General features: G+C 34.7%; 8 protein-coding genes and 2 non-coding genes across 14 annotated transcripts; 5 read left to right on the top strand and 5 right to left on the bottom strand.

The window, feature by feature from the left end:
- Positions 1-33,741: 33,741 nt before the first annotated feature.
- On the top strand, positions 33,742-35,461 carry LOC115723858 (heavy metal-associated isoprenylated plant protein 37-like). The gene is made up of 2 exons (XM_061103861.1): positions 33,742-33,911; positions 34,101-35,461. Exons 1-2 carry the CDS (start codon positions 33,788-33,790, stop codon positions 34,562-34,564), a joined length of 588 nt encoding a protein of 195 aa, XP_060959844.1. The 5' UTR covers positions 33,742-33,787; the 3' UTR covers positions 34,565-35,461.
- Positions 35,462-35,572: 111 nt separating this feature from the next.
- LOC115723373 (uncharacterized) lies at positions 35,573-38,756 on the bottom strand. 3 transcript variants are annotated; one of them, XM_030652834.2, is made up of 4 exons: positions 38,405-38,756; positions 37,642-37,877; positions 37,473-37,537; positions 35,573-36,954 (listed from the first exon to the last, which is right to left on the bottom strand). In XM_030652834.2, exons 2-4 carry the CDS (start codon positions 37,713-37,715, stop codon positions 36,164-36,166), a joined length of 930 nt encoding a protein of 309 aa, XP_030508694.2. In that variant the 5' UTR covers positions 37,716-37,877; positions 38,405-38,756; the 3' UTR covers positions 35,573-36,163. The 3 variants fall into 3 exon arrangements, with proteins under 3 accessions (XP_030508694.2, XP_030508695.2, XP_030508693.2); XM_030652835.2 differs by having other exon boundaries at positions 37,642-37,755; positions 38,405-38,749; XM_030652833.2 differs by having other exon boundaries at positions 37,642-37,889; positions 38,405-38,749.
- A 212-nt stretch (positions 38,757-38,968) lies between these two features.
- Positions 38,969-40,197, bottom strand: LOC133031399 (uncharacterized). The gene is made up of 2 exons (XM_061104885.1): positions 39,899-40,197; positions 38,969-39,779 (listed from the first exon to the last, which is right to left on the bottom strand). The coding sequence occupies exons 1-2, from the start codon at positions 40,195-40,197 to the stop codon at positions 38,969-38,971; spliced, it is 1,110 nt and encodes a 369-aa protein (XP_060960868.1).
- A 9,214-nt stretch (positions 40,198-49,411) lies between these two features.
- Positions 49,412-54,319, bottom strand: LOC115723048 (uncharacterized). 3 transcript variants are annotated; one of them, XM_030652451.2, is made up of 13 exons: positions 53,937-54,319; positions 53,759-53,841; positions 53,394-53,451; positions 53,211-53,270; positions 52,792-52,921; positions 52,163-52,386; positions 51,997-52,089; positions 51,851-51,922; positions 51,218-51,250; positions 50,361-50,501; positions 50,112-50,168; positions 49,708-49,803; positions 49,412-49,630 (listed from the first exon to the last, which is right to left on the bottom strand). In XM_030652451.2, exons 1-13 carry the CDS (start codon positions 54,030-54,032, stop codon positions 49,598-49,600), a joined length of 1,176 nt encoding a protein of 391 aa, XP_030508311.2. In that variant the 5' UTR covers positions 54,033-54,319; the 3' UTR covers positions 49,412-49,597. The 3 variants fall into 3 exon arrangements, with proteins under 3 accessions (XP_030508311.2, XP_030508312.2, XP_060959845.1); XM_030652452.2 differs by lacking the exon at positions 51,218-51,250 and having other exon boundaries at positions 53,937-54,318; XM_061103862.1 differs by lacking the exons at positions 53,759-53,841; positions 53,937-54,319 and adding an exon at positions 53,565-53,688.
- Positions 54,320-62,455: 8,136 nt separating this feature from the next.
- LOC115723520 (L10-interacting MYB domain-containing protein-like) lies at positions 62,456-63,694 on the top strand. The gene is made up of 2 exons (XM_030653014.2): positions 62,456-63,055; positions 63,152-63,694. The coding sequence occupies exons 1-2, from the start codon at positions 62,726-62,728 to the stop codon at positions 63,692-63,694; spliced, it is 873 nt and encodes a 290-aa protein (XP_030508874.2). The 5' UTR covers positions 62,456-62,725.
- Positions 63,695-63,856: 162 nt separating this feature from the next.
- On the top strand, positions 63,857-64,668 carry LOC133029000 (uncharacterized). Its single transcript, XM_061104886.1, has 3 exons — positions 63,857-64,384; positions 64,473-64,520; positions 64,621-64,668. The coding sequence occupies exons 1-3, from the start codon at positions 63,857-63,859 to the stop codon at positions 64,666-64,668; spliced, it is 624 nt and encodes a 207-aa protein (XP_060960869.1).
- Positions 64,621-65,325, top strand: LOC115723860 (uncharacterized). The gene has a single exon (XM_061103863.1). The coding sequence runs from the start codon at positions 64,818-64,820 to the stop codon at positions 65,214-65,216; it is 399 nt and encodes a 132-aa protein (XP_060959846.1). The 5' UTR covers positions 64,621-64,817; the 3' UTR covers positions 65,217-65,325.
- Positions 65,326-89,021: 23,696 nt separating this feature from the next.
- LOC133031401 (uncharacterized) lies at positions 89,022-91,199 on the bottom strand. Its single transcript, XM_061104887.1, has 10 exons — positions 91,190-91,199; positions 90,870-91,123; positions 90,547-90,750; positions 90,361-90,453; positions 90,164-90,262; positions 89,811-90,092; positions 89,671-89,709; positions 89,504-89,590; positions 89,156-89,395; positions 89,022-89,066 (listed from the first exon to the last, which is right to left on the bottom strand). The coding sequence occupies exons 1-10, from the start codon at positions 91,197-91,199 to the stop codon at positions 89,022-89,024; spliced, it is 1,353 nt and encodes a 450-aa protein (XP_060960870.1).
- Positions 91,200-109,870: 18,671 nt separating this feature from the next.
- LOC115696033 (small nucleolar RNA R71) lies at positions 109,871-109,977 on the bottom strand. The gene has a single exon (XR_004007634.2). It is a non-coding gene; the product is annotated as a small nucleolar RNA R71 (small nucleolar RNA).
- A 25,721-nt stretch (positions 109,978-135,698) lies between these two features.
- Positions 135,699-135,805, top strand: LOC115724272 (small nucleolar RNA R71). Its single transcript, XR_004013071.1, has one exon. It is a non-coding gene; the product is annotated as a small nucleolar RNA R71 (small nucleolar RNA).
- The last annotated feature ends 8,374 nt before the right edge of the window (positions 135,806-144,179 follow it).

The raw sequence follows: 144,179 nt of genomic DNA on the forward strand, positions 1-144,179 counted from the left end.
ATTAATTATTTAAATAATTAATTTCACAATGTATAATATTTTCCTATTTAATATTAGAAATAATAAGTAGTCTAAAAATAACTATCTAGAAAATATCTTATTTGACTAAGTATCTTTTCCACAAAAATTTGAAAAAATATCTAATTTAAGTTGTTATAGAAAAAATCTAGAACTTAAATATTTTCAAATTTAAATTTAATTAAATATCAAAAATTAAGTTGTAACCACTTAATTTGAAAAATATTCCATTTTAAGTTTAAAACTAACTTAAAAAATATCTTAAGAATCTTTAATAACTAATGCCTAGAATTCCTCAACTTGATTTTAAATTTAAATAAAGTATTCAAATTTAAGTTAGATCAGAAAAATCAATTAATATAACTAATTTTTAACTTAAATAGGAATATTTAATTAAATAAGCTTCAGAAAGAATCTAGTTAGTTAAAATTCTTTATTTAATTAAATACAAGAAAAATACAAATAGTTTGTCTAGAAATAATATCTAAAACTAAGAGTGTTTTTCTTAAAATTAACTTTAAAATATTAAAATAAAAATAAATTTCATATATTTTAAAAGTTAATTATGTTGCTAATCAATTTTATTAGGTTAAACGAATTTAATTAACCTAGCACAGTTATTCAAATCAGGCAAATAGGCCTTCACAATTGGGGTAGTTCATGTGAGGGGGAGCTGGGTTCAGTATGTCGTACCCACTTCTAATGGCCCCCAACTCTCACACAAGGCCCAAAAGAGAGGAATTTAACCTTAAAATAAATAATTGTTATTAATTGAATAGGTCCAAAAACTAAATGGACCTAAATAAAATCTATCATGGTGTGACATTTTATTTAGCAACAACCTATATGCATCTATATAATAAAATAAACATATAGGCTCACACAGGCACACACTTGGATGGATCCTATCATGTTGCTAGGTCATACACAGATGAAAGAAGATTGTAAAATTTACCTATTACAAATTATTTACTTGACCTATCGTCAATTGAACCATGGGTTAAAATTAGATCATTGGATCTGTCAACAAGTTAACCGTGGCAATTTAGATCAAGCAATAATAGGTTTTATAAAACTTACACATAAGCTAAAACACATACTCCTGCAACAAGGTTAACTGGATAGTTGGATGTAGGATTTATTTAATTTTAAATAATTAAATTTCGAAAAAATAATTGAATAATAAAAAATATATTTATTTTCGAAATTAATAAAATAATATTTAAAATTAAACCTACATTTGAAAAATTAGGTTTCAACCAACCTAAATATCATTTCAAAATTTGCTAACTATTTTTAAAAAATTAATGTTATTATATAAATTAAATATTCAATAAAAATTAAAAAAGATAAATTAATATCTTTTTCAGATTTTATGATTTAATTTAAATAAATAAAATAACAAAATTTAAAAGTTAGCAAAATATCTTATTTCTATTCAAAATATCATGATTATAGTTATCTTTTAAATTTAAATAAGGTCAAATTAAAAAAAAAATATTTAATTTAAAAGAAATTAATATCTGACCATAAATTTAAAAATAAGATAAGATATAATCAAATTTAAAAATAAGATAAAAAAATTAAGCAAAAAAGATAGATTTTTACTTGTTTTCAAATTCAAATTACACTAATATCTAAGATTAATTTTAAAAATATCAAATTAATTTATTTCTGATATTAGATTTAAAAATTGAAAAATAAAATCTAAATACAAAGCTACACAAAAAATCGGAAGTTAAATCCATGAAATAGCATAAAAAATCGAAGAAAAACGAAAAAAAAAAATGCGAGTTGTAAGGACAGTATCCTGAGCATACTGCCCGCGCGCGCAAAGGGGGTGCATGGCCAAGGTCCCTCGGCGCAGGAGGCTGCACGGAGCCTGTTCCGCGCGCGCAGGGACGAGTTTTAAACAAAAACTCGATTGAGCATCTGTCTGAACGCGTACTGTCCGAGGGTATCACCCTCATCCGCGCGCGTGAGTTGGTTGCACGACCCTGATATTTTTCGAAACTTCAAAAAATCATAACTAATTCAAATTAAATCGAAATTGAGTTCTGTAAAAAAGTAAATTGCTTAATTTTTTCCATACTATCCAACAAAAATAATGCTAGAAACAGAATTTTAATTATTTTTCACGAAAATTCATAAACATAAATCAAACATCATATAACACACAACACAACATGAAACCATCCCAAACACAAACATATCGTTTTAAAGTCCAAATTTCTTGCAAGCAAATCAATTACCATGGCTCTGAGGCCAGTTGTTAAAATTTATTTTACCAGGATCTTAGATCTACTCACGAGTATGTTGTTTAACACCCTAAATATGAACTTTCTAAAACGATAAATAAACACATATAAAGTTAAGAAAACCTTACATTGGTTGCAGCGGAATAATGTCTCCTTCCACTCAGATCTCTAACCATTGTATCATTTCTGTCGCAGAGTATTATCAAGATCTGAGCCCGAATGTCCTTCTCTTTGTGTGTGATCCTTCACAGTCTTCCAATCTATGATTGAGGTACCACTTGCTGTGTGTGGCCACTACTCTATCACTGAGGGTTTCGAAATTATGAAGAGGAAAAGAGAGAGGGTTAAGTTCAGCTATAGAGAGAGAAGTGGAAGGCTAGTTTTTCTGAAAAAGCAATTTCTGATTTTTTGACAAAAAGCATATTTTTGACTGAGCCATCACTTCCTATTTATAGGCAACTACTAGGTTTAGGTTAGTAATTATTTGGCATTAAAATAATGAAAATATCAATTTGAAAAACCATCCCAAGTGGTCGGCCATAGGTGTTAATGGGCCTTACTTGGATTTTGCAGTTTTCATAATTTTTATTTCTATTTTCTCAAAAACGCCAATTTTCCAAATCTAACCATTTAAATGCCAAAACTAATTATTTAATAACTAAAATAGATTATTAAATAATATTGTATTAATGAATAAATAAACCTAGAATCTCTTTTCTTTACAATTTCACCCCTGCTTAGTGAAAATTCACAAATTGGACATAGTCTAACTTTAGAATTATAATTGATTAAGCACAAATCAATTATTGAGTCTTACAAGTAGTATAGTCTCAACTAGAATAGGGACCATGCATCTACATGCTGAGCTTCCAATAAGTGAACCGAATTTACTAAGTAAATCCCTACTTATTAATTCCTCGTTGAATCCACTCTTAGAACTTAGAATTGCACTGTCAGACTTATATAGAGCATATTATATGTTCCACGATATAGATATGCTATCTCATTTAACCATTGTTATAATCTTATTGTGATCAAAGATCCTCTATATAGATGATTTACATCGAGATGGGATAATTTTACTGTTTTCACCCCTCAACGTATTTCGCCCCTTAAAACACTTAGCTACCTGTAAATGATGTTTAGTGATCTAAGAATTAGTCACTTAAACAAGAGCTCATCCATTTTCTTTTTATTTAACTAAGCTCGAAGGGAATCATCACTTGACTTCTATACACCAGTAGAAGCTATAGATTCCATATTTATGTTCAGCACTCCCAATCAATCATACTATCATGTTCCCAAAATATACGTATCACCCTGACCCAAAAGTAGGCTTAACTAATAAATCAAAGAACATGAATAGTACTCCTGAGTTGAGCCTAAGCATATCAGGATTTAGATTCTTTTAATCTTAAGATCAACTTGTCACGACCCGAGCCCTAGGCTGTGGCAGATGTGTAATATCCATAACTTGGGTGGTCAAAGGTCACACTTTGACCCTTGTAGGAAAATAAAGCTTATAAATGATCCTTTTATTTATATTACAAAATACTAATTTAAAAGAATGGATTAACTCCTATATTAATAAAAATATATTAGTAATAAAAAATCAGGACCACTCATCTATATAAGAGAACAGTAATATCCCCACAGTTATGTAATCACCAAATAGATAGATTTAATAAGTCAATAAAATGCCAAAATAAACCTAGCATCCATCATTTCTCATTTCTAACTAGTACATAGCTAATTTAAGTCATCCAGACCATCCATTGGTTCTTAAATACAAAATCAGTCTCATTAGAAGGTGAAAGAGTAAAATATGACTAAACTAATAACGACATTCCTTTCCCAACAGTACCATCCTCATCCACTAGCATCAAACTGAGTTCCTGGAATGAGAGAAAATAGGGGGTGAGCTTATAAAGCCCAGTAGGAAAACAACTAATATCAAAGGACCCTTGGTTTGATAAAATTCCTGCATGGTTAGCTTTATAAAAATAAAATGTCTCATCAACAGTATGAATATGTACAAATAAAATAGAGAGACCACAAATAATCACAAATCAAACGTCAAATGCATATCACACCGTCCACTAGACCCCTAGCTCTCAATACCAAATCATAGAAAACGACATCCAAAACCGGGTAGTCGCATCTGATACCCACCATAAATAACGGGGCTCAGATTTAATTCACTCCTGTCTGATTCTAGGTCTTTCACCTACGGGTGAGTGCACACTCGATCTACCTATGATGACACAGAGACTAGGTCGTGAAACAACAATATGCATCGAACATGATCAACATGGCTCTCATCAATATAACCAAAGCAGGCAAATAATAAGCATAACAAAAGAACATATTCCTTTTTATTTTCTAGAAAATTCGGCAGCATAACAGCTGTATTTTGAATAAACCCAAAAATCATAACCTGCATAAATATTTGCACACAAAAATATATTTGGCACTCGGTGCCCCAGAACAGTCCAGAAAATATGCAGATTAAGTTTTCAATTTTTCAAACAATTTTGTAAATCATAAAAATTGGAATATGTCTAATGTTATACAACGCATATAAAAATCAAGTCCAAAAATCAAGTTGAGTCCCTACCTCTCCCGAGTCGTTAAACTTTTGTTTTCCAAAAGACGATCTTAAGCTCTCAAGTCCCGAGCTCCAATTGTTTAGTCCAAACTTACATATTACTCTCACCTATACCATCAAATGATTAAATAATTATCATCATCGCATTCTACATTCAAAACCGAGTCCAACGACATATAATATGACTATATTTAAAATTTGGGATTCCGAAACCTCACCTAAGCGGTGCACATTAACAATCGGTGGCGGTAAAAATTGGTGTACCGGAAATGTCGCCGAAAATAGGAGTAGTATATATCAAAACGACCACCTCGACGAGTAGATCACACTCATGCCAACCGTTTGTCAAAACGGTACACGAGGTCACCGGAAAGTCGCCGGAAAGGGGCGGAGCTACAAAAATGTCACCGGAAAAAGTTGTGAACCGGGAAAAATGGTTTAGTATAGGTTGTTCTCCTCGACGAGCTGAGTGTAGTGGTGAAAACCTCTCGTCAAACGGACGCCGGAGGTGACCGGAAAACCCGTTCAAAGTTTGAAACCCAAAACTTTGACTTGCGATCCTAAGCTAACGGCGGCGAGAGGAGCGGCGCCGCTTGGGGTGTGAGGTCGCCGGCACTAGGAGGTCGGAGTAGTCCGGCGCGTGAGGTCAGGCGGTGGCCGGAGGTGGGTCGCCGGAGTGGTGGTGGTTATGGAGGTTTATGGGTTATTATTTTTCTTTTTTGTATATTTGAAGAGAGAGAAGGAAATAAAGATAGATAGATAGGAAGAGAGAGAGAGAGAGAAAAACGTATCTGTATATAATTTAAATTTTTTTTTTTTTAATATACATATATATATTATTTTATTATTATTTTATATATATATAAACAAATTTGACTCGGTCAAACCGAGTCTTTACATTCTCCCCTCCTTAAAGAAATTTCGTCCCGAAATTTTAAAGTACAACCTCAAGTTGAAAATTAAACAAATGAGGATACTTCATATACATCTCGGACTCTATCTCCCAAGTAGCCTCGTCTTCCCTGTGGTTTTTCCATAAGACCTTGACTACTGGAATCTCTCTGTTCCTTAACACCTTTAGCTCTCTCGCCAAGATTTTGACAGGTTGCTCTTCATAAGTCACATCTTCCTGGAGATTGATAGCCTCATACTCAATAACATGTGACGGATCTGGAGTATACTTCCTCAACATAGACACATGGAACACATTATGAACATGTCCCAACCGTCCTGGTAAGTTTAATCGATAAGCGACCTCCCCAATCCTCTCGATAACCTCAAAAGGTCCAATATACCTCGGGGCTAGCTTACCCTTCACTCCAAATCTCGTTACGCCACGCATAGGAGTAACTTTCAAGAAGACATAATCACCAACATTAAACTCAACTTCCCGTCGATGGAGATCGGCATAGCTTTTTTGACGACTCTGAACAACCTTAAGTCTTTCTTGGATTCCCTTAATCTTTTCAGTGGTACTAGTGATAATCTGGGGTCCAATGGTGACATGCTCATCTGGTTCTGCCCAACACAATGGCGATCTGCATGGTCTCCCATATAAGGCCTCATAAGGAGCCATGCCTATACTGGCTTGGTAGCTGTTGTTGTATGTGAATTCCACTAGTGACAAATGTTCTCCCCAACTACCTCCAAAATCCAAAACACAAGAGCGAAGCATGTCTTCCAAAGTCTGTATGGTCCTCTCAGACTGTCCATCTGTCTGTGGATGGTGGGCAGTACTCAAGTGAAGTTCAGTCCCTAAGGCTTGTTGCAAGGCCTTCCAAAACCTTGATGTAAATCGAGGATCTCTATCAGAAACAATGCTTGAAGGTACTCCATGTAGTCGAACTATATTGTCTACATAAAGTCGAGCTAGCTTGGTAAGCTTGTAATCCTTCCTAATTGGAATAAAATGAGCAGACTTAGTCAAACGATCAACAATAACCCAAACAGCGTCATGCTTCAAAGGTGTCAATGGCAATCCAGTAACAAAGTCCATGGTAATCTTGTCCCACTTCCATTCTGGTATAGGCAAAGGTTGAAGTAAACCTGAGGGTCTCTGATGCTCAGCCTTCACTTGCTGACATACTATACACTTAGCTACAAAGCTGGCCACATCTCTTTTCATTCCTTCCCACCAATATTGTCTCTTTAAATCTTGGTACATCTTTGTACTTCCAGGATGTACAGCGAATTTGGATCTATGGGCCTCAATCAAAATGGTCTCCCTAAGTTCAGGGATATCTGCAACAACTAGTCTTCCCATATGGTATAGGTACCCTTCACCATTAACTGTCCACCCATCTAGTTGCTCACCATCCTGGATTCGGTTCCAAATAAGTCTTAATTTCTCATCTTGCCACTGACGTTGCTTAACTTGTTGAAGTAGTACTGGTGTAGCCACTAAGTTAGAGATACAAGCTACTTCTTCCCCTTCATAGTATTGCAAGTTATAATCACCCATTGTGATTGTCCTTTTCCAGTCCTCAAGAGCCAAACATGCCAAAGTACTATGAGGCTTTCTACTTAGTGCATCAGCTACTACATTAGCTTTCCCGGGGTGATACTGCAAAGTGAAATCATAGTCTTCCATATACTCAACCCATCTTCTTTGCCTCAAGTTCAAGTCCCTTTGAGTAAAAAGATACTTCAAGCTCTTATGATCTGAGTATAACTCAAATTTTACGCCATATAAATAACATCTCCAAATTTTCAAGACAAAGATTACCGCAGCAAGTTCTAGGTCATGTGTAGGGTAATTCTTCTCATGTGGTTTCAATTGTCGAGAAGCATAGGCAACCACCTTGCCGTTTTGCATGAGGACACCTCCTAATCCAGTACCTGAAGCATCAGTGAATACCACATATGGTTCCTCACTATTAGGAACAGTGAGAACAGGCGCCGAAGTTAATCTTTCCTTCAATTCTCTAAAAGCTTCTTCGCAACTATCATCCCACACAAACTTTACTTCTTTTCTTGTTAACTTTGTCAAAGGCATAGCAATTCGTGAGAAATTCTCCACAAAGCGACGGTAGTAGCCTGCCAACCCAAGAAAACTTCGAACTTCAGTGACATTCTTTGGTCTTTCCCACTGTAGAATAGAGTCTATCTTTGCAGGATCAACGGTGATACCATCTTGAGAAATTACATGGCCCAAGAACTTGACTTCAGTTATCCAAAATTCACACTTCTCTTTCTTAGCGTATAATTGATGATCTCTCAATGTCTGTAATACTGTTGTCAAGTGTTCAGCATGATCCTCACGTGTCTTAGAATACACCAAGATATCATCAATAAATACCACCACAAACTTATCCAAGAAAGGTCTAAAGACTCTATTCATAAGATCCATAAATGCGGCAGGTGCATTCGTTAACCCAAATGGCATTACCAAAAACTCAAAGTGTCCATACCGTGTCCTGAAAGCAGTCTTAGGGATATCTTCTTCCCTAATCCTCAATTGATGGTAGCCTGACCTCAGATCAATCTTTGAAAAGAACTTTGAACCACCAAGTTGATCAAATAGTTCATCAATCCTCGGTAAAGGATATTTGTTTTTAATTGTCATCTGATTCAACTTTCTATAGTCGACACAAAGTCGCAAAGTCCCATCAGCTTTCTTGGCAAACAAGACTGGAGCTCCCCATGGAGAAGTACTATGTCTGATGTAGCCCTTATCCATTAACTCCCCTAATTGTTTTTTCAATTCAACCAACTCTGCAGGTGCCATGCGATAAGGTGCAATAGAGACTGGTTGAGCTCCGGGAATCAAATCAATGCAAAACTCGATCTCCCTATCAGGTGGTAACCCTGGTAAATCCTCTGGAAACACATCCGGAAAACCACTAACCACTGATATCCAAGGGAACTGGTCTAAATTCCTAGACTCATCATCGATCGCAAACAGATTCCCATAACACTCTAAGTTTCTCTTTCCACCTAAACATGCCCTTAAGATAGGATTTTGTCTCACTGCACTCATGTTGGCTCGATAAACAATGAAATCACCACTAGGGGTTAAAAGAGTCACTCTTTTACGTGAACAATCCACAATAGCTTGGTATTTAGACAACCAATCCATACCAAGAATTACATCAAATTGCCCCATAGGCAACACTAATAAGTTTCCAGACAACTTGTGTCCCTCGAACACAATACAAATTGACCTACATATGGTGGATACCTCACCATGTCCCCCCATAGGTACACTCAAATGCAATGCAGGACTAAAAGTTTCCCAACTCAAACCCAACATACTAGCAAACATCAAAGATATAAAGGAATGCGATGCACCCGTATCAAATAACACATGAGCCCAAGAGTGTGAGATAAGAACCATACCATCGACAACTCCCTGGTCAGCACCGCCCTGCACATCATCAACCCCAAGAGCGTAGGCTTGAGCGGATGACTTTGCTTTTGCCTTGCCCCTTCCCTGACTAGGGTAGCTTGTACTTGCACCAGACCCTCCACCTTGATTGTACCCTCTTTGACTCCCACTAGGAGCAGGAGTTTGGAAACCTTGTGAGTACCCCATGTTGAACCCTGAACCTTGTGGCCTGAACTGATGTTGATACTGAGACTGCTGGCCCGATTGGGGTGTGAAACCATAGGATGAAGACTGAGACTGGTTTGTCCTGGGCTGTCCCTGAAAAGGAGTAGACTCTACATAGCTCCCTATGGGTCCTCCATGAGATGCTTGAAATCTTTGTTGTCGTTGCGGGCAATCTTTCTTCTTATGACCTTGTTGACCACAACTGAAACACCCGTATGGTCCACTACGAGTCTTTCCAGATGAACCACTACTAGTGCTACCCCCACTAAATTGTTGTCCTTGGGACCATTGTCCCTGATTCTTCTTGGTCATCTTTCGGTCACTTCCTCTTCCTCTGTTTGTGTTCTTCTTCTCATTCCCCTCAACATGAGCCTCAGTTCGCAAGGCTGCTGTCACACACTCAGTCAGGTTGTTAAAGGTCAAAGGGGCTATAGGACCACGTATCGCTGGCCTCAAACGACGCATGAACTGTTCAATCACCAAGGGTTGATCAACAACACCAGGATATGCATAAGAGGATAGCTCTACAAACTTCATGTAAAATTCATTCACAGTCATATCCCCTTGTCTTAGACCATCAAATACTCCAATAAGAGCCCTCCTGTGAGATGGACTAAAATATTGTTCCCTGAAAACTTCCTCAAATTCTCGCCAAGTCATCCCATCAGTTTCCATTGTCCTGGACAAGGTCTCCCACCAATCTGCTGCACCACCCTCTAACTTGGACACAGCGAAAGTAACTTGGTATTCCTCAGGTGTCCCTATTGTGTTGAAATTTTTCTTTATTTGCCTCAACCACCTTTCAGCTACCATGGGATCTTGTCCACCCTCAAACTCAGGCACTTGGATTCGATGAAAGATCTGAAAATGATGACTCTGTCGAGCGGCAGGATCCATTTGTTGAGCGGGAATAGCTCTTAAGGCTTCGAGAAGGGCGTTCATAGGGAATTCAGCTTGTGGAAGTTGGACATTAGCTTGAGGGGCGTCTTCTCCAACCGTTCTCCTTGTCTTCTTTCCTTTTGGAGGCATTTTCTTAGGTCTGAGAACCAAAAGCTACTCAGTTAGTGAGGATTGGATGCTAATAATATAAATATGCCTTATACATATAAATACCAAGATATTTATTACTATTATTAATTAAAATAAATCTAAACTATTTGGTGATACACCCCGAGGTAATTGAACCCGGTGCTCTGATACCATTTTTCTGTCACGACCCGAGCCCTAGGCTGTGGCAGATGTGTAATATCCATAACTTGGGTGGTCAAAGGTCACACTTTGACCCTTGTAGGAAAATAAAGCTTATAAATGATCCTTTTATTTATATTACAAAATACTAATTTAAAAGAATGGATTAACTCCTATATTAATAAAAATATATTAGTAATAAAAAATCAGGACCACTCATCTATATAAGAGAACAGTAATATCCCCACAGTTATGTAATCACCAAATAGATAGATTTAATAAGTCAATAAAATGCCAAAATAATACCTAGCATCCATCATTTCTCATTTGTAACTAGTACATAGCTAATTTAAGTCATCCAGACCATCCATTGGTTCTTAAATACAAAATCAGTCTCATTAGAAGGTGAAAGAGTAAAATATGACTAAACTAATAACGACATTCCTTTCCCAACAGTACCATCCTCATCCACTAGCATCAAACTGAGTTCCTGGAATGGGAGAAAATAGGGGGTGAGCTTATAAAGCCCAGTAGGAAAACAACTAATATCAAAGGACCCTTGGTTTGATAAAATTCCTGCATGGTTAGCTTTATAAAAATAAAATGTCTCATCAACAGTATGAATATGTACAAATAAAATAGAGAGACCACAAATAATCACAAATCAAACGTCAAATGCATATCACACCGTCCACTAGACCCCTAGCTCTCAATACCAAATCATAGAAAACGACATCCAAAACCGGGTAGTCGCATCTGATACCCACCATAAATAACGGGGCTCAGATTTAATTCACTCCTGTACAGATTCTAGGTCTTTCACCTACAGGTGAGTGCACACCTGATCTACCTATGATGACACAGAGACTAGGTCGTGAAACAACAATATGCATCGAACATGATCAACATGGCTCTCATCAATATAACCAAAGCAGGCAAATAATAAGCATAACAAAAGAACATATTCCTTTTTATTTTCTAGAAAATTCGGCAGCATAACAGCTGTATTTTGAATAAACCCAAAAATCATAACCTGCATAAATATTTGCACACAAAAATATATTTGGCACTCGGTGCCCCAGAACAGTCCAGAAAATATGCAGATTAAGTTTTCAATTTTTCAAACAATTTTGTAAATCATAAAAATTGGAATATGTCTAATGTTATACAACGCATATAAAAATCAAGTCCAAAAATCAAGTTGAGTCCCTACCTCTCCCGAGTCGTTAAACTTTTGTTTTCCAAAAGACGATCTTAAGCTCTCAAGTCCCGAGCTCCAATTGTTTAGTCCAAACTTACATATTACTCTCACCTATACCATCAAATGATTAAATAATTATCATCATCGCATTCTACATTCAAAACCGAGTCCAACGACATATAATATGACTATATTTAAAATTTGGGATTCCGAAACCTCACCTAAGCGGTGCACATTAACAATCGGTGGCGGTAAAAATTGGTGTACCGGAAATGTCGCCGAAAATAGGAGTAGTATATATCAAAACGACCACCTCGACGAGTAGATCACACTCATGCCAACCGTTTGTCAAAACGGTACACGAGGTCACCGGAAAGTCGCCGGAAAGGGGCGGAGCTACAAAAATGTCACCGGAAAAAGTTGCGAACCGGGAAAAATGGTTTAGTGTAGGTTGTTCTCCTCGACGAGCTGAGTGTAGTGGTGAAAACCTCTCGTCAAACGGACGCCGGAGGTGACCGGAAAACTCGTTCAAAGTTTGAAACCCAAAACTTTGACTTGCGATCCTAAGCTAACGGCGGCGAGAGGAGCGGCGCCGCTTGGGGTGTGAGGTCGCCGGCACTAGGAGGTCGGAGTAGTCCGGCGCGTGAGGTCAGGCGGTGGCCGGAGGTGGGTCGCCGGAGTGGTGGTGGTTATGGAGGTTTATGGGTTATTATTTTTCTTTTTTGTATATTTGAAGAGAGAGAAGGAAATAAAGATAGATAGATAGACAGAGAGAGAGAGAGAAAAACGTATCTGTATATAATTTGAATTTTTTTTTTTTTTTAATATACATATATATATTATTTTATTATTATTTTATATATATATAAACAAATTTGACTCGGTCAAACCGAGTCTTTACACAACTACTGATATTGACTTGGAAAGATATAACGGTAAGTTTATAATATCTTAACTAAGTTCAATATCGGTCCAGTCCAATGTATACTCCATACATTCGAAACTAGTATACTTTACCAATGTCCTGGAAAGAACATAACACTTACTCCAAGTGTAAGTACACATCATCGCTGATTATCACAATAGTGTAAATCCAAAACACTGATGAAACAGGGACTTAGTCTTTTGATTCATATAATCACAATCACATTCTACTGTGTTGACCATACTGTAATTGTGAATAAATATATGATCTGGACTTAACAGATTTTGTGTGTAAATGTAATAAACATATTAAACCATTAGCATGTAAAATTCATGCAAACATAAATCACTTCAAATTTCTTATATTGATAACTAATCAGATTGTAAAGGGTTTTATTTAGGGCACAAAACCGAACAACAGCATGTCTCAAGAAATAGTTGAGTGTATCCCAGTATCCTAAGGGGCATGTGATTGCATGAATATTAAGTTAATGGGATACACCCACCATTTGAAGAACTCAAATAGGTTTTTACAATCAGCTAAAGTGAATATGGATTAAAAACCCGAAGTGCAAGCACGCAAAAGGGTATTATCATAGAGATGCGAGTATTTAAGAGTTCATCATGAAACCCACGAGTATTCAAGTTTCAAGCACATATTTTCCAAATAAAATACCATATTCTGCCTAAACTTTTAAGTTTATTTATAAGCCCTATTCATTTCATACATTTTCTACCCCTAAAACCCAGGATGCATACGAATATTCAAGCAAAAGAAAATGATTACTTAGAAGAAAATTACTGACCTTCAACGTAATTCTTTTTGGGATGTTTCTTGTAGATGATCAAGTCTTCGAAATTGTCCTCAAATAGAAGAAATTTGAAGCTTACAAAAAAATTAAAAGATTCAAAAATTTGAGTAAGGGGGAGAGAGTTGAAAATGAGAGGGAAAATGAGTAAGGATCATTTCATATCTGTAACACCCTAACTAGCATAGGCGTATTACGTGATTTTTAAACATACTGTGCAGCTCGTTGCTAATCAACGAGGTTTATGGAAAACGTGATTAATTAAAAATTTTGCTTTTTAATTAAACTTATAAAATATTTATACAAAATACTCGGGATCCCGATTACAAAACCATTTACAAAAGTTCACTGTCTATATAAAATACTTGTCGCCTAGCGACTAATTACAAAAATAGCCTTGCTGTCCCGAGGATCGTACGCCTCAGGCCTAACCACCCCGACATGTACAATCTTCACCGGCTCGCTCTCACGGTCCATCAACCTTAGCCTTGCCCTTACCTACACATAAACATAGCACTGTGAGTCGACAGACTCAGTAAGAAAAGCATAATAATAATCATACATAAATCCCGAGTCATGATCAGACGCCCATACCCCTGACCATAACCCTAACTGCCGTGTCCAACACGATACTGAGTCCTGAACGTTCATAGGGACGGTACTATTGACAAGTAACAGCCTATACTCGGTCGAACTGGTCATACTCCAGCTGCTAGTCATACTCTAGCCTGTACCGATGTGATACGTCAAATAGTACAGAACCACCAACCTAAGTATCAGCCTATACTCGGCACACTGGTCATACTCCAGCTGCTAGTCATACTCTAGCCTGTACCGATGTGTTACAGTATCAGCCGATACTCGGTCAAACTGGTCATACTCCAGCTGCTAGTCATACTCTAGCCTGTACCGATGTGATACGTCAAATAGTACGGAACCACCAACCTAAGTATCAGCCTATACTCGGCACACTGGTCATACTCCAGCTGCTAGTCATACTCTAGCCTGTGCCGATGTGATACAGTGTCAGCCTATACTCGGTCAAACTGGTCATACTCCAGCTGCTAGTCATACTCTAGCCTGTACCGATGTGACACAGTCGGATGGTTCGAAGCCAACATACATATCTAATGTAATCTAACAGGCTTCCTAACATGCACGCTAAACATGTAATCTATATATGCATACTGTTATACTAATCTTACCTCAATTCTGAATTCAGGTGTGCCGGTCAACCTGACTGGAACGAACTGCGCGGCGGATTACAGGCTCCTAAACCATAACAATCACAACACTATAAGTGATACGCTAAATCACTTCCCGGGGACTTAAACTAGGAACTGAAAGTTTCCCTATCGATAAAAAGCATGGCAATACCCCAAATAACATAAAAACGAGGAAAACTAGGGTTTCTGAAAATCACCCAACCGGCAGACCGGTTGTCCAACCGGAATTCCGGTTCTGGAAATTTTCAAAACCCATCCGGAATTCCGGATGCACAACCGGAATTCCGGTTCCTCGCAGGAATTTTTCAAAAATTCACACAATGCACAAATCCAATCCAAACTATACCAAAACTTCCAGACCTGCTTTTTAGACCCTAAGGAACAATTCTAAAGCAGCAATACAGCCCAGAAAGCACAGAATTAAACATCACCATGTGAGCTCCAAGCTTTGAGTTCAAACTCAAACTTGGCTAAAGCTCACTTACAAGCCTCAAAACTAGATAAAAACTACATAATCATGCATAAGAACACTGCAGAAAACAAACTCTAACTCAAGCAATAATCACAGCAACAGATTTCAAAATTTCCCTTTGAAAACTAAACTTTGAGCTAAAAACTTCCAATCTTGAATCAAAGCAAATATCATGCATTAAACTAGCTCTAATCTACTTAAAATAACAAGATTAAACCTCTGAAAATATCACATAAACATAATAACTTCATTTCAGCCAACACTTAATAAAATAAACCCTTAATTTCCACATACTAAGTCCACAAAAGGACATAACAACAATGTGGCAAAATGACCAATTTGCCCCTCCACACTAAAATCTCATAAATAACACTAAAGGGGTATTTTGGGAAATTCTAAATTCCCGGCCATTCCCGACATTCCCAATGTCTAATAAACCGTCCCACAATACTAGCATACTAAGTTGTGATTTTACTGAGCCAAACACCGACTTCCATGTTACCAGGCACCGGAAATGCAAAATTATAAAAACTACTAAATGACATAAAATGCATTTCATAATTCAATAATAACAGTATAAATAATTACTTAAATAGCTATAAATAATTTTCATAATTAAACATGATTGACTGCTAATTTCCAAATTAAACTAAGCGGTCTTTACAACTATTCCCCCCTTAAAAGGATTTCGTCCCCGAAATCTAACCTGAATAACTCTGGATACTGAGCTCTCATATCTGACTCTAGCTCCCAGGTGGCTTCCTCCACCTTGCTGTTTTTCTAGAGAACTTTGCTATGGTCTTATTCCGGAGGACTTTATCCTTTCTATCCAGGATCTGCACTGGCTGTTCTTCGTAAGACATATCTGGCTGCAGTTCTAGGCTCTCATAACTGAGTATATGAGAGGAATCTGAAACATATTTTCTCAACATAGAGACATGGAATACGTTGTGAACTGCTGATAAGGCTGGAGGCAATGCTAACTGGTATGCCACTTGACCTATCTTCTCGAGAATCTCGAAAGGTCCTGTAAATCTAGGGCATAATTTGCCTTTTTTCCCGAAACGTTTGATCCCCTTCATTGGAGACACTCGTAAAAATACATGGTCCCCTACTTGGAACTCAACATCTCTGTGTTTCGGATCTGCATAACTTTTCTGTCTACTCTGCGAGGCAAGCATTCTAGCTTTTATTTTCTCTATTGCCTCATTGGTCCGCTGCACTGACTCCGGACCTAAGTACTTCCTCTCCCCTGTCTCATCCCAGTGGATAGGAGATCTACACTTCCTACCGTATAACAGTTCATAGGGAGCCATCCCTATCGTACTCTGATAACTGTTGTTGTAAGAAAATTCTATCAACGGTAGGTATTTATTCCAAGAGCCTTCAAAATCCATAACACAGGCTCGCAACATGTCCTCCAATATCTGAATTGTCCTTTTGGACTGACCATCTGTCTGAGGATGGAATGCTGTACTAAATTTCAGTTTTGTACCCATTGCTCGTTGCAAACTCTGCCAAAACTTGGAGGTGAACTTCGGATCCCTATCCGAAACTATAGACTTCGGTACCCCGTGAAGTCTTACAATCTCTCTAACATACAATTCTGCCAACTGATCCACTGTAAATGTTGTTCTAACAGGCAGAAAATGAGCAGATTTCGTGAAGCGATCCACCACTACCCAGATGGAAACCCGTGGTTCTAGGTAACCCGACCACGAAATCCATCATGACATCTTCCCACTTCCATTGAGGTAGGGTTAGAGGCTGCAACAACCCTGCTGGTCTCTGATGTTCAGCCTTAATCTACTGACAAGTGAGGCATCTCGATACGAATTCTACCAAATTCTTCTTCATACCGCTCCACCAGAAGTACGGTTTAAGATCTTGGTACATCTTAGTGGTGCCGGGATGCAGAGAATAAGGGGTAGAATGAGCCTCCTCAAAGATCTCATTCCTGAGTTCCACACTACTCGGAACACAAACCCTAGCTTTATACAGAAGCATCCCGTTGTCTGACACTGAGAAATCCCTGGCTTGACCAGCCAAAACCTCATCTCTGATCTTCATTAACTCTGGATCAATCATCTGAGCGGCTTTGATTCTTTCCAACATATCAGATTGCAGCGTTAAGTTGTGAAGCTGACCTACCATAAACTCAATGCTGGATCTAACCATATCCTCTGTTAGCTGAGGTGAGATCTGAACCATGCTAGCTACCTGCCCGGGACCCTTCCTGCTCAGGGCATCGGCCACTACATTGGCCTTCCCAGGGTGATAGAGAATCTCACAGTCGTAATCTTTCACTAATTCCAACCAACGCCTCTGTCTCATATTCAAATCTTTCTGAGTAAAGAAATACTTGAGACTTTTATGGTCGGTATAGATTTCACACCTTTCTCCGTAAAGGTAATGCCGCCAAATCTTCAATGCAAAAACCACTGCGGCCAACTCTAGATCATGAGTCAGGTATCGTTGTTCGTAATCCTTTAACTGACGGGAGGCATAAGCGATAACCCGATTGGCTTGCATCAGCACACACCCCAGACCCTGTCTGGATGCATCGCAATAAACTACAAATTTTTCGTTGTCTGAAGGCAAAGCTAGCACTGGAGCGGTAATCAATCTCTGTTTCAGCTCCTGAAAACTAGCTTCGCACTTGTCTGACCAGACAAACCGCTGATTCTTCTTTGTAAGTTCGGTTAAGGGTGTTGAAATTTTAGAAAACCCTTCCACGAACCTACGATAATACCCAGCTAAACCCAAGAAGCTTCTAATTTCTGTCACTGTCTTCGGTCTTGGCCAATCCCTGACGGATTCTATCTTCCCGGGATATACCTTGATCCCATCTTTGCTAACGATGTGACCTAAGAAGGACACCTGAGATTGCCAAAATTCACATTTCCTGAACTTGGCATAAAGCTTGTGTTCCCGAAGCCGTTGCAGTACCATCTGAAGATGTAACTCATGCTCCTCTTCTGACTGAGAGTACACAAGGATGTCGTCGATAAACACAATCACAGAGATATCGAGGAAATCCTTGAATACTCTATTCATCAAATCCATGAATGCTGTAGGAGCATTGGTTAGTCCAAACGACATAACCAGAAATTCATAATGTCCATACCTAGTACGGAAAGACGTCTTCGGAATGTCCTCCTCTCAGATTTTCAACTGATGATAACCCGAACAGAGATCAATCTTGGAAAAGACCGTCTTCCCCTGAAGTTGATCAAACAGATCATCGATTCTAGGTATTGGATATTTATTCTTCACTGTTAGCTTGTTCAATTCTCTGTAATTGATGCACATCCTCATAGTTCCATCTTTCTTCTTGACGAATAAAACCGAGGCTCCCCAGGGTGACACACTAGGCCGAATAAACCCGATGTCAAGCAACCCCTGGAGCTGAATCTTTAATTCCTTAAGTTCAGCTGGAGCCATTCTATATGGAGCCTTGGAAACCGGTTCCACTCCTGGTGCCAGATCTATAACGAAGTCAATCTCCCGCTGAGGTGGTAACCCTAGAAGTTCTTCGGGAAAAATATCTAAAAATTCCCGAACCACCTTGATGTCCTCTGGCCGAATGGTATCTGGCCGAGTGGTGTCCATCACCACGGCCAGAAACCCTAAGCATCCACCATGTAATAACTCCTTAGCTGACATGGCCGAAATCACTGGGATCCGAGATCCTTGAACAGAACCAACAAACACAAAAGGTTCTTCACTTTCTGGTTGGAAGATCACCATCTTTCTTTTGCAATCAATACTGGCCGAATATTTAGATAGGAAATCCATTCCTAAAATAATATCAAACTCTACTAGGCTCATCTCTATCAAGTCAGCACTTAACTCTCTACCATCTATTCTGATTGGCATAGACCTAATCCACCTTTTGGAGATAACTAACTCTCCGCCAGGTAATAGGGTTCCAAATCCTGATTCATATCTATCATACGGTCTATCCAATTTACTAAAGACTCTGGCTGCCACATAGGAATGTGTGGCCCCAGAATCAAACAGCACTGAGTAAAACAAGTTATTAACTGAAAGCTGACCTGTTACAACTGAGGGGCTAGCATCTGCATCAGCCTGAGTGATGGCGAACACCCTAGCTGGAGTGGGTCTCGCCGGAGCCCTCGGTGCCTCTGATCGGAGCTGGGGACAATCCCTCTTGTAGTGCCCGGGCATGCCACACTGAAAGCATCCCTGACCCTTGCACTCACCCTGATGGTGCCTTTTGCAACTGGGGCACTCAGGATAGGAAAACCGGGTTTCTGCACCACTATGACGACTACCTCTACTCTGGTTCCCCCGGAACCTCTTGTTCTGACTCGAGCCCCTAGATGCAGTGGATGTTCTCCTCTTCTGGTCCATGGCCGAACAACTACTCCCCCTGGTAAAGCCTGATGCAGAAGGGGTAGGAGCCCCGCCACTCGCTGGAGTACTAGCTGACTCCGACATACATCCAACTGCGCCCTCAGCTCGCAGTGCCTTCTCCACCATCTCAGCATAGGTGGTCTTGTCATCAGTGGTGATCATCAAGTCGTGTTTAATCTTCACATTTAACCCGTCCAGATACTTCTCCTTTTTGCTGAAGTCGGTTGGCACTATTCCCGAGGCTAACCTCGCCAACCGGTCGAACTGAGTAGTATACTCTGTCACGCTCATATTCTCCCGCTGGGTCAGGTGGGTGAACTCTTTCCTCTTGGCGCTTCTGACCGCCTCGTTATAATACTTGGCGTTGAAGAGTTCCTGGAACCTTTCCCAGGTCATGGTAGTGACGTCATGGATCTGAGACACCATGTCCCACCAGACAAGAGCGTCTTCTTGGAACTGGAAGGTGGCACACACCACCCTGTCATTACCGGTGACCCCCATAAAGTTCAAAATTCTGGTGATCACTGTTAGCCACTGTTCGGCCTTCATCACATCTGGACCTCCCAGAAAAACCGGAGGTGCTTGCTTCCGAAACCTTTCATACAAAGGTTCCATTCTGTTTGCCGCTACTACCAATTCGGCCTGAGCAGCAGGGGCGGGTGCCACTGGAACTTCTGGCACAGGCACTGCAGGAGCCCCCTGCTGCCTCAATCTCTGAATTTCTAGATCTTGCTCTTCAATTCTGGCTTGCATTTCAGCAAACCTAATTTCCCAATTCTGGGCTCCCTGATCGGCTTGGGCAGCCTGGGCAGCCTGTGGCGGGTTCTCATCACCCCGACCACGAGCCCTGCCCCTGGGACCTCTACCTCGGCCCCTAGCTTGCGGGGGAAACTGCTCCCTGTCCCTGATTCGACCCTACTGAATTGCCCTGACTCCTGGTAGTCCGCCTGGCGTCCATCTAGTCGGAACCGCCTGCGAAACCAAGAGTTGGCATATCAGGTCATGTTCAAGGAGAGCTTACTAATGCCGCTTAATTTGGAAATTAAAAACGAAACATGCGCCTATTCTACTATCAGGCTACTAACATGCTTCCTATCAGGCTTTTCTTATTTCATAAAAATTAAATAAACTACTAAAGCAATAAAAGCTTACTGAACCGTAGAACGAGCTAACTGCTGATGATGATTGTACATGTCGTGACGATCTTCGGAAGACAACCTGGTGGCTCTGATACCAAATTGTAACACCCTAACTAGCATAGGCGTATTACGTGATTTTTAAACATACTGTGCAGCTCGTTGCTAATCAACAAGGTTTATGGAAAACGTGATTAATTAAAATTTTTGCTTTTTAATTAAACTTATAAAATATTTATACAAAATACTCGGGATCCCGATTACAAAACCATTTACAAAAGTTCACTGTCTATATAAAATACTTGTCGCCTAGCGACTAATTACAAAAATAGCCTTTATTGAGTTTGGATTTTTGGATTTTTTGAACTCAATAACAAAATAACAAAAAATCCATTTACATCTCCAAAAATGCACAAACTCAATCCAAACTTCACCTATGTCATAAATAACAAAATTCTTGCCAAACTAAGGTGTCTTCTAGGAATTTACACTTCAAATAGATATGTTGAAATACTTATATATGACAAGGTTCCAATTCATGCTTTCAACAAACTCAAGAACACGAAACTAACATTTTCATGCTCAACTCCTCAACCACAACAACATCAACATACATCAATGACCTAGAATTATTCTCGTGCTCATAATTAACACAAACCAAAATATAAACATAAACAACAACAAATTCCAAACTAAGATTTAAGAATACAAGATAATCACAAAGAAAACCTTGTATTTCTCTTATGGACATCATCCACACATACAACATGCAAACTCTTTTTATAACTCAAATCAAGTTCATACACTACTAAAATTAAACAATTAGACTAAGTTAGAGAAGTTACCTTAAGCTTAACCCAAAAAATTAGCTCCAATTCTTTACAAATTTCACAAGTTCCTCAAGAATTTAATGAGAATAAAGAGAGAGTTGAGAAAGAAGAGAGGGGGTCGGTTTGGGATAGAAAGAACCAAAAAATGATTTCTATTTTTTTTTTAATTTTTAACACTTAATCAAATGATATCTTTCACAAGAAATAATGGTAAATGGCCAAAAGACCATTTTGCTCCCTTGGGCCAGTATTCCATTTATTAGATCATTCAAGGGCAATTTAGATATTTCATTTTCATATACACATTCAGATATTCTTAATTAAATTGTGTTATAACACAATCACACAATAGAATATATTGGACCCTAGACCCAGTTCGGACCCAAAATGCCCAGTTATGACTAAACCGCACTAACTTGTCAAAAATCATTTACAGTAAGACAATATAAACGTACTATATAATAATATAGTCTATTAGCACAATAAATATTAAAATTATGATTTTACCCTTCTCAGATTAAAATTATAAAAATGCCCCTAGCAATAATTCTCAAATAATTTCATATAAATAATTATATAATAATATAATTGCTCAATTATAGTTAATTCATTCTAATTAGGGTTGCTAATCTATTTACTAATCTCGAGCTATTACAGAGAAAGTACCTGGTTTAGTTTGTTTGGAAAGAGAGAGTAAATCCTAATGCACTTTATTTTTAATATGGGATTTTAAAAAATATTTTATAATTGCTCAATTATTGTTAATTTATTATAATTAGGATTTCTAATCCATTTACTAATACCGACAGAGAAAGTATCTAGTTTAGTTTGTTTGGGAAGAGAGAGTAAATCCTAATGCACTTTATTTTATATATGGGATTTTAAATAATAATTTACCTAAATATGGCATAATCAAACCCATATAAAAAGCCCAAAATAAAAAAAAAATAAAAAAAAAAAAAAAAAAAGACTATTTACAAAAATATGAGAAAAAAAAATAAGTATTGATATATATGGCATAAAAACTTAATTACACTAAATATGACATTTTAAAAAAAAACTTAAAAATATGGGAAAAAGTCATTTTATATAAAGAGGAATGCTATAAAAATTTTGAATTTTTGTTTCTTTTCCTTTTTCTTTTTTAAAAAATGAAACACTAAAATGATCTCAACAGTGAATGCTATTTTTTTTTATAGAAATTAAAGCTATTTTTTTAAAACTACTATTTGTTTTCTTTTTTGTTAGAAACTAATTATTTCATTAAAAGCAGCAAAAAAAAAAATCAGTTTCATCAATATCATCCTAAAAAAATAATGTAAAAAATTATAATCTAAAAATGATACAAACTTTCAAAACCAGTTTCATCAACATTAAATGAAACTAATAATTTCACTAAAAAAAATAAAAAAAAATAGTTTCATCAACAAGAAAATAAAAAAAAAATATAACTAAAAATGATACTAACTTTAAAAATCAGTTTCATCAATAATAAAAGAAACTAATTATTTCATTAAAAGGGACAAAAATAAACAGTTTTATCAACAACATAATGAAAAATACAAAATGTCTAATAACAAAACTTTTACAAACGATACTAAATTTAAAAATAAGTTTCGGACATATACATTTTATATCAATACCTAATAACTAAACTTCTAACTTCATTCTCTATTTTAGCATTTAATTTTTATTTGTTTGCTCAAAAATCAGAGTTGATTTAAGCATACAATATGCAACAAATATAACAAAGAGAATCAGAAACTAAAATCAAAGAGAAAAAAAGAAACAAAGAAAATTAAAGAAACAAAAATACAATAAAAACCATAAAATAATAACAAAAAATAAAAAACAGTGAATGTGAGAAACAGTTAGTAAAACAACTAAAATAAAAACTAAAAGATAAAAACTAGTTTTCTGAAATAATCAAATAAAAAAAATTGAAACTTAAAACTCAATTATGAACAACAATAAAAAAAAAAGTCAGTTATGAAAACTAGTTACTTAAAAAAAAACATTATGAAAATAATAAAATAATATGTTTATCATAAACTTATTATATAAAATAAAACAGGATTTGTTGTTCAAATATCATACAATAATAAAATTGATTTTATACAAACTAAAAAATATACAATAACATCATAAAAATAGAGCAACCCCATTATAAAATATTTAAAACATGTGAAACCAGTTTTGACGCTATGAAAAATCATAGCAAAATATAAATGTTGAATCATAAAGTTAACTGAAACAAGTTTCATCAGACAACCAAATGAAAAATGAAAAAAAAAATACACACACACACACAAATACAAAAAAAAAATACTAATCATAAATGTAATCAAAACAACACACAATGCATACCAATAATCTGAAAATAAAATATAAGTATAAGTTTCGAACCTAGAAACAAAATAATAAAAAAGTAACTTAAAATAAAAAATATGCAATTACATCATAAAATGGAGTAACCCCATTACAGAAGTCTCAAAACATGTAAACCAGTTTCGAAACCTTGAACCCGGTGAAACTAATTTTGACCCTATGAAAAATCATAACAAAACATAAATGATAAACAATGAAGTCAACCGAAAACAATTTCATTAGTCAATCAAATGAAGAAAAAAAAATGTACACACGAATAAAAATAAAAATAAAAAAAATTGATCACAAACATAATCAAAAACAACACACAATACAACTTAGAAAAAAAAAAAAACATCACACAATGCACAATGTTGGATTAAAATCCTCAATATGGGCTCATATGTATATTAGTGTATTGCTATTTGAAGTTTGGCCCAAAATAAAGTGATCATTTTAGTAATTGTGGGTCATTGGGTATTAAAGTGTCATGGGCTAAATGTGTAGATACCCTAAGCGATATTTCTAATTTATTGAGGGGCTAAATTAGAAATACTTAAAATTAATAACCTAGCTATGAGGTTATAAATTGGTAGTGGTCCCCAAGAAACAAGAGTGAATTTCTATTCTCATCTTCCCCCATCAAGAGAGAAAATTAGAAAACCCTAAGTCTTGTTTTCTTGGAAGATCATTACCCAAAATCACTACAAAGATGATCTCTACAAGATGGATTAAGATCATCACTATCTATGAATTAAGGTACGCTTCCGCCATTTGAATTCTTCTCTTTGAATCAACAAAGGTATTCTTTAGATCGATAGTTATACACTTATAATTATATGTAATATGTTTATCTATGGAATTGAATCTTGTTGTTGCATATTTTATGAGTGATATAAGAACTAACAAGTGGTATTAGAGCCACTTTTGATTGATTCTTTGAGAATTTAAGGTTTATGTTAAAGAAATTTTGGACATTTAAAAATTAGGGTTATGGTCTTTCCACTTTTTGGCTTGAGATATAAATTTATATATGTTTATATCATGATGATTAAGTAATACTATTTTTTGGGTTTAAATTTTATTTATTTGTTTTGGTTTCATAATATATCGTTCTCCTCTGATGTATTGATGTATTGATTTTTTATGATTACCGTATAAATATAACTTGATGTTTGATTGCCATTGAATCAGTGGTTTAAGATAAGTTATGAATTACGGTAGCACACCCACGAGATTGCAACAATACTCATTCCAAATTATTACTACAGTTACCAATAAATTCAGAATACATGTTATATCTTTTATCCTAATATCAATTTCGTAGTATTTTTTTTTTTTTTCATTAAGGGGATTAAGCTTTTGGATATAAGGGAATTAAGGATTTGGTTAGATATTATTTGGTATATATTTATTGTATTCATTATGAAATATATATATGGGAATTAAGGATTTGTTAAGATATTATTTGGTATATATTTATTGTATTTATTAATTAAATATATATATATGGAAATTAAGGATTTGGTAAAATGTTATTTAGTATATATTTATTGTATTTATTATTTTTTATTTGGGATTGATGTGTTATTATATATTGAGATAAAGTCAAAACTCATTTGAATCAATTTTGTTCAAATTTGGCATACTAAAATTTTAAAGTTTGTCTCTCATTCTAAATGAGTTGATTGAAACATGATGTCGCCAAAGCAACCTCTCTTGTGTAGATTACTCATGAGGAATGTTAGATGTTTGTATGTGTGTTTCTCATGTAAGTATTGATCGGCACAAAGGAAGGTTATACTTATTTTGAGGGCACACATACTTGTGGTGATAAATATGTGACAATTATAAGGTTTCCATGTGAACAATATGTACAGTCCAAAGATTGACAAATTGTTTGACAGGATTTATTGTCAATATTTGATTGCTACAACAAGAGTACCGCTTACAGTTAATATTACTGTCCAAAGACTTGATATTAATGGTGTGTTTGGTATCTTGAGATGGGATTTTCCATTATTTGAACTCATTTTGTTATGTTGATTCTTTTGTGAACCCTTGGTTATTTTGTTCTTTTCTTTTTGCTCATGTTTTAGTTATATCTACCAACATAAAGTTAATTCTCATGCCAATGAGATAAATTTTTAAGTAAAGGAAAGATGCAAATATGCTTCTTTAGCTACCTTGTTTAAATAAAAGGACAAAGATAAAATTCAGTATGTTGCACATGGAACACTGTTAAAGAAAGTGCAAAAGATTTTAGATATGGAATTATCTATGACTTTTACAAAAGGAATTAAAATAAGGTTAAAGTGTTCCAAGTATGTCATTAGACATATCTAATGAAAATAAGTTTCTCACTATGGTTTGTTTTGTAAATGGTTTAATTTATTGTACCTAACTATACTTAATAAGTAATTTTTTATGAAATTTCTTATGTAAGTATACTATGGAAGGTTATCTATGAAACTAAAAGCCAAGTGATGATGAAAGATTCATCTTTAGGGGCAAAAATGAAACATCTACATATGAGGCTATAAGGATATTCAAACTTTGGTTAAAGACTAGTTATTTTTTGGATTTGGAAAAGACTTATACAGTATCATCACCTAGATGAGTTTTGGTTTTGAATTCTATTTTGAATAAATTAGGACATTCTTGTTCATTTAGAATTTAAAAGTCTTTTCCAATATTGGTTCTACTAGCTCTTTAATTTATGAATTTATTGAAATTTGTCTCATATAAAGAAACCTTATAATTTCTCTTATGGTACAAAATATAAATTGAATCATGAGAATTCTATTATACTTTGGTATAAGTATGAAGATTATATCTCCCAAAAGGAGAATAGAAGGACTTATTTTTAATAGAATTCTTGATCCCTTGATTTAATAAATTTTAGACTTTGTAAAGGGGTAACAAACAAACATAAAAAAATCAAGCGACAAAATAAAAGTTTCATTATCTAAGAATTTATGCTATATTTTGGTAGATCTTTCCTCATGGTTTCATGGAATGATCAATAATAGTATCTTGTCTTCAGATTAATGAAACTTGTTTTGTTCATAAGGCATTAATCTTTAGACGTTTCTTTTAAATTTTTAAACCATAGTTGACAAATCAACTAGGTAAGAAAATTAAAGTCGTTGAAACTAACTATGATGGTTAACACTACCATGGGAGGTATGACGAATCAAGTGAATAACGTCTAAGATTATTTTGCACAAATACTAAAGAAATGTAATTTCATCTTCCAATACAAAATGTTAGGCAAACCTAACATGAAGGGTATTTGAGAGATGTAATTAACATTTATCTAAGGACATGACTAGAAGTGTGATAATTCATTCTTCGTCATGAAACTCGTTTTTTGGGGAGAAACACTTAAGAATGCAACATAAATTCTGAACTGTGTATCAAGTAAAGTATAAGTTAAAACTCTTTATAAACTAAGGTTGTGGTTAGACTCATAGTCTAACATATAGATATATTCTATTTGTGGATGTTCAATTAAGATGAGGTCTTATAAGCCTCATAAAAGGAATACAGACTCCAAAATAGTAAGGAACTATACTTTACTGTATACTCTAGTAATTAAAAAAGCTACAATTTTTGTGATCCCACATTATGGTTCAATTTTGAGACGAGAAACTTTAATAATTTTGAGGATGTTGAGTTTGGGAGAGAAATAAGATTATTATAGATATTGTTCTTGAGAAGGAATTGACGTTAAACTCAATTCCAACTATCACTTTTGACAATGTTTAGGTTTTCATGACTTTCATTGATCAATAAGTGAATCCAAAACCTTGATAAGATAACATCAAACAACTTCTCATTCAAGATATGGTAAATGTTTCAGATAATCAAACTCAACAACCTCAAAGGTCAGTGTCATTAAAGAAATCCATGAGAGAAAGGACATAAGGAAATAATGGAATGATAGACGATGATCCAATCAACTTTTATCATGCCATGAAGGTTCCAACTCTCGAAACTGGACTGATATCATAAATAAAGAGTACAAATTGATGTGAGACTATAAAGTTTTGGTATTTTTTCCTATTGCTATAAGGTGTAAAACTAATTGGTTATAAATAAATATTTATAATCAAGAGGGATGCAAATTGTAATGTGGAGAGATGCACATTATGTCTTGCATGTAAGGAATTACTTATAAAGCATATATTTATTTTGAATAGACTTTCTTTGGTTTAATTGAAAGACTATTTCAAGACAAGCATGACACTGACTGCTCATTATGGTCTTGAGCTATATCAAATGGATTACTAATGTGTCATTTATCAATAATGATATTGATGACAAAAGTTATGTGTGCAACGAGAAAACTTTGTGTCCAAAGATCCAAAGAATATGGTTTGCAAATTAGGAAAATCCATGTATATACTCAAGTAAGCTTCTCGTGAATAATTACACAATTTTCATTAAGTATTCTCATTTGGTTTTTGAGATAAAAGATTTTGATGATAGTGTATATATCACAGGTTTAGTGGAAGTAAGAATATGATCCTGGTATTATATTGGTGAACAATTGCTTGCCATTAATGATATACTCATTTTGTATTAGGAATTCAATATATGTTGAGAATGTTCTTGAAATATTCTTGAATTATAACAAAAGAGATATATCAATAAAGTATTCAAAAATTTTGGCATGAAAGATACTATACCAGGTGATAAGCTTGTAGCTAAAGAAAATAAGCTGTCTAAATTATTGCCGTAAAAGCAACCTTAGAATTCAAGAAATATAGAAGATTCTTAATTTACATTGGAATCTAATATATGCTCAAGCATGTATGTATTTGTACTTATACATATTACGAATGTTGGATAGATATTTAAGTAACCATATAAGGAACTTTCGGTATGCAGCCAAATAAGCTATAAGGAATTTAAGGAGAACAAAATACTATATGTTCACTTATCAAAAATCAGAAAACAGAAAATGTTTGGAGATCATTAAGTTTTCTGATTCTGATCTTATAAAGCTTTTAGTTGTGAGATTTTTTGTCACATATGGCTGCAAAATTAAGAATGGTATTGAAAGCTATTAAAGATATATTTTGTGACAATAAATCAATCAGGTTGCATTTTAGTAACAACATGAACTCTATAAGGTCAAAGGCACATTGACTTTGAGCTAATTGTTATTAAAATAAAGTTCAGAGTAATAAGGTGTCTATAGAACATAATAAGGACAAACTCCATATTTTGTGTGATCTGGATCATTAAGAACATAATAAGGACAAACTCCATATTTTGTGCGATATGGATATAGTATTATTTAAGATTGTGCTGGTTTAGTGGGAGTTTGTATTTGAGATGTTCTATCAAGCTGATACATATTTATGGTTTGATTCTGCAGATAAAGTATGGATTTAAGTTTTGAGTACTCTGAATGTATTCTTTCTATTGAGATTTAAGTATAAGGTTAGAAAGAATTAATAAAGAATTGATCTCAATTAAGGAGGACCAGTTGGAAATAGACATGTTAAGATCACATTTGCATGTAATTTTCATGCTACGCATCCATGATTGATCTATGTCATTTGGTTATATTGATATACGTGACCATTGATGGGTTTAGCTACGATAAATGTTGCGAAGGCCGCTTTGATCCTATGTTAGTATAATTAATGGACGAGATTGTTTTGAAATACCTATAATTATGATAGCAAAAGTTAAGCGCTTATAAGGTTACACACTATCAGAAAACATATGTAGCCCAAGTGGGAGATTGTTGGATTAAAATCCTCAATATGGGCTCATATGTATATTAGTGTATTGCTATTTGAAGTTTGGCCCAAAATAAAGTGATCATTTTAGTAATTGTGGGTCATTGGGTATTAAAGTGTCATGGGATAAATGTGTAGATACCCTAAGTGATATTTCTAATTTATTGAGGGGCTAAATTAGAAATACTTAAAATTAATAACCTAGCTATGAGGTTATAAATTGGTAGTGGTCCCCAAGAAACAAGAGTGAATTTCTATTCTCATCTTCCCCCATCAAGAGAGAAAATTAGAAAACCCTAAGTCTTGTTTTCTTGGAAGATCATTACCTAAAATCACCACAAAGATTATCTCTACAAGATGGATTAAGATCATCACTATCTATGAATTAAGGTACACTTCCGCCATTTGAATTCTTCTCTTTGAATCAACAAAGGTATTCTTTAGATCTATAGTTATACACTTATAATTATATGTAATATGTTTATCTATGGAATTGAATCTTGTTGTTGCATATTTTATGAGTGATATAGAAACTAACACACAATGCACAATACATATTGCAATATAGTAAAAAGAAAACATCACACAATGCACTAATAAATTTTTATGGAGTCTATTCATCTGAAATTACACAATGATCAATATTCTATCCGTAGTCGACACATTTTAGAACGAAAGGTGGGGCTCGAATGCAATATTCGACGAGCAAGAGCTCAGATGTCTTCCCTAGAACAGTCTCTTAAAATTCGAAATGGTTCCCACATAACACCTCCACTAATCATGTCCTTTGCATTTACTTTTGTAATTTAAAAAATTAACATTTAAGAAACTAAATTATGAGCAAATAAAAATAACTTGGTGTTAATGCCTAGTGTAACGTGTGTGCCACGATGGCACGTTACAAGCTAAGTGATGACCACAAGTTGGCCAAGTGGTGGCGCATGTTGAGGTGCATGCTGGTGGTATGTTGATGCTTAGTTTGTACGGTAGTGGCATTTTCGTAAATATCTTCAATATTGTCTGAATTGGGACGGGACTTGGTATTCACCATTTATTTGGGTCTACGAATACAATGGTGTAATCGGTTTGGAGAAACTCTGTGGTTTGGTATGCGGTTTGGCCATATGTCTACAAAGCTAAAATCATGTATGTTCCTGGTAAAGGCTAAAAGCTCAGAATGCTCTTTAAGGGGGTACCCTGGTGTCAGCTCTCCACCACCCCTTGGCACCTTGGTGCTAAGTGAGCTACTACTAGTCAGCGGGGCTAGTAGGACGGGCATATGAGGACCACGAGGGGACTCATATGTCTCCATGAGTTGGAGTACTCATGGACATTATCGGGCTAACTCGGTAGTGCGTTTAAGAAGCTGTTAGAGGTTAACGGGTACGTTTCCATTGGCTTGCCGGTATGCCACTTGCACGGGACGTGGCCCAAACCTCCAAGAGACGTTGTGGTGCGCCTTGGCCATGAGTCTCAACACGAGATGACGAGGTAGTCATTCGTGGGCTAGTTTGCATACGCGCATGGGATGGATGCACCATATTGGAAAGGAACAGAGGTCTAATGTATGCTGCTAGTTTGGTGGCTTGTCTCGAGGGCCTGCCAACATGCGTGGAGGCATGCTGCCTTAAGGATTGGTCCATGGAGGCATGGGAGTCCTTGGGCGACGAGGGAGACTGTTCGGACAGTATTGAATGGGGCATGATAGAAGCGTGGCCACGTCGGCTTGGTGTTGGCATCTTGCCACACATGCTACCTTGGTCATGAGTGACAAAGTGAGTGTCGGTGTTGGGATTTGCCTTATCATAGTGGGAACCTATGGACAATGTGAGTATCTTGGCTAGAGAGCCTCGATGCAGGGATGCACTCATGCATGCTTGCGAGCATGACTCGGCGGGAGTTGTTCGAGAGACGGAAGTGTCCACGAGGCACACGGTCGCGCGAAAAATGAGCCTATTGTCACTCGGATGGTTGGAAGGTTGACTTTGGCTTAGAGAAGTCAAGGTACCGCACGTGTATTCCGCTGCCTAAAAAGGTGAGCCCGTGACACCTAGCAATACTATTTTTTCACTTTTTTCAGAGAGTGAATAAGAAACCAAGGGCAACACATGAGAGAGAGAGAGAGAGAGAGAGAGAGAGAGAGAGAGAGAGAGAGAGAGAGAGAGAGAGAGAGAGAGAGAGAGAGAGAGAGAGAGAGAGAGAGAGAGTGAGTGAGAGAGAGAGAGAGCGGAGAAAGAAGCCATGGATGATAGATGAGAAAATCATAAGCAATGCCAACAAGAGAAGAGAAGAAGACAGTAGGTGCAGCTGCCATTTCTACAATTTATTATAGATAAGCCCATTTAGGGAAGAAGAAACAAAACCTATATTTTCACTTATCACTATTTTTTATAAATTAAATGTCAAAAACCTATAAAATTAAAGATTACTAACCAACGGTATATATGTTGAATTTTAATGTTAATTAGAAGTACATACATACTATAAGATATTATTAGTTTTTATTTTTACAATTGAGTTTAGGATCAATATTTTGCTTGTGACTGTGTGTGTTACCACGAGAGAATGAGTTTGAGATTATCACATTACAATTGTTGATTCTCTTGCATGGTCTGAATTGGATGAAGAAGCACAAATCTAAGAAAAACAGCTTTATAAATTACAGTTATAGAAAAAGTTGAGACCATTATCATCTTCTTTTAAATATATTAAATATAATAAAAATTGGTACATATATAAATGATCCTACACAAACAACTAGAACTATAATGTTGCTTTCTTTCTTTCTTTTCTTTTTAACTAGGTCACAACATACAAAAAATTAGGAGTTGGTGTAAATATTTCAAATAGAAAGAAAGCCTAAAATGCAAATGCAAAATAAATCAAAGAAAAAGATTAAACCAATTGGGTAAGAAACAAAAACATAAAGTATGAGTTTACATATTAAGTTTACAAAAATGTGGCATATCAAATACCATAAAAAACTTAATTGTAAAAACATATCATAGAAGAATGGTAAACTTATAAATGTCATATTTTTGTAACATTTTATAAAATTTCATATTTTATATAATTTTTCCCAAAAAAATTATAAAATGTGGTCAAACCTTAAAGTGTCATAAAATGTTTTTGAAACCCCATGTAATTTTCACTATTACATTTATAATTATAATTTTTATATTTTATAGTAGATATATGTTATTTAAATTAGGAATTTTTGTAGGAAATTTGGAGATATAATGAATTATTAAATTCGCTATCACATAAATTTATCTTTTTATTATATTGCAACCCTCATTTTATTTACACAAAGAAAAATCAGATTCATAGCAACCTATAGCTAGTAGCAAGAGATGAACCCTCCAATGAGACGCATATGAAATCATGAACCTCTTCAAACAGAATTTATTACTATTGATTCTTCTTATAATGAGTGGGAAAGAAGTACTAAGCAAAAAATTAGAAATGAAAAAAAGAATGAAGCTAACAGACCCTGTAAAATTATGATAGTGTTGTGACTAATATCGTTATTATTTGATGAAACTAGTACAATAAGAAAGCTCATCACCATACTATCATATGAACTAAACGTTGACTAGATTAGAGAAAAGTTTGATATGGCGAGAGAAAGAGAAGAAAAATAGTAGACTACATACAATTATATTGTATACTTATGTAAAGTTGTAAAATAAATGGAAGAAAAAAGAATACTTGTATTCAGAATTAGACAACACTTGGTTTAAAAATAGTAGTCATGCCTTTCAAGAAGTCTTGTTCTGGCAAATGCAAATGGTAAGAGTCTCTCCCACATGACCAAAACCACGAGAATTTTGTGTACTTCATCTCCAAATTTGTCACCACACCCACATGTCTTCTTGACCTGGTCAAATCACATTCACTACAATCTCTCTCTCTCACACACACACACAAACACACATTTTTTTCTCTATAAAGAGAGAGAATAGCAGCAAGAAAGCATAGCTGAGAAGATGGCAACTGAATTTGAAATTTTAAAACTGAAGGTATTCTCTTACTATTCTATTCTAACTTTCAACATTAATGGTTGCTAGTCTGCCTTATAACTTTGATATTTTAATGCTTCGGCAGAGATATGAATTAAAAGTAAACATGCACTGCCCAGGATGCGTCGAAAAAGTCAGAAAACTCCTCAGAAAAGTAGAAGGTGTTAACTTCTCTTTTATCTTTAATGTTCTCAATTTTTAGTAGCTAAATTGTTTCTTATTTCTTTCTCTCACTTTTGGGGTACTGTTTCTAACTGAATACAATGTCTTGCAATATTATTTAGCAATGAAGTGGCAGCTACTTATGTCTTGTAATATTTAGGATTATGAGCTGTAAGCTTTGAATTCAGGTGTATACACTGTAACCATTGATGCTGAACAAAAGCTGGCCTTGGTCGTAGGCAGTGTGGATTCTTCAACTTTGATTAAGAAGTTGGCAGTTTCTGGTAAATACGCAGAGCTTCAATCTCCAAGTCTCAACCAACAAGAATTTGAAATGAACAGATATCAAATGCAAAACAACCAAACACTAAGCCTAAATAACGGCCCCACTACCTCCAGAGCTCAGCATGTTTCCCCCACATCCTTTTGTGGTGAAGAAGAACAAGAATGGCCATCAGGATTGTTCCAAAGCCAGGATACAGGAGCAAAAGCAATAACAGGTCAATACAGTCAGAATTTCATTTCCGCAACAATGGTGAATAACATGCATACGGGCAACAATGGTATTGGTGCTGATTTTCTTGGTTTCAGGAGCCATGAATATGGTGCATTTCAAGAGCACAATGCAGGGCCATGGGTGTATAAAGAATAAGGATGATGAATACTAACATGCAGGCGTACTAACTACTCAGTAGAGTAGATAATGAATAGGCACAGTAACTATATCATGACAATATAAGCAAAGCAACATGATTACCTCAACTCCAGATGATGATGATGGTTAAGTATTAACCCATTTTTCCTGAATTCTTAGTAGTCTGACTAGTCTTTTATGTTTGGATCTGCACCAACCCCCTGACTATTATAAATAAGAATGGAAGGGCTCATTTAAAACACAACAACGTGTTGTATTGTATTGTATCGTATTGTGCTGGATTGTATTGTATTAGTATTCTTTAATACAATACTATGTTTGGTGTTAACTTGTATTAATTATGTAAAATTATGTTACCTTTACCATAAACTCTACCCTAACCTCGACTCTGGCCCTAGACCCGGACCCCATCTGCACACCTCGACCTCAGACTCGAACCCCAGGGCAGGATTCAAGGTTCGGGATCGGGGTCCAAGGCCAAGGCCGGAATTCGAGTCCAAGGCCAAGGCTGGGCCAGGGCCTAGGGCCCAAGTCCGAGTGCAGGTCAGGGTCCGAGTCCAGATTTAGGGTTTGGGGTTCGAGGTTCGAGTGCGGGTTTAGGGCTCGGTGTCAGGGTCGGGGTCTAGAGTTAGGGTCTGGGGTCGGGGTTCAAGGTCCAAGACCAGGTCCGTAGTCTACGTCTAGGGCCAAGGTCCGAGGCTAGGGCTAGGTCCAAGTCCAGGGTCTGGGTCCAAGACCGAGTCTGGAGTCGTCTAGTGCCGAAACTTAGGTTTGTGGCCGAGGTCCGAGGCCAAGGCTAAGTCTAGATCCAAGGTTTGGGTCTGGATCCAGGTTCGGGGTTTGTGTCTAGTTCTAAGTCTGGGTCCATGGTTGGGCCCGTGTCCAAGTCCCCAATCCTGAACCTTTTCTCAACATTATTATACAAGCTAATACAAATCATTTGTAATGTCTTAAATAACACGATTCGCATTATATTAAAATTTATGATCGTAGTAATTAATATAATACAAAATTTGTTATTTAATGCAATATGACTCTTATTAAGCCTACCAAACATATAGCTATTCAGATAAACACATTCTTAGCATATTATGTAGATATTTTGAGGTTTGGTATAAAATTACTCTTCTTGTCTCCCACTCTCTCTCCATTTCTTGATGTAATTGAATGACACCAGAAAGCAAGACTCAGATTGAAAGGTCAAATATTGTATCTGTTTAATGCACTCACTCATTCATCAAACTTGTAAGAGAAGCACTAAAGATAAGGAAGAAAAGAGTCCCGCATTAAACAGAATGGGCAAGTCATACCAAATGTAAATGCAAGAGAAACACTACAAACATTAACTTCGAAAATTTCCATGGTCAATGAGAATTATTTGTAGCTAGAAACTCAAAGCTATTATAGGCGAACTACTTGACATTTCCAGGATCAATATAATAGAGACATGAATTTGCTATCATGCTAGAGAACAAATACAAAGGGAATTCCCTTTAGAGTCATATATTGCCGGATCAAGGAGAAGTATAAATGAATCAAAAAGTAATGTCTTAGTCCTAAGAAGAAAAATAACGGAAAACAAAAAAAGCAGTTAACTCATCTCTTTTGTGCTTTTCTACGCCTAGATTGTGCCTTCTGCCATTTCCTTCTTGAAACCAGTTTGCTTTTTGGTTTCAGTTTTAATTCAGGTGAGAACTTGTAATTGGGATCTCTCATTCGTGCTTGAATATCCTTGAAAAACTGCAAATTCAATCTCTTAGGCCCTCCCTGTCTAAGCTCTGCATACTCTGGTCCAGAGACTATATTTTCAAATGCACCTATTAGAATATCTAAATCACTCATGACCTCCCACACATTGGTGTAACGCCCATCTGGCCCTTTCTTCAATTTTTTCAATGCATTCTCTACTGCAAGTTTTCTAGCTTGCTTCCCAGGTGACAGCTCCTCTGGTTCCTGCTCAGCCTTCAATAGTTCAGATATTGTTCGATACTTTGATGTTTCCTCAAACTCAAACAGTTTATCAACATATTTATCACTAGCTTCATTTGGGTATGCTTCTGTGGGAATATCATCATCGTCATCTCCTTCAGTCCCTGTCCACAGAGTCTTCTCCTCATCACTCCCAGACCAAACGCTTTTTAACTCATCACTATCATCAGCATCAATTAAGTGAGAGTGCTCCTTTGCCTGTTGCCTTACCTTCCTGATCTCTTCTTCTAGATTGTCTTTTCCACATTCCTGATCACTTTCATCTTCACTTCCTGTCCATAAAGAAGTCTCCTCGTCCATCTCCTTCTTCCATGTTTTTCTAAAATCCTCATCCCCTAGTTTGCTCTTGCCAAAGAGATCATAATGGTCACGTCCACCACGAGCATATGATCGTGATGCTGCAAAGGCAATGTATGCTTTAAGTGTTGAACGATATTTATAAAAGGAGAAGAAAGAAAAAACTTATGCCACACTAAAGCTCAAAAACCCTTTACATTCTTAGAAAAACTCTTACAAGCTGAAACTATGGAAAAGAAGACTAGCCAAAAATATTCCATTACTTCATATATTATTGGGAAATTGGTAACTAGAACTGAGGTTAGGTTAAATTATATTCACATAATTCTTGTATTGATTCTTTTTCTTTCATGTTCGTTTGGTCCTAATGAACAATTCAATGAACATCCGGTAATTGCCTACTCTCTTTCCTTTCTATATCCCTAAACTTAGAGCCAGGTTCAAGCGAAGAATGAATCAGTTTCAAGCAGTCAACTTTTTATTATTCAAGGATTACATACAAACAGTTGGTGAGCATCAGATATTAGTATAAAACACAGCTAACTACATATATTATCCCTGATAATTTTTATAACACATAAAAAAAAAACATAAAGAGAGGAAGGGGAGGAAAGCTCACCTTGAAAATATAAAGAGAGTTGACTAGTTGAAGTACTTGCAGTTGAACCAAACATAGTTTCTAACCTGGAAACGATAAGACACGAACTTTACACAGAAGAAGAAGAAAGACTTCTGCAAAGAGAAGTGGGACCCAAATTCTGAAGAATACTGTAGATAAAGATTTTGACCTTGAAGGGTTTCTCAGTCTGCCAAAAACTTGTGCAAGGGAAAGGCAGCTATACATACACAGCCTCCTGGCCATTAAAGCTACCAAAATTTGATCCTTTCCACTGCACCTATATCTGTTAAGAGAGTTACAATCAACTCCACCTTCGGTCCCTTTGAACTTTGATCAAAAAAGTAGTGGAGACCACACAACTGGCGGGAAGCCAGATGGAAATCAAGCACATCTCTTCCACTTTGCCTAAGATACTTTCTAAAAATTGGATAATTAAGGTCACATCAATATTATATATAACCGCCTCACACTCCTTGAGAATCATGCTCTTGTTCAATTTAGAATATAAAACTATCTATCTTATTAGTTTTTTTATTTTACCAAAGTATAGGATACTGCAATTATAATTACAGAAAAGACATGCATTTTTTTTTTACTCTTAATATCCAAAAAGGAACATACTTCCAGTGAGATTATAAGATAATGTGATCAAAATCAGAAAGTGCTATAGCTAAATTGATTTATTCTCAAAAACTTGACTTATGAGCAAAATTCATGAACAGTCACACAAATTTAAAAAAAACTTACAAAATGTAAAGCATTAACAACATAGAACATAATTATTAATTACCCATAAAGCATCTTTGATTGCTATTCAACTATATAAATAAATTGTTTACACAATCATTTTATCAAACAGTATATATGCAATGCAACTACCCAATATCATATTTACCAAAAGAGGGCGATGATAGAGAGAGAAGTGGGTTTACCTGGAGTGGCATTGGCATCAGCGTGGGTGTGAGTTTGGAGTGCGGTGGCGGAGTAGGGAAGGTTTCATAGAGGCATCAGTACATCTTCTCGCATTAGTTTTCATGGAGACCTTCCCTAACAGTTGTTATTGTAGCTAATTATTGAAAGAATATTCCTTTCCCCATCCTTACTTTCCTAATATTGCTGAATAGTATTCATTTATTTTTATTTTTAGTTGATAGCTTGATGATGGAGCTCTGAGTTTACTTTTAGGTAAGATTAGCAAAGGGGAAGCTTGAAGTTGAAAGGCCAAACCGTATTTGAATAAAAAAGAAGACCTTTATACAGCAGTTTATATGTAAATTTTAGTTGGTATTAATTAGAGTATGCAAGAAAAAAAAAAAAATATATCCTATTTTATATGTTTGTTAATTTCGGCTTTCGACATGTATACATGTGGACCAGTAGTGTCTCCTCATTTTTTTTCTTTTTTTTCAGTAAAAACTGTTATTATTAATTGAGGGAGTCTTCAATAACAACAGAATAATAACAACAGAATGAATTAGAGATAGAATTTTACCTAACTATGAAATATCTTCATCCAATCGAAGACCAAATTTTGATAAAGCATGAGCAGCTTTATTGGCTTCTCTTTTAACATGAGAAACCTTTACTCCAGAAAAGTAGGATAAAAGATAAATAATGTCCTCTACTAAGTCATGAAAAGAAGTTACAAAAGGAATAGAAGACATAGAGTTGATTGCATTTGCCAGCAAAAGTGAATCAGTTTCAATAAAGTGGATGGATAGCTGGTGATGAATGGCCCATGTTAAACTGTGAAATAGAGCAGCAGCTTCCATTTCTTTTGGAGAGAAAAATCCATGAAAAGGCCTAGAGAAACCAACAACAACATCACCTATATGATCTCTAATTAGAGCACCGTAGCCTAATTTTCCAGCAACCTGATCACACGCAGCATCCACATTTAATTTATGCAAGCCAGCAGGGGGAGATCTCCATGTTTGAGGAGTCCTAGCAGCAGCAGGAACAGAGGGAGTTGTCGAAAAATCACCCTGGGATGTTACACCAGCAGCCGCTTGTTTTGGAGCAGTGGCTTTGTGAAACTGATCCAAATAAGAGGCAGAAGAAGAACACAAAACAGCAAACGGTTTAGGCTTAGTACCATGGATCTCTTTGTTCCTTTCAGACCATATACTCCACATTAAACAAACTATCTGCTCAAGTTCCATATCATTGTAAGCAGCTGCAATGTAAGAAAAGATATCAAAACCCCTAACATTACCCATGTTTGGCATATAATTTTGGTATTGGAATTGTTGCCAAACAACCTTTGCACTTTTACATCGAAAGATAGCATGTCCAGATGTTTCCCAACTGCATTGACATAGAGAGCAAGTATTGGAAGAACTAATCTTCCTATGCGCGAGATTAATAGCCGTGGGAAGAGCTTCATTAATGAATCTCCACAAAAAATCTTAAGTTTTTTTGGCAACCGCAAAGACCACATGCGATTCCACCATTGTCGATGAGTGGAAGATGAGGAATGTTCATATTGAGTTTCCAAACTTGCAGCCAATTGGTATCCTGTTTTCACAGAGTAAGATCCTGAATCTGAGTGATGCCAAATCAACTTATCATCTCTGGGAAAAGTACTTAGAGGAATGGATAGAATGCGCTGAATGTCAATGTCTCCAAAGTGGGTCTGAAGAATCCTTAAGTCCCAAGTCCGATGTATAGAGATATAGTGCTCAACCGTAAAAGAAGGGTCTCTCGTATAAGAATAAGGGGTCATAGTTGTATTACCAGGTAACCAAGGATCCGAGGCACATCGAACATTCCTTCCTGTTCCAATCTTCCATCGCAATCCTTTTAACAACAAATCTTTACCATCACATATACTTTGCCATGTTAAAGATGGTAAAACACCTTTTTAGCCGAAAGAAAATCCCCATTTTTAAAGTAACGAGCTTGAAGAACCGTAGCCAATAAAGAGTTAGGATTATCCAGAATTCTCCATGCTTGCTTAGCTAAAAGAGCTTGGTTGAAATGAATAAAAGAGCGGAAACCCATACCACCATCAGCTTTAGAAGAACACATGAATTTCCATTTCTTCCAATGGATCTTAGAATTATTAGTGTTTGAACCCCACCAAAAGTTAGCCATCATAGACTCCAACTGGTTACAAAACTTTTTAGGGAGACTGAAGCAACTCATTGCATATGTAGGAATAGATTGCACCACCGCCTTAAGAAGAACTTCTCTACCTCCAATGGAAAATAATTTAGAATGCCACTGATTCATCAATTTCCAAATACGATCTTTAATGCTACTGAAAAGCTCTTTTTTGTCTTTGCCCGCATAAGAGGGAAGACCAAGATATTTTTCATGGAGAGAACAAATAGGCATACCAAGGACATTATGAAACCGATCTTTAACTGCAGAAGATGTATTTGGCGAGAAGGACATAACCGTTTTATCTGTATTAAGAAGTTGTCTTGAAGCACGATGGTAATAATCAAGAGCTCTATTAACAACTTGACAAGAATCCTTAGTTGCTTGACAAAATAGAAAACTATCATCCGCGAACAGAAGGTGAGAAACAGCTGGAGCACCCCTAGCTATAGTCAAACCCTTCAAATTTCCTAACATTTCTTCATTCTTTAATAGAGCTGAGAGCCCTTCTGAGCAAATAAGAAATAAATATGGTGATAACGGAATCCCTTGACGAAGACCACGCTTTGGAACAACCAAGCCTTTGATGGAGCCATTGAGATTAAAAGAAAGTTGTGCAGAAGAAACACACTTCAGAACCAAAGTCACCCAGTTAATATGGAAACCCATCTTGATCATGACTTCCTTCAGAAAAGACCATTCAACTCGGTCGAAAGCTTTACTCATATCTAGCTTTAAAGTTGCATAACCCATTCTACCTCTTTTTTTGTTCTTAAGACAATGTACCAATTTAAAAGCAAGAAGTACATTATCTGTAATCAACCGATTTGGTAGAAATGCGCTTTGATTTGAGATATCACATGGGGCAAAGCATCTTTAAATCTGGCTGCAATAACTTTGGACACTAACTTGTAAATGACTGTGCATAAACTGATGGGTCTATATTCACTCACAAGTTTAGGATGATCAACCTTTGGAATAAGAGTGATTAAAGCCGAATTGATGGAATCCATATCTTCACCTTCATTCAGAATTTTCAGCACATTTTGAGTAACAAGAGGCCCAACTATATCCCAATGATGTTGGAAAAACATGGCTGACATGCCATCTATTCTAGGTGATTTATCGGGAGCCATAGATTTGAGTGCAGTGTCCACTTCCATAGCTGTAAATGGCATAAGCAAATGCTGGTTTAAATCTGGTGTAATGGCTGTATTAACAGTGGAGAGAACATGATTCAAAGCCTCATTATCGACCCCATTTGAAGAGAATAAACCAGAAAAATAATGAACAATTTCAGCACTAATTTCCTCCTCTGTATGCATAAAACCCCCAGTAGAAGATTGAATCCTTTTGATCTTGTTGACAGCATTCCTTGTTTTAGCACGGGAGTGAAAAAATTTCGTATTAGAATCACCACTTTGAAGCCAATCAACACGTGAGCGCTGGTGCCAATACAACTCTTCTTTCTCAAGCAAATCATCAAGGATTCGGTCAGCATTTTCCATTTGTTGAATATGATCAGTAGCACTAGATTTCACATTATGTAACTGAGCTGAGTGATGATGAGCAGCTGCTATATCTCTTCCCATTCTGCCATATTTGTTATGGTGCTAATTCTGCAGGGCTGTAGCACAATCTGTAATATTTTGCAGCAACGGATTCAAGGATTGATCATTAGCCGAGTCATTCCAGTGAGCAGCAATAATGCTTCTACAATCAGGATCCTTTAACCAAAATTGTTCAAAGCGAAATCTTGAGTTTCTTTTCTTAGGAAGAGCCGGTTGATTAGGATGAGAAACAGTATAAACAATGGCTCGATGGTCTGAATGATAAAAATCTAAGTGGTGAATATCTTCCTCAGCAAAAACAGATGACCAGTGACTATTAATAAAACCTCTATCAAGTCTTTCCCTTAGGATATTACCGTGATGGTTCTTATTTTTCTAGGTGAAAGAGTCTCCACAATAAGGTATAGGCCGAAGGTTACACAGATCAATAGTAGTTCGGAAGTTGTTCATTAGAGCATCATTTCTTGGGGGACCTCCATCTTTGTCATCATTTGAAAGCAACTCATTAAAATCTCCTAAAACCAACCAAGGCTGATTCAGAGTATTGGAAATAAGACTACTCAAAGTGTTCCATGTTGGAATTTATTTTACCAGGATCTTAGATCTACTCACAAGTATGTTGTTTAAACACCATAAATATGAACTTTCTAAAACGATAAATTAAACACTTATAAAGTTAAGAAAACCTTACATTGATGCAGCGGAATTAATGTCTCCTTCCACTCAGATCTCTAACCCTTGTATCCTTTCTGTAGCAGAGTATAATCAAGATCTGAGCTCGAATGTCCTTCTTCTTTAAGTTTGATCCTTCACAGTCTTCCAATCTATGATTGAGTTACTACTTGCTGTGTGTGGGCACTTACTCTTTCACTAGGGTCGAAATTTATGAAGAAGAAAAGAGAAGAGGGATTTCGGCCAAGTATAGAAAATAGGGAAGGCTCAGTTTTTCTGAAGAGAGAATTTTCTGTCAGAAGATGTTATTGAAAACTTGTGTTGAAAACTTATGATTTGACTGAGCCATCACTTTCTATTTATAGGCAACTAATAGGTTTAGGTTAGGAATTATTTGGCATTAAAATAATAAAAATATTAATTTGAAAAACCTCAATAAGTGGCCGGCCATGGTGTAGTTTATGGGCCCCACTTGATTTTGCAGTTTTAACAAATTTTATCTCTATTTTCTCAAAAACGTCAATTTTCTAATTCTAACCATTTAAATGCCAAAACTAATTATTTAATAACTAAAATAGATTATTAAATAATATTGTCATTTAATTTAATTATTAACTGGACATATAAAGTCCATTAATAAATAAATAAACCTAGAATCTCTTTTCTTTACAATTTCACCCCTGCTTAGTGAAAATTCATGAAATTAGACATAGTCTAACTTTAGAATTATAATTGATCAATCACGAATCAATTAATGAGTCTTACAAGCAGAATGTTCTCAACTAGAGTGAGGACCATGGATCTATATGCTGAGCTTCCAATAAGTGAACCAAATTTACCAAGTAAATTCCTACTTATTAGTTCTTCGTTGAATCCACTCTTAGAACTTAGAATTGCACTCTCACACTTATATAGAGCATATTATATGTTCCACGATATCAATATGCTATCTCATTTAACCATTGTTATAATCGTATTGTGATTTAAAGATCCTCTATATAGATGATCTACATCGAGATGGGATTTCTTTACTGTTCTCAACCCTCAATGTATTTTGCCCCTTAAAACACTTAGCTACCTGTAAATGGTGTTTAGTGATCTAATAATTAGTCAGTTAAACAAGAGCTCATCCATTTACTTCTATTTGCTAAGCTGGAAGGGAATCATCACTTGACTTCTATACACCAATAGAAGCTATAGATTCCATATTTATGTTCAGCACTCCCACTCAATCATACTATCATGTTCCCAAAATATACGTATCACCCTGACCTAAAAGTAGGCTTAACTAATAAATCAAAGAACATGAATAACACTCCTAAGTTGAGCCTAAGCATATCAGGATTTAGATTCTTTTAATCTTAAGATCAACTACTGATATTGACTTGGAAAGATATATATAACGGTAAGTTTGTAATATCTTAACTTAGTTGCAATATCGGTCCAGTTCAATGTATACTCCATACATTCGAAACTAGTATACTTTACTAATGTCCTGGAAAGAACATAACACTTACTCCAAGTGTAAGTACACATCATCGCTGATTATCACATTAGTGTAAACCCAATAACACTGATGAAACAGGGACCAAGTCTTTTGATTCATATGATCACAATCACATTCTACTGTGTTGACAATACTGTAATTATGAATAAACATATGATCTGGATTTAACTAATTTTGTGTGTGTGAATGTAATAAACATATTAAACCATTAGCATGTAAAATTCATGCAAACATCAATCACTTCAAATTTCTTATATTGATAACTAATCAGATTATAAAGAGTTTTATTTATGGCATAAAACCCAACATTCCAAGTGTTAATGCGTAAGTGAGTTTCAGGAGCGCCATAAAAAGCAGTGAAGTGAAATTGGTGACAATTATCCGACGAAACCAAAACATCAAAATGATTCATTGAGTAATTGATGAGAGTTACATCGACATTAGCCATCCATAAAAGCATTAAACCCCCCTTCATACCTAACCTTGGGACTTCAAGTCCATTACTAAATCTAAGAGAAGACCAAAAACGATCAATAGCATTACATTGTAACTTTGTTTCCATAAGAAATAACACATTCAGGCACTGCTCTTTGATAAGCAGTTTCAAATGTCTGAATGCAGAGGGGTTTCCCAAGCCCCTAGCATTCCAACTGATGAGTTTCATGGTTGAGGGCGAGGCTGCAATGATGCAACCTCCGCTGAACAGGATGATAAACCTTCAACAGAATCCGAATGCATATCAGAAACATACTGAGAAGAATGATCATCAACACTTGACTCGTCCTTCTTGTTATTACGTCACCTCTTTAACACACTTCTAAGGTTATCAGGATCGACTTGCCTCTTGTAAGTCTTACTGAAGATAGCAGCTTCTTCAACCAAATCATCAATAATCACAGCTTTTCCTTTTAACTTAGCAGTAGTCGATGGATCAGTGGGTGGTGGACTTGGATGAGATTTAGCTTCAGAGGGAGTAAGAGAAATGGGAGAAATGTATGGTGGCAGTGAAGTAGTTATCGGAGAATTATTGGCAATAGGGAAACTGCTAGGGACATAGGATGGGAATGGTAAAGGTAACTCAGGGCACTTAACCTTGGTGCTACTTTCAGGTTGATTTTTGTGGGCTAACTCAGCAGAGGTTAAAGATCTTGGTTGGGGCAAGTTGCCCAAAGTCAAATTTTTGTGGTTGGATGCAGTGGGGATAGAGGAAGTAATAGTCTTTCTGGCCAATCTGGTAAGGAAAGGGTAGGCATTGGCTTTAGAGAAATCAGTACGATATCAGTCATATCTTGAAATTGGAAGTTTATCTCCAATCATTTGGGGGGCATATAACAAGTCAGGATCAACTCCCATATCAACAAGTTCCATGAAAGCAATACACTTATCAAAAGGATGACCAATCTTGCCACAATAAAAACAAAAAACTGGAAGATTTTCATATCTGAATTCAAGCCAGTGTTCATTCATCACCCGAGGCAGAGACACCATTTTTCCACGCATCAGAGGTTGAGTAACATCAAGACGAACTCTAGTCCGCAGAAAAGAACCCCATCCTTCATGAAGCGAGTCTTCGTAAACCTCGATAAACTCCCCCACCCATTCACCAACTTTCTTGGCTAAAGCACGGGACTTGCTGAGAAAAGGGAGACGATGAGTTTGTACCCAAAATTGAGCAAATCGGAAGTCCTCCTTGGAAACATTCTGTAAGGAAGTTGGGGAATGCAATAGAATGAGTTGATTAAAGAAGTGCCATGGTTCACCTGAGGAAATTATTTGCTTATCACCTACACAAGCCAAAGTTAAAAGAAAAATATCAGAATGCATCTCTGACACTACAACTTCAAAACGACATTTATTGCTCCAGAACTCTCCCATTTTTTTTGATAAAAGTCTTCGGGTTAACAGTATTTGAGAGGCATCGAGCAACAATAAAAAATTTGGGAGGCTGATTTGGATCTTGAAGATCTTTTTTAGAAAGGGAATGAACATTCCTTTCTTTCTCAGACAAACAGAGAGTGGAATTCATATCTTCTAAGATGGATTCCATACAAATATCAGAGAAGGAGAAAGAGAATAGAAAACGAAGATACAAATCATACAGACTATTGTGATATTTATATCGTAATTCAGGCCACAACATGGAGAAAGTGGATCGACTGGAGATGGGGCACTGGGACGGAAAGAGATGGAATAGTGGGTAGTTAACCATAGTCATGGAAGAAGTGGAGAACAGGGGAGGAGGTCGAAGACAAGAACCCAGAAAAACCAGGAAGATAACCGCTAATAACTGCAACAGAGCAAAACCTAGTATGTAAAAAAGTAACAGAAGTTTTCCATAGGTGTAACATCCAAAACTTATCTTTAATTGGGGCATAGGTGTCACTAACCTTAGAAAATAGTTCTGCAAAAAAAGTACCTTAGAAAATAGAGCTTTTGTCATAAATCCCTTTTACATCATTTCCAATTAATAGTACAAATTTTGTGCCAAGTTTAAGGGAGTAACAGGAGTGTTTTGCCACTTCTATTTCTTTATTTTTATTTTTTTTTGAAATATTTATAGCGAAACTCTTTTAATATTTATAATTATTACATATATAATTCTAATTAAAAAAAATAGCGGCAAGAGTATCTTATATTATAATTTTATTACAATTGTACTCTTTTTTGACCAGTAAATGTCAATTTAAAAACACATAACGATATATTATTAGACGATATATTAAATAAACTAAAGAAATATATCGCCACGTATTTTTAAGTTAACACTTAACGAACTTAATTAGCACTTAACAACCAAAGAAGATTACGACTGCAACAAAATCGTAAAATTACTTTTGCCGCTATTTTTTTTAATTAAAGTCTTATGTGTAACAATTATAAATGTTAAGAAAATTTTGCTTTATTCAATTTTATCAGTACTATCTTTATGGGGGCATATGTGTCACTAACTTCAGATAAGAGAGCTTTTGTCCTAAAATCCCCTTTTAGACCACTTCCAATTAATAGTACAAATTTTGTGCCAAATTCAAGGGAGTAACAGAAGAGTGTTTTGCCACTAAATTTAGATAATAGAGCTTTTGTCCTAAATACCCCATTTTGTGCCAAATTTAAGGCACCCTGTACTTTTTTAACCCTCGAGTGATATTTCACAGTAATTCAAGGTTAACCCCCACTAATTTGTTACAAAAATAAAATCACTTAATTTTCAAACTATAATATGTTGGGTTTTATGCCCTAAATAAAACTCATTTCAATGTAATCAGATTTACTTATAGATCAGAAATAACATTTAATGTTGCATGGTTCACATGATTTATTTCATGATTATATGTACATAATGTATAGATTCATCTGAAACCCTTTTCACATACTTGATCTTGTTTATTGTGCCGTCAACACATTGGAAAGTAAACGTGACTATGTGAATAAAGTTTCCTAGATTTATCAGACACAGGGTTTTACTGATATGATAATCTACAACAAGAGTTTACTTGTATTTGGAGAAATATTATGTTCTTTCCAGAACATTGGTTAAAGTAAAGCTCAGGTTGGATGCATGGAGTATGCATCCGAAGGGACCGATATTGAACTTTGACTTAGATTTAATTAAACTTACCGTAAAATCTATTCAAGTCAATATCACCTAGTTGATCCTAGATCAAATGATCTTAATCCTGTTATGATTAGGCTCAATCTTGAAAGGCTATTCGTGTTCTTTGAATTGTTAGTTAAGCCTACTTTTAGGTCAGGGTGATACGTACTTTTTGGGAACACGGTAGTACAATTGAGTGGGAGCGCTAGCATAAACATGGAATCTATAGCTTCTATCTGGCGAATAGTAAGCAAGGGATGATCACCTTCGAGCTTGACCAAACGAAAATAAATGGTGGAGATCTCATTTCACATAAGCTGAAATATCATTTATACGGGGTCAAGTGTTTTAAGGATAAAATACATAGTAGATTGTTACGGTAATTTAATCCCTTTACTGTGTAGATCATTCATATAGAGGATAATTGATCACAATAGGATTATAACAATGGATAACTAATGATGTGTCTATATGGTGGAACATATAGAGCATTCTATATACTGAGAGTGCAATTCTAAGTTCTATGCGTGGATTCAACGAAGAATTAATAAGTTAGTGAATTTTAGTGTTAAATTCTTGATCTACTTATTGGAAGCTCGGTTATATAGACCATGGTCCCCCCACTAGTTGAGATAATATTGCTTGTAAGACTCATGTAATTGGTTTTGATTAATCAATTATAATTCTCAAATTAGACTATGTCTATTTGTGAATTTTTCACTAAGTAAGGGCGAAATTGTAAAGAAAGAGTTTAATAGGGGCATATTTGTTAATTATGATACTTTGTATGGTTCAATTAATAAATATGATAAATGACAATATTATTTAATAATTATTTATAGTTATTAAATAGTTAGAATTGACATTTAAATGGTTGAATTAGGAAATTGGCATTTTTGAGAAAATCAGATACAAAAGGTGTTAAAATTGTAAAATTGCAAAACCCAAGGCCCAATCCACTAAGGCATGGCCGGCCACCTATTGTGTGTGTTTTAAATTGATTTTTTCATTATTTTAATGCCATATAATTCAAACCTAACCCTAGTGGAATGCTATAAATAGATAGTGAAGGCTTCAGAAAAATTAGACTTTTCTTCTGACACTTTCTGAATCAGAAAAACTGAGCCTTCTCTCTTCCTATCTTTAGCTACCACTTCTTCTTTCTTCTTCCTTTGAATTTCGAAATCCTTAGTGATTAGAGTAGTGCCCACACACATCAAGTGATACCTCAATCATAGTGAGGAAGATCGTGAAGAAAGATCATCAGCAAAGGAGTTTCAGCATCAAAGATTCAGAGAAAGAGATCCAGGTTCAAATATTGATAATGCTCTGCTACAGAAAGGAATCAAGGGCTAGATATCTGAACGGAAGGAGTCATATTATTCCGCTGCACCCAATGTAAGGTTTCCTAAACTTTAGATGTGTTTAATTTATCGTTTTAGGAAGTTCTTATTTAGGATGTTAATAAACATACTTATGAGTAAATCTAAGATCCTGGTAAAATAATTTCCTACATAATATAGAGAAGTTATACAAATTACCACTCTTCAAAACAATATAATCTATTGACTAACACCTTTTAGCATAAGTTTTCCTCTCTAAATTTTGAGTATCATTACTTTACAGATAACACTGCACGCATACAGAGAAAATGCTGTTGAACTTTAGTAGAAGAAGGCTAGTCATCCAATATTTCAACCGCTGGAGCAAACTGCAGAAGCTTAAACATAGTTAGAGAGAGAGAGATAGAGAGAGAGTTTAAACTCAAATTTAGAAACAAATACCGACCTCGTCATCTTCTTCAAAGTAAATACCGTCAACTGCACTATTCTGCTGAAATTGCCACCCGAGATTGTTTTCGAGTAGCTCCTTCAGTCTCCTCGTCTATGAAAATTGAAAACATGGCATTCAGATCTAACAACATTATTATAAAAGGCAAAGATTATGAAATATCACGACTAATGAAACCACAATTAAACAATTTCTAGCAAGTGACAGTTAAAAGTTGACCTAACACCTAGTGATCAAGTATCCACTCTAGTTTGTTTGTCATATGATAATCATGAAAAATCAAATACTAACTTTGTAAATAATATATACAAGCTTTAGCTATAAAAGTTTATCTCACAAGGGAACCAAAGTGTTTCCCCTCTATTCTCGTGGAATATGTGCCATGAAATAGTTTCACATACCCATGACAAGAGATCACCATCAACAACGGATGCTTCTTGGATCAGAGAAAAGAAATCCTGAAATTCGAAGAGTTAAAAGAGAAGTAGAAGTGGGGAGAACAAAATTCAATTCATGAGTACAAGATGAGTTAGAACCTTGGATAATGTTTTTCAAAATAATTGTAATATGTACAAATATACACAGAAATGCATGTCCGGAAAAATTAAACATTAAGTTATCGATTCGATACAATAGGTCTGTAAGCATACCTTGCAGAGGTGGTGTAAGAAGCTATCAGCAGAAAACCACGAATCATCTATCAAAGCTGATGCCCCTACAACTGCACCACTTGAATCTGCATTGTCTTTCTGAAGTCCATACTTCAGTTGATAGTAAATGACCTTAATAAACTGTTAAGATAACATCAAGCGTCTCTTGTCAACAGATACTCTTCTCAAATTCATTTTAATAAAAAACAACAATGCGGGTGTATCAATAGATAGCAATTTACTAGGACAAGTATAAACAACAAATGCATTATCAAATTACAGACAAATAAGTGCCCCATGGGAATGTCAAGTGGTTCAGTTTATAACTTTGGGCCAGGTCTCTAATAAGTTGAAGGTAAATTTATATACATATACATACTAATAATATACCAGAGAAAAAAGATTGAAATCTTATTTTTTAAAAGAGAAAGGGCCACCTGTCAAAAGAGATTGAAATCTAACTTGTTGGTACAGATCAATTGGTATAGTAAGAACCAAAGTCATAAACTGAGATCTACAGATTGCAATGCCTCTAACAAAGCCTGAACTGGTAGCAAACGCCCAAAGGGAATCACAAAAAAAAAACACATGCAAGCTTGAGAAAAACATATTATATTTTTATGAAAGGTGGTTCCATATCTATTAGAAGGTAGGGAAGAATAGAAAAGTTATTAAACAGGAGTACTGTTTTGGATTTAGTCAACAAGTGAGGCAAAATACATAATGTTTATGCATTAACCAAAAGAGTCATAAATTGAAGATCTTCACTCAATAGGCTATTGGCACAAAGTTATTTAGTTTAACAAACATATATCAAATTACAGACAGTAGTAATAATGGAATGGTTGTAACTTTACCTTCACAAAGAGCCGACTCCTTGTATGGAAAGGCTGCATTTAAAAGAGAAAAAGAAAGAAAAAAAAAAGCTAATAATATAAACTAAATATTCAAAAACAAACACCCTTGAAAGACAAAGCTGAACATCAAAAGAAAACTTGATGACATAAGATGACAGGAAAACTTTAATAATACCACCCCCACCCTATCCAGAATGTGACAGGAAAACTTCCCTTTTCCTTCTTTGCAGATTTTCTTATACCAAATATTTGTAATTAGTAACGCAGGAATACTGGCACATATCTTTACATAACCAGCCCCAAAGATGGAACAAATCTAATTCACCAGTAAGGAAACCATCTATTTCTTCCATTTCTAATGATCAATGCAAGAACAAACCACATTTTTTTCTTGATTAAAGATTAGAAGAAATCTACCCAAACAATATAAAATACAGAAAATTCATCAAAAAAGCAATCTATAGGAAGAAAAAAAAGCGACAACCTAAAAGTTAAAACAAAACAAAACGTGCAGCTCGTACCCACAAAGGCATGTTACTAGAAAGTACATTTTAGTTTCATGCCATTTTAAATTGTAGATTTTCCCAAATAAAGCTATAGACTAGTTGGGAATATGCAAAAGCAAATCCTTACAGCTTCAGTGCATCCAAATAGAAGGCTGACTATAGACTTCCACTGTAGAAATGCTTCGAGTGATTGTCCCATCTGCATCCTTTAGATGTCATAAAATCTGGCTTTATATTACATGTATACAAATGAACATAGGATTTTACACATACCACAAATGCAATGAATGCAAATTGCAGTTCTCCAAGAAGCAAATCCTCAGAACCTCCATACTCTTTTACCAGCAAGCTTTCTAACAAATGGGTCTACATAGAGAAATTAGATAGGAAAAACCAATAATAACCCACTAATATTTGAGAAAATTTGAATGAGACTTACTTTGTCAAGATTCAAGGCCGTAAGTTCTTGCCCCTGAATTCCTTTTTGTTTGATGATGCGAGGAATTGATGTGTAATAGCATCCTGTCTGCTGAGAGTTTTCAGCAGATATTGAGCACTTGCTATCTTTCAGTTGCTCATCTAGAGCTTTCTCCACTGTTGTTTTAGGAGTATTTTTCATCATTGCAGGTTCACTCGCAACAGTAATTTCTCCTCCAATAGGTTCTGTAAAACAAACCAATTGACTTTCACATGTGTCCAGCATAATACACTATGTGATTCGTTCTAGTTTTCTTAGTCAGAGACAAACATTATTACCAAACAAAATGAGATACAATTCACTGTGTGGTAGCTTTCTTTATAAATGTCTCAAAACCCAAGGCATCTTTCATAGTCCATCATAGGACAAAATCATATCCAAAACAAAAAAGGCAATACAACAGACAGAAAATGCTATGAAACAATAAAATTCAACTAGGAAATAGTTAAAACACAACAGAATTCAGACCAGTAAAAAATGAATCAAAGGTTTCATTAATTTGCAAAAATGGAAACAACAATGAAGGAACATGATGATAATATCAAGAAAACAATAAATAAAAAACCCTTGAAATAGCTATTAGATAGTACCCATCCGTTCTATGATGTCCTTCGTAATGTAATTAGATAAACTCTTCCAAGTTGCATACTGGCTTAAATTATAAGGACCAAGGTGTCTATCAAACTCCAATCTTCTAACTGCTTCACAAAACCTCTCTTCCTTGATTGGAGGAAAGGGGCAAGAAAGGGATAGAAAAAATATTAGTAATACAGATCATAGTTGTATAATTCAAGCAAAGATGAATAAAATTTATGTTTAGATTTTGCATCCCATATTTTCAGTGATATAATACACTTGACTCGTCTAACATGACTCCATCCTAGCACCTTGATGCTGCCAATAACCAACATGACTCCATCTTAAGGCATTAAAGTAAATTTTAATACCAACATGTTATATCTGCACCTATAACAGAAATTAGTAAAAGGAAAAGAACACAATTTAGAACCTCTTCTTCTAATACTTTTATCAGCCTTTCCTCTTGTTGATCCCATTTTCGAACAATTATCTGTAGGAGTGATCAAATACAACAAATGTAATCTTACCATCAAATTATAGGAACCAACTAATACATAAACGTTAGTAAGAAACCCAGTGGCAGGTAAACATTGAAAGAAGTAACAAGAAAAACCTCCGAGGGATCAACATATTTGAAAAACCCAATAATTGGAGAGAACTCCTTGCCATCTCTGCAAACAGTGATTAAAAAAAATATAAACAAATTTAATTTCCCTATGATTATGAAAACATATAAATATTCCCAACCGAGCTATTTTCACAGTATTCAGAATTTTAAACATACATACTAAAAATCAATCGTAGAAGAGTATTCGGTAAGAAATTTAACATATGAATATCATCAATCCCTGACCAAGAGCGTCTCTCAAGAAAAAGACTAGTCTTCGTGATGATAAAATAAAATAATTTAAATTAAGTGACTTATACAGATATGTAAAGATATTTAAATGTATATACATGCAAGAACAAATAAGCAACCTGGTTGATGAGCTATAAAAGACGAAATGGGGACCAGAAGGAATCATCTTTATCCCTTTAAAAGAAGGCCCAACTGTAAACACCTGCAAGACAGTGACGAATGAAATGCTGACTGAAAACGATGAAGTACTTAATTTTCCTTGGCTTTTCTAAGCAGCCAATCAAGTGATGATCTTACCTGAGTATCTATTCCAACAAGGGTGTATTGAGGAACATCGAGGAGAAAAAATGTGGCACCGTGTTTCACAAGTTCTAGTGCCACTTCAGGATCCATTGTAGTTGGACAGATAAAAGACAGCTTCCTCACAGAGTTTATTAGTGAGAGAAAGTGATCACCAATATGAACGGTCGGAGCTGTTGTCGGAGGAGCCGAGGGAGGAGCGATCGGAGCCGGTTGACTGGAAGAGACGGGAGCCGTCGTGAGCGGAGCAACGGGATCCGCGGGAGGAACAACCGGAGCCGTGGAAGGAGCAGTCGCAGCCGAAGTGGCCGTCTAAAATTGGGATTTTTACACTTGGTGCCACTTTTTGCCAATTTTTTACATTTTTGTCAATGTTCGGTTACTTAAATTTAAACATTTATAAAAGTTTTATTTTTCAATTTTAGATTTTCAAAAGTTTCATAATTACAAAGGTAAATTTGAAAAACTATCCATAAAAATCTCTAAAATTATTTCCCTAAATCTATACCTATTAAAATTGCCCATATATGACTCCATTTGATTTTTCCCCATAATACCCCTCCCATTTGAAAAACAAAATCAAAAATCAAAAATTCTCTCTCCCTCTTAGTGACCACGCAACACCACGCCGCCCTACCACGCCCGGCCACCGACGACCACCCACCACCACCGACAGCAGCCTCCGACCACCGTCCGACCACGCACAACCCAGCCCAGCCCCCTCTCTCTTCCTCTCTTTCAAACCGAAAAAAAAGAACCCAGGGGTCCGATGGTCGGACCATGGGTCCGAACCATCGGACCCCTGGATTCTTTTTTATTTGAAAGAGAGGAAGAAGGATGGTGGCTGGGTCCGATTGGGCCGATGGTCAGACCATGGGTCCGATGGTTCGGACCCCTATCGGACCCATGGTCCGACCATCGGACCCCTGGGTTCTTTTTTTTTTTCAATTTGAAAGAGAGGAAGAGAGAGGGGGCTGGATCCGATTGGGAGAGAGGGGGGCTGGGCTGGGTTGTGCGTGGTCGGAGGCTGCTGTCGGTGGTGGTGGGTGGTCGTCGGTGGTCGGGCGTGGTAGGGCGGCGTGGTGTTGCGTGGTCACCGAGAGGGAGAGAGAGAGAGAATTTTTTATTTTTGATTGGGATTTGTTTTTTAAATGAGAAGGGTATTATGGGGAAAAATCAAATGGAGTCATATATGGACAATTTTAATAGGTATTGATTTAGGGAAATAAATTTTGAGATTTTTAAGGATAGTTTTTCAAATTTCCCATTACAAATATGTCTATCCATGCTTATGTCATGAGTTTTCTCTTTTCTTACACGCCACCACTGCCATAACTTCTCCTTTCTTATTTCTTTTTGATTTTTTTTTTATTTTCTGTTACTCTTTCCTTAGTTTTTCTGTTGCCACAACCCATGATCATTCCGTCCGAAGCCCTAACCCACAATTTTTCAACCTCCCATCTATGTTACTATATCCATTATCTTCCATAACTTCTGTTAGTTTTTCCTCCCACATTTTCTTCTCTTCTTCTATAAATGGCCACCACTAGGTCGGGTTCGAAGCCACCTTCCCCAACTAAGAAAATTTCAAAAAATACTAAGAAAGCTCATTCGAAGTCATCTAAAGTTGATCCTAAAATGGGTTTGAAGCGCATTGCGAAGAAGGGAATGGGTGATGTTGTAGAGCCATCTGGTTCTAAAAAAGGCCTATTCCAGATAAGATTGAGTCTCGTAAGGCAAAGAGAACAAAATCTTCGAAATCTGCCAAGGATGTAAGTTGGGTTATGTTGTTTTTCAATTTTTTTTTAGTTTTTTTTTTTCTTGTTGCTGTGTTTTTTGTATGATGTTTTGTGTTTTAAATTTTTCCCCCTTGTTGTTTTAGGTTATCACCGATTCTGATTTTGAGGATGAAGTCCCTAATTTGGAAGTGAAGCCTAAAGTTAAATCCAAGGTATGTTTACCTTGAATTTTTTCATTTTCTTAAGTTTAAAATTTTTAATCGCCCTTTGTTTTCTTTTTGTTTTTGTTTTACCTGTTTATAATGACTGTTTTATGTTTTGTCTCATTTTTTGTGTATTTCTTTTATGTATTTTTGTTGATGTTGTTTTTGTGTTGTTTTTCAGTTGTTTTTTGGTTTTGTTTATGCTATTAAACAGTTTGTAGCATTGTTAGTTTTTTAGTGTTTTATTGCCTTGTTCTCAACAGTTATTTAAATGTTTGTTTTCAGTTGTTTTCATGTTGCTTAATTTAATTTCACGGTTGACAATTACTATTGTAATTTCATTTTCTGCATAGTGTTGTTAATATGTTGCTTGGAAGTTGCTCATCTTTTTTTTTTTTTTGAAAAAGGGGAAACTTTATTCAAAAAGACTAGCAATACAAACAAAGGCAAAAAGCCAAACAAAAAACCAGCAGCTGCCGAACCAGAAAAAAGGCAGCAGCCACCCAAACTACCAACTTTTAATTACATTTAAAAAATACATATTCTTCATACAATCCTCAAACGGACCCTTACCCAATAACCTCAACTGAACAGTTTTACGAACATCTAAACTAACTCTTCTAGGAGCGGCACAACAAAGATAAAAAACACAGCTGTTTTTATTCTTCCAAATTGAGTACATTGTCGCTGCTATGACAGTATTCAGCACCCGCAACAGTATTCCAAGTTGCTCATCTTTTAGGCTGACCATATTGGAGTTGTTTTTTAAATATTGTTTTTTGGTTTTTTTTTCTGGTTGCTTAATTTTTGTTTGTCTTTTACTTGTTGCTTGCAAATTATGTATTTTAGTTGTTCAAATTTGTTGCTTATGATTTCTATTGTTATCCCCACTTTCAGGTCCATCCTAAGAGCTCAAAGAAGTTTGAAGACTTTGACATACCTAAAAAAATCCTCCTAAGGTGTCTTTTTTTTCTGTTTTTTTTATAGTACATTTCTGTTTTTGTTTCTTGTTTTGTATTTTGTATTTTAGTTTTTTAGTCTTTTGTTGTTTTCCTCATGTTGTTTGTTGGAACTGCTGCAGGAATGGGATTACATATATGACCAGAAGAATTTGTTTCTTGCGAAAGCCGTCTCCACTACTTCATACCAGGTTATTGATAATATTAAGACTTGCCTTTCACCTAACCAGCTTGAAATGTTTTCAAAAACTTGTTTTGGGCATTTCATTAAGCTTCTTGAGTTCAAAGTTCAACTGCAAGTTTTTTATGGGTTGTTGTTGCGGGTGGTTCAGCAACCTAATGATGCTGAATTGTGGGTTATGATTCGTGGTGTTAGAATTAGGTTTAGCATTGAGGAGTTTGCGTTGATAACTAGTTTAGATTGTGAAGGTGATTGTAGTGGGTTGGATTTTAAGCAAGACGTTAATAGTCTCTGTTTGAAATATTGGCCTACTTTACTAAAGAATTTGTTGGGGAATGTTTTACCACAAAGAGGTGGGGTAATTCTGATGAGGATGCTGTTAAGTTGGCAGTTCTTTATTTTGTAGAATGGTTTTTACTTAGTGGTACTAAGCATAAAAATATTCATAGGTCCATTTTAGATGTTGTAGACAGTGGGAGGTATGATGAATTTATTTGGGGACGGAGTTCTTTTGAATTGACTATTTTGTCGTTGAAGGGTAAGCTTGACAGTTGGGTTGAAAGTGTTAGAAAGACGAAGAGTTTAGGAAAGAGGCTGAGTGTTTTTTACACTTTGATTGGTTGTCCTCATGTATTTCAAGTTTGGTTTTATGAGTGTTGTAAGTACATGAAAGGTAAGTATTGCCAAAAGAAAAATTCTCATATTCCAAGGATTATTCAGTGGCCTTGTACCAGCCAGCCGACTTTCAAAATTTTGAAGACTACTATTTTTTATGTCTCCAAAGACAAGGTATATTTGTTTGTTGTTTTTTATGTCCTCATGTACATTTTTCCTTTTCTTGCTTTTTTCTTAGCTGCAACTATTAAATATGAAACCCACTGCTGTTGAGTTCAAAGCTTTGAAATTGAGCAGTTTCAAGTTTGACACTGATTACAATTCTTACGAGAGTATTCCTGTTCCGGAACAACCTTCTGTGGTTGAGAGTGACAATTCTGTCAAGCTTGATGGTTTTTCTAAAAATTTTGATAGTTTGGAGATGAAGATTTATTTGCTGCATACTTCCCAACAGAAGATTTCTTCTGATTTGGTTGAGTTGAAAGAGTTAGTTTCTGCACGGTTTGTTTCCTTTGCTGCTCAAATGGCTTCAATGCAGACATAGTTCCTGGAAGGTTATCTATTTGGGGCCGGCCAGGAGGTAGCCTTTCTCCGCGAAACAGGGACTTCCACTATCCTATTTTAGTTTTGGTCTTTTTACAAGGTCAAGTCTCGGGAGCATTATCTGGAGGCCTCTTCCTTACATCGACCTTTGCGAGCTTTTCATTTTAGCCTTATATGCAACTTTTAGGGATAAAATCTTCACAGAGATGTGTAAGAAGGGATTCAGGCGTGTCTTTTCAATTTTTCAAGAAATTTTTGCCGAATGTGTTTCTTATCTCCGGGTTCACCCTTGAGCTTACCCTTCAGAGGAAGAATTTAAGCGTATTCCTCTCGAGGAGACTTTGGTTGAGTGTGTTCTTCGCTTTTGTTGCATGTTAGGCCGAGTGATTTGGGCGGATGGAAGTAGGATTTTGTTGTTGGAATATATTTTACCAGGATCTAGATTTACTAACAAGTATGTTTTTAAACATCCTAATATGGATTTCCAATACAATGAAAATAAACACATAAAAGGTATGAGAAACCTTACAGTGGTTGCAGCAGAATTAAATGACTCCTCCCACTCAGATCTCTAACCCTTGTATCCTTTCTGTTATAGTGAGATTTTTCTCACCTAGAAACTCGAGACCGGACTCCTATTTAAAGGACACGTGTACTCAATTTCTCCGAGGAAAGCTGAGATGTCAATGAGAGACTCCTCGAGTATGAACCTCGCCTGAACCAGACTCAGCGAGATGATGCGAATATGACAATGACTAATCGCATTCGTATGATTCGTGGTATGTAGGACCAAGGAACGACCTTAGCCCGTATAAATCAAGATATATGCAAGTATTCCCACGATCCTCCTACAAAAACATATAGATTGATTCTCTATGTTGCGAGCTGGTCCCGATGACCCAACAACCTCGATAAACCGATATAGATTCGCATGTCTCGGTTCTATCACCTCGTTATATGATGTCCATAAAAATGACTTCACAAGGACGCAGGCATCCTAGACTCAACTAGTCTCGAAGGCATCTCAAGCCTGCGAGCTTATGCAAGAATATGAACAGCCAACTTGCACTAAAGAAGTCGCATACGTTGCTGTATTTAGTGAATTAAACTGGAAACTGTTCTTCATTTATTATGTTTACGTTTTTTAGCTTAATTATTGTAAATCAATGTATAAACGGATTGATAATGAATGCAATTCTTGTGTAAATGATAGGACACTTGCTTTGTATATAAAGGAGTGATTCACCGTGAAATAGAAGAGACAGAATCCTTGCAACAGTGGACTAAGCAGATCGAGATCTGACTGAACCACTATATTCCTCTTGTGTTTATTATTTTTCCAGTCTATTACAGTAGAACCTCTATTTAAGAATACTCTATTCAAGAATAACCTCTAATTTGTTATAAAAAAATCAAGTCCCAATTTGGGCCAGTTATATATAAGAATAACCTCTAAATTGTAATTAGTTATACATTTTTTAAGTCCCGTATTACCAAAGTATACCTCTATATAAGAATAATTACATCTTAATAAAATATATACATGTATTTTGTAAATTTATTTATGTAAAATTAATAATTTTATTTTAAATTATAATACATGTATGAATATTATATTTACTCTAAAATATATCTATTATGATATAGTATTAATGATTATTTATTGTTATTATTGTTACGTTGATATTTTTTGGTTTTTTAATTTTTTTTTTCTAGTGTAACTCTATTTAGTTATAACCTCTCAATTAGAATATAATTTACTTAGTCCCAAATGTATTCTTGGATAGAGGTTCTACTGTACTAAGTATTTGTGTTCCTAATTTGAATACTCGTCGTCATTATGGGTCGAGTACTCGCACTTATTATATATTTACTATTATTATTACAATCTATTTTTGGTGTTGTAAAATTCCTTCAACAACATTTGGCGCCATCTGTGGGAACGTGTTGTATAATATTCTATGATTTTGGAGGAGAATCATGGCATGACGAGCCCCTAGCATAGAAATCAAAAGTCAAGAAATCAGCCCCAGCACTTAGATATCAGCTAAAATCAATACAAATCATCTTTCTAGTTTATCAAGGCACTGTTCAGAGAAACACAAAATTCACATCAGCAAGCAATCTCAACAGTTCCCAACTTAGAAAAAATCCAGCTGATCAGAGAAGAAAAGATGAAAAACATATATTATATTTAATGAGGAAGGAATGACTCTAACTGCTTTCTCAGATTTTGGAACCGCCCTGATCTTGAGGTCGCTCAGATCTCGGGACCGCTCAAGTCCAAAACAATGATTGCAAATCAGTTCGGAAGATATCGCGTCAACTCCTGCAAAAGAAGAATAGTGACAATAAGGCTCATAACTTCGAACTATCAGCAATCAACATGACTACAAGCTCGACTACAACCAATGGCAGAAAGGCTATTCTAAACAGAGCATATATAAAACCATTCACGAAGATGACGATTATGATTTCAGCGTCATGATCGCACAATCGAAAATATGGCATAAAGAAGAAGGTCGGGATTGGGGAACAACTCGTCGTTGTTCTCGCAGCCACAAAGAAGCGACCACAAAAATTGCAACAAAGGCTCTAACAATCGCAAAATAAAGGCGTACAGTATATTCCACACTTCGTGCTTCGAACTCCGACGTTCCATTAGAGAAATGTATCTAGTCGTCAATGGAGGTCACGAAGCTCTAAATCAATGAATTGCAAATCCGTTTATGCAAATGAAAGGATGAGTAAAATGGATATTCATCTGGTATTTGGAGAGCGCGTGGAGAGATGGAGAATATGGCATCGAAACCCACCAGATGGATGTTTCCGTGACTAGAAGATGAAGCTGATCAGAGAATTCCAAATGACACCGATGTGTCGAACCGAAACGGCTCAATAAAATCCATCATAAATGAGAAACCAAACGGTAATGAGTTTTTGATTTCTTAATCTGTTGGTCTGCCTCTTCAATGAGTTTTTTATGACTTTAATGGGCATGTTTGGCATGGCTTTAGAAGAGCTTTTGAAGTCTCAAAGCTACTTTTAAATATGTTTGGATAAAATATGAGAAGAGCTTTTTTGATTTAAAAGAGCTTTTTAGAGAAGCAATGACTCACCAGCGTTTTTAGGAAGGACTTTTAAAAAAAACACGGGAAGCTATTTTTTTTAGTTTAATGAATCTTTTATAATACCTAATTTACCCTTTTTTTTCTAAAAAAAATAATTAAATCACCTTGATTGTTATATTACGGCAAATTATTGCATATTCTTCTCATAAGGAAAACCTAATAGTCTTCAGTCAAAAAAATCACAGCAGCCATTTTTATTGAAGAAAGAAAAAAATAGAGTTATTGCTTTGTCAACACAATTAAAGGTAAGTATTCTTTCATTTTTCTATTCTCGTTAATCGATTAGACATATGACATGAATATATTAATTTACTTTTTGCAATTTGACATTTTTTTTCTGCATTCTGAATGATGCGTGAATGATATTGAGTCTGTTTTTTTTTTTAAAAAAAAAACAAAAATAAGAGTTAATGCATTCCAATTCCATCTATCATTCTTTCCCTTACTTTTTAATTGGCAAACAGAATGTTGCAAGTATTATATATGTAGAAAATTATCCCAAGAAAATTATATATGCAGAAAATTTTAAAGTTGTAAATATACAAAAAATTACCCTAAAAATTATATATGCAGAAAATTATATATGCTTTTTACAACTTGTTTATATTCATAATAAAAAACAAAAAATTCTTTTAGCCTTGATTACAACAAACGATCAATTTTTTTTTCTTTTCTTTAATAGTTATTTTTTTTTATATTTTTTATTAATTATTAGATTTTTTTTTTTTCAAAAAAAAAAGAAGATATTTTTTGGAAAATTTTCTAAAGAGTGAGTAAGAAAATAATTGATTTTTTAATTTTTTTTATTCTTTTTTTCTTTCTTGTTACGTTAGATTTTTTTTTTTTTTTAAACAAAAACAATATAATCTCATGGTTTGTTAATTAATGTAACAAACCAACACTCTCTTGCAAATCCAACATTATAAACGTTAATTTAAAAAAAAAATTAAAAAATAAAGATAATAAAATACATTTTTTATATTAATTAACTATGTAATCAAATTAATACATATACACTATAATTTAACAAGCTTATATACATAGAATCCAATTCTCAAATATTTCTTTCATAATGATAAAATTTCTTACATTTCTTTCATAATGATAATTATACATAAAATTTGATTGAGCTATGTACATAAAATAATGTGATTGAGATAAAAATTTTATATACATGTTATTCAACAATGATGATGAAAATCTCTCTATTATTGAGGTATTTTATATTTACATTTTTTTTTTAAATTGTTACCCTGTTTGTTTAATATTTTACATTCATTGTATTGTAAATTTTTTTTCTTCTAAATGATTGATCATTAATAATCATTATTGTGTCATTGCTGCCATTTTGAATAGAATAATATATAGTATTATTTTGTGTGTTTGTTTATACTTCTCATATTATTTTAAATAGAATGGAAACTGAGGTAACACAAGGAAAATCAAAAGCAGTTTGGGATTCAACAACACATGAGAAATGGATTGATTTAGCTGTAGAACAAGTGAGAGCTGGCAATAGAAATGGATCACATTTAAGCAAATTAGGTTGGAAAATTTTTATTGAAAAATTTAATTTAAAGACGGGTAGAAATTATGATCGAAAACAAATGAAAAATCATTGGGATAATGTTAAAAAGGAGTGGCAGTTGTGGGATTCATTACTTAGAGGAGAGACTGGACTTGGTTGGGACATGCAAAGGCAAACAGTTGATGCTCCTAATGAATGGTGGGAGGAAAAGTTACAAGTAAGTTTTTATACATACCTCTTATAATTATAATTTTTTTTATATATATATAACAAACATATTATTTTGTTTTCTGATTAATAAATCAATCAACAGAAGTATCCTGATGCTGCTAAATTTCGAGTGAGAGGTTTAGAACATTCTTTCAAGCTGGATGAGTTGTTTAGAGATGTTACCGCTACAGGGGCTAGAGCTTGGGCACCAACTTCTGGTTCACTTCCTCCTTTATACACAGAGGATCATAATGATATAGAGATCGATGAGAATTCAGAGGAAAGTGACCATGAGAGAGTGTGTCAACAAATAAGAAAAGAGAAGAATTTACTTGACCCAAATAAGAAGCAATTTAAGAAGGGAAAAAGAAATAATTCTACAACAGCAAAGTTGTCCAAACAACTTGATGAAATTTGTGAGGCAATAAAAAATAGGAGCTCATACATACGTACCGATCCTCCTGGATGTAGTGTTCAAGAAGTGATGGATAAATTAGCTACACTTCCAGGTTGTGAACCAATGAGCCCTCTATTCAAAGTTGGTACTAATTTATTCATGAAGAAAGCAAATAGGGAAATTTTTGTTGCTTTGAAGGAGCCTAAATATCAAATTGAATGGCTGAAAGAACAGGATTTGAACTTCTAAATTAGATGTTATTTCTTTTTACTTGTTTGAATATTGCGGTTTGTTTAGTTCATTTTATTTTATTTCTTAAACAACTTGGTTTATTTGATTTCTTGAATAATATTATTTGTTTTATTTCAAAAATATTTGAATTATATATTTACATATTTATTCTATAGCAGAATGGATAGTGATTCAGATACAGAGGAGATAAATGAAGAATGTATACAACAAGCTATAACTGAAGAAATGGAAATTGATGAGCTAGTCATTATCGTTACAAGAACATCAGTATATTACCATAATAACTTTTTGGTTAAGGAGCCATGTAGAAATTCACCTCACACTGGTTGGAAATTTATGATGGAAATACTTAATGGAAATGATCGACGTTGTCATGAGATGTTTCGAATGGAAAAACATATTTTTTGTAAACTATGTGATAGATTGAGAAGTTATGGGTTAAAGTCCAGTAAAGGGTTGAGACTAGAAGAGTCGGTTGATATGTTTATGATGATTTTAGGACATGGAGCAGGTAATAGAATGATTCAAGAGCATTTTCAACATTCAGGTGAAACTGTTAGTAGACAATTTACAAATGTATTGGAAAAAATGAGTATGCTTGCTTTGGATGAAATCAAACCACCTGAAAATTTTGACGAAGTCTCGTATTATATACGAAATAATTCAAGATATTGGCCCTACTTTAAGGTAATATGAATACACAATTTATTTATATATATATGTTACTACCTATGAATCTTTAAATTTATTATTTTTTTTGAAATTGTTATAATAGGATTGTATTGGAGCTATAGATGGAACACATGTTCGAGTTTCACTTCCCGTAGATAAACAAATTCCATACATTGGAAGAAAGGGTTGTCCTACGCAAAATATTATGGCTGTATGTGGATTTGATATGTTGTTCACATTTGTGTGGGCAGGATGGGAAGGAAGAGCACATGATACTCGTATATTTCTTGAAGCATTAAGAAATACAAATCTAAATTTTCCTAAACCACCCAATGGTATGTTGTAATCACTATCAATTATGTGAATATGATCTGAAACTTAATTTAATAATTTTTTATTTTATTTTATTGCAGGTAAGTATTATTTAGTTGATGCAGGGTATCCAAATATGAAAGGTTATTTAGCTCCATATAAAGGGCAAAGATATCATCTTCCTCAATTTCAACAAGGTAGTCAACCTAGTGGCTATAAAGAAGTATTTAACCATGCTCATTCATCATTACGTAGTGTTATTGAGCGTTGTTTTGGTGTATGGAAAGCACGTTGGCAAATTTTGCATCGAATGCCAAGTTATGGATATGATAAACAAGTAGCTATCGTTACTGCTTCAATGGCTTTACATAATTTTTTTAGGAGGGAGACTATTAATGAGATGGACTTTCCGTCTTATGATGAAGCAAATAATGATTTTGTAGACGATGATGTACAAAATATCAACTTAGCAAGAGATGAGAGTGAAATGGGAGTTGTCCGTGATAAAATTGCAGCGGAACTCATGCTGAGATAAACATGAGTATTAGTGTTATTTTTGAAATTATGTAATAATTGTTTTAAATGATAATTATGTAATAAATTAAAGATCGGTTTTGTTTATATATTTTTATTTTATTTTTTAAGATTATTTTTTAAAAAACAAGTAAAAGAAATTATATTATTATTATTATTATTATTATTAAATTTGATATATATAAATATATTATTTGTAAGAGCTTTTATATTCTACTACCAAACACTTATAAAAGCTCTTCAAATAGAAAAGAAGTTCTTTTGAAATTGAAATCCAAACACTAAATGAAAAGCTTAAACTTTTACTTCTCTTCTTCTAGTGTCTAAAAGTAAAAGTATAAGTTATGCCAAACAAGCCCAATGTGCTGCTTTGATTGAGCAATTTTACCGTTAACAAAGAGGAGGAACTTGGAGGAGCCTGAGTATTGAAAGGCCATTACCTACCGCTACAAAGGAACAAAAAAGAGATTGAAAAATACAAAACCCTATAGGCTCGCTGGGCCTAGTCTTTTCATTAGAACAATGGGCCAAATTCTTTTTGCTATTAAAATAGGGGTCTTTACATTAATATACATAATTGGAAAATCATTTACAATAATAACTTTACACAAATAATGAGCAAAAACTAACGTTCCATATAAAAATATAATACAGTGTATTCAATACAAGTGCACTTCTATTATTTTAAGACAATTACTCTTGCAGGTGTATTCAATATAAGTACACGTTTTTTCATTTTTATGTTTTGAGTTGTCTTCTTCTAAACTAAAAATGAAGTGGCTTCTTCTTTCTTTCTTTCTTTTTTAATTTCTTTTTTAAAAGAAAAACAAATATTAATTTCTCTTTAGATTTTTCAAAAAATAATTCTAATTACACCGCTAATTATTTTGGCTCAAAAAATATACCATCGCGACTTATTTTTTAACACGATTATTTTAATATGTGGGAAGCATATATTTTTTGTCATTAAAAAAATATCATTTTATGTTGTTTTGTTATTAAGAAAAATTTTACATTACTTTTTTTAGCAACATCTGTGTTACTTTTAAAGGTATTTAAGAAACTAATGCATTACAATAAAATTATATTTATATATATATATATATACTAGATGAGAGTTACGTGGCGAGCCACGTAAATATTAGTTTTATATAAGTTCTAGTGGTTTTTGTTTAAGAATTCAGTAACTAAGCAACGGCAACAACAATGGTAGATAGATCTTTTTAAGTTTTTCATATTTGTAAAGATTATAAATCTAAACTTTTAATTTTCTTGATTTGAGATTTTGAATTGTTCTGATTTATTTGTTTATGAATTTATTGAAATACTTGAATATTTATATTGATGATTGTTAATAAAATTAGTTTGTAGCTTTATGTTTCTAGAAAAAAAAAGTATTATTTTATATAGAGTTTAAAATTAAATTTATATAAACATATTTATTTTTAAAAAGAGTAATTCATCAAAAAAAAATTGCATAAATACACAAATACACAAAAAAAAAAAATACACAAATATATAAGCCCAATGAATAAATAAATTAATTCAAATAGAACATACCTCTAATTTCAAATTGTTGGTGATTAGTCGTAATAATTCAAACTTTTGGAAACAAATTAGCTCAATCTTTTTGTGCCAATGTAATTAAAAAATCTTTTGGCTCAGTTCTACCTGAAAGTTGCTTATCAAATTAATTGACAAATATAATTCATTAATTTCCTTTTATTTGTTATATATTGAGGATATATAATACTATTATAAACAAAACATTTGAATAAATATAATTCTAATAAATAGAGGAGATATATACCTGATATATATCACACACATTCAATGGTGAATTGTTCACTGCCACACTCAATGGAGAATTGTTCACTGCCAATGGAATGAGATGTGAAACAGTGTCTGATAAGCCATAAGTTATGTATGCTATGATTTAGTCGATAGTAAAGAAGAGATAGATATTTTTGAGTTTACTTATTAGGTTTATTTTTAAATTTTAATGAAAAGGATATAGATAATATATTATTATCATTATTAATTTATAACACTACACGTGATTTAATTTATTGTGAGAATTTAAATTTATATTATAATAAAAAATAAATAGATATAGTGATTGATATTGATCAAGTGGATTAATGGTTGATTATTTGAGAAATAATGAAGGGCATCCCATGCCATGTGTTTTTGCCAATAATTAAATTAATTAAGATATGGTCATAACAACTTTAGCGTCAACAAGAATGTTTTGTTTAAAAAAAATAAGAAAAAAAATATTAAAATTTGGGATATACGGTTTGTTAGAGAGATATGTGGTTAAGATATTTTTTTTAATTTTAAAAAAAGATTGTTTAATTTTTTGGGTTTTATTATTGGATTTATTTGTTAACGGAGATCAAACCTATAAACATCGTTAAATTTAACAGAATATTCTTTTATTTTTAAGGTATATTCTGTTAAACCAAGAAATGCCGTTAGATAGGCACTTTTAATATATAAAGATATATATATATAGGATACTCTTATAGTAGAGATGCCTCTTTTGTCTCTATGATAGGGACACTTTATTAGACATTGATTAATGATCTAATGGTGAGAAGAATGTAAGGAGTATGATAGTGAATATGGACTTTACTATATGGTTACATATCTCTTTAAATTTTAATAATATTTTAATACTTATTCTTTTCTTTAATTTTTTTTTACTTTAGTCAATTTGTTTTCCTAAATTTTTTTCTTTTTCCTTTTTCATTAAAAAATAATTAGTAAATTTATTTTTATTTCAAATAGTTAGTTGATTTTTTTTTCTTTTAAAATAAAAATATTTTCATGATAGTTTAAAAAAAGATAAGTTGATCTAATAAAAATTAGTGTACCCCTCTCAGTAGACCCCTTATTTCGGCATCCAAAAATATTTTTGATTTTTCAATAGACCACTTGTAAATTTTCAAAAAATTATAAATAGTTTACAATGTTAAAAATAAGGTTCAAATATTTTATTGCACGAGCGACTGTTTTTTCTTATAGATGTGGCAATCAACTGTTTGAATTTTATTTACGGCACTGTAAACTATTTAAAATTTTATGAAAATTTACAAGTGGTTCTAAGTAATTACAATGTACATGATTAAGAAAAATAATAATTTAAAAACTCTCATAGATACCAAAACAGAGAAGGGGGTCTATCAAAATAATAGGGGGTACAATTATTTTCAAAATATTTTTCTTTTTCTACATTAATTTTTTATGATGAATTCTACTAAAATCTACTGTACACCCCTAAAAGGGTGTTCTAGTAGACTCTATATCTGTTTTGGCATCCAAAAAAGATTTTTAGTTCATTTTTTTTTTTCATGATCGTGTATGTTATAGCTATTTAGGATTACTTGTAGATTTCAAAATTTTTTAAATATTTTACAATGCGGAAAATAAGGTTCAAAAAGTTGTTTAATATGTGTGTAAGAACGAACAGTCGTGCGTGCAATAAAATATTTAGATCTTATTTTTGACATTATAAACTACTCGAAATTTTCTAAAAATTTACAGGTGCTCTTAAAATATACAACGTACACGATCATGAAAAATAAATAGATTGAAAAACTCTCTTGGATACCGAAACAGATTGTTAGTCTAACAAAATAACCATTTCAAATGAGTATGAAATATCTCTAAATATTTGTAAGACACCTATAAAAATAGATTTTATTTATTTATTTATTTAATTAATCTGTTATATTTGACATAAAATTTAATGATACTTATATACTTATTTTGAGTTATAAAAAACTAAAAAAAGAAAATAAAAATTTGTAGATACTATATTTTTTTTTTTCAAATAATTATCTCTTACTATGATATTTATGTTTAATTAGAAAAATTATGAATATCACCATATTTTTGCTTTTTATTTTTTCTGTCTTTTTTTACAAAAAAAATAAAAAAAAGAAAAAGACACATTTAGGAAAAATAATTAATAGTATGATTCATTTCGATTTTTTTTAAGTAAAAAACTTACATTTTAGTTGCAATAAATTAATTATAAAAAGAAAAACTGGAGAAAAAAAATCATGTTCCATCCAAAGAACATTGTTTATGTAAAAAAAATATTGGTTATGTAATAATAAATAAATAAATAAATTAAATTCTTTCAAAATAATAATAAACATATAAGTAAAATATGTAAGTAATGACATTTTAGTGAAATTTCTATATATAAAATCTTTCAATAAAATTTAAATAAAACAAGAAGAAAAAAAATACAAGAACATCTAATTTTATATTTCTAAACTTGTTATCAATAATTAAAATTTTAGAGACATAAATTATTGTGATTTTATTAGGTTCCGTGATTTTTTTATATTTGTAAAGTTTTTTTTTTTTTTTTGACATCAAGATATTTGATTCAATCCATTGAGTTATACAATAATTATCTTGTACTTTCAAAAATCATCTTTATCAATGTTCAAAAACATATCAGTATACTATAAACAAGGGTACCTACCATAAATTTTTTCTATATATATATATATATTCATTTTCATATTATATTATGTTATTTTGTTGTTTAAGAAACTTTTACATAACTTCTTTTAGCAACATATTTATTACCTTTAAACTTATTTAAGAAACTAATGCGGCATAATTTTTTTTTTAAAAAAACTAATGTGTTACAATTAAATAAAACAACTTACATAATTTATTAGTTAAATTTTTAATATCTAAGTTACCAATTAAGATATATTTTTAGTAACTTTAAGTTTGTTGTATTAAATTTAGTTTATAAAAAATGCTATTATATTTTTATGGTAGAAACTAATTAGTTGTCCAATGAATTAAATTTTAAAAATAAACTTAAGTTGTTAACTTAAATAAAAATAAAATTTTATTGGTATTATAAGAAATTCAATTATTTTTTTTTTATTATTTTGGAAATAAAAAAGAATATACATGTTTCCTTTGTCTTGAAATAATCATATTGAAGAGTAGATTATAACAATATCATTTTTAAATTCAACTAAGTAGTAATGTGAACAGAAATATTTTTTTAAAATGTGAGAAAAGAAAGATAAAAAGTTGAATGATAAAAAAAACAAATAAATAAAAAAAATTATCATGGGGTGAAGGCATAAAAAAAAAGTAGGTTAAACCTAAAAGAAAATATAAAATAAAAAGAGAGAGTGAGAAAAAGAGGGAAACGAAAATTTCAAATACTACATATGAAAAAAAAAGATTATTAAATATGTATAAAAGACAAAGAAATAGCTTATTAGATTGAGTAAGGTATATTTGATATTAAGATAGAAAAAAAGGTATGATATGTAAAAATTCCTTTTACTCACAAAAACAAAGTTATTTTTATAAATAATTTCCAAATTTAGGTGCGTGATGAAAATTTCCCATTAAAATATAGTCCAATGGCCATACAATGAATATGAAAATTCCCATGAATTTTTGTCACCACCCGTATTATATGCACAATAGCTTTTGTATATAAATGAAAAGAGCACGTGGCTTTGTATGCAAGGAGTAGAGAAGCATATAATATTCAAAAGTCAATTCGTTTTTGGTGGACTAGTTTCATGGAGCCCAATACTTGGCCCAAGTGAATGAAAAGTCTCGGATATACATATTATATTCAGGTGCACGTATATTTTTCTTCTTGTTTTTTTTTTTTTTTTGAATAATGATTAAATTTCATTAAACTAAATCATCCAAAACCAAGGATGCAATAACAAAAGGTAAGGAGTCTCTACTAAAAGTACAGTCAATCTCAGAAAGAGAAGATCGCGCCAAAGCATGCGCAACTGCTTAGCAAAAATAAAAGAAACAACATCAAAATTAGCAACCAAAGTCATACAATCATAAAGAATATAACCATAAGGAGAAGCCATATTTTTGAACTTTTGCAAATCACTAATGACCCTTAAACAATTCGATTCAACTACAGCATGTGACCATCCATTTGCTTAACTCTAAGAGACAGCTTCCTTGATACCAATGGCTTCGACAATATGAGGTTGCAAAGAGCCTTCTCTAGATAAACTTCTGGCCCTCGAAACCAAACCCGCAACAGACCTTGCAATCAAACCCATTCCATACCGCCCTTGGGCAGAAAAAAGTGCACCATCCACATTAACTTTAACAAAAGGGAAATCGGGTGCTGTCCATTGCTCCACAAGTAGTGCAGTCGGCCAGTTTAAGCTTGCATATGTGACATTAAGTTTTTGAGCATTAAACCATTCAACATAATTTAACTGAGCCATTGCCACTACCTCACTCGCATCAGGGTGTTTGGAGTTCCAAACCAAATCGTTACGATAAGTCCAAACTGACCAACAGACCATACCATCCTCAAGAGCCTCGGCCGTGTTCCACAATGCCAAACCGGCTTCGAACTAACTTGAGAACAACATTGCATCAGGCGCCACAGCAGTTTTTGGAACCTTGCTCCAACAACTTTGAGCAAAAGAGCACCGCACCAGCACATGCAGAGTCGTCTCAAGAGCAGTGAGACAGAACAGACATGTTGCAGCAATTGGAACATGTTTTGTGGAAAGATGAAACCGAGTTGGGAGACTGTTGGTAGAAGCTCTCCACAAAAAATTAAGAACCTTTGGAGGGAGCTGTAACTGCCATAAGAGTCACCGGAATCCAGAGCTATCTGGAATATCTCTGCTAGTTTTCATTGATTGAAGCAGAGAATATGCACTCTTAACAGTGAAAACTCCTGACGCATCATGTAACCAGTACCACAAATCAGTACTCATATGACTATTGTGCGGAATTTTCCACACCAAAGCTTGATCTCTAGCAGTGAGCACATCAACTAATACTTCCCCATCCCATTCAACTAGCTCGACTTTCATTAAAGAGTCGACCGACTTTCCCAGAAGACCTGGATGGACAGATTCAATGAAAGGGTTCATCTCATCAAGAAGCCAAGGCTCAGACAAGATATTAACGGTAGAACCATCACCCACCAATCGCAGAACCCCAGCCCGAACTAACTCCTTAGCCTCAAACACACTTCTCCAAGTATACTTGGATTATACCCCAGGGTCGATGTAAGAAAAGACCCTGACGAAAAGTATCTAGCTTTGTAAATTTGCCCCATCAAGCTATCCCCACAAGTCAAAAGCCTCCATCCTTGCTTAGCTAGTAGAGCTAAAATGAAGTCCCTTAAATCTCGAAATCCCATACCCCCATTTCTCTTGTGTTTCGTGAGCTTGTCCCAGCTTAGCCAGTGTATGCCTTTATTCTTGTTTGACCTCCACCAAAACTTGGCAATAGCTCGCTCAATGTCCTGACAAATTCCGATAGGAATGAGAAACACATTCATTGTATAGGCTGGGAGAGATTGAACAACTGATTTAATAAGAACTTCCTTTCCTACACGAGATAGAAATTTATTGTCCCAAGACTAGATCCGCTTCTGAACTTTGTCCCGCAAATAGCCGAAGATGACATTTTTATTCCAGCCAATAGTACTCGGGAGCCCCAAATACATACTGTGCTCAGTCGCTTCATGGATGCCCAGAGTAGTACAGATGGCTTGCCGCAAATGGGATGAAGTATTAGTGCTAAAAAAGACAGAACACTTCCCAAAATTAAGACGTTGTCCCGTTGCAGTAGCAAACATCCTAAGCAACTGAAGAACCCGATTCATCTCGCCATTGGTCACCTTACAATACAGAAAACTGTCATCCGCAAAGAGCATATGAGAGAGACTAGGCTCTCCATTAGCCACTTTACAACCATGCAACCACTTCCTCTCTTCAAACTTGCGAATAAGAGCAAAAAAAGCTACATACCAAAAAAAGATAAGGTGATATAGGGTCTCCCTGTCGAAGGCCTCTACTAGGCACAATAGGCCCCATAGTTCGGCCACTACTCACAATCTGGTACTGTACCGACGACAAGCATCCAAATATAAGACGAACAGCGAATCCCAACCGAGCAAGCATATCATACAAGAAATGCCAATCCACACTATCATAAGCTTTACTTAAATCCAATTTCAACGCCATAAAACCATCCTTGCCCACTTGCTTCCGCTTAAGATAATGTAGAATTTTGAAAGAGACCATAATATTATCTGTAATTAACGTGCCAGGGATAAAAGCGCTTTGATGTTTGGAGATAACCTCAGACAGTAATCCCTTCATTTTGTTAGCAAGAACCTTAGTAATAACTTTGGCAATGACATTGCAGAGAGAAATGGAGCGCAGCTCACTCATTTGCTCAAGGTTCTTCTTTTTTGGGATTAGCACAATACTCGTATTATTCATCCCTACCGGCATTTGTTCGGTTGTAAAGAAATATTTAACTGTATGGATCACATCACTACCAACAATGGACCAATATTTCTGAAAAAATTTCGAATTCATCCCGTCAGGACCGAGGGACTTATCTGGATGCATTTGAAAGACTCCCTCTTTAACTTCTTGATCCAATATAGGCCGTAGTAAAGCCTCATTATGCTCATCTTGGACAGTAGGCACAACACAGTCCAACAACTCCTCCCAGCTAGTAGGTTCAGCAGTAAAGATTTCCTTGTAGTACTCAACCATGACATTCTCAAGCCCATTATCCCATTGTCTCAAATTACCCTCAGAGTCTTTCTACCTAGTAATGTGATTATTTCGTTTTCGCGCAGAAGCTTTAGAATGAGAGAACTTACTGTTTTGATCACCCGCTTGAAGCCATAACTGTTTAGATCTTTGTCGCCCAAAAACCTCCCTTTGGTTAAGAACAGCAAAAAGCTCCTTTTTAGCCTCATAAAATAATCTCTTCCCGTCCTCATCACGTCGCTTCTTATATTGCTTTAACAACCGATTGCATTGTTTAATGCGAGAAGAAAAGTTGCAAAACACATCCTTTCCCCAATGCTGAAGAGTAGTACCACATTCCTGTATCTTCCGAACAATATCTTGCCTTGCTAACGAAGACCAATTACGCCTAACCACATCTTCATAGTCAGGATGACTGGCCTAGAAATTTCAAATTTGAAAGATCTCGTCTGAGCAATAAGGGTGTACATCAAACCGCTCAAACCGCCTGCACCGTACCGCACCGTAAAAAAAATGCGGTTTGAAATTCTTCGCGGTGCGGTTGCGGTTTGAATTTTTCCCAAACCGCGTGGTGCTGTGCGGTTTGCGGTTTTGAATTATTAAATTGCGATTCAAACTGCACCGCACCGCATGTTTTAAAATTTCAATTTTTATATTTATTTAATTAAGCCCATACATATGAGCCCAACCAAAGCCTATAAATCTTAGGGCAAAATCCATAACTCTTCACAAACCCTCTCTTCTTAGCAACAAACCCAAGCCCATACATGTGTATTGAAATTTGGAATTGGAAGTTTGTGTTTGTTTTATTTTTAATCTATTGCTGAAAGTATGTTAGTTGTACATTTATATTGTTGTTGGAATTTAATTAGTTTCAAGTTTGTTATTTTGATTTAGGTGTGTTGTTGAAACTTTAAAAAGATTATTGACCTATTGTTGTTGTTATAACTTTTCTTAGTCTCAAGTTTGTTGTATTTTCTTAAGTATTTTGGAATAATTATATTAATGATAGTTTAATTATTTTATGATGATTGAAAAAAAATTGTGATAGTTCAAACTGCATAAACCGCACTGCACCGCATCATTTTTTGCGGTGCGATTTTTGCAGTTTTTTAGTATCGCGGTGCGGGTGCGGTTTGGAAAATTGGAAAAACTGTATGTGCGGGTTGGTTTGAAAAAATAGTTAAAAACTGCACTACCCGCACTGCGAACACCCCTACTGAGCAATAGTCTCCCGAAAAAGAACATCCAGCAGAAGGGGGCTATGATCCGAAGGAGAAATATCAAGATTAAACAATTTAGATGAAGAGAAATTATTTAACCAAGAATTACTCACCATCGCTCTGTCCAACCGGGCTTCTATCCATTGAGCAGTGTCTCTACTCTTTTCCCACGTAAAAGGATGGCCACACAGATCCAAATCAATCAGCCCACATTGATGAACAACCTCCTGAAAGTCGTCAATAAGCCACGATGGGTAAGGCAATCCATCGAACATCTCACCCTGACAAAGCACATTGTTGAAATCTCCCATTAAACACCAAGGAGTGGTAGAACGCCCATGTAAAGTCCGTAATAGGTCCCAGGTATTCTTCCTTAAACTTCTATTAGGTTCCCCGTAAATTCCAGTGAACCTAAATTCCCTCTGCCCATCAAGTGTTATAAGACTATCTAAATGGTTTGTGTAAAACGACTCGACCTTGACCTCCTCTTGATTCTTCCATAACAGTGCTAAACCCCCGCTTCTTCCTTGGGCCGCAACCACAAAACACCCCTCAAAGCCCAAACTCATACAAACCCGATCCATCTTCAATTGATTACTTAACATCTCACACAAAAAAACAACCCTAGGCCTTTGTTGAACCACAAGTTCTTTTAGGAACTGAACATTCCGTGGCAGCCCAAGCCCACTGCAGTTCCAAGACAGTATTTTCATAATGATTGGCGAGCCCATTGCCAAGGCCCGCCAAAGATGAGTTTTTTGAACTATTATGCTGTACCACCTCAGCACTGTCTTTATCACCGTCACTTACTTTCCTTTTTTTGTTATCAATAACAACCAGGCTATTATTAGAGCTATACACAATATCCTTCCCCCTATTCTTAGAAACTTCTCCTTGATTGACACATGGGCCATGAGAAAAGGAGGGAGCCATAACCACACCTCCACCATTAACGTGACTTGGCATTGGGTCAACACCTACATGCACAGCATCCCCACCGACCGAAGGTCTTCCCCCATTGATGGTCGGCAATTCCATCCCCTCGGGTTCGGCACCACCAACCTCCGGCGGGGGGCTCCACCCCTGGTTCTGAGCCATCGAGAACCAATATTCTTGTGAGATCGTTGGGGAAGAGCCCTCATGAACTCACCATTTGGCGTCACTATTTGCTTAATTGGCTGATGAAACAACTTATGACAGAACCTTTCTGAGTGCCTAATTATACCAAAAATGAAACAGAAAGTCGGGGCCCTTTCCTACTTAAAATTAATCCAGAACCAGCTCCCATCATCCTTTGTGAGCTTCATTCACCGGCGTAATGGTTTATCAATATTCAAAGTGACTCTGATGCGAAGGAAATCTCTCCATACTCCTATAAATTTTTTCTGATCAGACTCTATATACTTCCCCATAGTATTACCCACCTTAGCAACAGTAACCTCAGACATACATTCAGGCTCCATATCATGGAGTTAAACCCAGATGTCAAGAGTGTTCAACGGTAATGCCTTCGGATCCCCACCAACCTTTAGCCTCTCTAGAATTAACTGCATCCTATCATAGGTCCAGGGACTCCTATTGATTACCCTTTGAATATCTACTTCATGATAAAACTGGAAAAGGAACCTATTATTATCCAATTGTTTGACAAACATGCCCATACCTGGCTGCCATAAGGAAGCCAAAATATTTTGCATTTTCTCAAAATCAATCACCCGGTTAGACAAAAAATCGTCCAACCAAACACCATCTATCATCAATTCCATCATCTCCTCCCCCTGTAATCACTGCAACCTCCTCAAGATCCTCCTCCTCAATCTGAAATCGCAATATTTCTTCCTCTGTATCTCCATTGTGCCAACTTGTCGAAGCCATAATTATGATCCAAGAGCCAACACGCACAACCCCCACAATGCAGAAAACAAAGAAACTCCCACAAGAGCCGGTCAGCCACAAAAAAATAGCCCCCCACAACCAAGAAAATAAAGAAACCTGTCAACCAAGAACCCCAACAACCAAGAAACCCGACAACCAAGAAACCCGACAATCAAGAAATTGCCTGACTATCACAAAACGACCTTAACACCTAACCATTAACAGAGAAACATGTAACCAGAAAAACAAAGAAACCATGTCATACGACAAGACCTGACCTGTATTGTAATGCTTTCCAACTGCTGAAAAATCTAAATCAACCCCCTATGTTTGCTGACGTGCACAGACGACATGGGAAGCTTTCAGACGTTCAGAATACCAAATACATACCGGTCGACGACAATCAAACATGCAGCAGTGGAAGGAACCAGTCGAACGGACGGCTGCTGAAGGAAACGCTCTTGCAGACGACTGCTGGAGGAACGACTACGCCTACTGGGAGGAACTACGCCCCTGCAACTATGCCTGAGGAGGACAATCGGACATACTCCGGGGAACCTAGAAGAGTCGGGGGCATTGATGCAGCGGCGCTACTGTTAGGGTTTACCACGACTAACTTATATTTTTCTTCTTGTTAGTTTATGCTTTCAAAAATTAAATTAATATATGCTGAATTAATGAAAGAAAATCTAGTATGTATGTGAAATTAATTGGTAAACACTATCATAGTGTCATATATCGAAGATAAATTTTACTATATTTGCAAATTCGCGAGCCCGATATGTGCTCATCTCCGCATAATTACTTAACAAGCTTATTATTGTGCTTATTTGTGAAATTGGCGCGCCCGATGTGTGCTCATTCTCGCATAATTGCTTAGCAAATTTATTATTGCGCTTATCTATAATTGCAAATGGGTGAGCCTAATATAGTGCTCATTTTTGCGTTATTATTTAGCAAACCCGTTATTATATTTCTACTTGCAAATTAGCGAGCCTTACGTGTGCTCATTTTTTGCAAAATTATTTGATAAGTTCGTAACTATGCTTATGTACTCTCAAAGAGGCAAGCTCAAAAACTTATTTTCTTATACTAAAATACCAAGTATATGGCAAGCTCACAATAGTGCTCAATTATTTTTACCCATTAGTACATCACAGATACAGCCAACACCTCGCTTAGGCACCACCCCGATTCAATCCAGCAGCACAAACTCCAAGAGGTTTGCTGGCGTAACATCTCAGAAATATGAAAGAATCAAACCCCATTGAAAAGGTTTGGGTCGTGAATTATTTACCAACGACAGAAGATTGTTTGTCTCATTTTAAGGCCCAATGGTCCACTTGGTAAATACCATCCTCTTATATATTGGATATATAAAAATAAAGAGGCACATTAGAACAACGAGAAGGAATCAATCAATGCTTGGACACTATATGTGCAGATAGCCCAACACCTACAGATTACCAGGTGCAATTTTTCTTTTATTTTAATCAAGTCTAACACTTTGGTCAAATAATCATTTTATATTTGATACATTAGAATCCGTTAACTTCTGTGGCGAATAGAAATACATTTGAATGCATGATAAAGCTATATTTTTACATGTGCTCATTTTATTTGCAAAATGGAGTGAAACATGACACTTATTTCTTGCATAATTATTTATGAGCGTATTGCAATGCCTATTTTTTCATAATCGCAAATTGGCGAGCCCAATGTGTGCTCATTTTTGCATAATACTTAGAGCCAACTATAATGCTCATTTTTTCATATGCTCACAAATAATTGGCAAGTCGAAAATAGTGCTCATTTTTGCCAACAATTATGCTTATCTAATCGCAAATTGGCGAGCACTGTCTGTGCTCATTTTTGCATGGCTATTTAGGAGCCAAATATGCTCTTTATACATTTATTCATGTATTAGCGAGCCCAATGTGTACTCATTTTTTGCATAATTATTTGAGCCAACTATGCTCATTCTTAAGTAATCACGAATTGGCGAGCTATGTGTGCTCATTTTTGCATAATTATTTAGAAAATCTATTGCAGTAGTTATTTTAATAATCACAAATAGGCGAGTCCAAAGACTCATTTTGGCATGATAAAATAACAAGTTTATTGCAAACCCCTGATGGTGCTCGGTACTTATAATACTAGCACATCGCACATATGGCCAAATCTATGCCTCATTTGGACCATTCATAAAAAAAAAATGAAAATGCCTCTCCGTCCTAACGGGCAGTACATACCCCAAAGAGTTCTGCTGACAGGGCATCTTGAAAATATAAATGATGATCGATAGTCATTATAAAAACCTCGATAAGGTAAAACTAAAGATCACCTGCAATGTGACAGATCAAATGCCCCTCAAGAAAAGTTCAACGATTACACAGTGACATCTCATCACAAAAACTAGGGGCATGATAAGGGAGGGATTCCCAAAATATTTCCTCGCAGTATCAAAACTTGCGAGAAGGTGCGATCGAGATAGGGTCTAGTCGCACACTATGCAACGCATAGTAAAAAGAATAAAAGCGGGACGCAGAGAGAAGTTAACACAGTCGCGACATATATCGAGTATATGTGATGAGCCAGTGTTTCTCCCCCGCGCCTATGTAAAGTCTGCATCTTTTCTAGCATTTTGTCCGGATGACCAATGTGCACGACAACTCGACTAGAACCCGCGAGTTCTATGTTGTCAGCACACGAATGCTCGATACGCGACCTGTTTAGTCGCAAGCATTCCATGAATTCGAACCCCGAGAGGTTCATACATGAATTCCCGATACGCGACCCGATTAGTCGCAGGCATTCCATGGATTAAGAGCCCCGAGAGGTTCATACATGAATGCCCAATACGGGACTTGATTAGTCGTAGGCATTCCATGAATTAAGAACCCTGAGAGGTTCATACATGAATGCCCGATACGCGACCCGTTTAGTCGCAGGCATTCCATGAATTAAGAACCCTGAGAGGTTCATACATGAATGCCCGATACGCGACCCGATTAGTCGTAGGCATTCCATGAATTAAGAACCCCGGGAGGTTTATACATGAATGACCGATACGCGACCCGATTAGTCGTAGGCATTCCATGAATTAAGAACCCCGAGAGGTTCATACATGAATGCCTGATACGCGACTCGATTAGTCGCAGGCATTCCATGAATTAAGAACCCCAAGAGGTTCATACATGAATGCCCGATACGTGACCCGATTAGTCGCAGACATTCCATGAATTAAGAACCCCGGGAGGTTCATATATGAATGCCCGATACGCGACTTGATTAGTCGTAGGCATTCCATGAATTAAGAACCCCGAGAGGTTCATACATGAATGCCCAATACGCGACCCGTTTCGTTACAGGCATTCCATGAATTAAGAACACCGAGAGGTTCATACATGAATGCCCGATACGCGACCCGTTTAGTCCCAGGCATTCCATGATTAAGAAACCTGCGAGTTTAGATAACCAATTGAAAATATGACGCCCAACATAAACAAGGCATCATGATCATCGATAAACGCGGGCTCGGACTATTTTAAGTTCTCCAGCACAGAGCAAGCTATACTGAAGAACTAGGGGCATGTGTTATCGGCATAAATTTACCCTCCACGCGAGAAGGACTTGTTGTTGGATATATTTTACCAGGATCTAGATTTACTACCATGTATGTTTCATTAACATCCTAATATGAATTTTAAAACAATGAAATAAACACATAAGGGTTTAAGAAAACCTTACATTGGGTGCAGTGGAATATAATGACTCCTTCCGTTCAGATCTCTAGCCCTTGATTCCTTTCTGTAGCAGAGCATCACCAAGATCTGAACTTGGATCTCTTTCTCTCCTTCCTTTGATGCTGATTTTCCTTCTTGTTGTTTGGAATCTCCTACAGTCTTACACACTATGATTGAGATACCACTTGATGTGTGTGGGCACTCACTCATTCACTCAAGGTTCAAAATTGAAGAGGAAAAGAGAAGGGAAGTGGCGACTATAGAGAAAGAATAGGAGGCTCAAATTTCATCTGACAAAGTTAAGTGTGAACGAGAGCCATCACTATCTATTTATAGGTAACCACCTAGGTTTGAGTTAGAATTATTTGGCATTAAAATAATGAAAAAATAAATGGTAAAATACACTAAGTGTGGCCGGCCATGGATTGTGGATTGGGCCCACTTTGTAATTTTGCTATTTTATCATTTTTCCATCCCATTTTCTCAAAAACGCCAATTTTTCAATTTAACCATTTAAATGCCAATTATAACTATTTAATAACTAAAAATTAATTATTAAATAATATTGTCATTTAATATATTTATTAATTAGACATATAAAGTCTCTTGATTAATAAATAAACCTAGAATCTCTTTTCTTTACAATTTTGCCCTTGCTTAGTGAAAATTCATAAACTAGACATAGTCTAACTTTAGAATTATAATTGATTAATCAAAACCAATTAATTGAGTCTTACAAGCAGTATGGTCTCAACTAGTATGGGGACCATGGGCCTATATTTCTGAGCTTCTAATAAGTCGAACCGAATTTACCAAGTAAATTCCCTAACTTATTAATTCCTTATTGAATCCACTCTTAGAACTTGGAATTGCACTCTTAGTCATATAGAATGCTCTATATGTTCCACGATATATATACGTCATTAGTTATCCATTGTTATAATCCTAATTTGATCAATGACCCTCTAATAGATGATCTACATTGAATAGGCACTAAGTTACCGTTACACCTTCAATGTATTTTATCCTTAAAACACTTAGCTCTGTATAAATGATATTTCAGCGAAGTGAAATGAGATCTCCACCATTTATCTCTGTTTAACCAAGCTCGAAGGATATCATCGTTTCACTTATAAATTCCTATAGAAGTTATAGACTCCATATTTATGTTAGCGCTCCCACTCAATTATACTATCATGTTCCCAAAATGTACGTATCACCCTGACCTAAAAGTAGGCTTAACAAACAAATCAAAGAACATGTATAATACTCTTGAGATCGAACCTAACCATATCAGGATTAAGATCATTTGATCTAGGATCAACGGGTGATATTGAATTGAATAGATATTACGGTAAATTTTAATATATCTAATCAAAGTTCAATATCGGTCCCTTCCGATGTATACTCCATACATCCGATACTGGTAAACTTTGCCAATGCTCTGGAAAGAACATAACACTTATTTAAGGTGTAAGAATACCTTTTGCTGATTATACCATGCCAGTCTAAATCCAGTGTTCTGACAAATCAGGGAATAAACTTTCGAACATATAATTAAGATTATATTCTACTGTGCTGACAACACTATAATCATTAACAAATTCATATGTTCTGGACTTAAATAGAATTCATACATTATATGCATATAATCATGAAATAAATCATGTGAACCATGCAACATTAAATGTTATTTCTGATCTTTATTAATAAGTAAATCTGATTATATTGAAATGAGTTTTATTTAGGGTATAAAACCCAACAAACTCCCACTTGCACTAATATAAAACAAAATGTGCATTTCAAATAATTTCAACACATTGATATACAAATCAAGTGTAGTAGTAGTATACTCCTCGTAATAGGATCTGACAGGTTGAATTAACCACAACCTTTTCTCCACCATTACTCTTCCTTAATCACAAAATCCTTGATATTGTGAAATTCCTCTCTATATGTCTACTCTCTTGGGATACTGGATTCTATACTTTTGGCAACTACTTTTTGGTTAATCAGGAAATAACACTAGTTGTTAAGACAAGTTGGAACGGTGCCACAAATGTATAGAACTTTCCTTAGACTGAATAAGTACCTTTCCTGCAACTTTAACATTCAGTCTCTGTCTGGTAGACTTCAATAGGTTTTTACACTTCTCCAAAATCACTACTCCACCCCCAGAGTAATCACCATCTTATCAGCAGACTTTCTAGCACAAAGGCAAGTCTCGAAATCTGATGTGGTGTAGTCTAAGAGTTTTAAACACACCCTTATCGACTAACATATAGTTCCTCTTCTTAATCTTAAGATTTACTTGATTCTCTTCCAATGTTCCTCTCCTGGATTAATCTGATACCTACTCTTTACTCCCACTCAACAGCAGGTGTCTGGTCTAAGGCATACTAAAGCATACCTGAGACCTCTCACTGTTGATTTAAAGAATTCTTTCATGGCTTTATCTTTTCTGGAATAGTTGAAACTTTTCCTTAGATAAATAAAATCTATGCCTAGAAGTCGAGAAGCTTCTATAGATTTCTATTAGAAAGAAAATGCTTCAGCATCTTACTAAAGTAAGTTGCTTGCATCAGAGTAAGTAATTACCAGGTATACCACAAGCCATGGGTTTTGATAAACTCAAACCTATAATACTAGGAACAACAAGTTTTGTTAAGTCCATTGAATAGACTTATAAAATAAAATTTCCTTTCTTGTCCTTGTAATAGAAAACTTTAGGTTATTCCATGTGAATGGATCAAACCATAGTTCTATTGGCTTTTCTTCTTAGTTTCTTATCTTGACAATCCATTACTTGTTTAAACTTACAATGGATTTTAATCACTAGTGTCTTCCAAGTCATAAGAAGTGAAGTTCCTTAAAACTCTCCCACTACGACAAGGTACCGTGAATTATGTCTAAGAAAACTAAATGGTATTAACCTCTTCGGTTGTGTCAAGACAACAGAGGCAGTGGGATCATCATATGTCAAATAAGATGATAGAACACTTTTGGAATCAAGAAAAAAATATCTCCTTTATTTGCTATGTTATTTTCAAACTTAGTCATTTTCTTAGAAAAGTAGTATTTGTTTAAACAAATACTTTCTTATCTATTGACTATGGGATGTTCCACCCCTAATCACTTAGAATAGCTAACAAACATGTAAACCATGTTTAACAGTTCTAGCTTTTCTTAAGATTTCGATTAGGTCATCCATGAATCTAGTAATGGTTTACACTAAGTACCCAACCAATGCATCATTCTGAAATTTGTATTACCATAGAAGGACTTAGGCAACGACTAGTAACTAATCATCAATATGCAAAACAAAATTTCTGGGGAGGTAAGTTTGGATAAAATTCAAAAATTAATTTAATGATCTTTGAACTGCATATCTACTAACTATTTCTCCACCCCTATCAGTTCGCAAGATCTTTAACCACTTACCTTAATGGTTTTTCACCATTGCTAGAAATTCATGAAATTTTTCAAACATTTCAAATTTCTTTGCATAAGGTAAAATCTAGAGTAATCGTTTTAAGAATACAACGAAAACTATATCCACCCCTGAATGTACATGCATCTGCGAATGAGATGAACTTACTTTCAGTGGATATAGGCATATTAACTCTTTGCAGAGATTGATCTTGTCAAAACCACTATGAACAAGATACAAATGCCATAGATTTAAAAAATATGTGGTTGTATCTTTTGATGACTTAGGTATAGTTACATTAAAGAGTTCTTAGAATAGTCCAAGTGGATCCTGGTCACAGAATACTAAACTCATATTCCATACAAACATACAGTTTGAATTCATTGATAGAAAATGGTTATTAAACACTTGTGAAAGTGAAACTGTATTGTATTAAAAAAATTATTTGGAATCTAAAATTTAAAGTCAAAGACTTAAATTTATACCAAATATACATGAGTAATTCTTTCTTGGACCACCACTACTAATCTAACTCTAAGACTGATTTTCCATACAAGCAGGAGATTTCTAAGATTGAGGATTTATATCATTTTGGGATAGAATTTCAAGAATATAATCAAATGCGTCATTCAATTTCTTAAGAGAAAATATAGAATGACATGAAATGATTTATAGACCATTCATCCAATGATATGTTATTGAGCTAATTTGAAATGAATAAGTTAAGATGAATTAGGATAATTTCATTTTTTAAATAAGAATCCAACGATGCTTCGAGAGTCAAAGTAATCTTATTTATACAATCTTCTTGTTTCATATTGTAAATACTAGTCTAAGGTGTCATCAATTGATGAACAACTAGATGTTGCATTTACAATATTTATCTTTCGAGATCTAACACAATTATGTTTGTCTAATGTTGACAATCCATTAGGGATTTGTTTCATTAGAACAACAAACCAAGTTAGACCAACAATGAAGATTCAAAATTAAACTACAATTTAATAACAGAAAATAACATGGTTCAATATAAATTCATACACAATTCAGAAATTATTAAACACATAGCAAGTAGTAATGACAAGTGAAAATACTAAAACATACAATCCTAAATAATTTCTAAGGTTTTCAACAAACTGATACAGTGTCCTGGTAGGCGAGAGTCAAAGTATCATTCATTGGATAGAGTTGTCAGCTCATCTAAAATACAAACCATTCTAGCAACCTTTTATTCGATCAAAATAAGAATCCAACGTTGTCCGGTAGGCGAGAGTCAAGGTTATTCTCATTTTATGAGCTTCCACCATTGTTTCATGTTTTATAAGTTTATCTCTAAGTAGTCACCGTAGGGGAGAGTCTAATAGAGATGAAAACTTACAAAACACTTATCAAATGAGATCTTACAATGTTAAATGCGTTCAACAAATAACCATCCATAAGGGGGACGAAGTCTAGTGTCTCGAGGTTATATTGAGAACATTTAACTATTGTAAGACCAACAATGGAGATCGAATATCCTAATAATAATAAAGCTCATTATTTTTAAAAAATGTATTTTCTTCTAATATTTATTTTAATCAATTTATTTTAAATATTTATTTAATTAAAATTTCGACTTTAGAATGAAAAATTCTAAATATAAATTTTAATTTAATATTTATAAATTATACTTAGATGGATATGAAATTAAATGAATTATTTCCATCTTAGTAATAATTTCCAATAAATATTTAGAAAAATATTCAATTTAAGTTGTTTCAAAATTAATTTAAATTAACTTACAACTGAAATTTAATTTTCTATAAATATATATTGCATTTCAAAAAATTAAAGTATTTAAGAATACAATTTTCGAAATTGCTTGTCAAAATAAAATAAAAATAAATCCTGGAAAAAATTATTCTAATTTTATGTTGGCCCAAAATTAATTAATAAAATTAATTTACAACAAAAATATAATTTTCCTATTTAATTAAATATTAAAGAAAAATTTCAAATATTTAAGTATCATGATTAAAATCAACTTAAATATTAATTTTCTATTTAATTAAATATCACTAGAAAAATACTTCAAGCAAAACAGATAATATCTATCTAGACTTTCATTGACTAATTAATTCATTTTCTAATTATAATATATTTTAATTCATCTATTTTAATTAATCATTAAATGAAAAAATCATTGATTTAAGTTGTTCCAAAATTAAAATAAATAATTTTCAACTTCAATCTATCTTTCAAATAAAATTCGAAATTTCTACATTAAATAAATGCAATTTTGAAATTTGTGGGAAAAAGATTAATAAAATAAAATAAAATATATTTTGAAAATTATTCAAATTTAAGTTATTTTGAAATAAGATTTCAAACTTAAAATAATTTTCAATTTTAATTAAATAACATGAAAATAATAATACTTAAGTATCATGATGAAAATCAACTTAAATATTTAAATTTTCAATTTAATTAAATGTATTAAATTCAAGAAATAAATAATTAAGTATAGAGAAGACTTAATTATTAATTCTAATTTAATACTAGGAAAAATATACTTAACTTAGATTGTACCAAAATTAATTATTAAACAATTAATTTCACAATCTATGATATTTTCCTAATTAAATATTAGAAATATAATTAGTACTAGAAATAACTATCTAGAATATATATCATTAACTAAGTGTTTTTCTAAAATTAACTTTAAAATATTAAATGAAAAATTAAATTTCATATATTTTAAAAGTTAATTATGTTGCTAATTCAATTTTAATTAGGTTAGACTAATATAATTAACCTAATACAATTATTTAAATAAGGCAAATGGGCCTTCACAATTGGGGTAATTCATGTGAGGGGGAGCTGGGTTCAGTATGTCGTACCCACTTCTATTGGCCCCCAACTCTCACACAAGGCCCAAAAGAGAGGAATTTAACCTTTAAATAAACAATTGTTATTCATTGAATAAGCCCAAATCTAATTGCGCCTAAATAAATTTACTTATGTCAAAATTTATTTTAGCAACCTAGTCCATTTACTTAGTAAAACTTAAATGGGCTTCCTATATGCATCTAAGCCCAATAGCAAACATATAGGCTCACACAGGTCAAATGATTTGGATGGGCCCTATCATGTTACTAGGTTTACACAGATGAAAGAAATAGCAAAAATTACCTGTTACAAATTATTTATAAGATCTATTGACAATTGAACTATGATTAAAATCAGATCACTGGATCTGTCAACAAGTTAATCATAGCAATTTAGATCAAATAAATAATAGGTTTGTAAAAAAAAAAAATTGTATACATAATAATATAATCAAACAATACAAACCATAACAAGTAACTGATCTGGAATATTTGGAAAGTAACCTAAAATATTACAATTTTAAAATTTAAAATAAAATTAAATTTTAAAATAAATATCTTAACTAGAATTCAAATTTAGGTTGTTAGAGAATATTTGAAAAAATTTAAAATTCAACAAACTCCTAAATTTCCTAAATTCTAACAAAAAATCAAAAATATCTAACCAATTTTTCAAATATCAAGTTTATTCAAAATTTAAATTTATTTAAAATTTCTAATAAGATAATATAATAAAATATCTTGAATTTTAAATTTAGATATTTCATTATTATATTCTAAGTCTTATAATTTAATAAATTTAAATATTACATAAATAAACTAATTGAAAAATAAGATATTTTATATGGTTAGAATATTTAAAAAAATAAAATAATAAGTTTGAAAAATTTATGGTTTGAAACCCTAAAATATCTATTCAAACTAAACTAACAAATTTTTCAAATTTCATGTTATTTTTGCCAAAATATAATTTTAATAAAAAAAAATGTCTAATAAGATAAAATGTTAAACCTAACATATTCCTAATCTTATAATTTTAATTAATAAAATATATTTTAAAAAATAACAAATTTGAAAAAAAAATGATATGGTTAGCAAACTTTGAAATTTGAACAAGATTATTTTAAAATAAAATATTTTAATATCAGAGTAAGATCATTCAAATTTAATAAAAAATAATATCTGAACTTATAATTAAAATAAATAAAATAATCTAAAATTTCAAAATTAACCATAAGACTCCTTTGTGAGAAATCAAATTTTCAAAATTCAAAGCCTACTAATATCAAAAACTAATTTTAATTAATAAAAAAAATTAACAAAAATTAATTTTATTCTGAAAATTAGATTTTTGATTGAAAATTCAGATTCTACACAAAATTCTACTAAGAATCACTACACCAAAAACTCTAATTAGTGGCATTTTTAAAATGTCACTGTTACTAATATTTAGTGACATTTTATATTTTAGTAGCATTTTTATAAAATGTAAGCTATACTAATGTGACTAAAAATTCAAATGTCACTAATTAGTTTTCTAGTCACATTTGAAAATGTCACCTAAATATGAATTGTGGCAATTTCAAATGTCACCATAATATTTATTATTTATATATTTAATGTTTGAAAAATAATATAGTGACATTTTGAAAATGTAAAAAAATTATACTAGTGACATTTTTCTAAAAGGCCACTAAAAATTATATATAATGTATTATTTATTTTTAATTAAAATAATAGAATTTTATATATATATATAAATCATCGTAATTTTCTAATTTTTACTCCTTTTTTATTCCTTATATAATTTATATATGTATTAAAAAAAAACTCTAAACCATAAAAGTCAATAATATATAAAAAAAACTCTAAACATAAAAGGGGAATAAATATAATTTTATATTAACATTCAAACTAAAATAAGTTTGTTACATATATATTTCAACAATATAAAAATATAATACATAATAATTTTGTATTCTTACAACGAACATGAACAATAATAATAAAAATTGTATACAAACTATCTATACAACATCAATAAAAAAAAAAAAATATTTACAATTTAGTCTATTTTTCTATGTTAGTAAAGTCACATCATTGAATCATGAAGTTGTTTATCTGATTTTCGTGAAACCTGCATAATTTTTAGCACAATAAATAACAAATAAATAATCATCCATATACATATATAATGAAAACTTTAAATGTGTATTTAATTGTTACCAGAAATGTTGTTGGCCATGCAATAGATGCTCCAACAACTTCACCAATTGTCTTGCATTGTCCATATGGTCTAATTAATTCCTCGTCGGGGTTGATACAAACTTGAACAACAACTTCAGAATAATGATCTCCGAGCTCTTTTCCTCCAACTTCTTTTGATGAATCTTTACTAACAACTAGACCAATAGCAATTGTTTCAGGATCAGCAGTAACACTCTTAAGATTAACCATTTCACCAACCTACACAATAAATTATGACATAAAAATACACAAAAATTAATAAATTCATTAATAAAAAATATTAATATTTAAGTAATAACTAAACTATATAATAATAATAATATTTACCTCAACAATTGGAATATCATATGCTGAAGATGAAAACCACAACTGACGTCGAGATTCCTTGTTATGTGACATACAAGGCTTTTTGGCCTACATATATAACAACATATCAGTAACATAATTTATTGGTTAATAATTTTTTTGAATCAATTGAAAAATTAAAACGTAACCAGTTGTGAAGAAGTGGCATTGTCATTGTAATTAAGAGCCTGCACATAATATGTTCAGTTTTAAGTACTGAAAAATATGGAATAATAATAAAAACTAAAGAGATATTATTAAAAAAAAATAGAGAGATTAAAGCTCTAACCATGTCAGGTATAATAGATGTGTCATTTGCATTGTAATTTTGCTTGTTGGCTTGAACTTGAGATCTTAATTCTTTCAATTCAGCTTCTAGAGTCTGTATATACTTCTTTTGGTTTCCTTTCTTGGTGGATTTGTTTTCCCATACGTCAGATGGGCAAACACCAAAACCGTACATACGGACTGATCCGTATTTTTCTTTACCCATTACTTCAGAGAAAGTGTCATTCATACCCTTTTCCTTTGATACATCTTCATTCAACTCTTGTTTCTCTTGTAATTGTACCTATCATTAATATAAATTAAGAAGTAATAAAACAACAAGCTAGGCATAAATTAAAAAATATTCAATCATACCATTACTTCTTTCGTTGTATCAGTTACACTCTTATCTTTTTTTGTATAGCAGACGTTAAACATAGCAGCACGTGTTGGTGTACTTCCACCATTCTCTTTCTACAAATGAATATTTAGTTGTAATTAAATACTAATCAAAGTATGCATACTTACGAAGCAATGTTCAATCTATATGCTCAAATAATTTTGTAGTTTACCTGTGCTGCTCTAATTTGTGCAAAACTTTTTGTGCCAGTTGTATGGTTGTATTTCTTTTGACCACGACTAGCTTTGTTTGTAGCACTTATTTTCTAAAGCAATATATAAAATTGCATTTAATAAATATTAAATTAGTGAAATATGAAAAAATAATATACTCAATTAAATATTAAAAGAAAAAATACCTTTGCATCGTCTGTTGCCCAATATTTTATTAATTCCTCCCATTGCCCAGCATATACTCTTTTATCCTTATATTTTTTTTGCTCCTCAAAAGATAAAGTTTCTGAATAATAAGTTCTCTTAAGATAAGCTTTCCAATTTTTAAGTTCCTTACCACAAGACCGCATAGTCCAATTTTCTGCCAGAGGAGGAATATCAAATTTTTCCTAGAAGTTTTAAAGCATGCATTAGCAATCTTAAATGTACTAAATACAAATTTCAAAATTAATTCAACTACTGATCTAAAATGCTAAAAAAATCATTTGAAAAAACAATAATTTTTTACCTGTATGATTTTCCACATTCTATCTTTGTATTTGTCAGGTACCTTATGCCAACTTTTGTAGTTAATTGGAGCATTTTTTCCATCTCGTACTAATGTCCCAATAAAATTTGTAAGCTTACTTGCGTTTTTATCATGTGGTTGCCCAAATTCATTACATGTGATTTCCATCTTTGTACCATCATGATTACCACAAATGTCACGCATTTGTGTTGGACCTCTACCATTCTTTTTACCATTATTATTTGTCAACAAATCTGTAAATGAATCTACACAATCTTCATCTTGTTCAGCCAATCTTTATTGCATATATCTATCCATACCTGTAGACATTTGTAACAATAATAAAAAAAAAGTAGAATAGTTATAAATCTTTCATAATTATTCAAATAAACAATAAAATTTTTTCTACTACTTTTAAAATCATAAAATTCTTTAATGCTCACTGAAATGAAAAAAAAAAAATTAAGTCTTCCAGAGCAAAATCATAAAAAAAAGTAATTTCAAAAAGGATGCTAAACAAAAATTACTTAAAACTTCCCTCATAAGAAATATTAATTTATATTACTTTTAACTTGATAATTAACTCATCACAAAGAATCAATGTTGTGTTTTTATAAAATTAAAGGCTCAACAAAATAAACATAAAAATAATGAATATATGTAAAATAAATGACTTTAATCCATAAGCAAAGATAGTGAGCCACACTATACAGTCGATAATAAAAAATTGCTATTAACAAGTAAAAAAAATATGAAAACATAGAAATGTGGCTTAACTACAGTTGATCTCAAGAAAGAGTTCTTCTGTGCAAATCAAATCAAAACAAAACAAGTTTTTATTTTCTTTTCCTTGTTCATATCATATAATAAATAAAAAGTCTAAAAAAGAAAAAGGAAAAATTGTAAACAAAGAATGTTTGTTAGCCATAAATGGGAAGCAAACTAATAAATTAATTATTGCTGCTTTGACCATTTTACCTACAATTTTGGTAAAAACATCATAGTTATTGGTTCATTCAGTAGATTGATCGGAAAATTCTATTGATGGGAATTGAGTGTTAGGTACGTAGTAGGTGACAAATACTATGAGACTAAACTATTACTAATTTTGATTAAGGAGTGCTGGGTTCCTTGTTCTAGTAGTTCACATCAGTTTGTGAGTAAACTAAAAATGAGAAGTGACCATATATATAATAAATAACCTTAGTCCCAGTTCATATTCTTTTGTTTTCAATTTTACCAGAGATGAAATTATGTATATATACATATGTATTCTTAGTAGTAATCTCATAAAAGGAATAATATTAATATAGTAATAACTATAAAAGAGTGTAAACCTTTTTTTTTTGGATTTGCTGTATTCAGAGTTTGATATCAAATTCAGAGGTTATCCACAAGACCCACAATTGCAAACCAAAAGAAAAATCAGTAATGTTCAGCTTCAAAAGCTAGAAAAAAGAAAATTCAAATCAAATGGTTAGATTTCAAAATGTGAATCTCAGGAAAATAATGAAAACAAAAATCAAAATCAAAGATTGAAAATACCACCTATGATGAGAGGAGCCAATTTGTGTGTGAGAGAGAGACAGTTCTCAAATTTATGAGAATGATAGTTTTGGTGAAAAAGAAAAATTGAAATATTTGGGTGGGTAGAATCCCACTTCTTTTCCATTTTCATTTTGGTTTTTTTTTTTTAAAAAAAAAAATTATGTGTTTTTGAACGCTTCCTATTCCTATTTTTATGCTATTATTAGATTTTTTATATTTGGTATCTTATTTGAAATACATATATATTTATATATTTAATAAAATTAAACATATCTACCATTAACTCCCAAAATAAAATATATAAAAACTAAAACCTACACGTTAACTACTAAATAAAATATATATATAAAAATAAAACCTTATGAAACTAATCCTCCTAAAAAAACTCTCAGGTTAACTCTAAAAAGAATAAACAAAAAATAAAAGTTTACGATGGTAAGCTAATTCCCAAAAAAAAAAAATTGTAATTTTGATCCGAATAAGACTAATTCTCCTAAGAAATCGAGTCTGTATATAAAATCGATCTCGATTATAATTCGATTATAATTTGAGTTGTCTATTGGAGTTTCAGTTGCTGTTCTGGATTGTTATTAGAGTCATCGATTGGAGTTTCTACTTTCTTGATGATTTTAACACCGTAAATGGAGATCAACGTATGACCACATCCATGTTTCTTATGTAACAAGTGACTTAATGTTTCTTTTCAACTACTAATGTTCTTTGATATGGTGTTTTCACAGATGTCGAAGAAAACAACCTTCACTGTTGCAAAATAAAATATATACAAAGAAACTACACTATCACCAAGACCACAAGTAAGTATGATCTTTTTTTTTCTTTCCTGATACTTCAAGACCGCAATAATGCCTTTGTCATTGAATGAATTAAAAGTTTGAAGTTTACATTGTATGAAAAACAAAATTCTGTATCTTTTGGAAAAAGATGACTTGATTTGTATTTATATATTTATATTTATTTTTGATTGATTTAGATTGATGCCCCTTAATTAAAGGAAATAAGTGGTGAAGTACTAAATGAATGCATGTAAGCTAATATATACAAAGCTTGTATATAGAACATACAAGTGTATATGTATCTTTTGGAGTCTTCGGTCAAAAGGGGAAAAGAAAAATAAGAATTATTTGATGGTATCAAGATTGCATTTTCTTATAACTTCCATATATATTTTATGATACTAAGAATTAAGGGAATGGGATCCGGGACCTCCTACTCAAGTGTAATGTAATTGAGTTGTTGCCGTTGCTGTTGTTCGTTTTTTTTCCGTTTGTATTCGAGTTGTTCACTCTGTTTTTTAGCTTGTTCCGTTTTCTACTCTGTTTAGACTCTTGGGTTTTTTATGCCTTTTAATGAATCGGTGTCCTTGGACACCCCCCTTCATAAAAAAAAAAAAAAAAGAATGTGGGTCTTTATTATGAATTGAGTTATATTGATGGTTTATATGACTATTAGTATTATTGCTTTTAATAATGGAATTATCTCGGCATTAGATTTAACTGGTATATTATAAATGGGTAAAACAAATACAGAAGTTTTAGAGATAATAAAGTCTTGGTCTTGAAATGTGGCTTAGACTTAAGAATTTGAGAGATAATGGAATTAACGGCATTGTATTACCAATACAATAGTTTGTTTTTTTGTTTTATCTATTTATAATATACTTAAGAATATGATAATTTAATTTGTTTCTCTGAATATACTTAAGAATATCTGTGATACTCGCACCAGGCATGTATGACTTCTTAAATAGTGATTTTTTTTTTTTATATAGAATATTCCAAAGTGATTGAAAGACTACTACTAAAGGGAAAAGAAATTTAAAAACAGTGTGGAGAGAAGTCATATCTTACCTTTACAAAGGTGGCATTATTTCTTCCAAATAAACAAATTATACAACGCTAAAATACTTATTCCTCCCCACCATCATCCGCATCAGGTTTAATCTCTTTTTTCTTTATTAGTTTAATGATTTTGGGTTTTATTTACTCTAAATTCTTTAAAATCTTATTTTTGATTTTTTTTTATTAAATTAGTTGAGACCAATAGTTATTTAATAGTGCAAATTTACAAAATTAATTTACCAAGCTACTAAACATTTTTTTTGTTAATTTTTTTAATTTAAGCTAAAATTTTCATTGACTTCCACATTGTAACTTTCCAAAATCACAAATTCGAGCTGCTAATTGATATTTTAAGTACATTTACAAATCTGAGCTACTAATTAAGATATTTACAAATCTGAGCTACTAACTGATATTTTTAGTACATTTAGCTCAATTTGTTAACTAATCTAAAAAAAAAGAGTAATGAAGAGTGATCTTACATATTAGGCAACAATGTTGATTATGAAAATTCAGGATAGATGCTTAACAGATAATGCTCTAAAGTGTATTTTATATTGACTTTTTCAAAAAAACTTGCCATAATAATTATTGAAAGGAATAAGTAAGTATTATCTATATTGAATTGTCTAATAATTATATTGGACTTAATTATGAAAGTGAATGGGTTTAAGTTACTATGAATAAGTATTCAAAGTGTAAATTACTTGATTTTTTTATTCATTTTAAAATACTTATGTTTGACTTAGTATATATACATATGTTTGTTTTTTATTTTTCCAAACAAACTAATTTTTTGGATTTTAAATAGGTATTGATAAAAATTTTCAAAAGCTAAAGTTATGGATAAGAGTTGGATGAAGCAATCTAGATTGAGTGATTCATATCAACAAGGAGTTAATTTATTTCTTGATTTCGCATTTAAAAATGGAAGCCATGAAAGAAAAATTTTATGTCCTTGTGTTAAGTGTTGCCTTATTAGTCCTGTCACTCGATCAATTGCATTTGATCATCTGATATGCAATGGATTTATGGAGGGATACACTAAATGGATATTACACGGTGAAACTTCTTCACATGCTCCACAGAACATTGAGAGTACTGTTAGTGATACTCCTACTATTGATATGCAAGGAGTTATACATGATATTTTTGGAGAAAATAGTAGAGATGATGAATGTGAAATTGAAAATGATGATAATCGTCAAGGTGAGGAAGATGAACCAAATACGAAGGCAAAAGAATTTTATGATTTGATAAAAGATGTAGAGACAGAACTTTACCCAGGTTGTACAAGTTTTACAAAGCTCTCATTCGTCATTGAATTATTTCATATTAAGTGTATGTGTGGATGGAGTGATAATTCATTTGGCAAGGTACTTGAATTATTTAAAAGAGCACTACCAAAAGGTGAAACCTTACCCGATTCTTTTTATGAGACAAAAAAGTTAATCAACGCACTTGGACTTAATTATGAAAAAATTGATGCATGTAAAAATGATTGCATGTTGTATAGAAAGGATCATGTAAATGACACAGAATGTCAAGTATGCTCTACACCAAGGTACACTATTAATTATAACACTTTTTTCTTCTGTTTTTTTTAGTTTAGATATGCTGTTTAGATTAATATAATATTACCTTTTTTTTCTTTTTAATAAAAATAGGAGTGAAGCAAAAGTCTTGCGCCACTTTCCATTAATACCAAGATTACAAAGATTATTTATGTCATCAAAACATCTGATTTTATGACTTGGCATCATCAAAAAGATTATGTGAATGATGGTTGTATGAGACATCCAAGAGATTCTCCAGCATGGATGACTTTTGATCACAAATATAAGGATTTTGCGGCAGATCCTCGAAATGTTAGACTTAGGTTAGCTTCTGATGGAATGACTCCGTTCAAGACATTAAGTGTAAGTCACAGTACATGACCAGTTATTATGATACCATATAATCTCCCTCCATGGTTGTGTATGAAACAACCTAACTTTATTATGTCCTTGCTCATACCTGGTCCAGAAGCACCTGGAAATAATATTGATATATATTTGGAGCCATTGATTGAAGAATTAAAAATTTTATGGGAAGTTGGAGTTGAAACTTTTGATGCGTCAACAAGAAAAAACTTTATGTTACGAGCATCACTATTATGGACTATTAGTGATTTTCCAGCATATGCAAACTTATCGGGATGGAGCACTAAAGGAAAATATGCCTGCCCGTCTTGTCATCAAGATACTTATTCTTTGTGGTTGAAGCATAGCAAAAAACATTGTTATATGGGTCATCGTCGTTGGTTAGAAAATAACCACTCATTTAGAAATGATGAAAAGTCTTTCGACGGTACAAAAGAGAAAAGATTAGCTCCAATACCATTAAGTGGTTCAATGATACTAGATAAGTTAGAAGGCTACCAAATTAAATTTGGAAAGACAGTTGTTAATCCTCAGTTGCCATATAGTTGGAAGAAAAGGAGTATATTTTTTGAATTGCCTTACTGGAAGGATAACTTATTACGACACAATCTCGATGTGATGCATATTGAAAAAAATGTATGTGAAAGTTTAGTTGGGACATTATTGAGTTTAGATACAAAAAATAAAGACAATTTGAATTCACGTCTTGATTTAAAGTTTATGGGTATCAGATCTGAACTTCATCCAAAGGAGAGCGAATCTAAGAGAACTGTCATACCACCTGCTTGTTTTACATTAACCAAAACAGAAAAAACTATCTTTTGTCGATTTCTAAAGAAAATTAAGGTTCTAGATGGATATGCTGCCAATATTTCAAGATGTGTTGATGTAAATCAACGAAAAATTCATGGTCTCAAGAGTCACGATTTTCATATTATTATGACTCAATTATTACCGCTAGCATTGAGGGGAATGTCAAGTGTGCATGTTCGTCAACATATAACTACTTTAAGCAACTATTTTCGAATGATGTATTCAAAAGTTGCTCGACCACAAGATTTTATGCAACTTGAGCAGCAAATATCAATTACTCTTTGTAATCTTGAAAAATTGTTTCCCCCGTCATTTTTTGATATTATGGCTCATTTGGTGATACACTTAGCATATGAGGCGAGAATTGCTGGACCATCAGTTTATCGTTGCATGTACCCTGTTGAAAGGTAATATATATTGATTTTTATTTTATTTAATTGTGAAAAGTTTCAATATTGCTTTTAATGTTCTTATGAATAATTGCAGGTACTTATCTAAGTTGAAGTCATACGTTCGAAACAAAAGTAAGCCAGAAGGTTGTATAGCTGAAGGATATTTAGCTAATGAATGCTTGACATTTTGCTCACGATATATGGAAGGTGTAGAGACAAAAATTAATCGTAAGCCTAGAAATTATAGTAATCCAAATCCAGATAGAGAAAGGCTGCCTATTTTCCAAACGACGGGTCGAAATTTGGGAAAAATAGTTTCTGAGACTTTAGACGAGGATAGCAAAACTAAGGCACATCGATATGTATTATTTAATTGTAATGTCGTAGACTCATTTATTGAGTAAGTATTATTTATTATATCTCCAATAATAAAAAATATTGAAGCATTAAGTAAGCATGTCTAATGCTTATTAATTTTGTAGGGATCATCGCAATATCATTGCACAACAAAATCCTCGTCAAAGAGTAATGACCTTAGATCGGATTCATAGCGAGACATTTCCTTCCTGGTTTGCACAAAAGGTAAGCTTATTTTCAATTCTTAATTTTTTGTATTAACTTAAGGAGTTCACAAATATATTGAGTGTAGTAATTTATTTATTACAATTTTTTTTTTTTACAAATTAGGCAGAAGAATTATATGATAATCAAGATAATCGACTTTCTGAAGATCTATATTATCTGGCTAAAGGACCAAACAATATTTTCAATCGATTTAAAAGATATTTAATAAATGGTTTTCGGTTTCATATAAAAAAAATCGAAGAGAAATTAAAAACTCAAAATAGTGGAGTTATTGTGACTGCCAAGACTCAAAGTTTTTCAAGTAGTAGAGATCCGAATCCTATTTTTGGAGATGTTACATTTTTTGGGATATTAACAGATATTATCGAACTAGATTATTGTTCAGGGAATCGTGTTGTGTTATTTAAGTGTGATTGGATTTCGAGTAGTGGTATTAAAAAAGAGAAAGATTGCACAAGAGTCAACCTTACAAAATTGATGCGTGAAGATGAGCCATTTATACTAGCTTCTCAAGCAGAACAAGTAATGTATGTGGAAGATCTCAAACATGAAGGATGGCATGTTGCTTTAAAAATAAATCCTAGAGATTATTATAATATGAGCGTCCAATCACATAACGAGAATGTGGAGTCTTATTTGCAAACTGAAGTTTGCGGTGCATCTCTCGATGTTGACAGTGAAGATATTAGTTTGGTTAGGAAAGATATTCCAGATATAACTGTTGATACATCCGTGTCATTTGATGCAAATGATATGGATGAAGAAGCTTAGTGATGTAGGTATTTTATTATTATTATTATTATTAGTAGTAGTATTATGGGTACTTTATTTATAAATTTTATTTATCTTAATTCTTTTGTTATGAAAATCAATTTTATTTATTTAAAAGCTTTTATTATGATACAATATTTATATTTATTAAGTTATTTTTCATCTACGTCTACAAAATTAATTAAATTTAAACTTTTTTCTTAATAAATTTGTATAATAATATAATTTCAAAAAATAAATTAAAATTAAAAATTCCACTAATTTTTTTTACTAGTAACACTTTTGAAATGTCACTAAAAGTACTTAATTAGATGGCACTTCAAAATGTCACTAAATCTAATATTTGGTGTCATTTTTATAAATGCCACTATTAATTTATTCTTGTTACATTTTTAAAAATGTTACACTAAATTTAAATATTGACAATTAATGACACTTTTTACAAAATGTCACTAAAATATATCAATAGTTACACTTTAAAAAAAATGTCACTAATTAAAATGTCATTTATTCTCATTATAGTTACATTTTTTAACAAATGTCATTAAAATATCATTATTGTGACATTTTTTAAAAAAATGCCACTAATAAAAATGTCACTAAACCTGATTTTTGGTGTAGTGAATTGGCTTTTGTTTCAATGAAAAACGATTTTTGAATCAAAAGTTATGAAGAAAACAAGTTTGGTGCACAGGGGTATGCATTGCATACTCCTGCGCGCGGAATGGCCCATCTGACCGAGACAGGACGCTGCATGCAGCCTCCATGACCGAGGGACATGGGCGGGACAGGGGCAAGCTTCGGACACGCCTGTTGTCGGAAGCGATTTTTTCCGAGCGAGACTCACTTGTGCCCATGCGCGCGCGCGTGTGCATCCCGAAACCAGATATTTTCATTCAAATTCAAAAAATCATAACTAATTCATAAAAATTCCAAATTAGGTTCTGTAAAAGCCTAAATTTATTTATTTTTTGTCTACTTTCCAGATAAAATAATTCCAGATCGAAATAAAAAATATTTCAGTAACGTATATTGTAATTTCAAAACTATCATCAAATAAGCACATAAACCAGATAAAACCATCCAAATCAACACAAAACATCGTTTTAATTCATATTTCATGAAAGTAAATCATTACCATGGCTCTGAGGCCAGTTATTGGATATATTTTACCAGGATCTAGATTTACTACCATGTATGTTTCATTAACATCCTAATATGAATTCTAAAACAATGAAATAAACACAGAAGGGTTTAAGAAAACCTTACATTGGGTGCAGCGGAATATAATGACTCCTTTCGTTCAGATCTCTAGCCCTTGATTCCTTTCTGTAGCAGAGCATCACCAAGATCTGAACTTGGATCTCTTTCTCTCCTTCCTTTGATGCTGATTCTCCTTCTTGTTTTTTGGAATCTCCTACAGTCTTACACACTATGATTGAGATACCACTTGATGTGTGTGGGCACTCACTCATTCACTCAAGGTTCGAAATTGAAGAGGAAAAGAGATGGGAAGTGGCGGCTATAGAGAAAGAATAGGAGGCTCAAATTGTTGGAAGTTATTTTACCAGGATCTTAGATCTACTCACAAGTATGTTGATTTAACAACCTAAATATGAACTTCTAAAACGATAGGAAATTAAACACATAAGAGTATCAGAAATCTTACAGTGATTGCAGCAGAATATATGTCTCCTCCCACTCAGATCTCTAACCCTTGATTCCTTTCTGTAGCAGAGTATAATCAAGATCTGTGCCCGATAGTCCTTCTTTGTTGTTTCTGAATTCTACACAGCCTTCCTCACTATGATTGAGGTATTACTTGATGTGTGTGGGCAGTACTCTAGCACTTATACATTTCGAAACAGTGAAGGAAGAGAGAGAGAGAGGGTGGCGGCTCAGAGAGAATTTTCTGAGAGAAAATTCTTTCAGAATAATGTTGTGAAAAGGTTGTACAGTTGTGTTCAACTCTGAAGCCTTTGCCTTCTATTTATAGAAGACCACCAAGGGCTATGATTGACATTTGGAATTGAAAAAATCAAAGAGAAAAGGAAGCTAAGTGGCCGGCCTAGGCATTGTGGAAACATGGCTTGCCACTTTTCCAACTTTCCTTTTCCTACACTGATAGTTTCCTGTTTTGTCAAAAACTGCCAATTCCTTTGTTCAACCACATAAATGTCAAATCTAATTATTTAATAATTAAAATTAATTATCAAATAATATATTGTCATTTATTTCATTAATAATGAAACTAATTAAAGTTTCCTAATTAATAAATATGCCCTTCAAAATCTCTATTTACTGTTTTGCCCTTAATAAGTGATAGATTCTCAAATAGACAAGTCTATCTTGAGAATTTTTAATTGATTAATTAAAATCAATTAAATGAGTCTTACAAGTAATATCATCTCAACTAGTGAGGGGACCATGGGTCTATATATCCGAGCTTCCAATAAGCAGATCTAGAATTTACCACTTAAATTCACTGACTTATTAATTCTTCGTTGAATCCACACATAGAACTCAGAATTGCACTCTCAGTATATAGAATGCTCTATATGTTCCACCATATAGACACATTATTAGTTATCCATTGTTATAATCCTAATGTGATCAATGATCCTCTATATGGATGATTTACACTGTAAAGGGACTAAATTACCGTAACACCCTACAATGTATTTTATCCTTAAAACACTTAACCCTGTATAAATGATATTTCAACTAAGTGAAATGAGTACTCAATCATTTATCTCGTTTGGTTAAGCTCGAAGGAAATCACCCTTTGCTTACTATTCCCCAGATAGAAGCTATAGATTCCATATTTATGTTAGCGCTCCCACTCAATCGCACTACCGTGTTCCCAAAATGTATGTATTGCCCAGACTAAAGATTAGGCTTAACTAAAAAATCAAAGAACACGAATAATACTCTTGAAATTAAGCCTAACCATATCAAGATTTCGATCATGTGATCTAGGATCAACTTATGATATTGAATTGAATAGATGTTTACGGTAAGTTTCAAAATCTAATTCAAAGTTCAATATCGGTCCATTCCAATGCATACTCCATGCATCCGACCTGAGCTTTACTTTAACCTATGTTCTGGAAAGAACATAACATTTCTCCAAATGTAAGTAAACTCTGTTGTAGATTGTCATATCAGTAAAACCCAGTGTTCTGATAAATCTAGGAATACTTTATTCACATAGTCATGTTTACTTTCCACTGTGTTGACAACACAATAAACATGATCAAGTATGTGAAAAGGGGTTTGGATGAATTTATAAATCAAATAGACAAGTAATTGATTAAGTGAACCAAAACATACACAAGTGAATGAAAAATTACTTCTGTTATTTTATTGATATTGAATAATCTGGATTACATTGAAACAGAGTTTTATTTAGGGCATAAAACCCAACAAACTCCCACTTACACTAATATAAAACAAATCAGTACATTTCAATTAATCCTAAATTCTGACGGTGCTTTTCGAATGAAGTTACTGCCAAGACTTTGGTGAATGGATCAGCCAAGTTATCCTGCATATCCACTTTCTCCACCAGTACATCCCCTCTTGCCACATATTCTCTGATAATATGATACTTTCTTTCTATATGCTTACTTCTCTTGTGGCTACGAGGTTCCTTACTATTGGCTATAGCTCCAGTGTTATCACAAAGCAGGACTAGAGGCCTTTCCATTCCAGGAATTACACCGAGACTGGTGAAGAACTTCCTAAGCCAGACAACCTCTTTAGCTGCTTCAGCCGCAGCTATGTATTCTGCCTCCATGGTAGAATCCGAAATCGCAGTTTGTTTAGCACTTCTCCAAACCACTGCTCCACCCCCAAGAGTAAACACCATCCCAGATGTAGATTTCCTGTCTTCAAGACATCCCTGGAAATCTGAGTCTGTATAGCCTAAGGGATTTAAAGCACCACCCTTGTAGACTAATACATACTCTCTTGTACTCTTTAAGTATTTCAAAATATACTTAACAGCATTCCAATGTACCCGTCCTGGATTTGACTGATACCTGCTCACGATTCAAACTGCATAGCAGATGTCAGGTCTAGTGCATAGCATAGCATACATTAGACTTCCAACTGCAGAAGCATAAGGAATTTTGGCCATGTCTTCTATCTCTTGAGGATCAGTAGGACACTGTTCCTTAGATAGACGGATACCATGTCTAGAGGGCATGTTTGCCCCATTGGTATTGGTCATGGAAAATCTCTCTAGAACTTTGTCAATGTAAGCTGTTTGAGAGAGAGCAAGGGATCTGTTCTTTCGGTTTCTGGCAATCTAAATACCAAGAACATAGGCTGCCTCACCCAAGTCTTTCATGTCGAATTGAGTGTCAAGCTATTCCTTGATGTGAGTCATTTTCTTGACATTGTTTCCAATGATCAAAATGGCATCAACATAAAGGACCAGGAATACTACTACTTGGTTTTCCTTCAGTTGGTAAACACAAGGTTCATCTTCATTCTGATAAAAGCCGTAGGTTTTGATGATCTCATCAAACCTTTTATTCCATGAGCGAGAAGCTTGCTTAAGCCCATATATGGACCTATTTAATTTGCAAACTTTATTCTCCTGCCCAGGAAGAACATAACCTTCTGGTTGCTCCATATAGATGGTTTCTTCAAGAAGCCCATTAAGAAAGGCTGTCTTGACATCCATTTGCCAAATTTCATAATCTAAAGCGGCAGCTATGGAGAGAAGAATTCGGATGGATTTGAGCATGGCAACCGGACTAAAAGTTTCCTCATAGTCCACACCTTCTCTTTGGGTATAACCCTTGGCGACCAGTCTAGCTTTGAAAGTTTCGACTTCGCCTCCAGCACCTCTTTTCTTCTTGTAGACCCATTTACATCCAATTGGACGAAAATCATCAGGTGGTTCTACATATTTCCAGACTTTGTTCTTTTTCATGGAATCCATTTCTGAATCCATACCGGCTGACCATCGCTTCCGTTGCGGACTTGCCATTGCCTGTTTATAGGTTAATGGGTTGTCATCAATACCGTCACCAACGACCATATTGATTTCACCATCCAGGCCATAACGAGATGGTTTTGTAGAAACCCTCCCACTACGACGAGGAGCTGTGACCTTCTGAACAGGAGCTTTAGTAGTAGTTTTCTCAGTTGCTACAACTGAGGGAGTGGGATGTTCCTCTTCTTGAGTAGAAGAAGATGGTACATTTGAAGGAACAGTATCTATGAGCATTTCCTCTAATACAATTTCAATTTTCGGTTTGTTGTCTTTCATATAGTTATCTTCAAGGAAAGTAGCATTTGTAGAAACAAACACTTTGTTATCCTTGTGACTATAGAATAGTCCACCCCTAGTCTCTTTAGAATTTCCGACAAACATGCAAACTTCAGTTCGCGATTCCAGTTTGCCTTCTTTCTTTCTTAAGACGTGAGCAGGGCACCCCCAAATCCTATAATGGCGCAAACTAGGTGTGCGACCATTCCATAGTTCAACGGGTGTCTTAGGGACTGCTTTAGATGGAACAACATTTAAAATGTCGTTTGCCATTTGAATAGCATATCCCCAGAAGGACGTAGACAGAGTTGAATTACTTAGCATAGACCTAACCATTTCTAAGAGAGTGCAATTTCTTCTTTCTGCAACTCCATTCTGCTATGGAATGCTTGGGGCAGTATATTGGGATTCAATTCCAAGTTCAATTAAATGATCTTTGAACTGCATATCTATATATTCTCCACCCCTATCAGTTCGCAAGATCTTTAATGTTTTACCTAATTGGTTTTGAGCCAAAGCATGAAATTCCTGAAACTTTTCAAACGTTTCAGATTTCTTTTGCATTAGGTAAAGAAAACTATATCTAGAGAAATCGTCAATGAAAGTGACGAAATACTCATAACCTCCTCTGGCTTTTACATTCAGCGGTCCGCAAACATCTGAATGTACTAACCCTAGGGGTTCTTTGGCACGCTCTCCCTTCGCAGAGAAAGAACGTTTGGTCATTTTTCCTTCTAGGCAAGACTCGCAGACTGGCAGTTCTCCTAAGACGACATTTTTCAATGGACCGTCTTTAGTTAGCCTATTGAGTCTATCAAAACCTATATGAACTAAACGTAAATGCCATAGATAAGTTTGATCATCATTATCAATCTCTTTTCTCTTAAGGCTTCTAGGTTTAGCTACATTGAAAAGTTCAGTATTTAGTGAGATTTGAGTATCAGGTCTTAAAACTTAAAGCCCTCGTTCCATGTTTGCAACACATATATGAAATCCATTACGAGAAATTGAACAATTCGAACTCGAAAAATTCAATATATAAAAAAGTGTTTGTAAACATGAAACGCTAATCAAGTTTCTACTAAAAAAAGGAATATATAAAACATTCTCTAAAAGTAAAAACTTCTTAGAATTAAACTTGATTCGGGCTGTTCCTCTTGCTTTAACTGATACCAACTCGCCATTTCCAACTTTAAGCTTTAACTCATCTGGGTGAAGATTCTCCCAAGTTTCAAGCAGCTGCAATGAAGAACATACATGGTTAGTAGATCCAGAATCAACAATCCAGGAGGATTTGTCGTTCTCTAAAACACATTATTCAAATACAAAAGCATCACCTTCGTTTGAATTGTCTAGAAGCCTGGGACATTGTTCTTCTTTATGTCCCTTTCCATTACAATTCGCAAATAGAACATGATGTCTGATAATTGTACTTGAAGAAGCAGCTTTGTTAGAGCCCTCATGCTTAATCTTCTTCCTCTGATTAAAGCTTGCAATACCAGGAGGTCTCATTGCAATCAGATTCCGCTCATGGGCCCTTAACTCAGATTCGAGTTTGTCCATATCGGAGGAGTTAGGATTGTTCAATAAATAATATAGAACAAAACTGTTATACTCCTGAGGAAGACTATAAAGTATGAGTCTTACCCATTGTTCCTTCGATAAATCAATTCCTAGTAGATTTGCCTTTTGAAATTTCAGATTCATCAACAATAGGTGCGAGTTAATGCAACTACCAGGATGCATTTTCACACTATTGAGTTCTTTTGCAAAGATACTAACTAGGAGTGGATCGGGATGAGGGTTATTCATATTGGCACTACAACATATCAATAAACAGAAGTAAGGTTTTGGTTCTATAAATTCATACACAGGTTCAGAAAACAAATAATCACATATGTTATAAAAATACTAAATCTAACATAGTTTATTTTCCAAGGTTTCCAACGAACTGATACAATGTCCCGTTTAGGCGAGAGTCAAAGCATCATCCATTGAATAGAGTTGTCAATTCATCTAAAATGTCAAACATTCTAGCAACCTTTTATTCGATCAAGATTGGAATTCAGCGTTGTCCCGTTTAGGCGAGAGTCAAGGCAATTCTATCTTATGAGCTTCTACCATTGTTTCGCATTCTTGTAAGTCTTATATAGTCGCCACCATTAGGGTGGTCATGAACCATATAAAAATAAACTTATAAGAATGCTTATCTTTCGAGATTAAACGGCGCTAACTTGCTAATGAACGTTCCTCCATTAGGGAGGATTACTCACTAAAACAATAGCTATGTAAAACCAACAATGGAGATCGAATTTCTCTTCATTAAAGCTCATTATTTAACAATGTATTTTGTTTAATCATTTATATTCCATATCTCAATAATGAAATATTACAAATTAAAGTAAGAACTTTAATTAAATTTCAAAAATGGAATAATTTTGAAAAATATCTTATTTAAGTTGTTTAGAAAAATCTAAATACCCAACTTAAAATATTCTTCAACCAATGACTTAATTAAATATTACCAATTAAGTAGTGACCACTTAATTTAGAAGATATTCCATTTTAAGTTCCCATATTTATAAAATATCAACTTAAAAAATATCTAAAGAATCTTAATAACTAATTCCCAAAATTCCTCAACTTAATTTATAATAGGAAATTCAAAAATATTCAAATCTAAGTTGATTTGATAGATTTAACTAAATCTCAACTTAAATAGGAATATTTAATGAAATTATAAAATTAAGATTCAGAAAGAATTTATATTGTTATAATTCCATATTTAATTAAAAACAAGAAAAATACATATAGCTTTCCAGAATATAACTATTCAAACTATGTTTTTCTTAAATTAATTTCAAGGAAGAATGAAATTAATTATGTTGCTAATCAATTTTTTATTAGGTCAAACTAATATAATTAACCTAGCACAGTTATCCAAATAAGGCAAATGGGCCTTCACAATTGGGGGTTGTTCATGTGAGGGGGGGCTGAGTCCAGTATGTCGTACCCACTTCTAAGGCTCCCAACTCTCACACAAGGCCCAAAAGAGAGGAATTTAACCTTAAAATGAATAACTGTTATTAATTGAATAGGCTCACTTCTAAATGAGCCTAAATAAAATCTATTAGTTATGATATTTTATTTAGCAACAACAACCTATATGTATCTATAACAGAAATTAAACATATAGGCTCACACAGGCATACACATTTGGATGGATCCTATCATGTTGCTAGGTCATACACAGATGAAAGAAGTTTGTAAAATTACCTGTTACAAATTATTTACTTGATCTATCATCAATTGAACCTTTGGTTAAAATTAGATCATTGGATCTATCATCAAGTTAACCAAGGCAATTTAGATCAAGCAATAATAGGTTTTAGAAAACTTACAAACAATCTAAAACACATACTCCTGCAACAAGGTTAGATTTGGATAGTTGGATATAAGATTTATTTAATTTTAAACATTTATTTCGAAAATAAAATTAAAATTAAACCTACCATTTTGAAAAATTAGGTTTTGAAAAATACCTTATTTCCTCTTTTAAAATTATCATGATTATTTTGATCTTATTTTAATTAAGGTCAAGTTACTGATAACTCTATGGTATAGAGTTAATTTTTATGCTTTTAAACTAAAGTATTGTGAGGAGAGTAGTGAAAATGTGTTTATTTTGCTTAATTTTAATTAGTTTTAGTGTTATTTTCTATTTAGTAATCTAACCTTTAAGTTTTGTAAATATTGATATTGTTGGGTGTGTTTTTCCAATTAACTGTGCTTATTTTGTTGAAAAATGAGGAATTAAATTGATAGGAAAAAGAAAAAGAAGCAAGGAAGAAAAGGAGCACAACCGAAACGGGGTGATTCTTTGAAGCAATGCTAAAGCAATGCGAAGTGAATTCAAGCATCCCGGGCGATGAAACATGGAAACACGAATTTCACTTATCCACCTCAGCAACTTTGGTCCAGTCACTCAAATTGCACCAGCCAGCTAACGTGGAAGAAAGGGGTCTAACCCTAGTGGGCCAAAGTGGAAAAGTTTGGGCTTCTATTTTAGGGTATGAAGTTTGTACCCTAAAAACCCAACATCAAAAAGAAAAGGAAAGAGGAAGTACACCGTTGTCATCTTCATCATCTTGTATGTACAGTACGGGGCAGCTGCCATTTTTCTATGGAGGAGCTTTAATTGCAGCAGGAAGTACAACAAAGAAGAAAGAAGAGGGGACCAAGCCTAGTGTTTGAATTTTCTTTTACCCTTTCTTGATAGTCTTCTTTATTTTTCTCTTTGTTATTGTTGTTTGTACTTAGTATTCAAAACTTCTTGAGACTGTAAATTTGGGCAGCAGCCATGGATGAAGTATTTTTAGCTTGGATTTTATCTTCTTATTTGAATATGAGCTAAACTTTTGAGGCTTGAATGACTATGAACTTCTAAGTTGGGTATGATTAAATTTTAAGCTTACTTTAGTATTTGTTTGCCTTTGTTCATTCAAGTGAGTTTCATTTTAATTGATTGTTGTTTCTTGGCCATGAATAACAATTTGCTAAGCTAGATCTTGTACCGGAAGGGCTAGATCTAGTAGTTCAACTTGAATGAAGCAAGTGAAAACCTAGACTTAGGCTTTTCTTTGTAAGTGGATAGGAATATTTCATTTACCTTGCATAACTCACCAAATTAATGCTTGAATAGTGTTCTGCTTGCTGGTTTGATATAGGAATATATTAAGCTAAATGGTAGAATTAAAGTTGTGAGTGTTGGAAAATTCTCACAAGCCTAGAGGAATTTGTTGTTATCTCTGTGCAGAATGCTGAAGTAATGCTGAACCAATGCTGTACTGACTGTAAAAAAAACCTGACTAGAAGGAATTAGTTATTCAAGCCATTTTTGCCATATTACATTTTTTATCTTGCAAACAATTTTTCTAGCAGCAGTAGTTTTAATTTTAGCAAGTTTAATTCTTGTCCATTTTAATTTTGAATCATTACTCAACCATTTACATATTATTTCTTTTTGTTTTAAGTTGTAATTAGTTGATTTTATATCAAACTTTGTTTGCAATCCCTGTGGAGACGATCTTACTTATCACTTTATTACTTGTGTGACTGCGTATACTTGCGTATATAATTTTTCACAACAAGTTTTTGGCGCCGTTGCCGGGGATTGAAACTAAAAATTGTGTATTATCAACTATTTTGCAATTTATTTTCTGGTTTAAAGTTTTAATCCTATTTTGGTGCGCTGAATTTTTCTTTTTCAGGTGTAATCTAGTGTATGAACGAGCAAGAAGAAGACCTTGAACTTGCTCCTATTGACCCCGAAATTGAACGCACTTTTAGACAAAGGAGGAAGGAACAGAAGGCTAAAAAACGCTGCAATATGGCCGATGGGTTTGAAATTGGGGGTGCTCATAATGAAGCCAATCCTATTGCTTTGGCCGATGATAGAGCCCGAGCAATAAGAGAGTATGCAGCCCCTATGTTCAATGAGCTAAATCCGGGTATTGTGAGACCCGAAATCCAAGAACCTCACTTTGAGCTCAAGCCCGTGATGTTTCAAATGCTCCAAACGGTTGGTCAATTTGGTGGGTCGCCAACGGAAGATCCTCACCTCCATATTCGCTCATTTTTGGAGGTGAGTGATTCTTTCAAGTTACAAGGAGTAAGTGACGAGGCTTTAAGATTGAAGTTGTTCCCATTTTCCTTGAGGGATCGGGCTAGAGCATGGCTTAACACTCTTCCTCCCGATTCGGTGACTAATTGGAATGACTTGGCTGAAAAATTCTTGAGAAAGTACTTTCCTCCAACAAGAAATGCAAAGTTTCGAAGTGAGATCATGTCCTTTCAACAATTGGAAGATGAGACTACTAGTGATGCATGGGAAAGGTTCAAGGAGTTGTTGAGGAAGTGCCCACACCATGGTATTCCCCATTGTATCCAACTTGAGACTTTTTACAATGGTCTCAATGCGGCTTCTAGGATGGTGTTGGACGCTTCGGCTAATGGAGTCATTCTTTCCAAGTCTTACGATGAAGCTTTTGAGATTTTGGAAAGGATAGCTAGCAACAACTATCAATGGTCAACTAATAGAGCTCCTACAAGCCGAAAAGTAGCGGGTGTTCTTGAAGTAGATGCTTTGACTGCTCTAACCGCTCAAATGGCCTCAATGACCAACATTTTGAAGAATATGAATATGGGAGGAAGTGTACAACCAGCCGCTGCCATTCAAAGGGCAGAAATCTCTTGTGTGTATTGTGGTGATGGGCATACTTTTGAAAATTTCCCCTCAAATCCAGCTTCGGTGTGTTATGTGGGTAATCAAAACTTCAACCGTAACAACAATCCATACTCAAACTCCTACAATCCGGCATGGAAGCATCATCCGAACTTTTCATGGGGAGGTCAAGGGGCAAGTTCAAGTGGAGCACAAGGACAAGGAAAGCAATCATTCCCACCGGGTTTTTCTCAACAACCAAGACCTCAACAACCTCACCAACCTCAAGGCTCTCAAACTAGTTCTTTGGAGAGTTTAATGAGAGATTATATGGCCAAGAATGACGCTGTAATTCAAAGCCAAGCAGCATCTCTTCGGAATCTTGAAGTTCAATTGGGGCAATTGGCCAATGATTTGAAGAATAGACCACAAGGCACCTTGCCTAGTGACACCGAAAATCCAAGAAGAGATGGGAAGGAACATTGCAAAGCGGTAACCTTGAGAAGTGGAAAAATAATTGAGTCAAATGTGGCTGCAACAGGCAGTAAAGAGCCCTCTTCAATCCAAAAAGAGGGGGAAATGAAGAAAAAACCAGCAACTTCAGCTGCTGAAATTCCCCCAGTAGTTACAGCATCCAGTCAGCATTCTACTGCAGAAAAGTCTTTGCAAAAGCCACCGCCACCATTTCCTCAACGGTTCAAGAAGCAACAAGACGATGGTCAATTCCGGAGATTTCTTGATGTTCTAAAGCAGCTCCACATCAATATACCTTTAGTGGAAGCTTTGGAGCAAATGCCAACTTATGTGAAGTTTTTGAAGGATATTTTGACAAAGAAAAGGAGGCTTGGCGAGTTTGAAACGGTCGCTTTGACGGAGGGATGTAGTGCTATGTTGAAAAGTAAAATTCCACCTAAATTGAAAGATCCGGGCAGCTTTACAATTCCTATTTCTATAGGGGGTCGAGATGTTGGAAGAGCTCTTTGTGACTTGGGAGCTAGTATTAATCTCATGCCTATGTCTATTTTCAGGAAGTTGGGAATTGGAGAAGCAAGGCCAACCACCGTCACTTTGCAATTAGCGGATCGTTCCATGGCTCATCCGGAAGGGAAAATTGAAGATGTGTTGGTACAAGTGGATAAGTTCATTTTTCCGGCCGATTTCATTATTCTTGACTATGAGGAAGATAGGGAAGTTCCAATCATTTTAGGGAGGCCATTTCTTGCCACGGGAAGAACTTTGATAGATGTTGAGAAGGGAGAGCTTACCATGAGAGCTCAAGATGAGCAAGCCACATTCAAGGTCTTTCATCCTATGCGTGCTCCGGATGCAATAGGAGAATGCTTAGCAATTGGAGATATGGATCCTAACATGGTTGAGGAGTCCAAATTCAAAAATAGTAAGAAGGTGAGAAAGAAGATTCCCCTTAAAGAAATCGCTAAGGATCACGAGCCGCAAGAAAGCAAAGACAAAACATCATTTGACCCTAAAAAACCACCCAAAAAGAAGAGAAAGAAAAAGAAGTTTAGTAGAAAATTTTGGTCTCAAATGTTTGAAGTTGGGCAACAAGTGATTTTTGCTAACTCTTTAACGAAGGCTACTCATGGACGACTAGATTCAAGGTGTGATGGATCTTTCTTGGTGGTGAGAGTGTACCCCGATGGGGTGGTAGAACTACGTGATGCACTTTCAAGAAGAAAATTTTTGGTGAAAGGCCAAGGAGTGAAGTTTGGGAGTGGTGAGGTTGATCGAGCAAAGACCTCCATCACATTGGAAGAGGCTTGAGGAAGAAGGGTCTCGGGTTGTCATGGCTTTAGTGAATCACATTTGGGCAACCCAAGAGCGGAGGAACAGGATTATATTTAGTTATATATATGCTATGTAATAAGTTTGGGGTGTGCCACCCCTTGAAAAAAATATATATGTATTTACAATTAAGTTTGGGGTGTGCCACCCCTTGAAAAAAAAAAAAGAAAAAAAAAAAGGAAAAGAAGAAAAAGAAAAAAAAAAGAGGAAAAGAAGAAAAAGAAAAAAAAAATTAGTATATACATACTTATATAATTACATATATATATATAACTTTTAATTTCTTACATTTACTAATGATTTTGCTGTAGTGTGGTGATCTTTATTGCTGGTGCAAAGCAGGGAATGACAGAAAAAAGGGGCTGCTGCAATATGGTGTGAGCAAATTTGTATGTTGAAGCAGTAGGTCCCAGTACAGCATTGGATCAGCATCGCTTCAGCATTTTGAAGCAGAGACTCTAGTGGGGAAGAGTTCAAATCTTGAGGGAGTTTTCTTTTTTTTTTCCTTAGTTAAATTGTTATTGCTGGTTGTGTTTGATTGTTTACTTAGTTTACTTTTATTGTTGTCTTTAGTTGTGTGAGTAATAAATATTATGTGGATTAGATGTGTATTAATTATGTTGTTTTGTCATGTTTGTGATGTTATGTTTTAGCTTGCAAATGAGAAAAATACTGCATGTATTTTCAGCTTGGTTTAGTGTAGCGCTCGATGATGAAAAATATCCATTTTCCTCCATTTGTGGAGTGCCTTGGTTTGTGTGTTGAAAATGCTAATTTTAAGTGTTATTTTTGTCTAAATGCTAGCCTATGAGGAATGCTTTCAACAATTGTGTGCTTGTGTTATCCCACCATACTTTGAGTTTTTAGAATAGCTAACACTTTGAGAGAGTTTAAGCATCTAGAATTAGTTAGTGTAATTCTTGAGGCGAAATCCAAGCGAGCTTTATAACTTAGAAATGATTTAGGCCATCTTTGGACGTTTGAGCCTTTCTAACCTTTCCTATGAATTCAATTTTTCCCTAGTCACCCAAGTTTGAGCCATTTAGCCTATTATTGTTGTGCAACCCAATCCTACATCTAACGCCAATCTTAATTTGCATTTCCACATATGTCCTAACTTAATTACTCACTTGTCAAGAGCCAAGTTTCACATTAAGTTTGGGGTGAGTGCGGTGAGTGTAACTTGTGGCGAGCTAATTCAAGGTTATACTTTTAGCCACATTGGGGACAATGTTGGGTTGTAAGTTTGGGGTGGGAGAATTAGCTCACAAAGTATATGAGTATGAACTTTCAATTAACCTTCTCTTGCTATTTATTATATAAGTATAATATAGTAATAAATGTCTTTCTAATATATGAAAAAAAAAAAAAATCAGCAATGAAAAAAAAAAAAAATACATATGCTTGCAACTAAGTTTGGGGTGGTCCACCCATTTTAGTTCAAAAAAAAAAAAAAAAAAAATAAACATAGCAAGAGGAGTCAATTTTAATACAAGTACTTGTGAGTATTGAATTAGGGAAGCGGGTCAAGAAAAAAAAATTTAAGGAAGAGGCTCGGTTTTTGACAAGTGAAGTGGTTAGGTGTTGAGCTAGCTTAGATACATCCTATACCATACCCTAACCCAAGCCTAACATTCAAGCCTAGTCAAGTCCTTTTGATCTAAGTTGTAAAGCTAAGCTACATTAGTGGAGAGGATTGCACTAATTCAACTTATGGAAGCAAACCTTTAAACTTGAGGATCAAAGGTGGTTGTTATAGAAATTCAAGTTGTTGGTGGGAAGTATTTGCACACTTATTTGATCGAATTACTCTTGGTAAGTTTTAAGGACATAGATAGCATGCAAAATTCTGTTGACACACACAAGTTCAAGGCATATTCACTACTGCCAATTACACCTCCATTTCATCTAATTCTGAGAGCAATTTTCATCCCTAAACCAAGTGTGAAAGAGCAAGATTTTCTCTGCTGCAAGCATGTTAGTGTCGCTGTCATTGTCTGTTTTTATTGTTTAGTTCTTTTTGTTTTTCATTACTCGAGGACGAGCAATACTCTAAGTTTGGGGTGTGATAACTCTATGGTATAGAGTTAATTTTTATGCTTTTAAACTAAAGTATTGTGAGGAGAGTAGTGAAAATGTGTTTATTTTGCTTAATTTTAATTAGTTTTAGTGTTATTTTCTATTTAGTAATCTAACCTTTAAGTTTTGTAAATATTGATATTGTTGGGTGTGTTTTTCCAATTAACTGTGCTTATTTTGTTGAAAAATGAGGAATTAAATTGATAGGAAAAAGAAAAAGAAGCAAGGAAGAAAAGGAGCACAAACTGAAACTGGGCTGATTGCTGAAGCAATGCTAAAGCAATGCTGAAGTGAATTCAGCATCCTGGCAGTGACATGGAAACACGAATTTCACTTATCCACCTCAGCAACTTTGGTCCAGTCACTCAAATTGCACCAGCCAGCTAACGTGGAAGAAAGGGGTCTAACCCTAGTGGGCCAAAGTGGAAAAGTTTGGGCTTCTATTTTAGGGTATGAAGTTTGTACCCTAAAAACCCAACATCAAAAAGAAAAGGAAAGAGGAAGTACACCGTTGTCATCTTCATCATCTTGTATGTACAGTACGGGGCAGCTGCCATTTTTCTCTGGAGGAGCTTTAATTGCAGCAGTAAGTACAACAAAGAAGAAAGAAGAGGGGACCAAGCCTAGTGTTTGAATTTTCTTTTACCCTTTCTTGATAGTCTTCTTTATTTTTCTCTTTGTTATTGTTGTTTGTACTTAGTATTCAAAACTTCTTGAGACTGTAAATTTGGGCAGCAGCCATGGATGAAGTATTTTTAGCTTGGATTTTATCTTCTTATTTGAATATGAGCTAAACTTTTGAGGCTTGAATGACTATGAACTTCTAAGTTGGGTATGATTAAATTTTAAGCTTACTTTAGTATTTGTTTGCCTTTGTTTATTCAAGTGAGTTTCATTTTAATTGATTGTTGTTTCTTGGCCATGAATAACAATTTGCTAAGCTAGATCTTGTACCGGAAGGGCTAGATCTAGTAGTTCAACTTGAATGAAGCAAGTGAAAACCCAGACTTAGGCTTTTCTTTGTAAGTGGATAGGAATATTTCATTTACCTTGCATAACTCACCAAATTAATGCTTGAATAGTGTTCTGCTTGCTGGTTTGATATAGGAATATATTAAGCTAAATGGTAGAATTAAAGTTGTGAGTGTTGGAAAATTCTCACAAGCCTAGAGGAATTTGTTGTTATCTCTGTGCAGAATGCTGAAGTAATGCTGAACCAATCTTTCTTGTTGTAAAAAAAACCTGACTAGAAGGAATTAGTTATTCAAGCCATTTTTGCCATATTACATTTTTTATCTTGCAAACAATTTTTCTAGCAGCAGTAGTTTTAATTTTAGCAAGTTTAATTCTTGTCCATTTTAATTTTGAATCATTACTCAACCATTTACATATTATTTCTTTTTGTTTTAAGTTGTAATTAGTTGATTTTATATCAAACTTTGTTTGCAATCCCTATGGAGACGATCTTACTTATCACTTTATTACTTGTGTGACTGCGTATACTTGCGTATATAATTTTTCACAACAAGTTTTTGAAAAACCTCATCTCTTCAAGCTCATTTAATTGCAACAAGCGGGCTTCTCCAGCAGCTTGGAGATCAAAGTTCAGCTTCTTTATAGCCCAAAAAGCTTTGTGTTCAAGCTCTACCGGCAAATGACACGCCTTCCCATACACCAATAGATATGGGGACATGCCCAAAGGTGTTTTGTATGCTGTCCGGTACGCCCAAAGTGCATCATCTAGGCGTTGGGACCAATCTTTTCTGTTGGGATTTACAACCTTCTCCAATATGCCTTTGATTTCCCGATTAGATACTTCAGCTTGCCCATTAGTTTGTGGGTGATAGGCAGTGGCAATTTTGTGTTTTACACTATATTTTGCCAAGAGTGCAGCCAACACTTTGTTCACAAAGTGTGTTCCCTCATCACTTATCAAAGCTCTAGGGGTCCCAAACCTTGTGAAGACATGTTTATGAAGGAATTTCATGACCACTCGAGCATCATTCTTCGGACTAGCAATTGCCTCTACCCACTTTGATACGTAATCCACCGCCACTAGAATGTAGAGATTCCCAAAGGATTGTGGGAAAGGCCCCATAAAGTCAATACCCCACACATCAAACAATTCCACCTCCAAAATACAATTAAGAGGCATCTCATTCCTAGCGGAGATATTTCCCACTCGCTGGCAGCGATCACATTGTTGAACGAAAGCATGAGCATCTTTAAAAATAGAGGGCCAATAATATCCTGATTGAAAGACTTTGGCAGCCGTGCGTTGTCCACCAAAATGGCCACCATAAGGAGCTGAATGACAATGCTCCAAGATGCTTCTAACTTCACTCATTGGCACACATCTCCGCATTATACGATCTGGGCATTGCTTGTACAAGTATGGCTCATCCCAAAAATAAAACTTGCTATCATGAAGGAACTTTTTGAGCTGCTGCTTGGTAAAATCAGGTGGATAGGCACCTCCAACTAAGTAATTGACAATGTCTGCATACCATGGTACCCGTGTTTGCTCTACCACTAGCAGTTGCTCATCTGGGAATGAGTCTTGAATTTGTATTTCTCCTTCTAAGTGGCTGCTGTGATTGTTAGTTTCCAACCTAGAGAGATGATCCGCCACTTTGTTTTCTGTCCCTTTTCTGTCTCGAATTTCCAAATCAAACTCTTGTAGCAACAAAACCCAACGAATGAGCCTCGGTTTAGAATCTTTCTTGGCTATCAAATACTTGATTGCCGAATGGTCAGTATACACAACAACCTTGGTTCCCACAAGATAAGATCTGAATTTCTCAAAGGCAAAAACCACCGCTAGCAACTCTTTTTCAGTAGTGGTGTAGTTAATCTGGGCATCAACAAGAGTTTTGCTTGCGTAATAAATGGAGTGAAAGGTCTTATTCTTCCGCTGTCCAAGAACAGCCCCAATGGCAAAATCACTTGCGTCACACATGAGTTCAAAGGGCAATAACCAATCGGGTGCTACAATCACGGGGGCCGTAACAAGAGCTGTCTTCAACTTCGAAAATGCTTCATTACATTCAGCGGTAAACTCAAATGGCCTATTTTGTTCAAGCAAGCTACACAAGGGTTTGGACACCTTAGAAAAGTCTTTAATGAAGCGCCTATAGAAACCCGCGTGTCCAAGGAAGCTTCTTATGCCTTTCACCGTGGTAGGGGCTGGTAACTTTTCAATCACTTCTAGCTTTGCCTTGTCAACTTCTATCCCCTTTCTAGACACTTTGTGACCCAACACAATACCCTCTTGAACCATGAAGTGGCATTTCTCCCAGTTAAGCACCAAGTTGGTTTCTTCACATCTTGCTAACACTCTCTCCAAATTCTCCAAACAAATCCCAAATGATTCCCCGTAGATAGAGAAATCATCCATGAATATCTCCAAAATACTCTCAGCCATATTCGAGAAAATAGCCATCATACACCTTTGGAAAGTCGCGGGAGCATTGCACAAGCCAAATGGCATCCTCCTAAAGGCAAAGGTGCCATATGGACAAGTGAAGGTGGTTTTCTCTTGATCTTCTGGTGCTATAGAAATCTGATTGTAACCCGAATAACCATCAAGAAAGCAGTAAAACTCTTTTCCTGCCAAACGATCCAACATTTGGTCAATAAATGGCAGCGGGAAATGATCCTTCCGAGTAGCATTGTTGAGCTTCCGATAGTCCATACATACCCTCCAACCTGTCACAGTTCGAGTAGGAATCAACTCATTGTTCGCATTAGCCACCACCGTGATTCCTCCTTTCTTTGGCACACATTGGACAGGACTAACCCATGAACTATCTGAAATCGGGTATACAATACCATAATCCAGCCACTTTATCACTTCTTTTCGCACTACTTCCTTCATAACAGGATTCAACCTTCGTTGATGCTCAATGGAGTTACTACAGCCAACTTCTAGGATTATTTTGTGCGTGCAAATCGCTGGACTAATCCCTTTTATGTCTGCCATAGTCCACCCAATCGCTCTTTTATGTTTCTTCAGCACTTCTAGCAACAAACCTTCAGCTTCAGCTTCCAAACACGCTGAAATAATTATTGGCAGCGTTTCATTCTCCCCCAAATAAGCATATTTGAGGTGGCTTGGAAAAGGTTTCAGCTCTAACTTTGGTGGTTCTTGGATGGAAGGCTTTGGAGGCTTGAAATTGCTTTCTTTCAACTCTAAAGACTCAAAAGATCTCTTGAATTTAGGGAAAGGTTGCATCGGCTCAACCCAAGCAACTTGGGTTTCTTCATCTTCACTCAAAGCTTCAAGATCTTCAAGAGAGCTTATCACCCTCTCATCCTTCCACACTTTCTTGTGAAAACTTTCAGCCACAATAGAATCAATTACACTAAAACGTGAACATTCTTCAATCTCATCCGGGAATCTCATAGCATTGAACACATTAAAAGTGACTTTTTGATCATTCACTCTCATAGTGAGTTCCTCTTTTAAAATTATCATGATTATTTTGATCTTATTTTAATTAAGGTCAAGTTACCAAAAAAAATAATATCAGACCTTAAAAAAATAAAATAATCAAATTTGAAAGGAAATAAGAAAAGAGGTAAGCAAAACTTGATTTTTTTCTATTTTCAAAATCAAATTACACTAATATCTAAAATTAATTTTTAAAAATTAAAATTAATTTATTTCTGATAATTAGATTTGAAATTTGAAAAACAAAAATCAACATACAAAACTACACAAAAAATCGGAATTTAATTCCATGAAATAGCATGAAAAATCGAAAAAATTGGAAAATTGGATGAACTGTACGGATGGCATGCCATGCATGCCCATCCGCGCGCGTTTCTGGGGTGAGTGGCCGAGAAAACACGGCGCAGGAAGGCTGCAGGCAGCCATTCCGCGCGCGTGATGAGGTTGCTCGTCACCCCGATTTTTCCAATTTTCAAAAATTCATAACTAATTCAAATTAAATCGAAATCGAGTTCTGTAAAAAAGTAAATTACTTAGAATTTTCCAAACTATCCAACAAAAATAATTACAGAATCAGAACAGTAACCATTTTTCCCAGAATTCACAAACAACAATCAAACATCAATATGACACTCAAAGCAACATGATACCATCCAAAAAACAAGCAAATCGTTTTAAGTCCAAATTTCTTGCAAGCAAATCAATTACCATGGCTCTGATACCAGTTGTTGGAAGTTATTTTACCAGGATCTTAGATCTACTCACAAGTATGTTGATTTAACAACCTAAATATGAACTTCTAAAACGATAGGAAATTAAACACATAAGAGTATCAGAAATCTTACAGTGATTGCAACGGAATATATGTCTCCTCCCACTCAGATCTCTAACCCTTGATTCCTTTCTGTAGCAGAGTATAATCAAGATCTGTGCCCGATAGTCCTTCTTTGTTGTTTCTGAATTCTACACAGCCTTCCTCACTATGATTGAGGTATTACTTGATGTGTGTGGGCACTACTCTAGCACTTATACATTTCAAAACAGTGAAGGAAGAGAGAGAGAGAGGGTGGCGGCTCAGAGAGAATTTTCTGAGAGAAAATTCTTTCAGAATAATGTTGTGAAAAGGTTGTACAGTTGTGTTCAACTCTGAAGCCTTTGCCTTCTATTTATAGAAGACCACCAAGGGCTATGATTGACATTTGGAATTGAAAAAATCAAAGAGAAAAGGAAGCTAAGTGGCTGGCCTAGGCATTGTGGAAACATGGCTTGCCACTTTTCCAACTTTCTTTTTCCTACACTGATAGTTTCCTGTTTTGTCAAAAACTGCCAATTCCTTTGTTCAACCACATAAATGTCAAATCTAATTATTTAATAATTAAAATTAATTATCAAATAATATATTGTCATTTATTTCATTAATAATGAAACTAATTAAAGTTTCCTAATTAATAAATATGCCCTTCAAAATCTCTATTTACTGTTTTGCCCTTAATAAGTGATAAATTCTCAAATAGACAAGTCTATCTTGAGAATTTTTAATTGATTAATTAAAATCAATTAAATGAGTCTTACAAGTAATATCATCTCAACTAGTGAGGGGACCATGGGTCTATATATCCGAGCTTCCAATAAGCAGATCTAGAATTTACCACTTAAATTCACTGACTTATTAATTCTTCGTTGAATCCACACATAGAACTCAGAATTGCACTCTCAGTATATAGAATGCTCTATATGTTCCACCATATAGACACATTATTAGTTATCCATTGTTATAATCCTAATGTGATCAATGATCCTCTATATGGATGATTTACCTTTGTAAAGGGACTAAATTACCGTAACACCCTACAATGTATTTTATCCTTAAAACACTTAACCCTGTATAAATGATATTTCAACTAAGTGAAATGAGTACTCAATCATTTATCTCGTTTGGTTAAGCTCGAAGGAAATCACCCTTTGCTTACTATTCCCCAGATAGAAGCTATAGATTCCATATTTATGTTAGCGCTACCACTCAATCGCACTACCGTGTTCCCAAAATGTATGTATTGCCCAGACTAAAGATTAGGCTTAACTAACAAATCAAAGAACACGAATAATACTCTTGAAATTAAGCCTAACCATATCAGGATTTCGATCATGTGATCTAGGATCAACTTATGATATTGAATTGAATAGATGTTTACGGTAAGTTTCAAAATCTAATTCAAAGTTCAATATCGGTCCATTCCAATGCATACTCCATGCATCCAACCTGAGCTTTACTTTAACCTATGTTCTCGAAAGAACATAACATTTCTCCAAATGTAAGTAAACTCTGTTGTAGATTGTCATATCAGTAAAACCCAGTGTTGTGATAAATCTAGGAATACTTTATTCACATAGTCATGTTTACTTTCCACTGTGTTGACAACACAATAAACATGATCAAGTATGTGAAAAGGGGTTTGGATGAATTTATAAATCAAATAGACAAGTAATTGATTAAGTGAACCAAAACATACACAAGTGAATGAAAAATTACTTCTGTTATTTTATTGATATTGAATAATCTGGATTACATTGAAACAGAGTTTTATTTAGGGCATAAAACCCAACACAAATTTCATCTGACAAAGTTAAGTGTGAATGAGAGCCATCACTATCTATTTATAGATAACCACCTAAGTTTAAGTTAGAATTATTTGGCATTAAAATAATAAAAAAATAAATGATAAAATACACTAAGTGTGGCCGGCCATGGATGTTGGATTGGGCCCACTTTGCAATATCGCTATTTTGTCATTTTTCCATCCCATTTTCTCAAAAACGCCAATTTTCTAATTTAACTATTTAAATGCCGATTCTAATTATTTAATAACTAAAAATTAATTATTAAATAATATTTTCATTTAATATATTTATTAATTAGACATATAAAGTCTCTTAATTAATAAATAAACCTAGAATCTCTTTTCTTTACAATTTGGCCCTTGCTTAGTGAAAATTCATAAACTAGACATAGTCTAACTTTAGAATTATAATTGATTAATCAAAACCAATTAACTGAGTCTTACAAGCAGCATGGTCTCAACTAGTATGGGGACCATGGGCCTATATTTCTGAGCTTCCAATAAGTCGAACCGAATTTACCAAGTAAATTCCCTAACTTATTAATTCCTTATTGAATCCACTCTTAGAACTTGTAATTGCACTCTCAGTCATATAGAACGCTCTATATGTTCCACGATATAGATACGTCATTAGTTATCCATTGTTATAATCCTAATTTGATCAATGACCCTCTAATAGATTATCTACATTGAATAGGCACTAAGTTACCGTTACACCTTCAATGTATTTTATCCTTAAAACACTTAGCTCCGTATAAATGATATTTCAGCGAAGTGAAATGAGATCTCCACCATTTATATCTGTTTAGCCAAGCTCGAAGGATATCATTGTTTCACTTCTAAATTCCTATAGAAGGTATAGACTCCATATTTATGTTAGCGCTCCCACTCAATTATACTATCCTGTTCCCAAAATGTACGTATCACCCTGACCTAAAAGTAGGCTTAACTAACAAATCAAAGAACATGTATAATACTCTTGAGATCGAACCTAACCATATCAGGATTAAGATCATTTGATCTAGGATCAACGGGTGATATTGAATTGAATAGATATTACGTAAATTTTAATATATCTAATTAAAGTTCAATATCGGTCCCTTCCGATGTATACTCCATACATCCGATACTGGTAAACTTTGCCAATACCCTGGAAAGGACATAACACTTATCCAAGGTGTAAGAATACTTATCGCTGATTATACCATGCCAGTCTAAATCCAGTGTTCTGACAAATCAGGGAATAAACTTTCGAACATATAATTAAGATTATATTCCACTGTGCTGACAACACTATAATCATTAACAAATTCATATGTTCTGGACTTAAATAGAATTCATACATTATATCCATATAATCATGAAATAAATCCTGTGAACCATGCAACATTAAATGTTATTTCTGATCTTTATTAATAAGTAAATCTGATTATATTGAAATGAGTTTTATTTAGGGCATGAAACCCAACACTTGTCTATAGAGAATTTGTAGTATTGAAGGTGGCTCGCAGTACCGAAAGAGAGGATCTCGCAATATTAACTGAAAGAGACCTCGCTATATTAAGAAAGCCACACCTCGCATATTTGGTGAAGTCGCAGTATCAATAGGAAAAGGCGCAAATACATACACCAAGCAACAAAAGTCAACAGTCAAGCATTCATGACAAACGTTAAATATATTTTATAACCGTTGTAATTAACTTGATTATTAAGCCTATTATTATTATTATCATTATTTTGTAATAGTCTCATTATGACCATTATTTCTAACCGATGCTGTAAAGACCGCTTAGTTTAATTTGAAAATTAGCAGTTAATTATGATTAATTATGAAAATTATTTATAGATATTTAAATAATTATTTATGCTGTTATTTTAGAATTCCGAATGCATTTTTTATGTTATATAGTGAATTTTATAATTTTGCATTTCCGATGCACAGCAACATGGAACTCGGTGTTTGGCTTAGTAAAATCACAACTTAGCATGTTAGTATTGTGGGACGGTTATTTAGACATGGGGAATGTCGGGATTTGTCGGGAATTTAGAGTTTTCCCAAAATACCCTTTAGTGCCCTTTATGTTATTTTAGTGTGGAGGGGTAAAATGGTCATTTTGCCCCAATGATATTTTGTCCTTTAGTGGACTTTATATTGTGAAAAATATGTGATTATGTTGGTTTGTTTTGGCTGAAATAAAGGTTAAAAATTATGTTTTTTTTTTCTATCCTTCATTCAAAAATTAAAAAAAAAATAGAAAAGTTAGGAGTTTTCTCTCAAGCTCTCTCTCTCTCTCTCTCTCTCTCTCTCTCTCTCTCTCTCTCTCTCTCTCTCTCTCTCTCTCTCTCTCTCTCTCTCTCTCTCTCTCTCTCTCTCTCTCTCGGTTTGGATTGGAGCTGCTAGGGCTGGGAATTTTCTTGCTTGTTCAAACATTTTCAGCAATTCTAAGTGTGATTCAAGTGGTTGGTAAGGTTTTGTAACTATCTTCTATGTTTCTTGGAATTTTTGTAAGAAAATGATGATTTGCATGCTTGATTTTGGTTGTGTTGCTGCTGTTAATTATTGATGTTGTTTACAGAAGTTTATTCATGATTAATTGAGTAGAATAGAGCTGCTTGTGATGCATGTTAGTTGTGTTGTTTAAAGTTGTGAATTTTAGCTCAAAAACTATGGTTTTTCAAAGTGAAAATGTGAAATTAGTTGCTGTAGAGATTGTTTGTGCTTGAGTTCATTTTCTGCAGTTTTTATATGCATGATTATGTAGTTTAAATCAAGTTTTGATGCTTGTAGGTGAGCTTTAGCCAAGTTTGAGTTTTGAACTCAAAGCTTGGAGCTCACATGGCATTTTTCGTATCTGTGATTTCTGGGTTGTTTTAATGCTTTGAAAATGTTCTTTGGGGTATTTAGAACAGGTCTGAAAGGTTTCATATGAATTGGGTTTGATTTGAATGAGTTATGGAATTTTGTGTGTTTCCTGCGAGGAACGGAAATTCCGGTTGTGCAATCGAAATTCCGGATGGTGTTCCAGGATTCCCAGAACCAGAATTCCGGTTGCAGAACTGGTCTACCGGTTGGGGGATTTTTGGGAACCCTAATTTTTCCCGTTTTTATGTTGTTTAGGGTATTGCCATGCTTTTTATCGATAGGGAAACTTTTAGTTTCTAGTTTAAGTCCCCGAGAAGTGATTTAGCGTATCACTTATCTAGTGTTGTGGTTGTTATGGTTTAGGAGCCTGTAAATCGCCGTACAGTTCGTTCCACTCAGGTTGACCGGCACACCTGAATTCGGAATTGAGGTAAGATTAGTATAACAGTATGCATATGTATTACATGTTTAGCGTGCATGTTAGGAAGCCTGTTAGATTACATTAGATATGTATGTTGGCTTCGTACCATCCGACCATATCACATCGGTTAGGCTAGAGTATGACTAGCAGCTGGAGTATGACCAGTGAACCGAGTATAGGCTGATACTAGGGTCGGTGGTACTGTACTGTTTGACCGTATCACATCGGTTAGGCTAGAGTATGAGTAGTAGCTGGAGTATGACCAGTGAACCGAGTATAGGCTGATACTGTAGCACATTGGTAAAGCTAGAGTATGACTAGCAGCTGGAGTAGGACCAGTGTACCGAGTATAGGCTGTTACTTTTTCAATAGTACCGTCGTACGAACGTTCGGGACTCAGTATCGTGTGGGACACGGCACTTAGGGTTATGGTCAGGGGTATGGGCGTCTGATCATAACCCGGGATTTATGTATGTTTTATGATTTATGCTTTTCTTACTGAGTCTGTCGACTCACAGTGCTATGTTTATGTGTAGGTAAGGGCAAGGCCAAGGCTGAGGAACCGTGAGGACGAGTCGATGAAGATTGTACATGTCGGGCGGTTAGGCCTGGAGCGTACGATCCTCGGGACATCAGTGCTTTTGTAATTAGTCGCTAGGCGACAAGTATTTTGTATTAGACAGTAAACTTTTGTAAAGTATTTTGTAATCGGGATCCCGAGTATTTTATATAAAATATTATATAAGTTTAATTAAAAAGCAAAAATTTTAATTATTCACGATTTCCATAAACCTCGTTGATTAGCAACGAGCTGCACAGTACGTTTAAAAATCACGTAATACGCCTATGCTAGTTAGGGTGTTACAGATGCCTACTACCTATAAGTAGGGGCTTCCCCCTCCATTCAAAGGGGGCTGATCTGAATAAAGAAACAGAGCCAGAGTACTCTTTTCAAGAGTGGATTAGGCAGGCCGAGCCCGAAGCTCCTGCTAAACCACTATACTTTTCTGTGTCTATTTTATACTATTTACAATACTCGCATATATTATATACTATATTCTTTGAGTACTCGCTATTCTAAGTAAGTACTCGCATATCTATTTTTTGGTATTCAAGCAACCCTTGAATACTCGCACAAATCTGGTGTTGTTTAAATTTTTCCGACAACACTTTCTGTAGCAAGGTATCACCAAGATCTGAGCTCGATTCTCCTTCTTGTTGATTGGATTCTTCACAGTCTTACACACTATGATTGAGGACCAACTTGTTGTGTGTGGGCATGCACTCAATCAGTATTGGCTGTATATATTTTGTGAAGATAGGCTTTGGTATTTTTGAAAAACAAGAGGAAGAAGAAGAAGGAATAGGTCTCATCAGAAAGCTAGGTTTTTAGCTTTGGAGGCATTAATTGGATGATGAGACCTTAGCTATCTTTTTATACTAATTTCCATAGGGTTAGGGTTGATTTATTTTGGAATAAAAAATTGATAAAAATAGAGTAAAATAGCACCATATGGCCGACCACATATTGGGCCCCACTAAAGTTTGGTTTTTGCCATTTTTTTCTCAACTATTTTATCTATTTTTCACAAATACCACTTTTTACAACTTCAACCCTATAAATGCCAAAACTATTTATTTAATAATTAAAATAATTATCAAATAAAATTATCATTTATAATATTTATTAACTAGACTCCACAAAGTCTCTTAATTAATAAATTAACCCTAAAATACCAATTCTTCACAATTAAGCCATAATATAGTGAAAATTCATAAATTAGACATAGTTGTTATGAAAATCATGAACACTACGCAAGTATACGTAGTCAAGTAGTAGCTCACGCAAGTGAGGTCAAACCACAGGGAATTGGACTAATTACTACTAAATTATACTTATGATTCTATCTCGCAAAACAATACTTTTTGTGAATTCAATAAAATAATTCAGAAAATTAAAATAATAAATAAATATTAATCAAGATGAGAGATTAGGGAGGAGAATCCTGTTGTTAAGTTACCAATGTTAATGCCTAATTGCTATCCTTTTCTTGAAGTGAATGACAGATTATAAATTAACCTAACTCTTTTCAGATCTTTTAGGTTCTAAATCTCATGCTCTCTAATTAATCTCTTAATTAAACTAACCTGAAATCAGCATTAAGCAATAATCTATTTGTCACAAAGGCTATGTAAATACTTTCGTTTCACATCAAAACCTAGACTATCCAATTTTAGCATTCTCAATTCTCACTTTTCAGATTTCGAATTGAGATCATAAAACATGTAAAAGGTGATCAATCTTGCACATGGAATTAAACACAAATATAGATAATTTTCACAATCAAGATGGAGGAATGGCAATTATTTATTAACTAGGCAAAAACTTAAACAACATGCATCATCCTCCCTAAATGGGAAATTTAGTTCATAAAAACAATAAAAACATCCATGATTAATTCTGAAACAACACTAGACATAAAAGAAAGAATAAGGGTAAAAGAAAGAAACTAGAAGGTGATATCGCTCTGGATCTTCAAGATCGCTTCCTCTCCTCTTTCATCCACTTTTCAGGTCTTTTTTTGCTTAGTTTGACCTCTTGAGTCGTATTCCTTATATAGAGATGAAAGGTGTACCTCCAATTGAGAAAAAATCTGAATTAGGTCAAAACTGCGTTTTTCCGTACCTGGTCGGGACCACCTTAAAGGCTGGTCGCGACTACAGGCAAAACTCGAAAAACCGAGTTTCTGCCAAATCTTCCAAGTCGCGACCATGGTCGTGACCACAGAAAAGGGTCGCGACCTGGCTTATGGCTAGTCGCGACTACTGACACCCACTGAGCAGATTTTTTTCGATTTTTCACCAGTTTCCCCGTCTTTTCATCAATTAACTGAATTTGACTTTTGATACCCCGAGAACCTGAAACAAGGAAAATCAAGCGTAAAACCGCTCCAAAAGACACCAATAACTGAGAAAATGCTTACTTATTAGACCCGAAACATAGGCTAAATATAACCTAACAAAATTCCCCCAAACTAGATTCTTACTCGCCCCCGAGTAAGATAAAAAAAACTAACTACGCTATTAGATAATCATTACACTGCTGACTCATGCTCTGCTTTCTTCCTTGCACAAACTAGAATTTCAATCCTACTAACTCTAACAATTAATTCAGATGCTCAATTCATAACACTATGCATAACCACAGAATTTATTCACACATGAAATATTGTTATAAAAAGTTTTACTCTTTCCAACTGTTCCACAGCCCGATAGCTCATAAGCTTGCATGCTTACCTCTCTACACTAATGTTGACAATATCCTTTATAATCATTAGGTCTTTTTCAGGTTTAGAAATTATGGCTCAGATATTGAGAAATCGACAAAAGACGGTTTTGGCTCAAGATATCATAAGCACACAAACAGAATCCACAAGCTTCTTACTTTTTTTTTCAAAACCCCATAGTGTTCCCACATTTACCAAGATTGAGAAAAGATATATTTATTTTTCTCGAACATTACTGAAATAAATTTTTTTTCTTTCTTGAATAAACTTTTTCCAAACACATCTTACTTTTTATTGTGTTTTTTTTCATTTTCTTTTTTTTTTCTTCAGTGACATTGAGTTACACATTTTTTCTTTTTCTCAATCTTGCAAGTTCTTCTCCCTCTAACTGTTTTCTCACACTAAGTATTTTTGCTCCCCCAAACTAATTATGTAGCTTATGATATCATGAATAAAATGGTAAAGACAAAATTAATAGTGTGGCTACAATTTTCGGTTCAATGGGTGAAAAACATAACAGGTTTAGGCTCAAGAGGGTCAACTAGGGATAAAAATTTCATGGTAGGCTTGAAAGGCTCAAGCTATCCAACAAATGCCTAAATCATATTCCTATTAAACATTGTCAAGGATTTCGCCTCAAAAGAATAAACATGCAAGTTCTAAGCTACCCTGTCAATCTTACCACAAACCATAGTAAAACAATTATAACAATTTTCACAGATTGAGAAATTGCAATCATACACAGGTTTCTAAACATCCAAACTAATCCAAAGAGTTAACAGAATCAAGCACACAGTTATTTTGCAATTTCAGATTACATTACACTAAGCAGCAGCATACAACTCTCTTTTAGCTTATTACCATTCCTTAACTAAAACAGAAAAATTAAAACAGAAAATTAAAATGCAGAAAATTAAATTTTTTAAATCTCTCCCCCCAAACTAAATATGACATTGTCCCCAATGTATACAATAAAATGCAGAGAGAAGAGACTTACCTGAGACCCTTTCAGAAAGGGTTGGGTGGCGGCGACTGATCATATGGATAAAACCGAGGAGGTGGCGTCAAGTAATTCGGGTCATCAATCCCGATGTTCATTCTGTTGATGAGAGAGTTGAGTTGGTGAACTTGTCCCTCATCATGTATACTCCTCTGCACCATATAGTTTTGCATGTGGTTGTTTTGCTGAATTATATAACTCAGCTGGGCATGAGTATATTGCATCGCCGAATCGATAGACCCAAGCAGTTGTGGGGGCACTTCCTCCTCTTCTTCGACACTAGGCTCTCTTTGCCGCCTTCGGCCTTGTGGTGCATCAGGTGGAGGCTGGCCATAAGGATGTGGCTCTTTTAGCCTGTTGACAAAGGTGATGTCCATCTTTCGAAGTGGCACCACAGTGTTATCATACTCCAGTTGTGGCACATCATATGCCCCGTAAAGTTCAGTTATCACACCCGCCAAACCAAGACCACCACCCGTGGCTCCTTGTACAATTTGCTCAATGCTGTTTCTGATGACTTGTCCAATATTAATGTTGTACCCCTTCATAATGGCGTACACATATTTGAGGCGATCCATTTGGGCATCTAAAAAGTGTTTACTCGGCACCAACCGAGCACTCACAAAGTACAGCCATGTCTTTGCCACTGGGTTTATCTCACACCTTTGTAGAATGTTTGGCGACCCGTCTTGGCCATCATTGTCGTGGAACCTCAACCCCGGAAATCCTACTGTTTCAGCCACATCCACCAAATCAAACTGCTCTTCCTCCTCAATAATTCGGAGGCGTTGTTCCTCCCTAGAATAATCCGGGATAGAGAACATAACATTGAATGCATCAGCACTGGTGAGAACCTTCTTTCCTCGCACCTTTACCTCCCCATTTCTGCGCTCGGGCCAATTGGCGAGAAATTCACATGCCATAGTCACATTAGCCCGGCCCCGAGCATCCACGAAACTACCCCATTTCATCCTCTCAATTTGAGCCTAAATTGTTTCGAACCTAGGTTGACGCCTCAAGGGATTTTCAGGGAATTCAATACCCTGATCTTCAATGTAAGGCCTAATTTTGAGCCTCATGAAACGATTTTGAGCCTCCTCATTTACAAATCGGGTTCTATCGAAACCCGTAGCTGGCGGGTTTGACGACGAACCTTCTTCAACGTGCCTAGTTCTTTTTGGCCCCATTATCTTAGAAATAATTCTTTTTTTTTTTCTGTTTTTATATTTTTTTTCTTATTTTTTTGTTCTTTTTTTTTCAAGATAATTCTAAGAAAAATTGGGTAGCACCTCCCCTTAATTTTCTACTTCCCAAAAATTCACAATCACCCAAAAACTATGCAAATAATATCACCAACAACTCAATACCACAATATGATTTTAACAACCCAATATCAACAACAATTTTCCCACAACATTCACTATTACCACCAAAATTTATAAATAATCAATCAAATTCCTAAATATGATAGGAAGTGATACTTACAAACCCAAAGAAGCTTTTACTCCACCTCCATTGTTGAATATCCTTGAAAGCTTGAGGTTGAAGATGAAGAACAATGGTATTTTCAGATTTGGGGTAATATTGATATTTTTGGGTATGGTTTTTTATGAGAAATTGATGATTGATGATGGAATTGGGATTTTGGATTGTATGGATTGAGAAATTGGTTAAAAGATGAGAAGATTTGATGATTTGGGGAAGAAAATTTGAAATTTTTGAATGGAAAGGGGTTAGGGTCGGCTGAGAGAAGAATAAGAAATTTGAAATTGGTGTAGGGTTGAATGGGGGGGAAAATGGTGTATTTATAGAAAATCGCGAGCTGGTTGCGGCTAGCCCAAGGGCTGGTCGCGACTAGCTCGAATTTGAAAATTTAGGGGCTTCTGAAAATTGGGGTGGTCGCGACCAGGAAAAGGGTCGCGACTAGCACGATACCTGGTCGCGACTAGCACGATACCTGGTCGCGACCACTGGAACTAAAAATTTTTGAGTGGTTTTTGTATCATCCAGGTCGCGACTAGGGTCGCGACTACCAAAAAGGGTCGCAACCCAGGAACCTGGTGGTCGTGACCACTGGGCTCCCGGTCCCGATTTTTTTTTTCACGTTTTTCACGATTCAATTGGAAATATTTAATGTCTGGTACTTGACTAAAAATTTAAAACACTAAAAACTCTAAAACATAGACTAAAAACAAAATCAAAAAGTCTGAAAAAAAATTAAAGAAAACACTTGGGCTGCCTCCCAAGAGCGCTGTCTTTATCGTCATCTAGCCGGACGCTGAGTTGTTGTCTAGAGAGGCGCCAGAATAATGGCGGACTTGGCTTGGTCAATTTGACCTCCCAAGTAGATCTTTAAACGCTGTCCATTAACTTTGAAGGTTGCTGGACCTTCACCTTTCAACTCCACAGCTCCATAGGGAAACACCTTGACCACGGTAAACAGTCCTGACCACCTTGACTTTAGCTTACCAGGAAACAATTTCAACCTTGAATTGAAAAGTAACAATTGCTGCCCAGGTTGAAACTCCTTCCTAACTAAGCCTTGGTCATGCCACTTCTTGGTTCTCTCCTTGTAGATCTTAGCATTCTCATAAGCCTCATTACGAAACTCCTCCTGTTCATTCAATTGCAGTAGTCTTTTCTCTCCTGCAGCCTTCAATTCCATGTTGAGAGTCTTCATAGCCCAAAAGGCCTTATGTTCTAATTCCACCGGCAGATGACAAGCCTTTCCAAACACCAACCGATATGGTGACATGCCAATCGGTGTTTTAAATGCTGTTCTATACGCCCACAATGCGTCATCTAACTTTCTTGACCAGTCTTTCCTTGATCTCTGCACTATTTTCTCCAGAATCATCTTTATCTCCCGGTTAGAAATTTCAGCTTGGCCATTACTCTGAGGATGGTACGGTAGAGCAGTTCTATGACGGACACCATATCTTGAAAGGAGTGCTTCAAACTGTTTGTTGCAGAAGTGACTCCCTTCATCGCTTATGATTGCTCGGGGAGTACCAAACCGAGTGAAGATGTTCTTTTGAAGGAAGCGGAGAACTGTTTTACCATCATTCTGTGGTGTTGCTGCAGCTTCAACCCATTTCGACACATAGTCCACAGCCAATAAGATGTACTGATTGCTAAAAGATGAAGGAAAAGGACCCATGAAGTCTATTCCCCACACATCAAACAATTCCACTTCCAAGATTCCTATTAAAGGCATTTCGTTCCTCCTTGAGATATTACCTGTACGCTGACAACGATCACATGCCTTCACAAAAGTACTAGCATCTTTAAAGAGTGTTGGCCAAAAGAATCCCCTCTGCAACACCTTAGCAGCAGTTCTTGTCCCACTGAAATGTCCCCCACATGGTAAAGCATGACAATGATTTAGGATAGAGTACATCTCCTCTTCAGACACACATCTTCTAATTATCTGATCAGCGCAGTGCTTGTAGAGGATTGGCTCTTCCCAATAATAATGTTTCACCTCAGAAAAGAACTTCTTCAATTGTTGACGAGAAAGCTCAGGAGGAGTTATTTTTGCAGCCAAGAAGTTGACATAATCAGCATACCACGGTATCATCAGGTTTTCCCTCACACTATAGAGTTGTTCATCAGGAAATTGCTCATTTATCTGTACCTCTTTCGTATTCTGGCTCTCTTCCAACTCTAGTCTTGATAGATGATCTGCTACCAAATTTTCAGTGCCCTTTTTGTCCTTTATCTCTAAGTCAAACTCCTGGAGTAGAAGTACCCACCGAATCAATCTTGGCTTTGCATCCTTCTTGGTCATAAGGTATTTAATCGCTGAGTGATCTGTGTAGACAACAACCTTATTCCCAATTAGATAGGGTCAGAACTTATCACAAGCAAACACAATTGCCAGCATCTCTTTCTCTGTAGTGGCATAATTTAGTTGAGCATCATTCAGGGTTCTACTAGCATAGTAGATTGTGTGAAACACCCTGTCAACCCTTTCACCCAAGACTGCTCCGATTGCATAATCACTTGCATCGCACATCAACTCGAAGGGTAACTCCCAATTTGGTGAAGTGACTATTGGTGCTAAAATCAATTTTTCTTTAAGAACCTGGAATGCCTTCAAACATTCTTCTCCAAACTCTAAGGGAACGCCATTAACAAGTAAACTGGACAATGGTTTGGAGATCTTTGAGAAGTCCTTAATAAATCTTCGGTAGAAACCAGCATGTCCCAAGAAACTCCTTACTCTTTTTACAGAAACTGGAGGTGGCAAATTCTCTATTGTTGACACTTTAGCCTTGACCACCTCAATCCCTGCTTTTGAAATTTTGTGTCCCAGAACTATCCCTTCTGTTACCATAAAGTGGCACTTCTCCCAATTCAGCACCAAGTTAGACTTCTCGCATCTGATTAGCACCTTCTCAAAATTCTCTAAGCAATGATCGAATGATGAGCTAAAGACTGAGAAATTATTCATAAAGATCTCAATGCAAGATTCAATTAAGTTCGAAAAGATAGCCATCATACACCTTTGAAATGTAGCAGGGGCGTTGCATAATCCGAATGGCATTCTTCTAAAAGCAAAAGTACCGTAGGGACATGTGAAAGTAGTCTTTTCCTGATCTTCAGGTGCTATGGCTATTTGGTGGTATCCAGAGTAGCCGTGAAGAAAACAGTAATATTCTTGCCCCGCCAATCTGTCTAGCATCTGATCAATGAAGGGCAAGGGAAAGTGATCTTTCCGGGTTGCTTTGTTGAGTTTTCTATAATCAATACAGATCCTCCAACTAGTAACTGTTCTTGTGGGAATCAACTCATTCTTTTCATTCTTGATTACGGTCATTCCCCCTTTCTTTGGAACTACTTGCACCGAACTAACCCATTTACTATCTGAGATGGGATAGGCCACTCCAGCATCCAACCACTTGACCACTTCCTTTCTGACAACTTCCTTCATAGGTGGATTGAGTCTATTTTGTGCATCAATTGTTTGCTTAGCATTTTCTTCCATCAAAATTCGGTGCATCACAGTTGAGGGACTGATTCCCTTGACATCACCCAGTGTCCAAGCAATGGCCTTGTTGTGCGCCCGAAGTACTCTTAGCAATCTATCAGTTTCCACATCAGAAAGAGAAGCTGACACAATAACTAGCAGCTTTTTATCTTCTCCCAAGAACTCATACCGCAAGTGACTAGGGAGCACCTTCAACTCAAGCTCTTGAGGTTTTTCAGTAGATGGCATAAGCTCTTTTGGCACTACTCCCAGCTCCTCATAATACCTTCTGTCCAATAGCCCATAGGAATCAAGCCATTTCACATAACCCATTACATCTTGTCCCTCTTGCTCCGTCAAATCATCTTCAATTAGGCTTAGTTCGAGAGGATCATCTATCAGCTTTTTCTCACTCACAATTGTATCAATCAAATCAATGAAGAGACAGTTATCACTTGCCTTTGGGTATGTCATTGCCTTTAACACATTAAAGACCACTTCTTCTCCTTGTAGTCTCAGCTTTAATTTACCCTTCTGAACATCAATCAGAGCTTGGCCAGTTGCCAAGAATGGTCTCCCAAGAATGATTGGGACATTGCTATCTTCTTCCATATCCAGAACAATAAAGTCAGCTGGAAAGATGAACTTTTCAACTTTGACTAACACATCCTCAATGACTCCTCTAGGATGAGCTAGTGATCGATCCGCCAATTGTAGAGTTACCGTGGTTGGCTTTTCTTCTCCCAACTACAATCTTTTAAAAACAGACAGAGGCATCAAGTTAATGCTGGCTCCCAAGTCACAAAGCGCATTTATTCCTTCAAATCTCCCAATGGTACAAGGAATAGTGAAACTCCCTAGATCTCTGAGTTTGGGAGGGAGTTTCTTTTGCAGAATGGCGCTACACTCTTCAGTTAGAGCCACTGTTTCATAGTCGTCCATTTTTCTCTTTTTAGACAGAATCTCCTTCACGAACTTCACATAACTCGGCATCCGTTCTAAAGCTTCAGCAAAAGGAATGTTAATGTGTAGACTTTTAAAGACCTTTAGAAATTTTGTGAACTGCTTCTCTAGATTGGTCTTTCGGAGTCTCTGAGGATAAGGTATCTTCACATGATGATCAATACTGATTGGTGGAGACTGTTGTGGTGGTGTTGGGCTATCAGTAGCCTTCTTTTCTGTTGATGTTGGGATTGGCACTGGTTGATCTTTAATCTCTTCATCCACTGGTTGTATCACTTCAGGCCCATCATATTTCTTACCGATCCTCAGGGTAATTGCCTTGCAGTTTTCCTTAGGATTAACTTCAGTTGTACTAGGCAAGTTTCCTTGAGGACGGGTTGCTACCTGAGTTGCTAGTTGCCCCATTTGAGTCTGCAAATGTTTAATGGAAGATCTAGTTTTAGTCATAAATTGTAACAATAAATCTGTCTGCAAACTAGAATTTCCACTAGAGCTTTGTTGCTGAGTATACTGTTGGTTCTGATTTCTCTGCTGATAGAACTCACTGTTCCTTCGGTTACTTCCTTGGTTGAACCCATAGTTGTTGTTGTTCTGAGAATAATTTCCAATGGCTTTTGCTTCATCCATTGGAAAATCATCCACATCTGCCTGACACTCAAAAAAGTGATGGGGACCTCCACATATCTCACAGACCACTTGAGCTTGCTTGGCTTGCCCTGAAATCAGCTTTGTCAGGGCCTCAACCTGAGCTGTCAGCTTTGTAATGGCATCAACCTCTAGCACACCAGCTACCTTCTTAGTTTGACTTCTTTCAGTTGGCCACTGCTGATTGTTTAGGGCCATCTCCTCCAACATATCATAAGCCTCATTCGCACTCTTTCTCATGAATGCTCCACCAGCTGCTGCATCTATAAGAGTTCTAGTGTTACCAACCAACCCATTGTAGAAATTGTGAACCAGCATCCACTTCTCTATACCATGATGAGGGCACTTTCTGATGAGATCCTTAAACCTCTCCCAAGACTCATGGAGAGATTCATTATCTTGCTGACAGAAGTTGTTGATTTCTCCTCGCAACTTGGTAGACTTTGCTGGAGGAAAGAACTTTGACAAAAATTTTGTTGCCAAGTCATTCCAGGTGGCAATGGAGTTGGGTGGCAAGGAATTCAGCCAACTCTTGGCTCTTTCTCTAAGTGAGAATGGAAACAGTCTCAGACGAATGGCATCATCACTAACTCCATTGACTTTGAAAGTCTCACATAGTTTCATGAAGTTCGATAGATAAAGATTGGGGTCTTCAGAAGGGAGGCCACCAAACTGGACTGAGGACTGCACCATTTGAAGTATGGCAGACTTTATTTCAAAGTTGTTAGCATCCACAACCAGTGGCCTGATACATGACTGAACCCCCGTAAGAGTTGGGAGGATATAATCTCTCAAGCTACGGCCATTAGCTTGATCTTCAACGGCACCCCCATTATTACCGTTGTTTCCTCCATTATTTGCAGCATTAGCGTTGTCAGCTATGATTTCTAGTGTTTCAGCAGGTGCTGAAACTCTCTCTTGCCTTTTGTTCCTCTCGTTCCTCCTACAAGTTTTCTCGATTTCAGGATCGACGGGTAATACAACTGCTTGCCCTTGGCGGCGCATGCACTCAAGATACCTGAAATAGATAAAAGAAGTTTTGCAAGAGACAGGTTAGAAATTCAGCTAGAGAAATATACCAAAGTAGAAGTTAGTATAATTTTGTGTAATATTAATCTTTAAACAATTCCCCGGCAACGGCGCCAAAAACTTATTACGAAAATTATGAACACTACGCAAGCATACGCAGTCAAGTAGTAGCTCACGCAAGTGAGGTCAAACCACAGGGAATTGGACTAATTACCACTAAATTATTGTTGGGTTTTATGCCCTAAATAAAACTCTTTACAATCTGATTAGTAATCAATATAAGAAATTTGAAGTGATTAATGTTTGCATGAATTTTACATGCTAATGGTTTAATATGTTTACTACATTCACACACACAAAATCAGTTAAATCCAGATCATATGTTTATTCACAATTACAGTATCGTCAACACAGTGGAATGTGATTGTGATCATATGAATCAAAAGACTAAGTCCCTGTTTCATCAGTGTTATGGATTTACACTAATGTGATAATAAGCGATGATGTGTACTTACAATTGGAGTAAGTGTTATGTTCTTTCCAGGACATTAGTAAAGTATACTAGTTTCGAATGTATGGAGTATACATTGGACTGGACCGATATTGCAACTAAGTTAAGATATTACAAACTTACCGTTATATATATTTCCAAGTCAATATCAGTAGTTGATCTTAAGATTAAAAGAATCTAAATCCTGATATGCTTAGGCTCAACTCAGGAGTAATATTCATGTTCTTTGATTTATTAGTTAAGCCTACTTTTGGGTTAGGGTGATACGTATATTTTGGGAACATGATAGTATGATTGAGTGGGAGTGCTGAACATAAATATGGAATCTATAGCTTCTACTGGTGTATAGAAGTCAAGTAATGATTCCCTTCGAGCTTAGCAAATAGAAGTAAGTGGATGAGCTCTTGTTTAAGTGACTAATTCTTAGATCACTAAACACCATTTACAGGTAGCTAAGTGTTTTAAGGGGCAAAATACATTGAGGCGTGAGAACGGTAAAATTATCCCATCTTGATGTAGATCATCTATATAGAGGATCTTTGATCACAATAAGATTATAACAATGGTTAAATGAGATAGAATATCTATATCGTGGAACATATAATATGCTCTATATAAGTCTGAGAGTGCAATTCTAAGTTCTAAGAGTGGATTCAACGAAGAATTAATAAGTAGGAATTTACTTGGTAAATTCGGTTCACTTATTGGAAGCTCAGCATATAGATCCATGGTCCCCATTCTAGTTGAGAACATACTGGTTGTAAGACTCAATAATTGATTCGTGATTAGTCAATTATAATTCTAAAGTTAGACTATGTCTAATTTGTGAATTTTCACTAAGCAGGGGCAAAATTGTAAAGAAAAGAGATTCTAGGTTTATTTATTTATTAATGGACTTTATATGTCTAGTTAATAATTAAATTAAATGACAATATTATTTAATAATCTATTTTAGTTATTAAATAATTAGTTTTGGCATTTAAATGGTTAGAATTGGAAAATTGGCGTTTTTGACAAAATAGAAATAAAATTTGTTAAAACTGCAAAATCTAGTGGGGCCCATTCTATACACCTTGTCCGGCCACTTATTGTGGTATTTCAAATTGATATTTTCATTATTTTAATGCCAAATAATTCCTAACCTAAACCTAGTAGTTGCCTATAAATAGAAAGTGATGGCTCAATCAAATCATAAGTTTTCAATAACCTTTTCTGACAGAAATTTCTCTCTTCAGAAAAACTGAGCCTTCCCTTTTTCTATACCTTGGTCGAACCCCTCTCTTCTCTTTTCTTCTTCTATATTTCAACCCTAGTGATAGAGTGAGTGCCCACACACAGAAAGTAGTAACTCAATCATAGATTGGAAGACTGTGAAGGATCAAACTCAATATGAAGGACATTCGGGCTCAGATCTTGATAATACTCTGCGACAGAAAGGATACAAGGGTTAGAGATCTGAGTGGAAGGAGACATTAATTCCGCTGCATCAATGTAAGGTTTTCTTAACTTTATATGTGTTTATTTTATCGTTTTAGAAAGTTCATATTTAGGGTGTTAAACAACATACTTGTGAGTAGATCTAAGATCCTTGTAAAATAATTTCCAACAACTGGTATCAGAGCCATGGTAATTGATTTTCTTGCAAGAAATTTGGACTTTAAAATGATTGTTTGTTATTTGGATGGTTTCATGTTGTATTGAGTGTTATATGATGATTGATTGATGTTTGTCAATTTTTGTGAAAAATAATTCAATATATGTTTCTGGAATTATTTTTATTGGATAGTATGGAAAAAATTAAGCAAGTTACTTTTTTATAGAACTAAATTTCGATTTAATTTGAATTAGTTATGATTTTTTGAAGATTCGAAAAAAGATAAGGATGCTACAATTCCCTACGCGCGCGCGGAACCGAGTGCACCTCGGTCACACGCGTGTTCAGACAGCATCCTGTCCGCGCAACACGCATGGGTGTCTGAAGACACCCCTCTCCGCGTGCGAAAATCATGCGCATCCCTCCCAGCGCCGAGGTTTCTCGGCAGGCTCCCTAGTGTGCGCGCGCGGACGGGTATGCACTGCATCCCGTCCGTACAGCTCGCAATTTTTTCGTTTTTCCATGCTTGTTCATGGATTTAACTGTCGATTTTTTGTGTAGTTTTGTATTTGGACATTTACTATTCCTATTTCAATTCTAATTATCATAATTAATTTAATTATTTTTTTTTAAAAATTTAATTCATGATATTAGTGTAATTTGAATTTGAAAATAGTAAATATCTATCTTTTTGCTTAATTATCTATCTTATTTTTAAATTTGATTATATCTTATCTTATTTTTATGTAACAAGCTTCAGCTTCCGAGAAGGAAGGTTGAAGTTGTATAAAAACTCATGCTTAGACTTCACTTGAAAAGATCAAAGGGAAAAGCATCACGAGGGGTAGGATAGACTTCAAGCAGTCCTTCCAATTAGGGAACGAGGGTTGAAGACGTATCGTACCATCAGTGATCTTTCCTACACAACCGTGCATGCGAGATTCACGTGGAATTTTTATGTAAAAAGCTTCCACTTCCGAGATAGAAGGCTAAAGCTGTATAAAAATTCAAGCTTAGACTTTACTTGAAAAGATCATTGGGTGGAAGAGTTTCCGTGAGTGAAGCTGACTTCAAGCTACCCTCCTCTTTCGAGATAGACAGTTGAAGACACGTGACAATCCCAATGATCTTCCATGTCTAGAGAACCGTTTGGGGGAGGTTTGGGATGTGCATGGGTACATCGGTAAGGTGCATGCTTACACCTTTTGATATCCTAGGCAATCTGTTTCCTTCGGCGAGGCACAGGGCATTTGAGGGTCTCTAAAGCGAAGACTCGGACTTCCAATGGGACAAGCATGTCGCAAGGGATCCCTAATTAGTTTATAATGTCTCGAGTTGCTTCCCCTGATATAACTATGGGGTTGTAGCTACACTAGGTTGCGGGAACGACATGGGGCAAACTTTGCCAGAAGTTGTCTGCTTTTACAAACAGTACCATAACCAGGCCTCACCGGTAACCCAGTTGCCGTCGATGGTACTAATGGTTTCCTCTCAGCAGCCTCCATTGCTATATCTGCTTCTGAGCAACTTTCCCACCTGTGGAAAAGGCAGAGAAACTAGTGGCTGGAAGACATATCTGGCCCTCGCATCGATGCCAGCGCTGGAGTCTCTAGTTGGATAGAGTCATTGCATCTGATGACCCTAACTGAGTTAGTCGTCGTAACTGCATCGTGTCTTCGCTCCTTCGTCTGGCCCTAGCACCTCTTGCGCTACTTTATCTGCACACAGTGATGTGGCAGTGGATCTGAGCCTGAGGATACCGGTGGCAGATCCTACACCTAGATAGTTGGCTGGCCAGATCTGAGCTTTTGAGGATAGGTGTCAGTGCAGCACGTGTTTTGAGACGGCTTGCCTTCACTGCTTCCTTTCTTGAGTAGGTTGAAACATCAAGTCTCTTTTTGGGCAACACCACATCTATGGCCTTCGGCCGTACTTTGACGTACGGTCAGGATGTCTTCCTTCTTTTCTTACACGGGCTTTTTTCCAGGTGGTCTCGCGCCGGTAACCGCCATGCATGTTTTTTTCTTTAGCTCTCAATGAAAGCACCAAAATATTTACCAAATTTTTCGGTAACCAAATAATTATAGAGCTTAAGAAAGTAATAAAAGTATAAATGGCAAGAATATAGACAACAAATTTTTACGTGGTTCAGGCGTTAATTATCCTTAGTCCACGAGTCCATTTTATTGGGCTCTTTGGCCGGTGAATGTTGATACAAATACAAAAAGGATGGACTTTTATAGTAGGAATATCTTAGAATTTTAATAGAATTACAACCATGTGTTTATGAAGAGTTCGTCTTCGATGGAGAGACGAAGGGATTAAAGGAGAATAGGCTGGTCCCTTACAAGGATCATCGTTGCTGAATCTTCATGAGGATAAACCCCCACCGTTAGATTGGTAGGTGGCATATTTTCCATGTGGTCTTCACCGATATGTCAGATCGTACTAGCTGTACTAACGGTGCTTTGGATGTGTGTCATGTTGGAAATTATTTTACCAGGATCTTAGATCTACTCACAAGTATGTTGATTAACACCCTAAATATGAACTTTCTAAAACGATGAAATAAACACGTATAACGTTAAAGAAACCTTACATTGGGTGCAGCGGAATTAAACGAATCCTTCCGTTCAGATATCTAGCCCTTGATTCCTTTCTGTAGCAGAGCATTATCAATATCTAAACCTGGATCTCTTTCTCTGAATCTTTGATGCTGAAAATCCTTTGTTGATGATCTTTCTTCATGATCTTCCTCACTATGATTGAGGTATTACTTGATGTGTGTGGGCACTACTCAAATCACTAAGATTTCGAAATTCAAGAGGGAAGAAAGAGAGAGGGAGTGGTCGGCCAAATAGGGAGAGAGAAGGCTCAGGTTTTTCTGAATCAGAAGTGTCAGAAGAAAAGTGTAATTTTCCTGAAGCCTTCACTATCTATTTATAGCATTCCACTAGGGTTAGGTTTGAATTATTTGGCATTAAAATAATGAAAATATTAGTTTAAAATTCCTACAAAAGTTACCGGCCATGGCTTGATGGATTTGGGCCTTGCTTTTTGCAATTTTGCAGTTTTACCTTTTCTGCATCTGATTTTCTCAAAAACGCCAATTTTTTAATTCAACCATTTAAATGCCAATTCTAACTATTTAATAACTATAAATAATTATTAAATAATATTGTCATTTATCATATTTATTAATTGAACCATACAAAGTATCATAATTAACAAATATGCCCCTAAAACTCTTTCTTTACAATTTCGCCCTTACTTAGTGAAAAAATTCACAAATAGACATAGTCTAATTTGAGAATTATAATTGATTAATCAAAACCAATTACATGAGTCTTACAAGCAATACTATCTCAACTAGTGCGGGGACCATGGGTCTATATAACCGAGCTTCCAATAAGTAGATCAAGAATTTAGCACTAAAATTCACTAACTTATTAATTCTTCGTTGAATCCACGCATAGAACTTAGAATTGCACTCTCAGTATATAGAATGCTCTATATGTTCCACCATATAGATGCATCATTAGTTATCCATTGTTATAATCCTAATGTGATCAATGATCCTCTATATGAATGATCTACACTGTAAAGGGATTAGATTACCGTTACACCCTACAATGTATTTATTCCTTAAAACACTTGACCCCGTATAAATGATATTTCAGCTTATGTGAAATGAGTACTCCACCATTTATGTTTGTTTGGTCAAGCTCGAAGGAGATCATCCTTTGCTTACTATTCGCCAGATAGAAGCTATAGATTCCATGTTTATGCTAGTGCTCCCACTCAATTGCACTACCGTGTTCCCAAAATGTACGTATCACCCTGACCTAAAAGTAGGCTTAACTAACAAATCAAATAGCCTTTCAAGATTGAGCCTAATCATAACAGGATTAAGAACATTTGATCTAGGATCAACTAGGCGATATTAACTTGAATAGATATTACGGTAAGTTTAATAAATCTAAGTCAAAGTTCAATATCGGTCCCTTCCGATGCATACTCTATGCATCCAACCTGAGCTTTACTTTAACCAATGCTCTGGAAAGAACATAGCACTTCTCCAAATGCAAGTAAACTCTGTTGTAGATTATCATATCAGTAAAACCCTATGTCTGATAAATCTAGGAAACTTTATTCACATATTCATGTTTACTTTCCAATGTGTTGACGGCACAATAAACAGGATCAAGTATGTGAAAAGGGTTCAGATGAATTTATACATTATATACATATAATCATGAAATAAATCATGTGAACCATGCAACATTAAATGTTATTTCTGATCTATATTAATAAGTAAATCTGATTATATTGAAATGAGTTTTATATAGGGCATAAAACCCAACAAACTCCCACTTGCACTAATATAAAACAAAAAGTGTGTTTCAAATAATCTGAACACCTCGATATACAAATCAAGTGTAGTAGTAGTAAACTCCTCGTAATAGGATCTGAAAGGTTGAATTAACCACAACCTTTTCTCCACCATTACTCTTCCTTAATCACAAAATTATTGATAATGTGAAATTCCTCTCTATATGTCTACTCTCTTGGGATACTGGATTCTATACCTTTGGCAACTACTTTTGGTTAATCAGGAAATTAACACTAGTAGTTAAGGCAATTTGGAATGATACCAAAAATGTATAGAACTTTTCTTAGACTGAATAAGTACCTTTCCTGCAACTTTAACATTCAGTCTCTCTCTGGTGGACCTAGAGACTTCAGATAGGTTTTTACACTTCTCCAAAATCACTATTCCACCCCCAGAGTAATCACCATCTTATCAGAAAGATTTTCTAGCACAAAGGCAAATTTCGAAATCTGATATGGCGTAGTCTAAGAGTTTTAAACACACCCTTATAGACTAACATATAGTTCCTCTTCTTAATCTTAAGATTTACTTGATTGTCTTCCAATGTTCTTCTCCTGGATTAATCTGATACCTAATCATTACTCCCACTCAACAGCAGGTGTCTGGTCTAAGGTATACAAAAGCATATCTAAGACCTCTCACTGTTGATTTAAGAAATTCTTTCATGGCTTTATCTTTTCAGGAATAGTTGAGGCTTTTCCTTAGATAAATAAAATCTATGCCTAAGAAGTTGTGAAGCTTCTATAGATTGCCATTAGAAAGAAAATGCTTCAGCATCTTACTAAAGTAAGTTGCTTGCATTAGAGTAAGTAATTACCAGGTATACCACAAGCCATAGGTTTAGATTAACTCAAACCGATAATACTAGGAACAGGAAGTTTGTTAAGTCCATTGAATAGACTTATAAACGAAAATTTCCTTTTATGTCCTTGTAATAGAAAACTTTAGGTTACTCCATGTAAATGGATTACACTATAGTTCTATTAGCTTTTCTTCTTAATTTTCTTATCTTAACAATCCATTACTTGTTTAAACTCACAACGGATTTTAAACACTAGTGTCTCCCAAGTCATAAGAAGGTGAGTTCCTAGAAACTCTCCCACTACGATAAGGTACCGTGAATTATGTCTAAGAAAACTAAATGGTATTAACCTCTTTGGTTGTGACAAGACAACAGAGGTAGTGGGATCATCATATGTCAAATAAGATGATTAAACACTTTTGGAATCAAGAATTAAATATCTCCTTTATATGCTACTTTATTTTCAGACTTAGTCATTTT

Source organism: Cannabis sativa, chromosome 9 (genome assembly GCF_029168945.1).
Source record: "Cannabis sativa cultivar Pink pepper isolate KNU-18-1 chromosome 9, ASM2916894v1, whole genome shotgun sequence".
Classification (NCBI taxonomy): Eukaryota; Viridiplantae; Streptophyta; class Magnoliopsida; order Rosales; family Cannabaceae; genus Cannabis; species Cannabis sativa.

Coding starts and splice junctions, on each gene's coding strand:
- LOC115723858 (XM_061103861.1), top strand. CDS start 33,788: ATGGTTGCTAGTCTGCCTTATAACTTTGATATTTTAATGCTTCGGCAG. Junction 33,912..34,100: donor ACTCCTCAGAAAAGTAGAAG/GTGTTAACTTCT, acceptor CTTTGAATTCAG/GTGTATACACTGTAACCATT.
- LOC115723373 (XM_030652834.2), bottom strand. CDS start 37,715: ATGGCCAGGAGGCTGTGTATGTATAGCTGCCTTTCCCTTGCACAAGTT. Junction 37,538..37,641: donor AGACTGAGAAACCCTTCAAG/GTCAAAATCTTT, acceptor TATCGTTTCCAG/GTTAGAAACTATGTTTGGTT. Junction 36,955..37,472: donor ACTCTCTTTATATTTTCAAG/GTGAGCTTTCCT, acceptor TTGCCTTTGCAG/CATCACGATCATATGCTCGT.
- LOC133031399 (XM_061104885.1), bottom strand. CDS start 40,197: ATGACCCCTTATTCTTATACGAGAGACCCTTCTTTTACGGTTGAGCAC. Junction 39,780..39,898: donor AATCGCATGTGGTCTTTGCG/GTTGCCAAAAAA, acceptor ATGTCAATGCAG/TTGGGAAACATCTGGACATG.
- LOC115723048 (XM_030652451.2), bottom strand. CDS start 54,032: ATGGATCCTGAAGTGGCACTAGAACTTGTGAAACACGGTGCCACATTT. Junction 51,251..51,850: donor TATTTGGATGCACTGAAGCT/GTAAGGATTTGC, acceptor TTTTAAATGCAG/CCTTTCCATACAAGGAGTCG. Junction 50,169..50,360: donor TCTTACACCACCTCTGCAAG/GTATGCTTACAG, acceptor TTCGAATTTCAG/GATTTCTTTTCTCTGATCCA.
- LOC115723520 (XM_030653014.2), top strand. CDS start 62,726: ATGGAAACTGAGGTAACACAAGGAAAATCAAAAGCAGTTTGGGATTCA. Junction 63,056..63,151: donor GGTGGGAGGAAAAGTTACAA/GTAAGTTTTTAT, acceptor ATCAATCAACAG/AAGTATCCTGATGCTGCTAA.
- LOC133029000 (XM_061104886.1), top strand. CDS start 63,857: ATGGATAGTGATTCAGATACAGAGGAGATAAATGAAGAATGTATACAA. Junction 64,385..64,472: donor GATATTGGCCCTACTTTAAG/GTAATATGAATA, acceptor TTGTTATAATAG/GATTGTATTGGAGCTATAGA. Junction 64,521..64,620: donor ATGTTCGAGTTTCACTTCCC/GTAGATAAACAA, acceptor TTGTGTGGGCAG/GATGGGAAGGAAGAGCACAT.
- LOC115723860 (XM_061103863.1), top strand. CDS start 64,818: ATGAAAGGTTATTTAGCTCCATATAAAGGGCAAAGATATCATCTTCCT.
- LOC133031401 (XM_061104887.1), bottom strand. Junction 90,751..90,869: donor GAATGTGGAAAATCATACAG/GTAAAAAATTAT, acceptor TAAAACTTCTAG/GAAAAATTTGATATTCCTCC. Junction 89,067..89,155: donor CATGGCCAACAACATTTCTG/GTAACAATTAAA, acceptor AAAATTATGCAG/GTTTCACGAAAATCAGATAA.